Raw genomic sequence first — 144,179 nt, forward strand, 5'->3', positions numbered from 1 at the left:
CTTGAGTATTTCCATTTTCCACTCCACTGCATTTTAGAGAGGAATATTGTATTTATTCCACTACATTTATCTGAAGTTACCGGTTACTTTTAAAATTAAGATTTGACATTAAAAGAACATGTGATAAGTTTACAAATAAAGCATATTAAAAATCAAAACAGTGCTTCCCAGCCTATTTGACCTGTGATGTTATTATTGGGGCTCCTTGCAATGATTCCGATGTCTTTGTGTTATGAACAGTTCCACCAAAGACAATTTCCCCTCTAAACTTCTCACATGGTTTAATAGCAATAACAGCTCAAATGATCTAATACTTCACACAGACAACCCCTCAGGTTGATCTTGTGACCCTTTGAAGCACAGCTGACTGTATATAAAAGAGTTAAAATTAGCTCCCCTTCGACCAGCTACAACAGTAAAATCCTGCTGTTGTAGCTATATTCCCATAATGTTATAATAATATATACATCAGTCACATGGGACATTTTATCTTACAACCAGTACTTTTACAAACATCGCCCATCATATGTGTTTTTCTTTAATAAATCTTTAAAACACATCTGTTGATGGTGTGGTCGTTGCTACTGAATTAGATGTTCAAAGAGCTATTTTATGCATACTCAATACTAAATGGAATGTAGCCATAATTAAAGTCAATATGTCTGCTGTGAAAAGGTCTAAACCGGCACCCTGGAAACAAAGAAGCTAAATGGAATTTAGCCATAGCCAGTTATATTATTTACACCTGTGCTTTTTCATGTAGTGAAATGTCAAAAAATAAAAAAAGGGCCTCTTTGGCTGAGAAGTAGTCTTTGTAATGTAACATCTTACTTCAATTAATATCTGTTAAAAGGTTTAACACCAAAGAGCTACTGCTGATGAATATCAGAAGTGTGATGGTTGTGTTAGAGTTATGATGGATGTTGATTCAGTGTTCAACTGTATTTAAGTTGCAGGGCTCTTTATAAACAAGAGAAGTCTGAGAGACTGGGCTCCTGCACATCTCTGTACGTACAAACATATTTGTTCTGTCAAAACTGTGTACTGTACTATTTTTTCAGATGGGGTTGGGCATATTTATTGTTACGATCATCCCTAAGTAAAATACTGAATCAACATCTAACCGTCACATCCAGCCATGTCAGCCAAAACTTAATAGGGAACAGAAATAAAGAAGAATTAGGGACAAAGTGACTGTGAATAATATCCTGGTATCCTAAAATAGATCTTTGTTTGGAACTGACAGCACTACCTGGTTATGAATTATCTGTGAGGCATTGCTTTAGTTTAAAGTAATCCAATTTAAAATCTGTTGGGAAAACAAATAAAAGTGTATCTCATGAATCATAAATCACTAAAATAGCTGATGCAACGATTCTTCGTTCTTCACTCCTCTCAGAGAATTATTGTAAACTGCAATATTTGGGCACTAGGGAGAGCTAGTACACCACTGATGTCTCATAATACTGCTTTAGAACTATATATCTGTTTATAACTGAATAAGTGAGATCAGGGGGGAAAATACAAAAGAGGTAAAGGAAAGAAATAGTCATCAGTCTATTTCAAAATACATGGCTCTGTAAAGGGATTGGTATCGGTCAGTGAAGTGTCTATTCACATTTTCACCAGGTCACCATGTCTTTACTGGAGGTTGTGGATGGAAAGTTTGACGGAAACATTCAAATAAGAATCCAAACCTCATAAACCAAGGCACACTCAAATGATGTAGAAAGAGAATTTTGCATGGCAAACAAATAGGGAGGCTAAAGCCTTTCGGAAATGCACGAATCCAGCACGCAGGCAGTGATTACACAACGAACGCACTTAATAAATATATCACATCTGAGGTGCATGCTTGTTCCTAACAAGTTCATACAAGAACAACATTGACAACAATAACAATTAGGGATCGTTAAAACACGCAGTCCCACTCATTTCACATCATTTTATTTACAAGGTGTCATTCCTTTAATTGTGCAAGCTGGATTCACTCATCCAGAGGCAATGCTGTGAATACACATCCCTTCGCTGGAAATAGGGCGGAGAAATACTGTAGATGTCTTCTCAGAAACAGAGCAGGAAGCGTCTAAGGAACTGTATGACACCTGTACATTGTCAAACACACACCAGCTGATTATTTCTCTCCGACACACACACACACGCACGCACGCACACACACACACACGCACACACACACACACACACACACCACACACACACACAGTGCTATAGCTTGTTTGTTTTAATTTCTGCAATGCCAAAGGGAAGATATTTATTATCAGCTGTGGGAGGTGAACACTGTTGGCGTTCAGGGGAAGGTCGTACGTTTGTTTCCACGCAACAACCCGGTTCAGCAGGCCCACATCCAAACGGACCGTCATTTGTTACTCATTGAGGCGAGAGAAGACATCAATCATTGATGACAGTACGATATTCAGTTGAAGTAGTAGGATCATACCCAATTAGAATAGAAAAATCAGTTTTCATTTCGCATGGGTTACCCTTAATAATCATAATAATATATAATAATCTGACAAATTGCTGTATCTAATAGATTCACTTTGTAATTACTGCTGTAGAGCTTAAACAGTTTGTACAAACAGGATATTTGTTCACCGGCACAAACGTTGTCCCAAAGCAACCGCCAAGGCTACCAGAGCGGTATCCAAAAACCACGAGTCAATGATTTATTGAGTTGACTACAGCATGGATCTGACTTTATCATTGCACCAGCTCCACAACTCACAATGACATCACAGATCACAGTCTTGTTTGACTGGTTTTGGTTTCCGACATAATTTGGATTCTGTATATATATATACTAGATACTGTAGATACTGTAAATGTAATACCTTCCTTGTCTTCTTATGAACTGTACCTACTTCTGCTTAGGTTTTAACAACTCAAAATTGCTGCTTAAAATAGATAGACCTGGTCTTCCTGTGGCTGTCAATGCAGGTAGGTACTGGTGGGAAACACTGCGTCTGCGTCTTTCTGCACTTTTCATGCAAAAAAGAAAAATGCGACATAACTCTTTCTTTTTTAATGTTCTGAAACAGGTTTGCAGGCTTTACAGGAATTCACTTGCCTGAGGCAGTTTGTCCAAAAATTTACCAAACGTGACAAAGCGAAAGAATCCAACGGACTCGTCATTATAGTTGCACAACTTACTTTTCCATTTCGCAACAAAACCCAACCCAGCTTTTATAAACTCATATATGAGACTTTCTCTCTCCTTTGTCTACCAGCAGTTTGGGGATAGTACAGTTGCATCAATAACTTTCTCCTGCCTGCACTGCTCTCTGCCTCGAGCAATCACATCATCATTCATTCACTGCTCTCTCTCTCTCTCTCTCTCTCTCTCTCTCTCTCTCTCTCTCTCTCTCTCTCTCTCTCTCTGCATATGCCAGGTGAACCACATTAAGCCGTTTCTTTCCCCCATGTGACTGCGTGTTTTTGCCGATGTTGGTCGTTTTCTATCTCTGCCTAATTGCTGGCTCATGAGTGCAGACTCACAAGACAGGCATGACGGTAGCACACAAACACCAGACCCTCTGTCTTCCAAACATGATCCACATGACACATGGGCTCCATCCCTCCCCAGTAAACCAACCAGAAACTCGCCCTGAGGCCTGGTGCTCTGTTGCCCAACAGACCTAATCCCTGGGTTTACTGCCTGTCATCTCACTAAAAGTCACTCTTTTGTAGGGAACACAACTCATCTGGCCAACGAGGCTCACTGGTTGTGCACGTACACACCAACATATCCTTTGTAATCCCTCTCCATTCTTTCTTTTTATCTCTGCCTCCCACTATGGGTCTCCCGCTTTCATAAACACACACTGTACAGTGTAGACATGGATGACCACACAAACACCAGCATTTGTGTGCACCAACATTTGTCCTCCATTCTCTTACTCTCTCGTCCTCTCTCTCACCCACTCGAACGTCAGTCACACACAAGCAGTGATGAGAATATGTCTTTGTTCCTTGCTATTTTTATCAGGAGTTTGTTTGTAAATGACGGAAAAAAGAATGAAAGAACGGAGAAGTAGAGGACAGCAGATATACGGTATACAGTGTGTAGTCGGGTGATAATGGAAATAGCAAGCGAGGAAAGAAGAAGCTTCTCTCAGTCAGACTCAGATCTAACTGGACTGCACCTCGTTCTGTCACTCTCTTTAATCCGGTACCATTTGGTCGGCACATTCCTCCTTTGAAAGCTACTGTTAATGCTGTTCGCATAATTAAGCATTCATTCAGGTTTTGTTTTTCACAGCCCATGAAAACAGACTCTGCGAGAACGGTGTGCATACTGCATACATGTCTGCGCATGTGAGTGTATGGGCGTATCAGAAAGTGAAAAGAGAGATACAGAGAAAAAGGGTGAGAGAGAGAGTTAACTCTAAATGCTCATTCACATGTGAAGAAGTACCTGTTTGGCCCAACTCATTGTGCCTTGGTTGCCATGATCATAATTATGAAACTTGTAAAGAGGCCATGTAAGAGAAACGTATGTATGATTAGGCCATTTTCTGTACATAGTTATATAGTTTTGCATTTGTTTGGCTCACTTACTGCTGCTTTCTGGGGACAGAGGATTTGTATAAAAAACTACACCAAGTTTAATCCTACATCCTACATTTTTTCTATCACGGTAATTACAGCTTCCACTCTTTACCTCTCTGCTAAATGGACCAATCGAACTGTGGAAACCGGCTATTGTCTATGTGCCAATCTGTCCACAGCACACAATGGACAAGAGTAGGAAGATGAGAGAAGAGAAAACTCTGCTGAATTGTCTGATATTTTCTGTTACTCTACTCCACTCATCTCTCGGCCTCCATCCCATTCCATTCCATGTATCCCTCTTACCCTTATTGCTGATGTCACTCCACCTTGTTATTTCTGTCACGAACATCTCCTTTCCATGCCTTCCTTCCTGTTTTCCATCCTAGCCTGCGTGTTTGTGTAAAAGAGAGTCTCTGTGGAAATCAACGGACAAAAGAACAGCGGGATATCAGGCAAAACATGGCCAATAACGACAGCAATAATGGGCTGTGGCATAAATAAATAAATTGGAAAAGGACGGTGGGATGGATGGATGATGGAGTGAGAGAGGATTTAAGTTGAAGAGAATAAAGTAATAGCTTAGAGAAACGGAAGATAGAGGGTAGGAGGACATGCACTACAAATGGCTGTATTTTGCAATAAATACACTGTGTCTGTCTTTTCTCTAAAATCTCATTTGAAATTAGACAAATTGTCTCATGAATGTGATTTGAAGTGAGATCATTAATGAGATCCACCTCTTCCCAAGTTCCTAGACACTCGGGAGCCCACTCCCAAGGCTCTAGGACCTTCCGATCATCTAACCCCAACCCTAACCCTAACCCTTATCCTGTGCTCAGTCTGGTTGATGAGTGCTTTGTTTCTTTCTCCCCTTTCTACGTAATTCCACACACCTGCATGTAGTTAGCCCCCTCTCATTCACAAACACACGATACAAAACAAGAAGTAGGCACACACATGTGCATTAGAATATTATGAGAAAGCAGGCTTTATCGATTCCCATACAACTGTTTTCTCAAAACATCTCCCTACCATACTACCACGATCACAGTGGATTTTCGGACAATAAAGTCTTTCACAGCCCATTAAGCTTTCTACTGACAGAAGGCATTTGTGTGTGCATCAGGCATACTGTGTATTCATATACATTTAGGTGTTTGTATGTAAGGGAACATAATGACTCCAATTGCCACATAACAAGGAAGTGTCAGTCAGAAAATAGTTTCAGTAAGTCCCACTTCCCATGGCCTTGAGGAAGCTGACTCTTGGATGTTTATCTTACATAAGAGAATGGACTAAAATACTGCTGTATGTTTTAAAAGTACAGGCTTTTTACAGTTGAACAGACATGTAATAAACAAGCCGCAGCATGATACATCTGCTCAGTCAACTGAACCAAGGGTTTCTATTACTTGTAGAAAGTCATTAATTCACTCAATGTTATCAAAAATGATTTGAATCTTTACTTTACTTGTGTTGAGCAAGGTCAAGAAGTGTTCCATAATGTGTGCTATCTTTCTCTAGGTAGCATGTGAGTCCCTTCACATATTTTCCTACAGCCTTTCCACAGAATTGTTGCTATTTGCAAATAAAATTAATATGTTCTCCAAAAAAGAAAGACCACTATGCACAGTACAGTGCAGTTATCGTCACAGCCAGGGTCAAACTTACCCCGAGCAGCATGACGGATAGGCCTGCAAGTTAAAATGGATAATGTTACATGCAACATAGTTTCTTCATATGATTCAAAAAGGGAGTTAAGTATGTATCCCTGTCTGTCAATACAATAAATATTCACAAAAGCAAATTAATGGACAGCAAGGTGAGCTAGCTCATGGTCATAATAACATAATTTCCCACATGTCCCCATCTCCCATATAGCTGAACTTTACATGTAACGTTAGCATTAAAATATATGACAAATTATTTAAAATCTAGTATTACTGATAAATAAGAAAAGTTGGTCACCACATAATCCACATGGGTCAAAATCACTGTAGATTGCAGACTCTTATCGCCAATCATGTTATCTTTCTGCATGCTAGCCTATGCTAGGTAGCTAACGTTAGCTAACTTTAGCTAGTGTTAGCTACTTTTTGTCAGTTACAATAAGGACACTGATGCCACTGGCTTGGACATAAGTAAAATATGACAAACAATTGTGTTAAAGGTAAAACTTGACATGTATTTTAAGATGAGCTGACCTGCTTGTAACGTTCCTTGAGATAACCATTAACTTGTGTTGTAGTTAAAGACTGTTGCTCTGGTCTGTTTTGGCAACTGTGTCAAGAGAAAATCCATAAAGTTAATAGAAAACTGGTATTGGGCCTTAATAGGTCTAGCTGAGAAAAAAACTCATTCACAGTTTAATATTGTTTCTATCACCTTGGTAAGCCTACAGGGAAGTCTAAACGCACCGGATTCTGAAAAGATATCTTTTATATATGTTTTCTAGCTTAAATTCCCTGTAAGGGAGGTAGAAAGTTTAATTCATATAATCTAAATTAATGATATATTTTATACAATGGCCTAGTCTATGATTAGTATTTCCTTCATGTCTGGTATCTGGTAAGAAATAGGCATATTTAGTCAGTTTCTAGGGGTACATGCACCACAAACATTGTCCAAAGTTTTTTATTAGTAGTTGCTGTGCTGTAGTACCTTTCTTTTTTTAAAGGTATTCACCTGTCTCCAACATATATTGGAAGTGTGTTTAGCTCACATCATAGCTGTGTATACCTGCAAAGTGCAGAATATAACCTAAATGTTCAGTGATTGAAGAAATTGACAGCAGAGGTTTCTCAAACTAAATTCCCCTTTGGTGAGTTTTGGATCAAATCCAACCAGAACTGTGTCTATTCCATACAATTTCCATGATTCCATCCTTTGTGTATAATCAATGTTGACTTGACTGGCACTAATGCACATTAGTCTTGACAGGGCCATTTACTCTGTAGCCTGCAGTCATCAATGCTACATTTGTTGTGCATGTCAGAGGCTAAAAAGTTCCATTTTAGCTCAACCAATGCAAAAAGTGTCTGTCTTGAATTTTCTCGAAGCACAGTGTGATGGCTGAGTGTTATGGAAAAACAAACTATTAATCCTCTGCATTAACAAGGAAATGATGGCAACTCTGACAAAACATGATAGTTCCAGCTGACCTCAACTCAAAAACTGCAACCTGACTGTTTGTGTGTCCCGATTCCAACATGAAAACAGCTTGGTGAGACCTTTAAGAAGGCCAAAGAAAGTATTGTGAAAATGTGAGCTGTTGTTTTCGACCAAAACACAAGATCCAGGCCAAAATATCAACACTGTCCCTCACTGCTGGAATGTGACATTGAGAAAAATCGAGATACACGTGGAAGCAAGCCACAATATGTGACTATTTTTAAAGAAGCCTCTCCATCTGAGGCGGTTGCATTATTAATGCATCTACAAAAATATGTTTAAGAAGCACCTCACGTTGCTGTCTGGCTGCTGCAATTTATCTGCTGTTCTTCCTCTGATTGCTTTGTAAAAACAAAAACTTTACTCTGCTCTCTTCAGCTCTTATTATAGATATCTTATCTAGTTTAGACTCTACATGTAACTAATGTGTACTTTAAGTAGTTTAAAAAGGTACAACCTTGAACCATAAAGCCAACGAGAACATGTATCAGGGAAGAAAGAAGAGCATTTCTTTAAAGCAACAAAGCATAAAATAAGTGATACCTGATAAAACATTTTTATTGATCAAGCTTCTGCATTACTGCCCTCTAACTTTCCCACAAGCCACATTTTTTGCAACAATTACAGCCCCAAATGCTAATTAAAGTAATGTATTATATAATGTCTGTAAGATCTATTGTATAATATTTGTGCAAATTGTTATGTCATTATTCATGATTATGTAATTTTCCGAAATGCAATGTTATGGTGCATTGTTGTGCCTTGTTCAATTATGTTCATTCATAAGGCTGTATAGAGCGATTTCTATTTCTAAAGTAAATATTATGGTCTGCCACGGCCGAATATGCCCGCTGACATTTACAGTTGCTGCCATAACAAAACGCATCAAAGACAGCAATGATGAAACAGAAGCTGCTGGAATAACAGCACGAAGGATGATCTGCAAATTTTCCACAAGATAAGCACATGTTCCCGTCATTATATACTTGAATGAGCAGAGAGGGCTGCCATATGATCAAGGCTACTGGCTTTGTGTCTGTTTCGGCTGCTGAATTTAAACAGGAAACATTTAATGCCCGTTTTGACCTCAGGTCATAAACAGAATGCTACCTCTGTTTACTCGCACTATACTGTAGCTGGAAATAGCTGTGAAAGCATACTGTGGATGTATTTTTCTGGAGTGCATACAGTATACAAAAGGTAGACAGGGGACTACCACATATTTATCAACATGCTTTAGCACTTCAGTCTCTCCACGACTCCACAATTGTTTCACTCTCTCCAGCCCGGACTGTAAATGTCATGGCCTCTCCTGTTACAGCGCTGCTCCATTGGGGACTTTAGCGTCATCGGCTTTAGTTAATTCTCAATTTTAACAAACACAAAAGACTGAAGTTGAGAAAGAAGTAGGTTAGAAGCGCTGACTAAATTTCGAAGAGGCAAACTGTCAAGAAGCGGTGAATATGATCAGGCATTCTATCTGTGAAGCATTGAAGCAAGAGTAGGCATGAAGCATGTTCAAATATTATTACAGGTATACATTTTTGTTTTAAACGTGTCTCCAAAATTCACAGCCACAATAAAATTTGCAACCCAAATGAACTTTGAAGAAACTAAATCAACTGCTCAATAAATAACATGGATGCAAATGTCCAGATCTACATCTTCTGCCATTCAATTCTGAAGCTCTAACATGTGACTCTGTGTCTATTTCTCTTGTTAATCAGTAGAGGATCTAAAAATGTATTCTGAGTTAAGCTCCTCGACCCAGACAGCTGAGCTGTGGGTGAATCTCAGGTAAAACTTATACTAATGTTCCGCTAAAACAGTTTGATACAACTCTTGCCAGTGTGACGAGATGGTAAAATGTACTTTGTATTTTCTGCAATCATTCTGTGTAAACAACAAGATTGTTGCTGGTGATGGTTTCTGTAGAAAGTAGCCTTCCTGGGATTAAATGTACTACTGCTACTGTAACGCTGGTGGTGTGAGTTGCCAATCACTCCGGCTAAAACTGGATAAATGTGACCGGGGTTAAAGTGAGCGAAGGTTTCCTCGCTGGAGGCACACTGGTTAAAAGTTAAACCGCTTCAACAGAATATCACTGATAGCCAACAGCCACCGTGTGTGTGCAGATGTGTCCCTTTTTCCACGTATTGAAGTTTGACCTATGATGTTATCCAGGTCACATTTCATGTCCACCAGTTTCAGAGTTAACCCCTCTCAGCAAGACAAACAGAAAAATCCCATTGCAACATCAGCAGTACTGCTTGAGGCCCCAGTTGTTGACACTCGAGTCAAATGACTCAATTGGACAGGGTAAAATTCCCTTTGAACAATACTGATTGTGAACAGAATAATGATTAACTGTGTATGCTGTTACAATCCAAATTATCTGACTGCATGTTTAATGTATCATATTAGTTATATTAGTTATTAGTTGGCCATATATGTGTCTTAGTTTATAGGTAGTTGACATTTAAAAGTTTTTTAAGGAAATTGAAAATAAGAGTGGAGACTGACTGGTGTTCATAAAGCTGTCTATTCACCATGGCCTCCAAAACAGGTTTCTGATGATCACAACACTAATGTATATCGTTGTACTATTCTTCAAAGGGGATATTCTGCTAACTAGCTCATTATGGAAAGCCCAGTGTGTGTGATGAGCTGGCCATTGGTACATGACTAATTAAGTATTGCTGGCAGCTTTTCCCAGCCCCCCCCCCCCCCCCCCCCCCCCCACACTCCAGGGAAGAGTGGAGTGCATGGAGTTCAGTTCCACCTATCAGAGTGAGGTTCACTGAGTTTAACATAAATAAAAAAGCAGCAAATACAGTGCTAAACCCTGATTATTTACAGCAATGCTATATTCTTTTTATCGAGGATGTTAGAGAATCAGAATAAATGGGTATATCTTTACTAAAGCGATGAGTTTCCATTCACACAACAGACTTTGTCTTTAAAAAACAGTGTAAACAAAGAGGGGAAACATGAGATGAAGAGAGCTTCGGGGTTGAGACGGGAACTGTCGAGCCTCTTTTTTTTTCTTTTTAATGTCCTCTCTCCATCCAGCTACTTGTCCTGGAGGAAACACGAAGCCCTAAAGGAATCTGCTGTACAAGTGGGAATACAAACATTGTAGTCCCGTGATGTCGATTTTATTATGAATAATTTACATCCACAGATTCATTTCTGGATGTCTACATGTGCTTGTTTGATGATGCTTTGCGTTTGTTCCTGACTTGAGGCTTCCATGTGATGTGTTGAGCTTTCTTCGATTTAATGTTATTTCTTGTGAAACTCCCTGGATCACAGAAACACTTGCTCCTGGCGCTGTGTCATATGTATGAGGTTTTAGTATGAGGAGTTCAGTTGAGATAATCCTACCTTAACATCTGCGAGGAAAAGAAAAGACAGCTCAGTGAGAGACAGCATCTGATTTAAAAAAACGCAGAGTTATATAAAGAGTAAAAAGGATGACTGATGTTATTTTTGTGTTTCAAAAGATTGAGCCTTTCACAAATCATCAACACAAAAAGAGGGAAAGGAAGAATCATAGGCTAAAACAGAAGGATGAAAAGAGATGAGACAGACAGACGGAGAAGAGCGGAGGAGCAGATATAGGAGCAGCCAGTGATTAGAATTATCAGAGACCAAACACACTGTCACATGCAAGTCTACAGATTTGCATGTTTTTAAACTGGTACCATCCAAGGTCGCCAGCATGAGCAGTACGAGAGATCATGTGTTGTCTTCATCATTTACGCAACGACAATCATTTGCACACACGCTCACATCACATTTCTACCACAACAATAACATCAATCCATCAATAAATGTGGATATTCTTTAAAGACATTGATCATTTTAAAGGGGAATCAGATATGCGTGTCAGATTTGCCTGCACGTTTCACATGTCTTGTCGTGGACACCCTTATGCCTTCAATGCATTGTGCATTATTGACATTGTCCTAACTTGTGAGAATTGCTAGAGATAAACGTGTCCCTTTAACACTGTGCAAGCTATTGTTTTATGGGGACATTTTTAGTTATTCTAATTGGTTTTAGATGAATTAAGGTAAATCAAACAGGCTGCACAGGCTGGTGCTGTTACATCGCTGTTTAAATGCAGAGATCAGAGGGCCAGACATGATGCACGAGGTGTTCAAGGATCATGAACTCTGGACATTTCTGCACAACACAAGACCAACATACCACAGTATCATCTGAGTGTCTTAAAGCGTGTTAGTATGTTGTCCCTGGGCTTGAAATTCAGTGCAAATTTGATACATGCATGACTTCCTTATGTTTTCAATGCAGATGCGTTTTGTGTATTGGTTAGGAGTGGAAGTAGTTTCATGTTAGCAAAGATAATTAGAAACTGAATCTGACAGTATAGGTTCTACCCGACCAGAGAAAGAAAAAGAGAGTGAGGCTAATTCAGTATTTTACTGTAATCAAAACACATGGATTGTTGTTTCTGAGTTAATTAGAGCCCCTAGTACATTTACATGTGTGTCCTCCAGGGAGATCAATGCAACATTAAGTCAAAATAGCAGCTCAGTGTGCCTTTTATTCCCACAAAATCTAGTTTTGTGTGTACGTGTGAGCACACACACATGTGTGCATTGATTGCGCAATGAACTGACCTACTTCCTGCAGAGCAGGACAGACCACAGGAGGGTGGAGGGTTTGAAAAAAGAGAGTCTGGGACACAAAGCCAGACTCTTGTGACACTCTTGTGACACTCTTGTGACTTTCCCTCCTGTGGGGACGAGAGGAGAGCCTGTCACAGTTCTGTGGGAAACACTAGAGAGGGTGTTTGACTACAGTGAGCCTTTGTGGGTCTGCACGGTCACACTTATCAGATACAGTAGACGGTGTTAGCGATAACTTATATTATAACAGCTCACGGTGTCACCTGTTTATGCAGATGCAGTTTGGTGCCGGTTCAAATTAACAGCTCTATTTTGCCCCATTTAGCTCAAAGCACCTCTGAAAGAGCAGTCTGAGAAATTGCTGTTTGTGCATGCACCACGTCACACCACACTATCAGTCTTATTTACATGCTCACATGGCCATCCAATTAAAAGTTATGGTTAATCACATACACACACTGTAACTCAAAGAGTGTTCGGACTTTATGTTGACTTTATTGGGGATAAAATGAATTTGAAAAAGAGTTATAAGTATTGACTGAACTTTCATGAGGCACACAACTAACATGTTTGACATCTTCATTGGGTGCCATTCTCCTTTCAGAGACAGGACAAAACAGAGGCGCATATATGATATGGAGGAGACCATATCTGTGTTAACAGAACATTACAGACTGAATTATCTGAGGTCGCATTAGTAGTGTCTTGTATCAGACCTCACAGACAATAAAGCAGTCCACTAAAGACATGACATTGCCTTCACCTTTGAGCTGGCCCCACTGAAAAACAACTGCCTCTGTTTAGTCAATGTCATTGGTCTGTCATGACAAGGTTAACTTAATGAGTTTCCCAGTTTATCAGTACCTTATCAGAGGACTATGTAACTCCACACTCACGTGGTGCTGTTCTATTTTTCAGAGCCCCAGGGTGAGAGGGGTCGGCAGGTGGAGATATCAACAAAACGACAGCTACAGGCTGCTGATACGACACCCGACGCTATCGTGTCCATCACTACACAGGATAAAATATGATAATGCGTTAATGCAAAACCAACCTATACACAATATGATAATAATGATAACAATATGAGAATAATACTAGTGTAAAAATAAGCCACACTGATGAGAATAAAGTGTATGATATCAGTAAATTACTTACATATACTGCTAAATGAAATCCTTGACACAATGCATTTAATTAATTTAGAATAAAAAAAGAGAAGCTTTACAGTGTTACATTTTACTGAATAAAAATCAGTAAATAGCTGTTAATGCCATCACTGCAATTGCTAAGAAACAAAAGCTTCTACTTGTGGTACCATTTTTTAAACCACTAACTCATGTAGCCTATCTATTGACTAAGTATGCTGAACCATAAGCATGTGTTGAAGTTTACTCCAAATGTTTAATTCTAGGCACGCTTATCTAAGACACTCATCTTTCAAAACTAAAACCCTGTGTGTGCTGTTTACTTAACACAGCCATTGAAATACCTACACTCATTTATCGATCACCTGCATCCAGAATGCACATGTGAAAACACCTGTAATCAATTAGATCACTTAGAGATCCGAGATATGATGCAAGCTGACAATGGAAGCCAATTTTGGAGAGACTTAGAAGACTTTCATTTTGACAGATACTGTTATGAGTATTGAGAATAAACACATTTGTTTCCCCATTACTTTTATGTTCATACATATTTACTGCATGCTACAAATGAAAATGCCAAAGACTCTAGCAGTTTTTTATACTTACATTAGTGTGCAGTTGACATGTGGAAAGAGCTATTTGTTTCATATTTGTGTGTACAATTGCGATGCAAAAAAGTTTTAATGATGCTGAAAGAGATGTGAGATTTTTGGTATTTTGTGCATGTTTTTGTTTTTTGTGTAAGTACGTTTTTTAACACTGCAGTGTCACTCTAAATTCTTCACAAGACTTAAACCTCCTGCTTACATCAACACCGTCCACACGGCAGTGCAGTCACGTGTTACTGCCGGGCACAGCTACCTAAAATATTCATAGTGTCCTTGTCAGAACACATTTGTGCAGCCTCAATGAACAAATCTCTGTAGAATGAAAGAACGAGAGGGGCGCCAGAGTTTACAAGACGACTCAACAAAATGAAGGCTTTATCCTTTGTGTTGGAATCAGACGAAGTCAACACACACATGCATAGTTTTTGTTGTTGTTCCAATACTTGATAATCATTTAGAGATAAAACCCATCAGCAAAGCTAAAGTGTTTCATAAACATGATCACCTTCCATATGATATCTCTTGATTTTACTGTCGCATATGTCTGATAAAACAGAGCCATATGACTATTGGGGAGTAGACATGTTAACCATGAGGCATTAAATTGTTCAACAGCCGTGCTACAACTAATACATATTTATAGTGAAACACATTGTTGGCAGGGACAGGCAGAGGAGGAAGATACAACTTAAAACCTGGTGGCTAGATTTACAGGATGATATCTCAGAATGGAAAGGTAAGCTTTCTTTCCCACTTTTTGGTCACAATCCAATTCCTAAAAAACACCCACTTAAAAAACCTAAGTCAGGCTGCTGTCGGTTGGCTGCACTCCATCAGCTGTAATCACCACTTCCCTGTCTGAGACTTCAGACGCTGTGCTGAGGATATGGACTGACTGCTCCCAGATGTCTTCATTCACCTTTACAGACAGACAAAGGAGCGTTTGCACAGACAATTCTTAAAATGATTAGTGAATGAAAGACACCTTGAGATGAAGGAAACTGTTCTGATTTGAAAGTTTGCACTGTGTAATTAATTTGAAGCCATGAATATAATTCCAGTTTCAGTTTTTTTATTTTTACATTTTCATGTTTGGCAATCACGTGGGACGTTGCATAGTGATGGCATGCACTGTATCACCCTTCAATTTGTTTTGTTGAAAACATCCCTGGTGATATGACCTTAAAGCCGGTTGGTTTCCTGGCCCGTCTGCATGCTGGCTCTCCCTCTGCAATCCAGGCACACATACTGTAGGCACGGCTTCAAAAAAAGAAATAGGGGCGAAATATGATGCAGGTGTCCATCCTTGGAAACCAGCCATTCATTTTCTTGCCCATGAGCAAGCAATAACTTCTTTCACCTTGTCAGGAATGTCACCCCCACATGGATGGAAGCACAGCGTGTCGTGGTAATAATACCAGCACAAGAGCTGTTACGAGGAGATTACGTTGTGTTGATGAAGCTAATCTGCGTTGACTGGACCCCTGGCTTTGGTTGTTAACACTGTGGTTTTCAACACAATGGTCAGCGTGCTTTTAAGGCTACGGTCAAATGCTCTGGTGATTCTGTCCCCTAGTTACATTTGGTGCCAGGCTTTCACCAACAACTTCACATGCAGACAATTCGAGACACACACATTCCCCACGCGGCTAGAAAAGCTGGCTGACACATTGGTATTGAAGCGATTCTTATCCTCTAATCTAATTACTGATGTACTGAGGTAGTAAGCTTCATTCAGTCAAGGCAGATGAATTGGTCCTTCCTCCTCCAGGTGACGTACATGTGCAGTAGTGGAGAGGGTTGAGCCCGGATGTCACTTCTTAATGGACATCAAATGACTAATGTCGCTGTGCTGTCATGACCCACATGCAGAGGAGAATATGACATATGGGAAATAAATGTGGAAAGGGGGGCAGGGTAAATTGAATGACTCATGTATTCCAAAGACAGGAGACAACAAATATAAAAGAGAGGCCTCCATACAGACACGCCAAGCAAAAGGCAAAGGAGCGATGCTTGGCACGAGTTAGCCCAAGGACCATGGGCTTAACTCAGCAAGCATTCTCTTTGCTGAAGTGTGCTTAAGCATAAGCTGCTGAATCTCACCACAGCGGTGCTGGTTTCTAGCTCATCGCTCTCTGACCTCACTCTTGAGATCAAAGTTGGATATTCATTACTGAACATTCATTATTAAATATCCAACTAGTCAAGAAATCTACTGTACTCAAAGACAAGTTTGAGGCACATGTCATAAAATATTGCTGATATTATCCATGGTCATTTCTTTCTTCCTTCCATAATTTTCTAATTTATTTCATTGAAATCTTCTTTTAAATTTCCTTCCTATCCTTCAACTTTTACATACTTTCACTGCCTTCTTGTTTGAATGCAGCACTTTTCTGCTACTGGTTGAACGAAAAGGCCGCATTGGTGATCACCATGAGGTAAATATATATACATAAAAAATAATTAGGCTTACATTTTCACTAAAGCTTTGTTTTATTTATAAAATATCTGGATTATCAAAAACCAAATGGTTTGTAATATCAGATTATACAGTACCATGATGGAATGTAACAAAGTACAGTTAAGTACAGTTCTTGAGTACAATTTTGAGGAACTTAACTAAATTACATCCATTTGTTTTTTATACATCTTCTTAAATGTTTAATTATCTGACAGCCATGGTTACAAATTATTGCTATACATTTTTACAAACACAATACACATAATAAATGATGATGCATTGTTGTGGTTTAAATTACCTAACAGTGTATAAACAACGTTAAATCTGAACAATAAAATGATGATAACACGTACTATGCATCAGTAAAAATAATAAACTGTAGGGGACATACTTTAACTAAATTAGTGGTATTATTTGTACAACGTTGCATTCATAGACATACTTGTATGTAATGGAATAAATATCTTAATGTTAATATGAACCATAAATTGGCACAATAGATATACATACACGGCACCCTGGATTGCATCACTTCCATAGTACGCGTGGGCGTTGTAGGACCGCCCACCGTCGTTTACGTCGTAGGTGACGAGGCGGTCGCACATTTTTGTCGGGAACGCGCTTTCCCGTCAGCAACCGGCCATTCTGTCAGAGCGAGTCCAGACTAGCCTGAGAGTGGACGTGCTTCTCCTACAGAGAGGGATCAGACATCTACCGCTACAGCCCGACGAGCCGTGCCTGGAGTCGCCCTGCGTCTTTGCTTTAACCCGAAACCAACCAACTCTGAATTCGCATTAAATATGTCTAATATCGTTTGCTGTCAAACGCCTCAGGTAAGATGTTTTCTCTTTTTTAGAAAAAAAAATCAAAGAGGAAATGCTTCCGTTTGACGCCTTTGTCAAGTAACGTTTCTTTTAAAACGCGGAGAACCCATTACATCTGTCACTGGTTACAGCTCATGTGCATTGTATTTAAAAAAAAATTACGCTATTGGGAGATATTTAATTTGCGCCGTCTATTCTCAGACTGGGTGGAAACTGCTGGAAATGCCTATTGTAACGTTACTGGCGCGGACAATATCGCAGCCTGTCGTCGAGCACGTACTCGAGGAAACGGCCGAATAAATTCGCCACGGACCAATTTAATAAATGCAAAACCGGCACGGCTGTCTCATGGCTTCTCATCCTAGCAGCAGGTTGTCTCTAGCTAACGTGGAAGGCTAACACGCGCTAGCTTCCGAAGCGTGCCAGAGCTCTCCATCTCTCGTCAGGTTGCGCGCAGCTATTGGCTCCAAACTGGGGGGACTAATGTTAGCGTTTCCTCGCTTGAAAGCGTAAAGCACATCTGCATTGATAATCCGTGTAAAAGTCGAGTTAATCAGATTGTTTTGGAGGGGGTGAGAGAGGTGTCTCGTTCCTGACCCAGTTTTTTGGTGGCGGGATGTATGTACAGACTAGCTGTTGGATTTCTGGCACGTCGTCAGACATGGCCGTGGTACGTTACTCTACCAGAGGAGGAGACGGGCCTGTGAATGTCATTGCTTTGCAGCGAATAGATGCACACGAGACACTGAGCTAAGACTTGCCCATTTGGGGGGGGAGGTGGCACGGTGGGTAACGCAGCATGGATACATCCTGTCCTTTACGCGCCCATTTAGTGCCGTATTGTGACAGATGTTATGAGCCGTGACCAGTCTTGACATAATATTGATGCGCCACTGTTTCTGTCGACGTTCAGCAGGATTGGCTGTACTGTATCGATTGTCTAGTAAAAGGAAATTGTCTTTTAACGTTTCAGATTTCCTAAAGCGCTTTGGCGTTAAGCGTCTCCCGGTAGCAGCACGCCATTATGTCATGGTGGTGTTTGACCCACTGTGCTTTTTATTAATCTGGTTCTGAAGCGGGCAACCACGTGGGTGATTTACAAATGGCATACTGTAGAGTAGTGACTTCGTGAAAAGGGTGGACAAAAACGTTTAGCATGCTCTTTAAGACTCGTTAATACAACATTCTGTCTGAGTGGTCACGCGCTGATATTCTCCTTCTTACTTCCTTTAGTGGTATCGAAATAAGTATTTGAATGTGGGTGTTTTCTGGTTTAAAAAAAAATATATTAAAAATACACTTCCTCATTTTCACTGTCAATGTTGTTGCATTTAAGTTATCATCGTTTCTCAGCTCTGCTGGTGCTTCATCAATGTTTTCATTTTACAGACACAGCCTTGGTGTTTTATTGTCATACCCTTCATAGATTCCCCTTTTTCAAGATGTGTTCAATTCAAGCCTGTAAATTTCCACACAGTCACACTGGGTGAAGGATCCAGCGATGCGTCTCTTCACCACTGGAGGGGTGTCTAACAAGCATTGATTGTTCGGTGTTGGGCCCTGCACTTATGTGACTAATCAGATGGTAAAATGGGAAGAGAAAATACACCCTCTGTGACAGAGTCGTGAACAAACTCACTTGTTCTCTTTGGTGCTATTGTTCTCTCCTGTTGTTGCCTGGTGTATGCTCAAATATCCATGTTTACAGCCTGGCTTTTCTTTGTCTATATACACATTCCCATATGCGTGTGTGGTGACTGACCTGATCTCGTCACTGCTATTTCCCCATTCTAACTCTAGTTTTAGGACGTTAATCTTGTGTCCACATAAGTGACCAAAAGATATATAGACGGCGTGTAAATGCCTAACGTAGCAGTTCCTGAATTGCCATTTGCCGTGGCATAAGATTGTTTTTTTTTTATCAGTCGACAGAAGATTTTTATTCAATCACAGCTGTGATTAAGGCGGCAACTCTGCGTTAAATAATTATCCAGAGACCCGAGGGCGCGGCAGAGTGTTGGGTTAAGAAGTGGAGAAATGCGAGGGGCAACAGGCGAGCGTGGTGGACCCAAACATTTGGAGGAGTTGAGCTTTTGAGCCTTCACAAGAAGCCTTCTGCCAGATATTGCATAACTACTCATAACTGGGTCAGCGTTTCCTCCGTACACACACACACACACACACACACAGGGTGAACTATAGCTTTCCATGCTGTTCAGTGCAACACAAAAGACTATATTCTAGCGTTTGCCATCGTGATTGAGCAGTTAGCCATACAAATATCTGGCACATCCAGCAGTCTGAGCTTTGCTAGTTTAACACATCCGCCTTTCACACAGTAGTGCAGCACAGGGTGTACTTGTATTCAAATGTGTGTATAACATTCACACTGCTTATGATCAGCATCCTTCTCGATGGATTACTCTCAAATACAACTCCTCTGACAGTGACTGTTAAATAGTGCGAGGTATTCCATCAGAGCAAAGCAATTAATTACCAGCCGTGACGACGTGTGGCTGGTGCTGTTTTCACCGTTCTGCATAGATTTTAGAAGTAGCTGACAAAACAATTTGACAGTAGCAGTTGATTTAAAAAAAGAAAAGAAAAATTATAAAAATCCTCATTTCAGACCCTGACTTTGCATACTTTGCCAGATGCAGTCGCACAACTTTGTGTAGTTGAGATTAAAATGAAGGCTGATTTTGAAGTGTGGGGAAGGGGTCGCTGACCATCCCACGTTACGCCCCCGGCCCGATTTAGTGTTGCGGCTGGTGTGATCCCATCACAAGATGGTGTCTAGTTTCACAGTTCCTTCCTTTTTTAATTCTTCCGCTCTTTGTACATTTTGTCCTTATTGTCCCCTTGACTCTTTGTCTTGTGCTGTGTCAGGGTTGTCAAAGGGATAATGAAAGAAAACAGAGTTAAATGCGGTCTGAGGCGAAGTAATCTCATCTGAATAGAATTCCTCCTCATTTCTTTGTGATACTTGATTTATGACTTTCAAATGAACACTGTGTGGTCTTGAGATAAGTAGGTCAATGGATTTCAGTATTTTAATGTTTAGTCGATCAGCCACAGTGCTTTGTGGGTGATTTTAATAAAGGATTGATGTAGGCATGGTGGTAGTTTCACATTATTGGCGTACAAATCATCGTCTTGCATAATGTTGTTTCATCTGGAAAGTATGATATGTACGATTAGCATTTTGCACCTAACTGGTATTGTGATTTACTTGTTCGACCAGTTGCTCTGCACCTTTTACACACACATCTAGTGAAAAATCTTGCACAATGATTCACACGGGGCTGCTGAATGTGTTCGCTGACGGCGAGCTTGAGTCACACGTACATTATATGTGCAGCAGTTGAGTAAATCGCAGCTCTTTTAAAATGAGTTTGAATGGCATGCGAGTTGGAAATGCAACACTCGCAAAGCTGGGCTACGCAGGAAAGCCTTGTCACATGGAGTCTGGATACAATTTCAGACTATGGGCAGCTGCTGTGGTCCGTCTAGACCGCTCTCCCCATTTGGTGTAGTGGTACAACTCTTGGGACTGCAGCGCAATTTAGGTATTCAGCTTCGGAGAGCGGTGAGGTGGTTCAGCCTTGAATTAGGTCAGTTGTGTTGAATTTTTACGGTGAACCTCTGATTGGTACAAGGTGGAGAGAGATATATGGGATGAATGGTCCCTATTGGATGTGACATGCGGGTGGGTGGGGCCTGTGGGCCAGTGTTGTGTGGTATAAGGAGAGCTATGGTGGCCAACCACAGTTCAAAGCAACGGATCACTGTGTCTCACCAATCGATTGACTGCAGGGACTTCTTCATAGGCCACTGCTTGAATGAAAGGGTTCCTATAGGGAGGAGCCAGTCACATAAGATAGAGTTCAGAAAGAGTGAAGACGGAGCTCAAGGCACGAGACGGATTAAACGGTCTTTTCTCGGCCTGGTGGGACGCATCAGCAGGTGTGGAGATTTAAAGCGTTAAAGGGAGAGTGATGTAAGAGGGGAGGCGATGATGAGGATAGCGGGATCAGATTAAATTGCCAACGTATCCTGAGTCGGATCATTTTATTCTTGAATTTTGTATGCATGCGGGGGAAATGTAAACTTGTGTCCCCTTTTTCCTTGTCTCCTTTTCTTCTAGGTTATAATGTATGACCAACACAGAATAAGGACAACTCTATAGCCAACGGGATCCCAAGGACTTGATTACAGTCGCTTCAAGCCTGATAGTTTGTCCGTGCGGCTGCTCCCCCTCTCCCTTCTGCTCACGCCCGTCTAGTCCACTGGCATTTCTTCTAACGACGTCCCGTCCTTCTCCTCGGGTGAAGAAGTCTCGAGTTCCACTGTGATCTCAGTCTGCTTTGCCTGTCGCCGACCTTCAGCTCTACTTTCAGCAGTGGTGCTTCCCCGGATTTGCATTATTCTGTATTAGGTAAGGCCGTGACTAATGCATAAAACACATTATAATACACAATGCACATTACAGGCACCTAATCCTAATCCCCTCTCTGGCCATCAATTAATAACGCCAGCTATTACGATGTTGGACAGAGTGCAGAAGACGAGCATGCAGGGTGTTACTGCTTTACTTGACAAACGTTCTTTTCTCTGCAGGCATACCATCAAAATTCACCAAGATGATTCCGATTCCAAACGGTTATTTGATCTTTGAGGATGAGAGTTTCCTGGATTCCACTGTGGCCAAAATGAACGCTCTGAGAAAGAGTGGTCAGTTCTGCGATGTTAGACTGCAGGTATGGTTAATAAAAACACACACACACACACACACACACACACACACACACACACACACACACACACACACACACACACACACACACACACACACACCCTGTGAAACACACATAAGAGGCTGTGATGCACTGTGACAAACATGTTGGAAAACAGTTTGAGATGTGCAAGATGTTAATACTGCCATTGGGTCTATGTGAATGTGTGAGTACACAGTATAGTTCACTGGGTCTGAGTGATGAATGTCTTTTCTCTCCATTCACTTATAAAACATGATCGATAACCTTGTTCTGTGTATTTAATGATTAATGTACACTGAATTTGACAAGTGTTTTGGATTAGAATTACAAACTCTGCCTTTAAATACACCTTTAGTTTGTGTCTTTATATAATTTCAAAATAAAAATGGTAATAGTGGATTATGACGGAATTTAACAACCCTGTTCATCATTTTGACGGACAACGAGAGAGTGCAACGCAACCACTGTTCATGCCACACTTTGAAACAAGGAAAAGAGTCCGTATTTACTTTGTTTGCCGTTATGTTTCCGTTGCTCTCGTATCTCAAGTGGGAGAACCTGTTCCCACCATTTGTATAATACAGACCTCTGAGAAAAGCAGCCGATCAGGAATCAACATTTGGATATCGCCATTGAGGCACGGGGGAATCAAATTGCTTTGATTTGTAGCCATTGATCATCGTCGCTTTTTATTACCTTCTCTCAATCAATATTGGGTTTATTTCTCGAGTTTCCTTTCACGCTTAAAGTCTGAATAACGTGTTTGGAAGCAGGTTTGACAAACTCCTAGACATAACAGTTTGTCTTCTTCTTCCTCTTCATGTTTCCAGGTGTGTGGTCATGAGCTGATGGCTCACCGTGCTGTGCTGGCTTGCTGCAGTCCCTACCTGTTTGAGATCTTCAACAGTGACATCGAGCCCCACGGAGTCTCACATGTCACCTTTGAGGACTTGGACCCGGAGGCTGTGGAGGTCTTGCTCAATTACGCCTACACTGCCCAGTTAGTAGCATTTTGGCTTTTGTCCTTTTGCCTCTTTTCATATCACAGCAAAAAACAACAACATTTAAATCATGAACAACCTCCTATTGTCTTTGTCTTGTGTGTGTAACAGGCTAAAGGCAGACAAGGAGCTGGTTAAGGAAGTTTACTCTGCAGCCAAAAGGTTCAAGATGGAGCGAGTCAAACAGGTTTGTTTTCACTCGTCCAATGCTACAATTTTTGGTTACACATTATTATAATGACAGGTTAAGAAGAACTTCATTTTGTATTATTACACTCCTCAGATTTGTGGCGACTACCTGCTGTCTAAAATGGATTCCCAGAGCGCCATCTCTTTTCGTAACTTTGCCAGCTCTATGGGAGATGCCCGAGTTTTGGCCAAGGTGGACGCCTTCATCCAGGACCATCTACTGGAAGTGTCTGAACAGGAGGACTTCCTCAAACTTCCCCGTCTCAAGGTACTTACATTTGCACTTACTGTATATCGCAATGTTTTAAAAGTACTGAACTACTTAAAGAAAAACTAGTACTAGAAGTAGTTTCTTTAAGTATTTTATAGTCGGTTTAAGTGGTCCTAGTAAGTTGGTAAGGCCGTTCTCTGACCATGAAGCTACACTGGTTGTCTGTAGTAGTCCCCCTCGGCTCCAGGTCTGGAGTTGAATAACACACACACTGGATTAAGCTTTGTACTTTTACCTTTCTGAGTTTGACAAGAGATTACCAATACTTATTTTATGAAGGTGTGCCTCTTATAGATGTACCTTCTGCTAAAGCCAGCTGACAATGTATTTAGGGCAGGGGGTTTAAAACGTAAGCAATGGTGAGGCCACGCGTAGGTTTGTGTTCGACATGAGGACGGCACTAGGTTGTTCAAGTCGGATGAATCGAATGAAGTTGTTGGTTTTGGAATACGGACTACAAATACGCTGGGAGTATTGCTGAAATGATTAGTTAATCGATTGTTCAGGGGAGTAGATTTCATCCAGTGATTAATCCAAATATGTTTTTTAAATATTTTGTACCGGAGCTTACCGGTTGAATTATTATTGTGGGTGGTTCCCAAGAAACGTATACTTAAACTTATATTGAAGATACTAAGGTGAATCCCAACATGAAGGGTTTATACAGGAAACGAATCACATGTACCTAAATCTAAAGTAAAGCTTTTCACGGTACTCATTTCTTCAGTTCACTTTATTCCTACGGTGTGTACGTCTAACTCCCGTTTCGCCCCCTGTGTGTGTTTACAGTTAGAAGTAATGCTAGAAGACAACCTCAGCCTGCCCAGCAATGGCAAGCTCTACTCGAAGGTGCTCAACTGGGTGCAGCGCAGCCTTTGGGAGAACGGAGACCAACTGGAACGCCTGATGGAGGAGGTCAGTACCAGGGCGTGCAGTCTAAACGGACTCTTCTTCTCTCCTACCCTGCCCCTTCCCCTCCCTCTGACTCCTGTTTTTGACGTTAAGAAGTCATTAAAGCGGGCTGTAGTAGAGATGGCATGCCATTGTCATGCTGCTATGTCAGGATTGTTCTTTTTTTCCTCTGGTTTGTTGAGGTTTTTGCAGTAAGAATCTCTGTACCCCTGAACCATACTACAAGTTAGAGGTGAGCCGAAAAAAAGAGCCGCTGTCTGCTCTTGTTTTTTTTGTTTCCACTGTTCTCTTTTGGGTCTGTGGTTGGTTTACATGCAACCCCATTTGAGTATTACAGTGCTCTTCTCCTCTGAAACACAAAAAACACCACAGGTTCTCAAAGGTGTGACCCTTGATTCTGCTGTCTCACTGCCACTTTACTATCTGAACAGGTTGGTGTTTGTTGCTCCAGCACTAACAGACACTCCTCCCCGTTGATTTATCTCTCCTGTAGGTTTATTAGCAGCAGCAGGAGACCAGACTGAAGAACCAGGACTGAGGCACCAGGGTAATGAGTCAGAGAAACAGAGAGGGAGGAGAGGAGCACTACTCTCTCTTTGCAGCCAAGCAACACTGTGCTCCCATCTGTCCATGCCACATATCTACAGACGCATCCCATTTCTGCATTCACCAGAATACATTGCTCACAGACCTGAATCATTATAAACCTCTAATTGAAGGCCCCTTTACTGCACATAACCATATATTCTCATACAGGCCTACTTACCCACCGACATATTCAAGAACCACTCGAATTGGGCATTGGACAGAAAACGGCGTTGCACATAAGCATAGCGATATGCTCAGCACAAATGTTGTGTTTCAACTTCGATTATTGGGGCCTTTTTCTTTTCTTTTTTCCTCTATTTCTCTAATGTGCCCTTCGGATGGGCAACTGAGTGACTTCAACGCTCATTATATCATTTTGTCCGGCGTCAACGGAACACATGTGGTTTGCTCTTATTCCTTGCATTTAACCGATCGATGGGTAATGTTTAAGATGAGCTTGAATGTCAATAGTCGTCTGGGTTTTGACTGCCCGTTGTGGCCGCCCTCTCAATGACCCAAGTTGTTCAGCTAGAGGACCGGTTTTCCAAGCGGCAGAGGTGGAAAGACTCCTCCTCTTCTTCATTCTTCACTGAGGATCTTTCCAGATGCAGCCTTTCATTCTTCACCAGCTCCCTCTTTTTTTTTTTAGATGCAAATTAAGGAAAGCCTGTCGGACACCTTCTTGAGCTCACACACACACTTTAACCCACTCTATGCGGTGGCAGCAGCGTGTGTCTTTTTAAAGGAAGCTTTCCATGCAAGCGACTGAAGATCCAGACCTTCGTCCCTTCCCCCCCCTCTTCCTCTTCACAGCACTGCCCCCCCCCCCCCCTCTTCCTCCTCCTCCTCCTCCTCCCCTCCCTCCCTCCTCTCCCCCTTTTTTGCTGGGGTTCTCAGTGTGTTGCCATGGAGACAGCCACATGGGTGTGTTGTTGCTGTTTGTCTTTCAGGTGCAAACGCTGTACTACTCACCTGACCATAAGCTGGTGGATGGAGGGCTGGTGATTGATGGGCACAGTGAGGTGTTTGGTGGCGAGGAGGACCACCTTCAGTTTGTGCAGGTACTCAACAGCTTGTGCCTGGCTTCACTGTAACGAAGTCTCTACTGTGTAGCTCTTATTGTACAGCTTGTGCCCGGCCATGCATACAAATGCTACACAGCCTGTGCCTGGCGAGAAGTAGATACGGCTCATTTGATACCACAGTTTAGCAACAGTGTAAAGACTAATGTCAGTAGATGAGCAAGAAATGAGCCATGCCGTCTGCCTGGCTTTGCTGTTGAGCATATATTAAAACCACACTTTTATTTTTAAGCTACTCTCAACCAGTTGTGGGTGGGCAATAATGGCTGTCTCGGCTTTTTGCCCTGTATTTAGATGTGTGCCTGAACTGTGTGCCCTTAGCTCCGATTGTAGCGTGGTCTGAGACTGTTGTTTGCAGTGTGGAGTTGTTGGCTTCAGATGGCGTCTCAGTGCAAACGTCCACATTAGAACGGCTGGATCAAAGCGTAGTTCGGGGTATGATTACCTGGTTGTTGTGGCCACTGGTGGGCCTGTGGTGCAAGCTTGGCTTCTGTAGCTGCACTGTGCTCTTGCAGAAGAAACCCGTACGGGAGAGCACCCAGAGACAGATGAGCTGCAGCTCCTCAGGAAGCCTGTCGCCCTCCAACCCAGCAGCAAATGCCCCAAAACCGCCCGGCAGGAGAGAGTGGAAGTACATCGCCTCTGAGAAGACCACAAGTAAGTGTGTGTGCATGAACTACAAGAGATTTGTCACAGTATACAGTAACCCCCCCCCCCAGTGGCTCAAACAATCTCCAATCTTACTTCTAGACAACACCTACCTGTGTCTGGCTGTGCTGGACGGTGTGTTGTGTGTGATCTTCTTGCACGGTCGCAGCAGCCCCCAGACCTCCCCCTCCGCCACCCCCTGCCTGATGAAGAGCCTCAGCTTCGAGGCCCAGCCCGAGGAGCTGGAGGAGCAGCCGCTCTCCCCCATGCATTACGCTCGCTCTGGCCTGGGCACCGCCGCCCTGAACGGAAGAGTCATCGCAGCAGGTTAGCACTCAACATGGTCGGACGGTTGGAGTAGAGCAATATAGGGATTATGCATATAAAACTAGTGTCAGACCACCGAGCTCAACTGTAACCTTGATGCATCCTGGTGTCCCCGCAGGAGGCTACAACAGAGAGGAGTGTCTGAGGACTGTGGAGTGCTACGACCCCAAAGAGGACCGCTGGACCTTTATCGCTCCCATGCGGACTCCAAGGGCTCGATTTCAGATGGCTGTGCTCATGGTACAGTTTACTATTCGTCACAATCTCAGATTTATTGACTCAACGGTGAAGTGACATTTTGAACGTTATCGAATGTTTAAACAAGTTTCGATTGCCTTGTGCAAATACTTGAATGCTTCCCTACAACCCTGTCCAAATAGCTGGCTTTCTAAATTCTGTTAACTTTATATCCTTGTACTTCCAAGTATATAAGGCAGACAAAATGTACACGTCAGTGTTCTTAGTGCCATGTGTATATACCGTCATGTAATGACTAGTTCCTTTGCACCTCGCAGGGTCAGCTGTACGTGATCGGAGGGTCAAACGGACATTCTGATGAGCTGAGCTGCGGGGAGACGTACGATCCACACGCTGATGAATGGGCTCAAGTGCCAGAGCTGAGGACAAACCGCTGCAATGCAGGTGAGTCTCTCCTGCAAGGATTTACAAAGGGATTAGTGAATGAGATGGATGTTTTCCAGGAAAACGCTTAAATAATAAGTAGTAAAAAAAGTAGTCTCCGTTATTAACTTCAGGCTTCATTCCTGTCCTCTCTGTCTAAAGGCGTCTGCTCATTGAACAACAAACTCTACGTTGTGGGCGGGTCGGACCCCTGCGGGCAGAAGGGCTTGAAGAACTGTGATGCTTTTGACCCTGTGATCAAAACCTGGTCCAACTGCGCCTCCCTCAACATCAGTACGTGTCCACACACTCAAAACCTTCCGTTTGATGCGTATAACGCGGTCTAACCTCAACCATAAAGCTAATGGAATCTTTTTTCAGCATGCTCACAAATGTCTGTCTTTCAGATCAAGTTTTAATTATTCCCTCTGCAAAATCTGCAGCCGAGGGAATGTTATGTTTTGTTAATGAGACCAAAAGTAGGATTTTAATCCATCAGAGAACAGCTCGTGCTCTTGTTATAGTTGCAGCCTGAGGGGACATTTGAAAGTTGCATTCATCAAGTACATTTGTTTCCAGGGAGGCACCAGGCAGCGGTGTGTGAATTGGATGGCTTCATGTACGTGATTGGAGGGGCGGAGTCGTGGAACTGCCTGAACACCGTGGAACGCTACAACCCCGAGAACAACACCTGGACCCTGATAGCCCCCATGAACGTGGCTCGCAGGGGGGCCGCCGTCGCTGTCCACGCAGGTAAGCTCACGACCGCAAATCAGCCGGCAGCTTCTTTAGCGTGACATCGTACGAGTGTCGGGCATTTTAAACTTGGGTGATTCAGTTGTTGACTAATATCTGTCACTCTTGTCAAGGCAAACTGTTTGTTGTCGGCGGCTTCGATGGCGCCCACGCGCTCCGCTGTGTGGAGGTGTACGACCCCGCCCGCAACGAGTGGAGGATGCTGGGTAGCATGACATCTTGCCGCAGCAACGCGGGTGTGGCCATGCTGGGAGAAAGCATCTACGCCGTGGGCGGCTTCGATGGAAACGAGTTCCTCAACACGATGGAGGTGTACAGCGCCGAGACGGACGAGTGGAACGACTGCACCAAGGCCCTGTCTCCACTCTCCGACTGAGGAGGGGGGAGACGGGAGAGAGGGAGGGAGGGAGGGGGGTGGGGGAGTTTCACAGTGCTACACCTTTTTCCAAACTAACAGGCTTAGTGACGTAATCGTGTTTCGTGATGTTCTGTGTGTGCGTGTGAGTATGAGTGGATGTGTGTGTGTGTGTGTGTGTGTGTGGGGGGAGGAGGGGGGGGGGGGGTGGAGGGGGGGTTGGGATGAGGGGTCTTCAGTGAAGACTGGCTTATATTTGGGGGGGGGGGGGGGGTTATTGCCCAAAGCAACATGACGCCTTTGCATACAATGTTTTTCGTGCTGTATATATTTTGTTTCTTCCTCATTTTTGTCATATGCCAACATTTAAATACACATTTAGTGCTTTTCTTTTCTCTCAGAGTTTAACTGTTTTCAGATGAGCTAGCAGTTATTGGTCACTTGGAATGTGGCAGTATGGAGTGGTGACGATTAACTTTTGAAAGTTAAAAAGTTTTATTTAAGAATATTTCTGTTCTCTCTCTCACACATTTACAGGTCAGTGGTTTGAAGCCTTACTCAGAGTACGAGTTGATAAAACACCTCATGGCTTCTTGTGTCGTTTTAAACAAGCTGGATTGCTTTTTGAATCTTAAATGATGGCCTTTTTTATATTTTTTTATACACGGCTGATTTACCGATAAAATAAAAGTAGTAGCAGACAGCTTAAAGTCAATGAATCTAACCAGTGCCAGTAGTTTTTGTGCACACACCACACGCACAACCATGCTTCTGCTAACCACACTTTTGTTATTGTGATTTAACTACTTGATGTATGTAGAGATGTAGTTTACTGAAGATCCTTTTTTTTTTTTTCTCTATTTTGTGTTTAAAGTGTCAGGCATTGGCAGATTCATCTGGAAGGAATGTTAGAACAAGAAATTATCACATTTGTAACATTTCTTAATGAATAAATCATTTAAATCAAATCTTTGTCTCCAGCCTACTTTCTAAATGTCATTAAGTGATGGTGGGACTTGATTGTTTTGGAGGGAACTACAAGTTAACATTGAAGATGTGTCTGGTTGTGATTGTATTATAGGCTTCAGCATTTTTGAAGTCGTCGATCAGCAGCTGGTGCTTCAAGCCTTGACTAAGTTTCCAACAGCTGATTCGCCGTCGCTAAATTTAGCTTTTACTGCCTCGCCCCCCCCGTGTTCTGTCATGTAATTTCCGTCTCGTGGTCACTGCTGTCTAAGCTTTCAGTGCCACCATTTTCCTCAGGGACTACCACACTAAACCACGTTCTGCTCCTCTTAAGTGTCTTTTAGCAGAGATTATACTAAACCGGCTAACGGGAGCTCAGCAGGAAGGCACGCCGACGCTCTCTCTGGGCTGTAGTAGTGCTGAGAGGGGACCGGCTGCACGTCAGACGCTTTATGAAATCCCTAAACCCTGCACTCATTCACACGGCTGCCTCTGATGACCTGCTGATACACCGGACAGTCGCAGCAGATGGGGCCACGTGCTACAGGAAGCGGGGACTAAATACTTGGACTCTGATGAGTCGGTACTCTTAGATGTGGCGAGGCCAACGAACTATGTAGGCAAATGTCCAGCCCCCCCTTCTCCCTTTCACAGTTAATTGGGAACAAGTTTTGCTGACTTCCTCTTGGCTTTGGATTCATACAACCCTTGAATGGAACAGACTGGAACAAGTGCTTGGTTGAGAAAAAAGGGCAAAATCTATTGTAGAAATGTGGAGGCAACCAAGCATGCAACTAGATTAGAAACAATGTTCAGTGATTTTGGGATCTTTCTGTTTACACCAGCACTGGAAACCAAATTTAGGCAAAACTAAAAATTGAAGAGGAAATAAAGCTGGTGGTTGTTCCTCTGGAAATGAATGTAAAAATACCATCACATGAACAATCCTAAATAAAAGCCAGGCTCTTGATAGTACAGTATCTAATGAGAGACATGGTCCCTTTTGACTCAAAGTGAGATTTAAAATTCAAAGCACACAACTAAAACCAAAACGTTCAATTTCAGCTGCGTTTGCGTAGCGTCCCATTCTGCAATGATTTAATGAGACAGGAAGTTCACTGACTTCAGATCATCCTTGACCCTCGTTTCGTTTCCTGTCCTCTCCCCTGTACTCCCTTCACCTGTGTGACGTCTGAGCTTTATCCTCTGTGTGTGTGTGTAATCTCAGTCCGTTTGCTGGCATCACCTGCGATATAATCCCCTTAATCTTCACGCGCGCTCGCGCACACGCACACAGCACACATCCTATAATACTAATAACATTAATAATAATGGTGAGCCTCCCCTACAAACTGCAGGAAAAATCATTTCTACTCGAAGATCAACAGAAGCAAACGATGCATATAAGAAAAAGAAATCGATAAGACAAAACTTCAAAACATTTAATTTGTTGTTGAAAACGTTTGACTCCTTCACATAAAATATATTTTGTGTTCTCCAAGTATTTACATTTCTATTTCAAAATCAAACAAAACTAGCAAAAGATGAAAACTCACTGCTTTTCAATCTAGTCTATTAAAGCCGTGTTCCTCATCATCTGTGATCATGTGTAACAACCTCACCTGCAGCCCATTCGGTGTCAGCTTCTCACTGGGACTGTTGGGCAATATTTTGGCTTTCAAAAATGATGATTTCAAAAAGAAGAAGCTCAAAGGATAGTCTTGCTTACTCTCCAACAGGATCTATTGATTTGTTTTATAATTGTGAAACATTTGCAGTTAGTTCTGTTAAGTCTAAAGTATTGTTTGTGACTGTTTGGTTAAACAGGAAGTACACAGAGAACTTCCAATGTTTGGATAATGTCAAAACAAATAAGTGGAGTTACCTAAATGTGGTATTCTTCCTTTAAGCACAGTGAACAGAAGCTCAGGCTGAAGTTGAACAATCACAAATAACGGGAACAGTGGGCCGAGGGGTCAACCTAGAACTTTAGACATTGTTGCATCATCACACATTCACATGGTCCAAAAATATCAAAATACAAATATATATCTCAAATTCTATTGTTGCACACCATTAAACAATGTTTCAAAAGCAAATATTGTTTAAATAATAATAAAAGCCAGCACTATTTAACTAATAACTTTTAACATTATAAAACAATGTTTAAAGACGGACATGAGAAATCCCTGCTCAGCTGTGGTTTGGCAGGATATGTTGTGTGACATTGAAAGCAATACTTGATGCAGTGGAAAACAAATGTATTGCCTCTTACAATGATGGAGAACATCCAAAGACATCCATTCATCAGGCAAGCAGAACAATGTGGTTTTTTTTTATACAATCATTTAATAAAAGGTAAATAGCTCCAGTCACCAGAGACACAGTCCCTTCAAAATAACAGTCTTTAATTCAAGTAAAGGATTTGAGTTTGGCTGCAGACTCCCAGATTGTGATCCAATCAGAGCGCTGACGTGGTGAAGGCGACGTGTTGACCCGTGCTCCCAATACAACAGTCCAGGGCCTCTTTCAGCCCCATTAACTGGTTCCCTCCCACTCTCAGCTTCTCCCTGGGAACACAAGCAAAGAGATGAATTACACACAGAGACAGGACAGTGTGGTGTGTGTGTGTGTGTGCTTGGCAAATGGTGAGCCTTCCTGTTTCTAAAAGCCACCACGTCCTACATGAACACAAACATCTCCGCCAGAGTTGGACCTCTGTGTTTGTCTTTTGCTGGGTGGAAAAAGTGTGCCACCTTCTTTTATGCACCAATATAATCTAGATCTGGTGACACACAATCATGATAAAGCATCAAACTCTTAATAAACAATAACTAAGCACCTTTGTTGCTCATTTAATCGTGAATATTTAAAACAATCCTCCAGTGTTGTCCTGAAAGAAGTGTTTGTTACTGCTGAATCCTGACTCGATGCATTTGCTCTTCTACAGTATGTCGTCATGCATCTGTTTGTTTTCACCAGTGTACAGATGTGAACATGTCTCGCTGCATCTCTATTTGGGGTTTTTAGTAAAAGCCAAAGCCTGTTGGTTGAGTTAATATGTATTGTTTTTTTGTCCAGTGAATAATTATGCACCGTCCCTTCGTACTCTCTGGATGAACCTGGATAACTCCACACTGATCGTGTTCAGCACAGAATGTCCACAGCAGACAAAAGAGCTTCTGTGTCGGCTGCAGCTTCCAGAAGCTCCGGGTCTCCATGACGGCTATTTGGGAGCACTTTTCTCCCGCTGAAGTAGATTTATTCCCGGTTACAACGCCTCATACGTCCAAGCAGTTACAAACGCACAGACAAAAACACATGAATGGTCGTCCCCGTGAGCACGAACGCGTATACGAATTGTTCTGCTAGAGTCTTGGCAACAGCTGCCTAGCAGCGGAGCCACTGAAGGAGCTTGTTGCTTGTTTGTTTCCTCCTCGGCTTTGTTTCCATTGGAACGTTATGTAACTTCAGGGCGGAGAGACGGACCAAAGAAAGAGCAGCATTTGACGGCTGTTTTCACCCGACATCCATCGATCCACCTCCCTTTCTTCATCCCGTAGTGCAGCTGTGTGTTTTCACAAGCTGTGGAAATCACAGACTTTTGCTGGATCTAGACCCACGAATGTGTCCGCCCGTCACAAATGATCTGTTTTTTACGTACCAGCGTGCTCCGTGTGAAAGGCTTCCTGTCAATGGGTTTACTTTGTTAGAACGAACCAATGAAGAGCATCAAGCTCCACCAGGAAGGATCTCTGAACTCAAGAGTCAGTGAGCCAGAGCGACGACGTATACACAAAGAGGCAGCGCAGTGCTGCTACTGTGCGTTACATAACGGCCTGTATGTGTGTTGGACAGGTAATTAATGGACATCCCCAGGAGACAATAACGATTTGCACTGAAATATTATAGAACCACATGATACATCGAGATGAGCAAATAGGTTTCGTTTTGTTCAATTCACACCCGCTCTCCTACAAAAGCAGTGAAATGGACGTGGCCTTCAGAAAAAGAGCTTCTGTGACACATGTTCATGCATGTCTTTCTCTACTGTACTGCAAATCATTTAAGAGTGGACCATAACACACACAATAAGCTTCTCCTGCACGTCGCTAGTTGCACATAAATGACAAAAGACTCCGATAAACGATCTGAGATTTTTTAAGTGTACTTGTTCTTTACCGATTGTTGAATAACTGGTGTTTCTATGCCTGTGGTTTTATAAATAAATATGTGCAGTTGTTACTTTTTGATTTGTGTGTTATTTTGAAAGCCAACAGGCGTTTGTTATCGAGAATAATAAGCAACACAGAACAGCTTTTTCTAAAATCTTATCTGCTGTTGAGGCCCACTCTTACTGAAAGCTGTCCCCCCCCCCCCCCAGGCTTTATATAACCGATGACATCATACCGCCGCACGGAGCACCGAAATCAAATATTTAACACTACGGATAATGCGCTCACTAAGTAAAGGCCCACATCACTTCACAGTGAATGTACCAAATCAAATATTTACAATCAGCGCACATTCAGCTTAACTGTATCCGTCAGCGGCGCCCTACCGCAACCACAGCTGCACTGACGGGACCGCTGAGTGACACAGCAGATCTTTAATACTGATGTCACTATTCCAAGCAAGAACAACCACAACCACAGTACTCATTTTTATATTATATACAGTGTTACATCCCGGTATGTGTGATCTGTCTTATCAAACGATCAACTGATTGTCAAACTTGCTGGTGATTAATTTTCATTCCAGAACTGCAAAAGTTTAACAGCGTTTAGTAGCATTTAAATCATATCACCTCTAACATTTAAAGACATGTCGTAGCTTAGCACACAGCATCAGTCGGTATCGGGGACAAAGCTTTTAACAAATCCAGAAAACAAAAGTAGCGTGCACTTTATGTTCAACCGTGTCACATTACGAGTTACAAGCAGCAAAATAGAAAAGTAAAAGTAGGATAACCGTGTACTTGTATGTGTTAATATTTAAGTCCTGCAGGATAATCTTACAGAAGGTGTAAAAGTTAAGCCTGTGTCACATGAGGGAGTCCTTCAGGCAGCGTTACTCTTTTCTCAAGCTGCATACAAATACCTCTAAAAGATACTTTTAATTTACTTCTTAAACACAACGATAAGTAAGCCACAGGTTAACATCAGGTGTTAAATAATAACATTGACAACAGCCTAGTGAAGTCCTGTTTAATCTCCATGTTTCAAATAAAGTCAACCGAGTCAATCTCTAGTTCACACTGCCGCTTGATAAGTCAATCTTGGGATTCATTCTTGTCCATGCAACAGATACATCCTGACTGATTAATGTGGGTTTATCAGATTACAAAAGTACATAGATCTATTCATCAGTCCTTCGATAAAATATGTTAATAACGAGTGACCTGCCCACCATTGTTATCAGAGCTCTGCTGGGGATGTCTTTGAGGAGGACTATTGTGAAACATGAATGTCTGTGTGACGCTGGGTAAACGACACAGACCTGCCCGGGCATGCTTCAACACAGAGCACAAGAGTTCGGGTCAGAAGAATGTTATTGCTAACGGGATAAATCACACTGTGTGGGCGGTGCTGGATCTATTCACTAGTTTAGAAATGCTTATCCTCCTAAGAAAATGGACAAAAACATATGTTAGGCTTGTCCTGTATGTTAAAACGTATGGAAGGGAGTAGATCAACTTTAAGCAAGTAAAGAAGTTTATATTTGTGAAAGATTTGAATGATCTGCCGCATTTGTCAGTAAATAGAATCACAGACAATCAAATCTGTCAAAATGTCCTCGAAGGCCGGAGTCAAAGAGAACAAAGAACACTCATGAAAAGTTAAGCGATATTCAGCTAAACGTAGAAACAATGAGATCTGTTGAAAATAATCTGTTGAAACTTAAGTTGAATCACTGCCCTGGAATCTCTCGTTTCCGACATGCAAAACTAATGTGTCCACATCGATTCACTCAAAAAGATAATGAATTCTCTGGAAGAACAACTTCAATAAGTGGAGGGTGAGTTGGATTCCAAAGAAAGCAGAATGAGCAGTAGCAGGTCGGGAAGGGAGGAGGGTGAGAGTTAGAAGTATGTGTGTGTGTGTGTGTGTGTGTGTGTGTGTGTGTGTGTGTGTGTGTGTGTGTGTGTGTGTGTGTGTGTGTGTGTGTGTGCATGTGCGTGTGCGTGCCCTACCTGTAGTCTTGTTGTGAGAAACAGTCAAGAAGGTCTTTGGTTGTCAATCTGGAATCCCTGTCAACAATCTGAAACACAATGCATATGAGCTGAGCTAACAATGAACAGGCCGAGGTGAGCTAAACGGGACAAAGACCACTGCGGCGGAAAAAAGGTCAAATTACTTTACATGTAACTTTATACCAATAACATGTGAAATGGCACCCACCTCATTAGAGTGGATGATGCCGAGCAGTGCCTGAACTTCCTCTAAACCGGGGGCTGAAGACAAGACCCTGAGATGGACAAAAACACACATCACATATCATAGGGATCATCGTTTCTTCCAGCTGAAGCTTGAAGACAAAATGAACACACAGCACTTGTTTTCTCTCCCTATATCCATCCATCACCATGCACCCAACCCAAATGCACAAACACAGGAAAAACTACAACAAAGTAACGGACAAAAAGAGAGGAAGTAGGGAAAGCAAAGGATGAGGGAGTCACAGAGAGAGATATCCTGTATGGAGTGAGTCACAGCTCTGCTCAAACATCAAAACATGAGTGTGGCTTTTGAATGAGGATGCTTTGTTGTGGCAGAACTTGTCATGGGCTTTTACTGTGCAGAGTGAACACAAGCACCATCATCTAGTTTGCACACTTAAAGCGCCACATGAAAATGATAAAAAAATGAAGTATTATCGATATTACGGAGTGGTGTTTTGGGGACACTTCTCCTCTTCAGACCGATTAACGTCACACAAAGATCTACTGAAGCAGCTACAGGTGACATCGTTAACAGGAAATGATGGATAAACATAGCCTTACACCCGAACACACACACACGGTAAGAACATGCTGTGAAATCAAAACATACACCTCAAAACAAATAGAACAATCTGGTAATGAAGTACCACTTTACCGGCATATATTGGCAAACACACTGAACAGGGGAGCTATCGAGGGCCGAGAGGCTTGAAGTGGTAATAAAGTGCACTTGGGACACATACTTAGGAGTGCAGCGGGTTATGATCTGAGAGGGCTGTTTTGTCTCTTTTATAGCCACTGAGTGGAGAAAACACAGCATCATTTTTCCTTTATTGCTCCCATCATGACTATCTGTGTTTAGATGAATATCTAAACACCGCGTGTAGTTAAAAACTTTGTTTTCTTCTTTCTTATCACCACTTTGAATGCGTTCTGTACGAGTTCTGTACTGTAAGATGTTTCCAGTTTGAAGCGACATGAAACTGTTTCAGAGAGGAGCACATAGGGTTGAGAGATAACTAAACAAATCCCTAAACAAAGAGTGCTGACACAGCACAATGAATGATAGCGAGCCTGGAAACATCATGAGTTTCATGGTCAACATGAACAAACTGGGATGGCAGAAGTAAGAAGCACAGACATTTAAACTGCAACGTCTGGCAGGTAAGAACTGCAGTGATGTGATGATCAGTCTTGGCTGATGTACAGTTTTAACCACAAAAGTCAAACTTCATTCAATGTGTCAATTTGATTTTTTAACTTCATGTTTACACAACTTCTTTTAAAAGGTTATTTTCGGAGTCTTCTACGCTAGTACCGGATACCTAAAGTGTACAGAGTAGGAGTTCAGAGTAACATCTGGATGAAACGTCACAGGGCAATTAATAATGTACTGACTCCTAACTGGACCTTGAATTTGTGTGATGTTGGGTTGTTTTATGTGCGTCGTGTGTGTGTATAAGAGACTGTAAAAATAATAAATAGGAGAGGTATATTGTTCAGACTTGACTTACTAAATTATTAAAGTCCAGCCATCGTTATATTGTATTAATGGAGCCGAAAGAGTTGTGAACTGTGGGATGTCTTCTTGCAGCCACCATGACAGCAATGCAAATCATCACCGACTTAATGGGAAACAAGTTGACGGATGTGACTGCAAGAAACATGGTGATTTTATCAAAGAAGACAGAACAAGAGCACAAAACCCATTAAAGCCCCCAATTGATACGTCATGTTGCAATGGCATCAATTCTTTACGGTGGACATTTCTCATTGCACTCAACCAAAGACTCTTGTGATTACCATTCTGACAGCTGGAGGATGTGTGCAAATCTGTGTGAAATGTAAGCCAGCGCAGATATTTTCAGATGCCACTGCAGGCCCCAGGTAAACACGAGGAAAGCCTACTGGAAGTGAAGAAATCTCAGGGATAACTGTTCACATTATTCCGTTGTTGCTGAAGGCACTGTGAGTAACTAAACTGTGCGACAGTGTAGCGCTGTGTGTTGCGTCACGGTAAAAGGTGATAAGGCAAAGCTACAAGGTCAAGCAGATTAACATTACGTGGCAAACAGGAGCTGAGAGCTGAGAGCTGAGAGCTGAGAGCATACAACCAGGACACAGGAAGGGGCAGGCTGGTGAAGGACAGTTTAAAGGGGCTTTTAGAGGGACTGGCTGTTGAGACAAAGGTGAGAGACACCTGTGAAGGCATGAGGAGGGTTCAGGGTTTAAAGCACATGAACAAACAAATTCAACACAAATTCCTGCTCAGAAACGTCTTTCTAGACTTCAATGTATTCTCGTGCTTTAGAGCGCAGGCTCTTTAAACCCACCGAGGATGTTGCGTAATGGATACAGCTATGGCAAGCAAGTTAATAAACTTTTGTATACCTGTACAGAAGGTTATAATCACCTTTAAAGTTATAATAAAAAACTTCATATTTACACATCCAGCAACACTATCTTTCATTTGGAATCATGTTTCTGGTCACCGAGCAAATCTAACTTAAATATTCACTATCTTTTTAGCTGTTTTTGGACTCCAACATCTCCTAAGTGATCTATGTGGTTGTTTGGCTGCTAAGTTCACCAGCTAGTTGCTACATTTGCAGTCGGTTTTTAGAGCTTTTTTTTTTGCTGAAAATAGCACCATGAGAGCGGTGAGAGTGAAACAAAACAGCAGAAAGTGCAGGCTGTAAAACTAAAGCGATGAGCTAAAAGGAGCTGCAAAGCTCTGTAGAGCTGATGTAGAACTGCAGAGTACAAAGTTGTGATGTGAATCATTGTTAATATAGAAACACAGTATAGCCTCTTTTAACACGAAAATACAAAAGTGAGACTGAACATATAAATTGACATAGATGGCACGTGGCCAACAGGTAGAGAAGCAGAACGTCTGACAGCCGTGATGTGAGTGGGCTAACATACCTGCTGAAGGCCTGGAGCAGCTGTGAGACCATGGAGGACAGTTTGTGCAAACAGACCAAGGCGTCCTGTGGTGGTGGAGGGCCTCCCACCGGCTGAGGTCTCTGCATGGTGTGAGGGTCAAAGCCCAGAGCTTTGAACACTTCCAAGCTGAAACATGACAGGAAACAAATGACCTCAGGGGCCCACGGAATGGAATACAAAACTAAATAAACAACCTCTGAAGAGTTGTTTTTGCTCTTGGAAATGTTCTCCTTGTTTTCCTTCACAAATCAAGGCTTTCTTTTTGTGAGAATCTGTAAAAAGAAACACACACACACACATCATCCTGAAATGTTCTCTACAGTATAATCCTCCCTGCACTGCATCAGTCAAATCCCGGTGACACCCACCTTGTTTGAAACACATGAGACCAGATGTTCTCAAACAGGGCCCACACTTCCTGGTGAGAGACCTGAGCAGACGAGGGTTGTTTCTCTTCATCGTTATCGTTCATGACAACATCACAGGCAGGAGGTTCCCACTACACACACACACACACACACACACAAACACACACACACAAACACACATGCACCTTTAAAATCCAACAGTGTCAAATAAAAACCTGCGTATAATATGAACCTGCATCCTGCGGTCTGAGTCATTATGGTTTTGGGAATCATTATCAACTTTTTCAAATCTGATTTCCCCCAAGAGCTATCTCGATATAAACACAATACACGGCAGAAACAGGGTAGAAAAAATATCGTTGTGTATTTCTGTGCTTGCAAACAATGTAAAAGACAATTCAGAGGGTGTAGTACTACAGTAGAACCGGAGTTAACTTCTTGAACAGATCAGAAGTGGAATTTGTGATTGCATGCAACTTCAAATTTGCTCCTAGCTGACCTGCGGCTGTAGCTTGTTGTAAATGTTGTCCAGTATGGAGATGGCACTGGGAACAAGTCTGGAACTTTTCCCAAACACTTTCACCAGCTCCTTAGCTTCTTGGAGGGCTGCTGACGTAGCGCTACAGTTTGCTGCTTCACCTGAGTAGACACATGATAGATAGATATGAGCCTTCAGACGTGTGCCAGTAGATGCATATGAAGGTATACATACACTCAGCTGCCAACTGTTTTGGTACACCTCTGCAAAACAGATGAGGACGGTTTTGTGTCTGTAACCTTTTGAGAAGAACTGTTGTGAATATAGAGATGTAAAGAAAACCAGCCAGAGGGTGAGAGACACAGTCAGCTCAGACTGAACTTGTGCGGATGTTTCGTATGTCCAACTCTGACTCTCGAGATACTGAATACTTGAAAGGACATTGTATGGCCTTACATTCATTCCCTTGGGACATACTGTGACTTTAAACATACCTATCCATGATCCTAACCCACTAGAAGTGTGTGGCAGCGTCTGTGTCTGCAGAGCCTGTGTCTGCAGAGCCCTATGCCTGTACTTTCTCTTTTCCTTTCATTTTGCGGTGTTCGGGACGTTTCTGGGTGTGTAGCCCCCACGCATTTGCAAGCACGCATCCGTGAGGAAGCTACGAAAATGGAGGATACAGCATAAAAAGAAATGGAGGTATAGGGAGGCGAGTGACAGTGAATCGGTGTGCGATGCTGCAGGTGGTACACTGGGCTGTTCTCTGTTAACTGTGGTCAGGGGGATGTGCACTTCTGGTGTTGTTGAGATGGGGAGAGGAGGGCCGAACTTTGAATGTTGTGTTTACAAATAGTATGCGACAATTCCTGCACAGTATGTCTTTAAAACTCAGCCTTTGTCACTTTTCAGGAGGCTGTAATAGGTCTGTCCTCACAAGTGTAGCTACAACTGACCACATGCACACTCACAGCCTGCTTGAGGGAGACCACAAAAATCGCATGCAGTACTTTTCCACTCCAAGATTTGTTCTTCGCCTCACATTCAGTTTATCCCTCCTTCCCTTCCTCCTCCTCCTCCTCCTCCTCCTCCTCCTCCTCCTCCTCCTCCTCCTCCTCCTCCTCCTCCTCCTCCTCACCCTACTCTCACAGTCCTGGCACACAGCCAGGCTGTGTGGTACCAAGAGATCCAGCATCATGTCAGTGTATAAAGACAGGGAAAGGGTAAACCTCCATTGTCTTATCTATTAACAATCTTGGAGTGGATCAAAATCATTGTGCCACTGTTGTAGCAGTGGACAGAGAGACTGAATGAGAGGCTGAGACCAGCACGCACGCACACGCACGCGCACACGCACACGCGCACACAGAGAACTGTAAGCGTAATGTAATTAGATTGAGTCATGAGATCCAGGGCAAGAAGTGCTGCAGTGGACAACTCAGCATCTTTCTGACACACTTTTGAGTGTCCTGCTTGAGCAGACGACCTGATTGTGTATGTAGGTCTGTAGGGTTCTAGCGCAGTGCAGGGAACACCACGTCATACCCCAGCGGACTAAGATGACTCAGTATCTTAACGCCGCTGTCCGGAGAAACATAAAAGGAAACAAATGCAGCATTAAAACTATTGCAGTGGCACAAAGAATACCTTTTCATTTAGATACCTCTGGGAGCTTCCACAGATGTGAAATGTTGTCTTGTATCTCATGTAGTAGCTCAAGTTTATTCTGTTTTCTTTCTAAATCTATTGTTCACATTCAAAGGACGATTAAAATCTGCTCCGAGAAAACTGGTATCAAATGTTTACATCTACAGTTTGCACATTGAGTGCTGGTTGTTTTTCATATCAGCATTCCTCCCTCACTCCCTCCCTCCCTCCCTCCCTCCCTCCCTCCCTCCCTCCCTCCCTCCCTCCCTCCCTCCCTCCCTCACTCACTCACTCACTCACTCACTCACTCACTCACTCACTCACTCACTCACTCACTCACTCACTCACTCACTCACTCACTCACTCACTCACTCACTCACTCACTCACTCACTCACTCACTCACTCACTCACTCACTCACTCACTCACTCACTCACTCACTCACTCACTCACTCACTCACTCACTCACTCACTCACTCACTCACTCACTCACTCACACACACACAGTATATATTTGATTCCACCAGTGATCCGGCTTCGACGGATGTTTGCGCTCAAAGCAAAATACAAGAAGAAGAAGAGCAGTGTAGAAGAAGAGCAGTGTAGAAGAAGAGCGTAAACCCGACCCGTGGGCTCTCACGCCCCCTTCATTGAGGCAGATGTCTGCCTCCCCTCGGTGCTTTTTCACTGCAGTTTTATGTCAGATCAGCAAGACTAAATAGGTTCTACACATACGTGGAATACATGACCTATGCTATGGAAAGAAAGGACGTATAATAAAAGTGTCTACAAATATCACAGTGGTGACAAACAATGAGAAAGCAGAAGGCATGCGCTCAACCCAGTTTGTGAGGGATTGCACAATCTGAGGCGAGGCACAGCTCGTCACTGCCTCACCTCGCGTGTCTCCTCTCTGTTTGAACAGGATATGAGCAGATTCAGCGATTTTGTTTATAAAAATGATTGGAATCATACAGGAATTACATTTATAGCACAGATCAGTCGATAAATATTCATATTTTATTTGTTTTTTTTATTTTTCATGATGACAGGTGAGGCTCTGCTACCACTATTATCTGTTTCGTGTATCATCTATTTGTTTTATCATGTCTTTACTAGCTTTTATTGAACATGAGATGTGTTTCATTATATATAGTGAATTGTTTAGTTAACCATGAAGATGGTGCCAGCTGCAACAAGATTCAAGATTCAAGACTATACTGGAAATCTTTACCTGGGCTAAAATAAACATGAAAAAAATGTAGGCTCACTAGAAGACTGCACCCAGAGACATAAAAGCCCCTCCCCCTCTTCCACCCACATACCTGAGTTGAAGAATTCGATGAGGTTTAAAACAGTTTGCAGCTTTCTCCGTGGGACAACGTGCCCAAAGACAGCAATCCAGTGCTTTTTCAAACACTGCAGGACATCTTGAAGAGTCCAGGGTGGTTTTCGGTAAACTATCTGTTAACAGAAGAAACAACACAATAAAAATAAGCCGAAATGAAAAATATTGCTATGTTCAAAATGACGATCAATCTGGCCTATCTATACTCTCTGATAGCCCACAAGAGGGGATTTGATCCATAATTTTACACCCAAAAATAGAAATCTGATCTAAAATGACCGACCAGATGCCTTGAAATAATGCAAAGATAAGTACCAGATATCAGTTCTCGATGTTTTAAATGCATTTAGAAACAGTAATTAAAATATAGTCTAAAAGATAATGTGAAATTCCAATTCACAATTTTACCTCCAGCCAGAGGTCTTCGTAGGCGGCCTTCATCTCCACCTCTAACGCATCGGACAGCACCTCTCGCAGGCAGTCCTCGAGTTCACAAACACTGCTGGGGTTCCATCGGGTCTTCTCTTCATCCTCTCGTGTGCTCAGTCGCTTGTTATCTGTGTTACATACATACATACATACGGTATATGAGCAGTTCTTTTTTTTACATAAGATTATATGCACATATTTGCAGCAGGAGCATATGGCAGCACAACATACACACTCAGTGATATAGCAGATAAAATATACCCTCCAGTCTGTGTATGCTTTGTTTGTTAAAACTGCTAAAATGTCACCTGAATTAAACACCTGATACAGATGGACTTGAGACAAATAAAACATGGAAACTAGAAGGGCTGTGAAGAAATGGCGAGGGCATGGATGGTATGTGCTGTTAACTGTTACACCATGGTGGAAAATGGAAAGTCATTTCCTGTTTTTCCAAAAAAAACATGAATCGTTGGCTCACCTCTCTCTTCTACAGAAAGGCCTGTCGTCTCCTGACTGTGTGTACAGCTCCCGCTCTGCATTGGTGACGGGAGGTGAGGGCTGACGTGGGGCAGCATGGGAGTCTTAATGTTTTGCAGAGGATGAAAGCCATGTCTGTGCTTTCTAATCTCTGCCTCCAAATCATTCTTACTCAGGGCCTCCACTCCACTCAGGAGGGCCTTACTGCATAAGTTTTTATCATTACTAGAGAGGAAAGAGAGAATAGCATGTTTTAGCATCAAATTCAGAGTTATCTGACCTGCAGCTGTGCAACATTAATCGAATGTCTGCCCACTAATTCTACTTTAATTTAGCAAAATGATCAGTAACAGCATTTGGAAATAGTGGCAGTCAGAGAAATAGGTCAAAAGGAAAAAGAAGGTGAAACAATACAATGGCCGCCCCACTATGCAAGCCAAAAAAGAAAAAAAATCCCTGAACTGAACTCTCCATGCTCAGCACATCTATTCTTGCCCAATTATTCTGTCTGGCCCTCTCTCTCGTAAACTGGAACTATCTGGCTGAGCCTACTAACAGTCACATGCATGTGCATTATTTGCAGAGGACACAAGACTCTGCAGCAGCAGCAATATATGCCACAGGGGGGGAGGAGGGGGAACTCACGTGCATAGAATGAGAGCACACTCTGGGTACAGACTGAGGTATTGCAGGCAGCACTGCAGCACCCGGTCATCATTATTCTCAGCGTTTAGGCCATCTGGGGACGAGGAGGTACAAAGAGAGAGGAAGATAGAGACAAGAGTGACAGAGAAAAACACGACAGTCTGTTAAAGAGAGATCGCTCATGGTTAGCGTGTTAGCACACTGTACAACACGGTGTCTTTTTGAGATGGAGATTTCAAGTCTATTTCAAGAGATGCACTAATTCTCCTAAATAGTAAACAATACCTCTGTAAAAACAACAGTCTGATAAATATTATATACAGCTAAGAAGTGAACCCTGCCCATGAGATTGACAATATGTACACATTGATGATGAATTCTGGAGGACTGGCTTAGTGGTAGTCTTGGGCATGGATGCACGGCAGCTCTGTAGCTGTGTGTGATAATTCTAATACCTTACTGTAAAGGTCGAACAGCTTTATATAAGTGCATAATGCAATAGTGTCAATGGTCAAGTCACGGACGCTGTAATACACACCTCAAACACTGTACTATGCTCAATAACATACTTCCAAAATACTGAAAAAATAAAATCATGTAAACTCACAATCATTTAGAAGTCAATGACCAACAACCCCCACGGACTGGATTGTTGATTTGAAGAATAGATTATTCTTTTGTGTTTTTATCCATAAAAAGTGCTGATTTCTTTGCCTGCTATTTCTGTTATGTTTATCTCTGCTCTTTTGTAACAAAGGGTGACATTTATATTGGCCTGGGACAATAATAACTTGTAGGTTCCATACTTGGTTGTAGTTAATTAATGCTACTTTCAATGCACATAAAATTCCCTTATTTTCCTTAAATAAACACTCACTGCTGCCCTCAGCGGCCTGCTGCATAGACTGCCCCCACAGGTGGTGTCCTCGGTTCTTCAGGACGTTGTATATGTACGAGATGGCAGGAGTTGCCAGGTGCGCCACAGAACCCGACATGCCTCTCCCCCTTTTTAGGGAATCCAGCTCCTGAAGCACCACCCAGGGGATCAGGACTGTAGGGACGCCCAGCGCTAAGAGAACATGAAGTGGGGAGGAAACAAGTATTGATGATTCCATATTTCATAACATTAGTGCATCTATTATTATAAATCCCCCCAAAATTGGAAATCATATTTTCGTGGAGTATGTTTTTTATGATAATTCCTCAAAAATGATGTCCTTTTCAACATTGATTGTGTGATGAAATGATTTCTTTGTGAGCAGATGGACAGTTAAACGTTTATTTCTATTTTAAACTGGAGATGTGTTTAGAAGGGTGGGAAGATCTCTTGATGATGTATAATAATATCTAAGCCACTGCGGCAGAAGAACTTCTAGCATTTGGCTCACAACTGGACAAACTTGGGAGTGAAAACTAACTGGATACTTTCTATAATGTCATTATATAACATATGAAATAACCATAAATCATTCTACAAGAAAAAAATCAAGTATTAAAATGATCGTAAACACCTCCAAGGCCGTGAGACCTGATGGTTTTCACATAATCCAGGTGACTGAGGAGAATGTTGGTGTCCAAAACAAGGATTAGGTCTTGCTGAGGCGGTTTACCTGTAAAAAAGCAGGTTCATATAGTTAAATAGTTTGTTGTTAATTGTCAAAAGTTAACAACAAAATCAAATCAAATCAAACATAACAATTTCAGTCAAAGTGTAGTGTCTGTAGGTTACAGATCAGAATTTGAATCTTCTTTTGGTATAATATCATTTCACGTGTCATTCTGAGGCAAAAGCAAATCAAATGTATGCATCATATTTCATGTTAATCACACTAAGTGAGGCCACTACAAGGCTTACACTTTTGAACTCAACTTATAGTGCCTCCATGTGGCCATTTGAGACTAGATTCCACACAGAGTTTATATTTACACTTATGATGAGCGCACACAATTTCAAGCATCTCAATTAAACAATACAACGTACAGTGTGTGTCTGCCGCTCCCTCTTCCGGAGGGTCTATCTCCATACAGGTGAGCTCCCCATAGCTTTGCATCACGTTCACCTCCAGCCGCTTCTCAGACCGGGCGAGATGAAGCTCTTCAACCACTTGCATCTAAAGAAAAACACATTTTAGAAAACAAATAAAGTATAAAACACCCCCTTTCCATTTTTGAACTATTTTAACAACATAATGCAGATGTAATTTCAATATCCTAGCTGACAAAATGCTTTCATTAGAACCGCTTCTGTGTGAAAAAGAAATAAAGCAAACATTGGATTGTTCAGATGCAATGAATAATGCTTTTCATTACCTGGTCATACCACGGCTCAGCGACCGCATGAGCTGGGAGTTGGCTTGACGGAAACGTATTATCTTTCCCTTCAGATGAACTAGGTGTAACGTCCACACAACGGTGAGCTTGTTGGACAGTCTCCCGCATGGCTTTGCTTCTTGAGGCCCCCGAGTCTGGAGGTTCAGTCCCATGCTTGAGATTGCCGTTTGAAGAACTAGCGCCGGTATTGTTACCGGTGCTATCTGCCGGTCTTGGTTGAACCTTTTTGGATATCTTAAACTGAAGAGGCAGAGCCGACACAGGAGAGCATATTTGTTTCTGAACAGATGAGGACTTGACTGTTTTAAATGACATCGATGTGAAACTCCCTGGGACTGTTCTGACATTCTTCACCACATTTGAGCTACCAACTGAGGTGGTCTGCTCGGATGAAGTGGAGGAATGCTTTGCAGTAGAGACAGAGGGAGTTTTTGCCTCTGTACACGAGCTCCTTTTGGCCTTATTTTCTTGATGCCGTTGGCACATCTTCTTGAACAGTTCTGTTCTCTTCTCCCATGAAGTATCCGTAGAGACAGAGGCCTTGCTTGGTTCTCTGGTCTCGACAGTGTTGCTTTTATTTCCAGTCCTTAGTGGTTCCTCGGTTCTGCACTTCTTCTTCTGTTCTTTCTCATCGGCAGAAACTAAAATGGGACTCCTTTGCTGCTTTTTCAATTTGGATGTGCTGCTATGGGAAGATTTTTGATCTGTGCTCCCTTTAGACGACTTCTCTGTCCTCTGAGGAACTGTACCTGCATTGTTCGATGGTTTTGAGGGTCCGCTTTCCGCAGTCTTACACCTACTGACAGTGTTATCTTTACCTGAAATCTCACGTTTTGGTTTTGTACATTCGTCTCTCTTATGAACAGGTTTCTGGTCTGTTGCTTGTGTTTTTGACTGTCTGTAGACAGGCCTTTTGATGAGGCGGGTGCTTTGGGAGACATCTTTAACGGAAGGCAAAGCACACTTTTCTTGTTTTGCTGCACAGCTACGTGTAGAAGAACAGAAGAAAATATCACATTCAGAGATAATAAACAAACATTTTAATTAAGTGAATGATATTCAGCTACATATTATCAACAAGTAAACAGTATCTAACCTCTCCTGACTGTTTACGTCTTGCTTCGTCTTTCCACTTTTGTAATTCTTAGTAGCATCTTGTTCCTTGGACGACTGAAAACATGGAAAAAAACATTACATTTCTTTCGCTCACCAGATAATTATCTGAAACAACTTTGAAAAATGATTAATTAGTTTTATTCAAAAATTCTAAATATTTGCTGGTTCCAGGTTTATAAATATCTCTTTGGGGTTTGGATTATTTGGTCGGAAAAAAGAATCAATATATTTATATTTCTTCTTTGGGAAATAGTGAAGGCTATATCGTTATTTTTGGACGTTTTATAGACAGAATGATTAATTGCGAACATAATTTATAGATTAATTGATAATGAAACTTGTTTTTTACTTTCAGACCTACTGCCTAGAGTTTTTGCCATACCGTCTATATTGTAGTAGCTATCCATGTAATATGTCTGTTTGTCGTCTATTTGTATGCCTTTTTGTTTTTGCATAAATTTGACGAAGCACTTTGATTTGTCCGGTATCAGCTAGACGAGCCAAAAACAAACATTCCTGATTGGTTACTTTATCCATGAACAATTGTTTGAGCGGTTTCCCACAAATGTATGTGGATATTATATCACAATATGTATTGATATCATGACTTAAAGTAACATGCATTGAAAAAGAGGAATGTATCCATATAGACAGCCCCTAGCACCAAAACACTGTAGAATACCTTCTTATGTCCTTCACTTGAGGACCACGACTTCTTGCACGACGACTTCTCCCACTTTTCTTGTTTTGCTGCACAGCTACATGTAGAAGAACAGAAGAAAATATCACATTCAGAGATAATAAACAAACATTAATTAAGTGAATGATATTCAACTACATAATATCAACATTGATTTGTTGTTAAAAGTCAAGTAAACTGTATCTAACCTCTCCTGACTGTTTACATCTTGCTTCGTCTTTCCACTTTTGTAATCCTTAGTAACATCTTGTTCCTTGGATGACTGAAAACATGGAAAAAAACATTACATTTACGATCAATATATTTCTATTTCTTCTTTGGGAAACTGTGATGGCTATTTTTCTAGTAGTATCTTCGGACGTTTTATAGACAAAATGATTAATTGTGATCATCATTTTTTAAGATGAATTGATAATGAAACTTGTTTTTTACTTTCAGTTAGACATTTTGCCATATTGTAGTAGCTATCCATGTAATATCTCTGTTTGTCGTCTTTTACTCTGCCTTATTTCTTTGCATGAATTTGACGAAGAACTTTGATTTGTCCGGTATCAGCTAGACGAGCCAAAAACAAACATTCCTGATTGGTGTGATGGAAGATTTCTACGTTAATCGGGAGAAGAGAGTGTCGTTCACAAATCAATAAAGTCATCAAAAGATTCAAAGTTGTCTTTGTCTGTTTATTCGCTTGCAAGGGAAGAGTGCACAACAGACACGCATTTAGTAGTCTATGGTATAAACTTCGACGGAGTTCAACATTCAACATCATTTATACAATAGAAGTTTACGCCCCAACAGTTTTTCACACAAGCTGTCTGATCTGGATTTATCTGGTTCATGCAGGTGCCCGTTCAACAGAGAGTCAGTAACATTTTCAAGGTTCTTCTTAGACTGTCATATCGAGTCTGGGAACAATGTGTTTCTGTTTCTCCCTCTTGCGTGGGTGCATGTGATCAACCTTGAAGACAGGACACTAGTTTCTTGAACTAATTAAATACTTCTGCAGGACTGCTGTGTTCTTTTTTGTTTTTTGTTTCTGTGTCTCTGTACTTTTCCCATCAGTTGTACAACATCTTTCAAAACTTTCCATGATACTAAAATATATTTTACCATTACATTGGTTACTTTTTCCATGAACAATTGTTTGAGTGGTTTTAAACAAACCATGTGGACTTAAAATAACATTGCTAGACAGCCTACAGCAACAGAACACTCCTGAATACCTTCTTACCTTCTCATCTTCTTCACTTGAGGATGGCGACTTCTTGCGCTTTCTCTTTTTTGATTTTTTAGGCATTTTCCTATAAATGTAATTTTGAAAAAGCAGGTCTTCAGTGACTATGCATCATCCTTACACAACACACAACAATCCATGTTGATCTTCTAAGCACCTTCTTTGGCTCTCGACACAAATACAACTAGACATACTGAATTATCGTTAAACTTCTCTTAATGAGGGACTACGAATACAACATGGAAATATACCTTAATAACATGATTAGATGCTCCGTCCACAAATACATGTCATAACGTGTCTTACAAACTGGTTAGACCCGTTGCTTGTGTCGCTGTAGCGTTAACTGGTAACGTTAGCTACCATTACGTCAACTGGTTTGTATTGATTTCATTGATGTAGCATTAGCTAGCTTACGTTAACAGCTAATACACAAGAGACTAACTGGGGCTAACACTTTGTAGTGACACAAACATAACTAGCTTACATCTTAAGTTTGGGTACAATTTATATGAAACTCATATCTAATGTAAAACTATAGAATAGTTATTAGTATAGAAGTTTTGAGCTGACTGTTAGATTCACAACACACAACCAAAAGCTAAAGTCAACGTCTAATGTACCCGCTTACTTAACTAACGCTAGTTAGTTTAACTTGACGCTAACTGGTGAAAAATAAATACAAACCCACAAGCAAAGTGTCTTCTTTGGAGTCTGAAACGTTGTGGTACACGAATTTAGTGGCATAAAGCCCGTCTATTTGGAATAAATGTGTCATATACAGCCAAATACGTCAAATGTGCATACTTAACGTTACTCTAATCTCACAGATTCCATGAAAACACTGTAGCGCTTCCGCATCTTTCTTCTTCTACGACTATTTCTTCTTCTGGTTGCTACATTACCGCCACAGACTGGACTGGAGTGGAAATCTGCGCGCCTGGACGTTGATCTGGTGATAAATACAGAATCGTTAGTGTAGGGGTTATCTTGACCTCTTTACACAAACATTATTTTCATCAAGGTTACACAACATTTGAACTAAGTCTGTACAGCAGTTAAGCGAATATTTTTCCACTCACCTTTTAAAGCATTACAACCAGACAAATGTACAGCAATTCAGCAGAAGGGCAACTTGTATGAGGGAGAGTTTAGAGTTTACATTGCGTCTTTTAAATTCATTATTAAAAACAAGAAACATACGAGTAATGTGCTTCAGGGGTTTTGTAGTACTGTATTGTTGAACTGTGTTCTTGCACAAAGTCACAATAAAAATGTTTACATCTTCAGTTGATCTGTTGTGCACTGATTGAAAGATTGGCTAGAGGTTACACAAATAATGATCTGGAGAGCAGAGAGAGGAGAAACTGTCTATCCGTCAGTAAGAAACACTTTTTACATCATTTATCGCAGTTTCCATTGAATCATTTTCCCTAATATTAATTTAGATAATCCCCTGTGTTTAACAGGTGCCTGTGTGCTGTGTGATAACAATATTGCAAACGATCACCATCATTCCTCTAATACTTATTATAGAGTTTTCAAAAAGCTAACCCTCAAAGTATTGTCAATCATGCAATGCCAAGTTTAAGTAAACTCTCTGAAACCTCAGATGTCTACAGTATGGTCCTTTATGAAACCACTACTGAAACAACAATTGCTGTAATATGCCACATAGTGACACTGTAGCTCCATTCAGAAAGCCTGCCTTACTATGCTCTTGATATGCTCACTCACTGTACGCATTCACATTGAGACACCTTTGGGTCCCTGGACCATGGCTTGAGAAACAGTTCTGTTGAAGACAGAGATCAGACGACTAACAGATGAACAGTGAGTATTACCAGCTGCAGGGAATAATATCTGACCACTTCAATAATCTTGGACAGGAATTATGACAACACGTACGAATTGTGACAGAAACAGTTAAATGCATTGGGATTCAGTAGATGACACAGTTTGGATTAGATCAGTGACATGTTAAACACATAACGATTATATTAGAAAATTGGAAACAGCTTGTCTGTTTCACAGTTCATAGAGTCGGTTAATTCTGCTGGGTTTAGTTGTGATAAGATGTGTTCATGTGGTGCGTTGTGATGAAGGTCCAGAAGTCTGTTGTCAAACAGACCGGTTCATAAGATGTCATCATCACAGGGTTACATATAGCCTCCCTTATTAACACCAATCATGAAAATCAAGCTTCTCTGTTAACACGAAAAGCCATTTCACAAATGGAAATCTGTCCTTATGTTATTCGTAGTGAATAAGAACAGACAGTACAACCCTATCACTCCCCACACAAAACCTTGACAAAACCAGCTGGCTGCAGAGCTGAAACCAGGATTTCAGAAATAGGACTAGAGTCCAAAGTCACCCGGTGCAGCAACCCCAATAAATTTGACTCGCCACTCTAAAAAAGGAAAATGTTCTCCTTTCTCTATATTCCTTTATTAATTTAACTGTTTAAATGTATGTTTTGCTTATTTGATTCCACAATGCCAGAAATAATTTTCTTGTGGAGAAATACAAAATGCCTTCTCTTTAATTTATGCTGTTGATCTAAACAGTCACATTAGATCATTTTAGATCAACACAAGAATCAGCCTTTAAGAATCCGCCATCTGAAGTCCAGGTACATTTTGTTAAATCTTTTGCAGACGTTCATTCATTAATTTTTGCTCTTCGTTTGCACCTTTTAAACTGTCCTCAACCAAATGCATGGTATTCTTTTTTCAAGTCTTTTCAAGTCTTGAGTTCCTGAGTCCTCATTGAGCGACCCAAAACAGAGGAAAAATAATACGGGCGCCTTTATAGATTTACCAATCTGTAGTGAAAATCACTCAACATATTATTATAGAAAAGTTCAAGTTTATAAAACATTATTTCACTGTTTATACACACAAATAGGCTACAGCAGTAAAACATATATAAAATAACACATCACAGTTTGTTTACATGTAAAGGGATTTTTATTCCAAATCCTTTTTTAAAGTCTGTACGCCATTGACTATCACTTAAAATATGAATAATTAAAAGTTTAAAAATGTTCTTATCACTACAGTTGTTTTTGTAGTCAATGGCAGGAGTAAGCACAACTGTCAACTGGTTTTCTCAGTTTGTATATCTATAAACATTTGTGTCCCTCTGTCTGTTTGTCCCTCTTTCTTTCTGTTTTTCTGTCTCCATCACTCTGTTTCTCTGTTTATTTGTCTCTCTCACATTTGGCTTTAATCAATGAACAGATTTGGACAGATGGTGAATGCTTCTGTTGTGTGCACGTGTGTGTGTGCGTGTGAGTGTGTATCTGTGTGAAACGGTGTGATGTTTGAGTATGTGTTGGGGTGTTGGGGAGGGTATTTGCTCTGCTGTTGGTTTATTCAGAAACCTGAGCATATTATTTTGGTCATTTAAATAATGGGCAACTACTGTGTGTGGATGTGTGTGTGTGTGTGTGTGTGTGTGTGTGTGTGTGTGTGTGAGAGTGGGAGGAAAGAGAGAGAGAAAGAGTAGGTGTGTGTGCAAGAACGGATGTCTTGCTTTCTGATTTAAGGACTCCATAATTCCTCTGAGGTCAGGTGCGCGCACACACACACACACACACACATTTTGAACACAGTGACTTGTATCACAGCACATCACCTATTCACATAATTGTTTCTCTTGTCGTAGCGATGCAGTTTAGATCAGGTCATGGTGTAGTAGTGCTTCTCAATCTGGGGGTTGGGACCCCCCTAATGACCTCAAGATAAATCACAAGATGTCACAGGATGATTATGGGAATAAGGAACAATACAAAAAAATACATCTGTTTTACAAAACTGTGTGCATTTTATTTTCTGATTTCAAAAACTTGTATCTGTTTAGACCTGTAAAAATTGTTGAAATTAAAGAATCTGAGAGGATATATCATTATTTGGTTGAACATAAGGTGCACACACACACACACACACTTTAGGCCAGATTTTGCTGGTGTGCTGGTGTGATCTTGTTGCAAGTTGGTTCTAACGGACAGATCTGGCTATTTATTGACACTCAACAACTTTTGATAAAAAAATTTAAATTATGAGTAGTTGTAGCCCTACCAATATCTGAATTGTGAGGGTTAACAAGCCAGAATGATTGTAAATCACTTTGTCTTGAATATTATACTAACCTACAGTACGCAGTACTCTCTATATGGGACAAAATCAAGTCTGGTTTGAACCGCAGGGTCAAGAACAGTCCTGCCAGTATACGTACTAAATATTTATACATTTCCATTTCCCCTAAAGGTGATTCTTTCTACATCTCATGGCCAACAAAGATGACTCCGCTGCTGGGTTACAAAATTATGTAAACAAATAGGGCTTTCAACCATGTGTCCTAAACATCTTGACTGGGCCCTGGATCTAATAAACCCCACTTGGCTCTGCAGTTGCTGTTGAAAAGTGGTGACTAACACACTGACTGGCTCTGTGACAGACACCTACCTCAACACATGCTTCAGGTCTCTCTGCCATAAATAATCGCTCTGTAATGAGTCTGTTCTAATAATTACCAGAGAGAATTCCCAGACTATAAAGGGGAGTTTGTTGTTCACAATAGTAATCGTAGAAGCCCAGAACAATAGCCTGCCATGCAAACCGTTAGGCCTTAAATGCCTTCTCCTGCTTCACTGCAGTGCATCGCCTCATGTTGAATCTAACAATAGCAGCTTTTTAAATTTTCAACAAAGTGTTCCTTATATTTCACTGATAGTTGATATATGTGAATCTGTTTATTTGTGATGGTGATGATGTTGATGGCGGAAATAAAGATGCAACTGATCATTGTGTGGATGATGTTGAATGAGAGGAAGTTTAAGATAATAAAGTGACGCAAGAGAAAATATACATGATGATGTAATGACGATTACCTTGATAATGATGATAATGAAGATATTAAGATCAACTTTATGTTGGAGGTGAGAATGATAATGAAAAAGAGGAGGATAAAGATAATGAACATGGTGATGACGATGCATAATTGCATGGGCATCAGTGAAACAAGAGAAAATATGATTATGTGTTGATTTAAATTAGCTGCAGGGTTATCATGGTTATCATGGTTGATGATGATAATGATGGGATGGGGATAATTAATAATTATGAAGAAGGGAAGATAAGAATAAAAGGTGATAGGTCAAGTAATGGGCGTGTGACAGTGAGCCTGCACGAACAATACCAAGATTGAAACTGAAGCAGCTAAATGGAACTCGGCCATCATTAATTTAATTATTTACACCTGCACTATTTCTACATAACAAAACAAGGTCTGTATCTCCTAGCACCATGGTGCTGATCAGCTGACCAACAAGAGCCTGTTCCATATGCACCTGTGAGGATGATGATGAGGATGAAGGTGACAGTGATGCTTGATGACCATGAGCATATTGTTGGCATGCAGGGTAATGATAATGTGCACAGAGTGAGTGAGTGAGTGAGTGAGTGAGGGAGTGAGTACGAGTGTGAGGCAATGGTGAAGGTTAATGTTGACTTGATGATGGTCGATTGCATATGCACCAATAATGCATTAGAAAATAAACATGAGAATGATGATGACGGTGAGGGAGGTAAAAGTGAATCTGATGATGATGATGATCATGCTAGCTGCATTTATGGGAGTGATAGTTTGAGGGATGATGATGATAATTGATAGACTAATTGGAGGAAGTAAATACAATCGAAGAGGCTGTGAGGATGAGGATAAGGATATACTGAAGTTAAAAAAGCCCCCATTATAACTCCGCGTGGTGGGAGTGTCCGCGAGGAGGGGAAAGCCGCTCCGCTAAATGCTCGCGCGCGCAGACAGGAGCAGCGCTCAGATGTTTTCATTCTGAACGTAAAGGGTCGCGAGAGCAGGACATTGACGAGTCGGGGACACGAGGAAGAAAAGTCTGCCGTGTAAACTTGTGCGTGCCTTTCATTCGTATCTCTTTCGGTGTCATGTCAGTTTGTCGGGACGCTTTTGTGCTCCTGTGCGCGGTGCTGGCGGTGACTCGTGCCCGCAGGAGTTCACCGGAGCAGGAGGACGTTCAGGAGAAAATCGGCAGCGCAAGATGCACGTCCAGGTGCCTCACTCTGCACATGACTCAGCTAACGACTGCCTTCAGACACCTCCAGGTACCTACGACCACGTTGTCCCTCATTTAGGAGTGTTAACCGAGCCTCAGGTCAGATACGACCTGCAGTTAGCGGTCGACAGGAGCACCTGTGTATCTACAAATAATACGAGAAGTCCTAACATATAAGACAGAGAGCCGCGACTGAGGATTTTAATGCTATTTACCACTAAAGACAACACTCTCATCACGTTAGTTTGAAAGTTTCTCTCTAAAGTGAGTAAAATGTATTAGGCTGCATTTGTTTTATTTGTTTCTTCAGGTGCATTACTGATATCTTTACCACTTTATCCATCACTGCATGTGTTGTTGACAACACACTATTTGCTGCATCTCTCTCGGTATTATTCCATATAGTTCAGTGGGGTCAGTGTAAATATTGTTTGTTTCATCTTGCGTAATGCTATTTTATTATATCAACTAAGTCTGCTTTAATATTCAGGCTGTCCCTAAAATATCACACAGCGGGATATTGAAGGGTGAAATGAACAGAAATGGGGGCAGGCATGAGCCTCCTGAATCAATCGGGTGCAGTAAAGTGTCAAATGAATAAGCCAAACATAGGATTATAAATACTTTCTCATAATCCACTGACATGATGACCTCAGTGACGCAGAAGTTACAGTGCACACACATGGCTGTTCCCAGTGATGCATATAGCCACAGACATGGGAATTAACTATCAAAACATTGAAACACACATCACATGAATAATCATATTTCTTTGGTCTGATTGGTGTAAAGGCCACACTGATATTGCTCCACCTCTGACCCATTATGTAGTCAATACAATTGTGTGGCTGTCGTCGAAATCTTAAAAAATATTCTATCCAGAGTGAATGGCCACTCAATGCCATAGTGTGCAGATACAGAAAGAGCACAGTGGAGCACCAGAACAAACGGCGGGATCTCACCTAAAACAATGTTTCCAACATGGTTTTCATCAGGAACGTTTGAACAAATGTTTTGATGTTGCTCAGATTGAAGTTGCCCTGTGTTAGTACTCAGAAGGGCCAAAGGTACACTGAAAAAAAATGTAGCTTACTGGTTTATAGTAGTTGACAAAATTGCTCATCCCAGTGAAATCGCTGGCCCGTGTTCTGTGGCCTTTGTAGTGAGGAATGTGATTAACGGGGACATTAGGACGTTACCAAGTTCGAAAAGCCACTTATCGTTAACGGCTTCAGCATGTGCATGCTGTGTAGTGTGTGGGGAAGTCACTAACCACAGAGTTCAGCCCCAGTGGCTTTGAGGTGTGTAGAAGAAATGTGTGTATTTGTGTATGTGCATGTTCATGTATAAAACAAAAGTTTGGTCTGGTCCGCGTCCATCCAGAATAGACTCCCGGCACCTGTGCATTGGGTAATGAGGGTGGCCCCTGGATGACTCTCTAGCAGTGAGATGTGTGTGCGTGTGTGTGTGTGTGTGTGTGTGTGTGTGGTGGGGTTTCTGGAACGGAGGTGTGACAAAGGGAACATTTGGTTTAAACTTTATGATGTGCAATGAAGTAGTCAGATGTTGAGCATCAAAACGGCAGCGATGGAAGTGAAACCAACTGACTGGGAGGTAGCAAACAGGCCAGATAGTCGCTTTCTCCCTGGGTTTCATATGCAATGAAGTTGTTGAATATTGCAATAACGATATTACTTACTCAATTCTTGCATCCACTGTCACACTCACAGCTGCGGACACCACGGACATGTAGTATTTATTTTTATGCTACTGTCTGGAGTCTGCTTGGAGAATGTGTTCAAACTCCATGGCAATTTCCCTGCACGAGATGTTGCTCATTTGATCGTCTTAATATTGCTTTATTGATGAATTCTAAACGTGGGTAGCCGGTATGAACCTCTTCAAACAGCCTCTCTTCAAACTCCGCATCCATTTAGATTTTCCAGTGCATGCGCAGTTAGTGTAGCTTGTAGTATATTGGCCTCGCAGTCACTATGAATTGGAGGCATGCAGATGAAGCATGCCTATGCCTCTGATGACAAAACGTGCATCCCGTGGACCCTCGCTTACTCGCAGATGCGGAGAATAATTTCAGCTTCTGTCTCTCACTCAACTCCACACTCGCTACGCACATAACATCAGTCGTCATTCTCAACCCAGTAGTTTGTTTTTTGCTCCAAGACTATGAATGTTTTTTTGCATTGCAACTTGTGTGTTGTTTTAGGATTCACCCCAATTTAATCTATGAAGTAAACAAGCCTGCCTGTGTCTGTCATGGCGCATATCAGACAAAACCATTAATTTAATACAATGATACTATATTAAAAGTAAAAAAATGCAGTCTTTCGCAGCCTGTTTATCGCTCAAGTCGACATCGCAATGATGATAGAAAACAATATATTGTGGAACTCTTTGATTTGTTGTGAGTTTATTTTCTGTCACACTCTTGGCATTAGTTGACTTCCATGGAGTGTTTAGATTTTCTGACTTTCTGTATGCTGATATCTGTGAACGAATTATCAACTTACACGTGAACATGAAAATATACAAGAGTCCAGATAGGACAGAAACACTTCGTCATCCCACTTTGTTTGGTGTCAGTTTGAATCACTTTAGGAGGAAAAATGGGTTGTAAAGACTCAATGCTGCATGGAATGATTTCTTCAAATTACTAATAATAATTATTTGAGTAAGCAAAAATGACATTAGCTTTTTCAGCTTCTCCAATTTGAGGATTTCATCCTTTAATCTGTTTTTATATCATTGCAAAACCAATATCTTTGGATTTTTGATTATTAGTTGGACAAAACAAGACATTTGAAGTCATCTCATTGGAATTAAATTGAATTGAGACATTTAAAGTCAGATTAATCAATAAGGAAACTAAACATTAGTTGCAGCCCTAATTGAAATATGTACAAGAAAAAGAACTTGGCGTCCTTAATGATTAGCGGGACAGTGACAGTACGATGCTGTCCTGCGACTCATTCTAGGATATAAAGGGGCACTGAGACCTTTGTGTGTTTTAGCAAATTAAAAAGAGCCTCTAAACTTTGAGCAAACAAGGAAACAAGTTTCCTCTGAGCCACATCCTGGGGAGCAGCATCACTCCCTGAACCTATTATAGGACAGTGTAGCAGAACACAGAGTGGTTAATGTGTTGGACTGTTCATTCATTTAAAGTACGTAACATTTAAAAGCAACAGCTCCAGTAACTATAACATCAGTGACGGCAAATAGAGCTTTACTCATCCTACTCTGTCACCACACTCGGACACAAACACACACACATTGCTTCCTCTGGCTTCATGTGGCTGAACCCTGTGTTTTTGGCTCTTTCTCTCTCAGTGTGTGTGTGTGTGTGTGTGTGTGTGTGTGTGGCTATTGTGTAGCCACAAGAATGTGAGTCACCACTTTTCTATTTACACCTCTCTTTCTGCTTCTTCTCTGGGTTTTCCACTACTTTCCCTTGTATGGTGTAATAGTGTAATTATAGCTCTTTGTGTGTGTGTGTGTGTGTGTGTGTGTGTGTGTGCACATGAGTATATATTTGCTGGTATGTTGTCATATTCACAAATTCCTCCTTGATGTAAACTCCTAAAAATAAGGAAAAACAATGCAGCCTCGCCTGCGGAGCTGGATCTTTTTTGCACATACGTAGTAGATCAGATTAGTTCGCGTGTCTTAAACACTCACAGGTCTGTGGTGCTGATGTGCTGGTTAGCGGTTCGAGCCAGGGGCTGAGGGCCAGTGCGAGGCTGAATGAACTGCCTGTGCATTTATGCTTATGTCTGTGTGTGTGTGTGTGTGTGTGTGTGTCCCAGCTGCTCTGCGGTAGGTAACTCTAATCTGCCCAGAGGTCGGTCAGCCAACCAGTCACGCTCTGAAAAAGACCAGAGACAACGGTCAGGTCAGGTTGCACAGAGACAGACGGGGAGATAAAGTCAGGTAGACAGACGCGGTCAAGCACAAAGACAGACGGGGGGGGGGGGGGGAGAAGACAGACAGACAGGTGTAACAAACACACACGTAGACGGACAACCTGGCAAACTAATACGCCGGCTTGAAAAGTGGACTCACATGCAGGCAGACAGGTAAGCAGAGAGACAGGCAGAGGGGTGGGTGACGGCAGGAGACAAAAGGCTTGTTTGATTCACCTCAGAGATAAAGCATCTGCCTCTTTCTGCGGCTTTGGGACTGCCCTGTCATTTGATCAGCAGAAGCAAGGGTTAGATGGTGATAAAATTGTGGCATTGTAGGAGTGACTCCCACCTGAAACCAGGACATTCCAAGTCAGTAAATTACAGCTGGAATGGCATTGCATTGAGCGGCATGGCTTTGTTCTTTCAGCTCCAGATAAAAAGAGACAGACGAGACGACTGTTTTACCACATAAAAACCTTGACGGCATATTATATCTGATACTTGAGCAATTACATACATAGTTCATCACACTCATATCTGCAGCCAGAATATGAAGCTCACATGTGGACGCTGGGTCATGGTTTGGGTTAAAATAAGTATGTTTGTTGCGTAACTTCAGTTATGTAGCCCCCGCTAGGCTTCTGGCGATAGCGTCATAATTAGCATAAAGATATGTGAGTGGGAGAAATCTTCTCATCTAACTCGCGGCAAGAAAGCAAACAAGCTTATTTCCAAAAATGTTGAACTTTTTCTTCTAACTTCTTGATCATTTCGAGTATTTTGTATTTCACCTTCGCTGCCGTTGGAAGTGAACCGAAACAGAAAGACGGATGCCGGAATTGTCGGATGAGGCAAAGTTCAGGACCGTGTAACAACCACTTTGTTGTGACTCTTGTTGTTTACAGGATGTGGGGCACCACAAACACTAACGTTGACACACTTGCACAGAAACACACACACACACACACACACGGGCGTGTGCACGCACATAAGCTAATTAGGGGCTTCTGTCGGGAATGCTAAGACCTCAAAATGGGCTTTTTTGGAAGAACTTCATATTCTGTTTTGTGGAAGTTAGTCATGATACATTCACCGCTCGCACTCGCACAAACAACGCGCACGCACACACACAACACACACGGCACACACAACGTAGCTGTGACTGCTTCTGGGTCATCTGGGTATGATTAGCAGAGTTAATGCCTCGTGTTAAATAGACTTTCTACTGCGCCTTACCGCAAACACTGACCACAACACACACACACATAATATGTACACACACTCTGCCTTTGTTTCTCTCACACGCACACACACACACACAAACACACACACACACACACACACACACACACACACACACACACTTTTTATCGCTGCATCTGGTCGAAAGTGTGATTTATATCTCGCTCTCTTTCAAACACTGAAGGGTGTGTGCAGCTGTGCGCGTGCATGTTGACCGTGCACATGTTTCCGTGCATGTGTGTTTGTGTCCAGTAATATCAGGTCATTCTTCAGCAATGATCACCGTGGAGGCAGCAGTCATCAGAGCCATGTGGGAGTCCTTTGGTGCAAGTGTTTCTTCCTCCGCAGATCGGTTCTGGTTCCGACGTGTCTCTTGTGTCTCAGACTCGGACACATTTCTCAGGATGGAGAAGAAGTTTTAAGACCATGAGTTTTTAGTGTTTTAGTGTGGAAATCAATCATAAAAATGAAATAAGGATTTTTGCACGTTTTTGTTCTAAGTCATATCATAGATCATAAACTGTGTTGGAGTGAAATTCTCTTGATATTCTTCATGCAAGGCTTCGTGTGAGCATCAGTGCTGTTTTGGTGCGTGCACCATAAACTACACAAACGCTTTTGGATCAAAACGTTTTGTTGGTTTTTATATACATTTTGATATTTTTAAATAAAGAAATATACTTTTTTTGTAATTAAATACCTCACATACAACTTCATCCATAACCAGAAGTATAGTGCCACATAAATGCATATGTCAATTTTAAAATGTTCTTCCACTATGGATGAAAATACAATTTCTTTTTTTTTTTAAGTTGGCTGCCTAATAATACAATAACTCCAGCCAGATGAAGAGAGTTCAGCGAAATTTATTGCGTCCTGTTTCACAACTAGTATCCGCCGCTCCTAGCCAGTCTCCTTTCTGCTCCTATTAACGAATATTTATTTCCATCTTTTGTTCGTCTCCCTCTGCTTTCCTCCCTCTCTCCCATTTCCTCTCAGTCTCCCACATCCAACTTCTCTTCTCTTCTCCCAGTCACCTTCATCTGATCCTCCCTTTTCCCCCCAACTTTGTCTCAACTTTTCCTCAACATGTGCAGCTGTTTTGCCGCAGACACACACACACACACACACTGAGACCCCACAAAACTCCACTCTGACCACCGTTTAATAGCCATACGGCGCACAGGCCCATCAAAACGGCCTTGATTGGCTCTGACAGCAAATATGTCCCATGAAATTGACTTGGGATCAGTGTGCGTATGTGTACGTGCACTGATGTGTGTGTTGCAGAGGGTTCTGAAGCGGAGTGACAGAAACAGGGGGATGTTATGGCGGGGAAGACAGAAAAAGAAAGAGAGCGTGAAAAAGATTAAGATAGCGGATGAAGATGTGAGGCCAGCAGTGGGGAAAGCAGCGTTCTATCTCCAAAGTGAAAATCTGGAGATGTTTAACTGTCCTCAGTTCTTTGAGTGGAGCATCTACATTATGTCATCGCCATCATTTTCAAGTCCTCTCCTGTCATTTATTTTTAGAGAAGTTGGCAGCAATGTGGAGATGATGAGGTGGGTAAAAAAATAAAGACACACAGAATGACAGAGTGCTCTTCTGTGTCTGATTTTTCTCCACTAACAATGGTTAAATTTACCATCCTTATGCTGGAAGACTAAATCAAGCCACCTTGATTGAGCATATAGGAGCAGGAGAGAGCAGAGCAATACTGCAATTTATATCACAATATTTGTGGCTAGTTTATTTATTCCACAGCAGTGTATGATGTTTTTTATATATATAGAGAGACAAACAGGTTTGAAAAGAGTTAACATTTGTGTTTTTGAATGTCTTCAAAAGTTTGTCTTTGGATCAACTACCAGTGGATTCAGGAAAGAGAGGAAAGGTGGGCAGAGGAGGAAGGTGTTTCTCTGTAGCGATACCATGACAGCCGTTCCTGTGTTTCTCCTCTATTCCTCTTTCCATCCTTCCCTCCCCACAGACGTGTTCCTAATATATTCATCAGAGATTTAAACATTACTTTCATGCTCTTCTGCCTTCTCCCTCCTCCTTAGTCCCAGCATTATCCCTTTTAACAGATTATGGTTAAGCCAAGGGTTTTAAAGGCATACTAGCATGGGCAGGAAATACAATTGTATTTATTCAAAGATTATGACCAATAACAATTTCACAGACAGAATTCAAGTTCAAGCGTTTTTAAACTCTTTAAAACTATATTTGATCCTGGTTATGGTTGCACTCCTGATGTCTCGTCTCTGAAAATGAACCACCTCGTCACTGCTGCCAACAGCTGGACAACCGAGGCAATAGTAAGCAGCTGTAGCAGTGGACGAGGGGGAGAGTATGAGAGGAATGAGGCAAACAGAATTTGTAGAGAACTTGGAGCTCTGACCACTTTCACACATATTCTCAATGGCAGCCTTCCCTGTCTTACAGTCAGAAAGAAGCTTGTAACTGTACCATCCGACCGGCACTTATTTAACTGTATGTGATGTGGGAAACTTCACTCGATGAGTCTCGGTTGTCCTTACTAATAATTTATAGGTTATTACAACACAAATCTGAGTCATACCAAAAACTTAAAGTGACATTACATTTGTTTTATATAGTAAATCCCACATAATACAGAATCATTTAAAAATCACAACAGAGGCAAAACAATGTATAACCCTTGGTCCAGACTGTTTACCATGTGACTCAGGAACATCACCAAGGTCCTCATCTTATCTTAACCTCGAGACACTCGGAGCCTCCTCGCATAAGGCATGCCAAGTGGGATGGACTCTGAAGCCTCTCAAAATACCAAACCATGACAATGAACCAATGATACATTTCATCAATTACATTTATTTTTAAGTGAGACTTCAGTAAAAATCCTCGGCTGTTCTAGTGGCGGTGAATTCTTTAAGCTGCTACATGCAGCATCTTCACAGGGCTTATGAGGGGAATACGTCCTCAGCTTCATACATCAAAGTCCAATTCAGCTCCTTCAGCTGTTATTTCACCAAAATAGTCAGTATGCATCTGTTTTGAATGGTACGAGTGAATGAATCAAATCAGCTAAAGCCCTTAACCCCTAATCTCTAACCCTTAACCTCTGCACTGTTGCCACAACTCTAACCCCTTAACCCGCATCATACCAGAAGCACAAAGGCTACTTTAAAAAGAGGAGAAGCCCTGAGAGGTGTGTGTGTGTGTGTGTGTGTGTGTGGAAAGAGATGAGCTTCGTTCAGGCTAAATACAGCCCACTCAGGAGAGGCTTTAGGAGTCGTTAAGAGGGCTTATCCCACACACACACACACACACACTGGAGACTCATATACTCCCTGGAGGCACACACACACGACAACAGACAGATACACAACTGCACACACACCAGTAATAGTTGTTTTGATGTTGGATGATGGCATCATGATTGTGCTGAGGATGACAAAGCAAAGAGCAGCCCTTCTGCCACACTGACTGACTTTCTTAAAAACAGCTGACAAGGTTTTCAGTTTGCCTTCAGTAAAAAGTGTTGAAAGAGTCAAATAAAAGTGAATAAGTTAAAGATACTGTAGCATCCAAACTGTGAAACCAACAGGGTTTATGGGAAACATTTTGATAATTGGTTGTTTAAGTCATTTATAAAGTCAAAACACTAAACATAATTTAGTTAAAGTATTGTCGTGCTTTACTGTGTTTTATGTCATCGTGAATTGAATATGTTTCATTTCTATACTTTTATTTCAACAAAAACAAGCAAATTGAAGATGTCTCTGTGACGCATAATTGTCGGATATCGGATAAACTGTTTTTGTATTAATCAAATATAATCAATGGATTAATTGATAATGAAAACAATCACAAGTTAGCATAACTTACAACAGAAGCTAGGAGTTATCTTGACCGTGGTATTATTTGTTTATGGTAATTGTAACAAGAGAATCATAATTTTACAATGATGTCATTTTGCGAAGAAAATACTTCGCACATGCTTCTTTGTGCAACACCTTGCAGGTCTGTGTGGTCTTGTGCATTCGATACAAGTATGGATACGTGTCTTTTAAGGTGTTTGATGTGGATTGAAGACACATTTGTTTGAAAAGTGGAAGGGACTTGAAGACGAGGGATTGTATTTCTGTCCCTGTGGTCATGAGATGACGTCTCCCTCTGTCACGGTGGTTATAGCAGCCATGTTTACTGGTGGTCTTGACTCACTTAGCAGTAACTGTACACACACACACACACACACACACACACAAACATACATCTCACCAATTGACGTGGCCTCTGTCTGGTTCAGCGACCAACAAAGCCAGTGTTTTAAGCCATTTTGCACCCCAAGGATAATTATGTAAATAAGAGAAAGGTTGAGTGTGTGTCTGTCAGGTTTGCTCCGGTTATGCTCACCCTTTTATTAACAATATTTAGCTTTCTGTCTCCTTGTATGTCTGACAGAGGGCTCACACAGATGGGTCAAATGTGGGCAGAATGTGACAAACACAGGATTTGTCTGTGAAAGGTTCATTTCACTCTCTGTGTTTGTGTTAATCCTCATCCTCTCCGTGTCTTTACAGAGTGACCAAGTTCTGGTTTGGTGTGAAAACCACAGACGCTGTGCGCAGGTAAATACTCACACACACACACAAACTTGTACGGCTTTACTTCTAAAGATATTTTACTGACTTGCATTCAATTCCCTGAAGGCTTACTAAAAAAAATGAGTCACTCTGTGCCAAACCCCAACCATAACCCTGTTCTTAAACCAGTCATGACCCTAAAACCCAGTCTTCTTCGATGTCGGAGGAAAGACCAGAGGGTGAAAAACTTGGACCCTTCATGTTACATTTTCCCAGTGAAGCTCATTGCTTGAAGAGACGAAGAAAGATCGTGACATCATATTATATATATATATATATATATATATATATATATAAGCATCATGTCTCAACTGTATAAGGGCCATGGAAACTATATGACTGGCTGGCACCTAACTCAAACTAATATCTGTTTTACTGTTTAAATCAACATGCAAGCTACATTCAAATGCAAATAATCATGGCAACAGCTGTATGCTTGCTTTGTGCCACATTACCATCCAACTGTCATCGGTGTAACGGTCCGAATCACGGGAAACGGTGTAGCGCTGCCCTCGACTAAAGACATTCATAGTCAACTAATCGATTAGTTGACTGAATCGAATGATCTGTAAAACTGAGTTTCTCCACAAAGAATCATGCAAAAACACCACTTGCAAATCTTGTGTTTTTGACCAAACGTGACAAGTTCGTCACAGCCCTAAAAAGACTTTGTCTTTTTGGCTGTAGTAAGTGGCCATAATGCAAACACACAACGAGATAATCCTAAGAAACCTGACACAACAACAGGACAAGCAGAGGCAGAGTGTCAGTCTTCAACTTTGCCTGGAGAGGTGAAGAGACGGAGAGAGAGTCTTTCTTCTGCTTCCCGTGTGTGTGGAATCTTAACTCCCCACGGCACGTCTCCTGTAATAGCAAAGGTTGTGTTTTTAGTTAAAATAACGTCCTCTTCCATATCGCCATTATCCATCCACCCTGGAGCAAAAATGATCCCCTGTTTATGCACTTAACACTGCCTGCCAGGAGGCTTCACTGTGTGTGTGTGTGTGTTAATTCATTGTTTGATTCAAGAGGAGTTTCCATGCTGTGTATATTTAGCTGCCAGTCTCTGCTGCAGGTCCAGCGTGTTCCAGCTTCCTGGACATTACTGTTGCTGTTTTAGAGCGCTATCCACAGTTTTTGGATAAGACAGAAACGGAGTCTCCATATTAATTCAGACAGGCTACAAGACCAAAACAGAAAAATTGCTTCAGTATTGTAAAAAAAAAAAGGTTTTACACTAGAGAGGATGAGAAAATTGCAGTTACGAAACAAATAAGGTAAGTTCAGAAACTCTTTTATGGACTTAATAATGATGCTGTGTAATCAGCAGCCCAAAAAATCTCTGTCCACTGTGACCTTTTACTTACTGACCTGAGCTTACTCAATATTAATGAGTTGTTGAAAGATTCTGTTTGGTTTCTTATTGATGTGTTTTCTGAACTCTGCATTCAGGTTCAGACCTAAAAGCTTCATCCCAGCTGAAAAGCACACCTGAGTCATATTTTACTTCTTGTAACACTTCCAAGCTTTTCTACAAATGCTCAGTTGGACAGAAAAAAAAAAGCTAGAAACATACGTGAGAGCGAGCTTTTCTTTTCTTTCTTTCTGTACAGCGTGCACATCAGTTGTGTGTGTAGGTTGAGGTTAGTCAGGGTTAATATCAACAACAGTCCAGAGCTTGCCCCCCATCCAGAACTCTCACCAACAGACCGTTTCAGTGGAGACCGCACTGAGCAAACTCACTGAGCAGACTTCAGCGATACCTAACCCCCTCGCTACCTCAAACACAAACACACACAGCTCCTTTGACCTTACCCGAACGTATCTATATCCGTTCCTTCCTTCTCTCCCGTCCTTTGTTTCTGTTCCTGATATTTAGAGTTCAACAACAACACCGAGAGAATGAGAAAATATTTTCAGCGTCCACATTTTATTACCGTGTCTTGCTGTTGTGCATGTGTGAATACCAGTGTGGCACTGTGCGGTAACCAACGTCCAACAACAGTCTCTGAAACCGGCCAGTGGGGGCTGCCGCTGTGTTGACCACAATTTTCCTCCCAGACAGGCTGATACTGCACAGACATGCACAGTGTCTCCCCTTGCTTGTTTGAATTGCGGAGTTATTAATTCTTACCGTTTTTTTACAGTCTGTTGAAAGTGGACACAGCCCAATTTGTAATAGTCTCCAGAGCAGGCCAACAAAAATAAATTAGAACAGAAAAGCAAGTATCCCCGTCCTCAGCCATGATTTTTTAAGATGTATCAAAGTAATGAATTATAAAGTGGAGAAAGTCCAACACTGTTTAATGCTCCCAAGGTGTGTATATTTGTTAACAGGGAGATATTTAAGGCTTGCTATTTTATTTAAAATCATTATGCACTTTGGGGGCATTATACAATGAGCACAGTCCACCGTAGGCTAACTAATATTCCTAGGTTTCAATTATATTCTTTGTTCTGCATTTGTTCTAGTAACAGTTTTGTTATAAGAAGGTAAACTACAGATCCCAACAACAGCTTCTAATGAACTATAGAGAGAGACTATATTGTTTTATGTATTTCCGTCACACTATTGGCTGCAGGGAATGCAATTCGGTTGGTCCACCATCTTTGTTCTGGCCTGAAGCAGCTATTACAGATGTTCATGTTCTCCTCGGGATGGATTGTCATAACTTTGGCGATCTCCTGACTGTTTATCATCATCCATCGTCAAGTCAAAATATATATTTGTTTCAATTCTTGGACAAAATCCATGCATTAATAATGACCTTCACAACAAGGCTGCCAACAAATATTCAACATTTCAATATATTTTTGAATTGTAAAAAAACAAATTTGTATATGAAATACTTTTTAAAATAAAAAAAGTAGCACTACTACAGCTGTCTGCTTAGCGCACGCAGAATACACTGAATGATGGGTGAGTAGTACTTGCTATCTTTGAAGGTTTTTAAACAATTTAAACAGAAAACACATGTTTCATATTGTGATATTTACTGGAAATGACAGAATATAGTCAACAACAAGTAGGAAACGTTCAGCTCCCTGGTGATCTACCTCCGGCCATGGCTGCCACCTTATTTAGGTTTTTGCAGTGAAATGAGGAGGCATCATATAGATAAGTATAGAGTCTCGGTAAACAATGCAGTACTTTTTTTTAATACCTACATTTTAGAAATATAAACAGAAGCCAACATTATCGAATGTAAAATGTTGTCCAACTGCAAGCAGCCAGAAAAGAGTTTTACCTGTATTAAACACCGTCTAAGACTGGACAAATTTCATTTTAAATTCAATAATTATCTGATTATAAGATAAACAAATCTGACCAGACATCTGGTTTCAGTCCTTGACAATTTCGGGTCCTACGGGCACCATTAGTTGGGACTAACACACTGTTAAGGTGCAATACTCGGCCCTTGGCTGGACCATGCTCTCTGCAGAGAGAAAGAGAGAAAGAGAGTCAGAGGGGAGGAAGTAGTGACTCCGCTGGTCCTTAGCTGTTAATGTGTTGGAGGAAAAACACTCCTGAATAGTTTAATTTTCAGACCTTTTCTCTGGGGGAGCTACATTTTTCTTATGTTTATAAACCCAGTTTAAGGGTTTTTAGTAAGGCAAATCTCACGAAATGTGACTTGGTCTCAACATGCATTCCATTGCAGGATCCCATAAAGCCTCTTGGCAGTGTGACATACTCAATAACTTTTGACAGAGATTTATAGAATAATTTAGGGACTGGTATCACTTTTCCTCAACTGTATTTTGGGTCCTTACCCGGACTTGGAGCAGTACTGAAAGAGGTTGTTCTCACTGAGTATTTAGTTAATAGTCAGTCAATCCGCTCACTGCCACACACCCACACACACAAAATGGTGCGCTGCAAAACTAATGATGAATTTTCTCTCAAGGAAATTACACAAGGTTTATTTTAATATATTATTATTTTTGGAAATGTCATGGCCTTTTCTTGAAGCCACTTTGATCTCAGAATGTATAGGGGAGAGTTAAGTAGATCTGCAGGACATGTAGGACATTCTCCGTTATACATGAAGAATGTTAAAGGATAAAAGAATGGATAGAACTTCTCTAAAGTTACTCTTCTAGTGAGTGGGATGCCTCTCAGGCTACAGTACAAATCGGATGGGATAGGAAAAGGAGACGAAGGTAAGCGTGCTTTCATTGACTGTGGTTATCTGTTCCTTTGTTACATAAGGGTCCGGAGTCTCTCGATTGAAGACGCACAAACACACACACCAGGCAGATGTTGCCCCAACACATATGGTTTGTGTCACATCATGAGTGGAAGCACACATGGGAGTTCACTAAAACTGAACTACAGCCCTCACTCAATTCCTCAATCTGTCCATCTCCTCCTTCTTTTATCTCTCTCTCTCTCTCTCTCTCTCTCTCTCTCTCTCTCTCTCTCTCTCTCTCTCTCTCTCTCTCTGTCTCTGTCTCTCTCTTACACACATGCAAAGTAGACGGACTAATGTGTACCAGGTGTGTGAGGCAGCGGGACGTCCACTAACAAACAGGTCTGATGCAGAACAAAGAACGGAGCTATCAAGTCACTGTTACTTTCCCTCTTATCATCTCTTCATTGTTCATTCCTCATTCCTTGCTCTTAAGAGGATCACATTACTTGGAATACCAGTTGGAATAGTTCTGTATGCTTAGATGTCCCATCATACTGTGAGTTATTACTCTGGTTGTACTATTGTCTTATACATACAACTTATTAGAGGCTGTTTGGTTCCTTCATAAAGAGCACAGAAATATGTTGTGTTCTACCCCACTGCCCCATAAAACGGATGGATTACTGAACGGGCCTACCGTGCACAGGGGCCCAAACTGTCAGTGTCAGAGACAAATACCGACCAGGAAGAGACTCAAAATGACCACAAAGAGACACAAAACTACTACAAAGAGATGCAAAACGGCTACAAAGAAACACAGAACAACCACAAAGATACACAGAACAACCACAAAGATACACAAAATGACCACAGTGAGACACAAAACAACTGCACATTTGTAGGTTGTGATTTTTGGCCGTACCAATTAATTGAAATAAATTGAACTACAAACTGAAACCACAAACAACAAGAGGTAGATGCATAATGAACACACAGAGACACAACACAAGAACAAAAAGAGGCTATAAAGTCTGTGTGAGGCCAAGAAAAGCTGTGAAGAAAACCTTCAGCTGTAAAGCTTTGTCTTTGGGGCTCGGTTCCACCTTCACCGCAACAGTCACCTACACTTCTGCAGTCAGTGTGCACCAGTCAACCACATGCTCCATCATACCCTCACTTATGAACAAGATGTTTGAACTGTGGGGGCTGTTCTTTGTTTACCGGCACACCTGAAGGGGCTGACTCTCACCTCAATTGTGTCTCACTCAGCTGCAAATCAAGTGTTGGCTTAAAATGAAATCGATCGCAACGTTCTAATCGAAAGACAGGAGGAAATTATAGAAAAAAATGTTGGAAAAGCAGTCATCCCTGTGTGCCAGGCCAAAGCACTCTCCTCCACAGATTTTAAAGTACAACTCAACCCAGTTGCAAACAACAGCTTGCTAGCCTGTTTAAGCTTGCGAATGCCTTTCTTTCTTCTCCTTTTCCCACAATCATTTCCATTCCCACTGCTGTTCAGACTTGTCCAGTAGTTTAATAAGATGTCTGGTTGAGATATGTTACATTTACTTGGACATAAGTCATATGTCAAAATATTGTTAGAAATACCAGCTCATGCTCGCAGGGCATTAAGGGAATATATCAGGGTTTCAAATCTGCCCCTGATTGATTCTGTGTTTGGATTTTCGCCTTTTAGAAAGTTAACCAACCAGCTGATCTTCCAGTTTAAAACCGCTGTGCGTTCTTAACAATGAACCTTATGTAGGTGAAGTGTTTTGACCAACACATCCATTTCTTTATTGTCCATACTTCCTTCCTCTCTCCGTACGAAATAGAGTAGTCAGTCTAGCATCCTTAAGAGAAAGCACAGAAATACAATGATTTGGAGTAACACACAGAGAGAGAAAGCTCTGTCAGGATTTTGTCTGAGGTTATTGTGGGCTCATGTGGTTTGAGAGGTGAGGAAGTTAACCACCAAACTATCTGTCTTTTTGACTGTCCTCCTTCCTCTGTTTTCTTTCCTCTCCTCCCGCAAGCTGCCGACTTAAGTTAGCTCCGGTTGTTGTACATGTTTTTCTGAAGGTCTGGCAAAAGTTGAACAAGCTTTTTAGAGGGATTTGTGGAATTTGTTCCGCTACTTTTCGCTTACGTTCCACACAGCCTGACGTGTGTGAGTGAGTGTGTATGCATCTCCGTGTGTGTGTGTGTGTGTGTGTGTGTGTGTGCATATACAAAATATAAAACAAGCATGCTCGTGCTTGTTTATCATATAAGTGCAGTTTATAAAAATGTACTTAGTGGGAATAGAATATATTGTAATTTTAATATTGTGGGAGAAAAACTATTATAATGTAGATTCTTTCATTAGGTTCGGACAGAGTAAGACACTTTACAATTATTTAGAAACACGTAGTTTATGTCAACTTTTCTCAAAATCACTTTTGACATTCTATACTATACAAAAAATTGCAATTATGTATTCTAATAGAATTAGTCACAGACTATTAGCATTGCTACAATTATTGTTTCCATACAGTTACACTCCTGTCGGTTTGTTGTTTGGGGTGATCCTCTACTTCTCTCACTACACCTTTAACTGCAAATCGATGTGACATCAGTGAGTCTGCATCAACCACTAAACTGCATGTTTGCCACCAGGTCAGATTTTGCAGGAAATCTGCTGAATTGCTTTGCAGGAGAGAATGAGGATGCTATTCTTCACTTCAAACAGAGCGGCCACGTTCTCAAAACAGCTGCTGGGAGAAGATGAGAAAAGCTGATGGAAAATCACTTTCAAGTTATGTGTTTAAGATGGCGAATAAAAGAATAGTTTATAGAGGAAGAAACATCAAACAACAAGCTTGAAATTTACCTGAGGGCATGGCTACCTGGTGATTGACAGGTCGCTACCACAACGTTGTCCGGTCTTAGAGTTGTTTTTCGTCTTTGAACTTAAACCCTTCCACAGGGTGTATTCAATTCATGAAAAAATGTTGGTCCCCCAAAAATAATGTCTTATTCAGTGTTCGGTTATACTTAGCTCCACCCTCTCGTGTCACTTCTGGTATAAAAAAAAAAGAAGAAGAAAAAGATGTCGGCCAAAAACCAAGATAGCCAAAATGCAGAACTCGAGGCTTCAAAACCGTAGTTTACAAACCAATGTGACATCGCGATGACTACATCGATTTCGTATATACAGTCTATGGTAATCCAGGTACCCTGAGATTGAGCACGAAGTCATAACTACAATTTAAAAAAAACTCTAATTTTAACGACATGATAAAAAAACAGCTTGTGTATAGCCAACAGTTAACTTTTGAGAAGTGTGACTTCTTTTGTTAAAAAGGTGTAACGGGTTAATGTTTGTCAAGTTAAGGTATTGATATTGATAACAATATTGCTAAATGTTTTGATATTAGCACTGGTGTTTTGCACCAAAACTAATACGATAAAAACGATACCCAATACTAAGTGCTACACACATGTACCGTATGTTAGAGAATATAAAATAGACATTTATGAACACATAAAGGAACATAAATAGTTTTTCACATTGCACCCACTGAACAAACCGGTGACTATATGCAGAGCGAGCACATCTGGTGTGTGGCTGTCTTTCTTTGTCTCTCTCTCTCTTTCTCGCTCCCTTTTCTCTGGACCTGTTTCACTGTTTGTCTTTCATCTCTTCTCTCCTTTTCAACTGACACTCACTTCTCTCCCCCCTCTATCCACTCTGAAACCACATCTCTCCTCCCCTCCCTCGCACATTTCCTCTCCTCCCTCTCGCTGAGTGTGGCTGTCATCCCTCTATCGTGGCAGGTGAGGCCATAAAACAGCAGGGGAGGCCAGAGGACAGGCGAGAGACGAGGTGTCTGTGTGTGTGTGTGTGTGTGTGTGTGATTGATTAATTATTATACAGATATCTGAGGAGCTCCAATGCAAACTTTGCACACAAACAGACGCGTATTGCGGCCATTAATCTAGGCTCTGTTGCTACAGTGTGTTGGTGTGTTAAGCAGTAACATCTCTGACCTCTGACCTCTGCTGTGTCTACCGCTCTCTCTCTCTCTCTCACACACACATAACTCATCATGTCGCCTTTAAGGCCAAAAGTCTCTCAGCTCCTCTTACATAAATATAGTGCATGTATTTTTCAGGGATTTACAACATCCAAGTGATATTTGAGAGAGTAAGGTGTCCACCACTAACATACCACGAGTGTTTTCAGCTTCAATCCATTTGCTTTGACTCCCCCTTTCCCTCCTCTCTCGCTTTTCTCTCCCTATTGAATGTATATACTAGATATAGATATATAAAAATTATAAATACTTACATTTATTACTTTAAAAAACCACTATGTTACATGTAAATGGTTTGCATTGAATAGGCCATATTAGCATTAGTAAAAGAAGGGATTATTAGTATTACTAGCAAAATATACGTTAAATATCAAACACTACATAAATTCATGATGCAGAATAACTTAATATATTATTGGATTGTCATTGTTCTTGCATTAATATGTGAGCAGTTATTAAATGTTGGAGGTAGGTTCAATGTAGAGCTAATGACAAATACTACTACGTACATATGGAGTAAAAAGTACAGCATTTCTATTTGAATTATGGCGAGGAAAAATAATAAAGTAGCATTAAATGGAATTTACTTCAGAACAGTACTTGAGTAGTACTTATTTACTTTCAACCACTGTACAATACAAAACATCTTTATTCTAAACTTTGGTGGAAATTTGTCTTAACTTCAACCACAATTAGTTTCTAAAAGTAAACGTAAAAATGTAAAAACAGAGAGCCATTTAAGACATGTAAAATATTAAACATTCACTTCATCAAGACAGATAACATGCAGAGCAGAAGAAGGACGGGAGGAGAGGTGTTGAGGTGAGGCAAGGAAGGAGGTAGAGAAAGACAGCACGGAGATGAGGTCAAGGAGAAGAAGAGGAGTGATAATGTGAAGACAGGAGACAAAAAGAACAGAGGGTTACGGAAAGGGATGGGACGGGAAGAGAGGAACGGGACGGTATGAAAAATGAAACATGTCTGTAACTGATCAAAGTAGCAGCAAAGGAGGAAAAGGGGGGAGTACAGTGTGGGCTGGGTTTGGATGCAAGATAGAGTGGTGTTGGTTGTGCTGTGTGTGTGTGTGTGTGTGTGTGAGAGGTGTTTTTAAGTAGATTTTGACAACCTGAGCAGCACGTGGTCGAGTGAAGAGACCCATGAGAGCTCCTTGAAGAAACACATCACACTACAGGATCTGGTTACAATACTGTCTGTGTGTGTGTGTGTGTGTGTGTGTGTGTGTGTCTTGTATTATCTCTCTGTCTCATATGAATGCATGGTTCAATTACAGTGGAGGAAAAAGAAAAGAAAACTTAAAGTTGCAATGTGTGGCCAGAATTTTTGTTTAAAACATTTAAAAAACTCTTTGTATTGTGTTGCAGAGGTATCTACTAAAATGAGCATGCTAACCAGTTAGCTCCGGTCCGTCCTGTCTTGTAATACCACTTGTACCTCGAGCTACGATAGCAAGTCAAAGCGTCCAGGCTGCCCTCAGTCCAACATGAGAGAAGGAAGAAGTAGAGCTGCCCCGAGGGCTTGTCAATCACGAGGGCTTTTCTCCTTTCTGCCACTTTGGATTTAAATTCAATAAACCAACAATCAAAACATACACTGACTGTACAGACTCCAGTAAGTGGCACAGTAAACACAAGCACTAACTTATTACATCAACATTTTACAGAATACAAATGTACACTTTTGCAGTCAGCAGATTAATGCACATGTGCGTACACACAAACTCTTATTTATTTAAGCTGTGTATTAGCCAGCAAACCAGCTATATTCATACATTATTGTTTACTTATGTATCAGACAATATACATAAGAAGGTGAGATAATGGGAACCACAAAGTTTCAGTTATACAGTCATGGAACATAGTGTACATAGATATGGACAGCGGAGGTGTTTCAGTCATTGCTCTCCATATTTAGATTTCTATATTGTCATTTTTGGAATCCATTGTTGCCTTCGTAATTCTAAGCTGACCACAGCCCTGTGGAGAATCAATCTACACACTTTTGACTACCACACTTCAAGCCTACAGTGTTTATTGCTCAGTAGGGAGACTTTGGGCGTGGAGTATCACTTCACGCTAACCCAAACTTTTTCTTCCATGACTTGAATGAAATGAGCCGACTATACAACATTAAACAGCTATCATGCTTCATGCTGAGACTGCATTTTATGTCCTACAAGTTAAGAAACCAGCACTGGCTTCACTGTCTTTGGTTTGTCGATGCTAAATGAATCCCAGCAACAAGTTACTATAGTGTCTGTCCCTTATTTCACACATAAAACGAGATATTACGTGGTTATATTGCAGTGCTCAAGTGGGATGATTACCCCAACAGTATCCAAAGCCACCATTCTACAAATGGGCCCATTTGCAGAACATGTTTTCATCCAACAGTAGCTATATTTGTGCCGTTTTTATGGCTTTTTGTTGATTCCGTTTGTTCCCCTGGAATCAGTGAGATGGAATAAATTGTAGAAATGATTGAAGCCAGGCACACTGGGGAGCTGGGGGAGACAGACAGAGGGGGTGAGAGAGGACGGGGGAGGAGGTTTGGGGTGAAACCGCAGTTTTTATATGTTGTCTGGATTTAATTTGGTAAGAGCCATCATTCACCAGTTCACTGAGGTGGCAAACCAGATGAGTGTGTGCATGTGTGCTTTAGGAGTGTGTGTTTCCTCTGTTTTCCCTACCTGCTTAAACACTCGAGAGCTCTGCAAATGCTAAAACCCTCTGACATTTTGTAATGTATTGTTGTTTTAATGCTTTTCTTTGTTGTATTTCTTCAAACCTCAGCTACTTAAAGAAATAGACAGTTTTGGAAATATGCTTATTTTCATTTTGTAGCGTATAGTTGGATCAATACCGCTCTCATAAGTGCCCTTTAGATATAAGGCTGTAGTTAGTAGCTTGTTAGCTTAGCAAATAGGCTGGAAACAAGGGGACAGAGCTAACCTAGCCTAATGACAAAATCTGTCTTTAACTGCACCTCTATATGGGTCTGCGTGTGTAACATTAGTGAGCTTCAGAGGTGCTAGTAGGTGGATTCGGTTTCCTTTGGACGGCGTCAGGCTAGCTGTTTCCAGTCTTTGTGCTAAGCTAACTGGCTGCAAGCTGTAACTATATATTGAACGGACAGACATGAGATCCTCTCAACTAGTTCACTCTTCATCAAGAAAGCAAATAAGTATCTTTTCCAAAAATGTTGAATTAATGCTTTAAGATGCTGTTGATTTTCTCAATTTATCATGTGTGATGAAACAAGTGTGGTTTGTGAAACCTTTACTTTATTGTGCCTGAAGCCTCATATTTTGTTTATTTCTATTTGTCTGTTTATGTGTAGTGCCTTCAGCCATGCAAAGAACTGTGGGACACAAGGAAGGTGCTTTCTCCAAAGTCCTGTGAGGTAAGACAGAAAGAGAGCGCATAGTGTTTAACTCTGTGTGTGTGTGTGTGTGTGTGTGTGTGTGTGTGTGTGTGTGTGTGTGTGTGTGTGTGTGTGTGTGTGTGTGTGTGTGTGTGTGTGTGTGTGTGTGTGTGTGTGTGTGTGTGTGTGTGTGTGTGAGACAAAACCCTTGGTGGCTGTGTCACTCCTGCACCAGAAACTTGCTTTTGTTGGCACCATGAAGCTGTTTTCTGACTGTGAATTCAATGAATGAGCATTCCTGTGTGTGTTTATGCAAGCTTTCGTGTGTTATGAATAACATGTTTGTGAGCTTTTGAATGTATATGCGTGAGTGTATAATATGTGTGTGTGTGTGTGTGTGCGTGGGGCCCTAAATTATTATTTGTAAAGCCAGCCGCTGTGGTCTTCAGATTAGTTTTTCATCACAATAGCTGAAGCATGTTACTGGCTGGATGGCTGACTGGTTGGGAACACAGGGTAATTCAGAGCTATTAGCTAAAGCTTGTGTTTACATTTTGATGATCTGCAGCCATGTGCACAAAGACACACACACACACACACACACACACACACACACACACACACACACACACACACACACACACACACACACACACAAACCCCCATTCAGACCAGGCTGCCTTGAAAGAGTCAGTAGGAGTTTACCAAAGGAAACACTTTCACCTCTGCTGTGTGTTTTTCTGCCTTCCTGCGTGTGTTTATACATTACGTATTATTTCCGTTGTGTGTCAACTGTAATAATAACAATTCCCCCCCCCCCCCCGTACTTTCTCTCAGAAGCAGACGGAGTGTGTAACGAGCAGGGAGTTTCTGACCTCTCTGAGGTCGTCTCGTCAGGGGGACTGCCCTCCGCCTCAGCGAGCCACCGGATTCGCTGCAGCCTGCGTGGAGAGCTGCTCGTTAGACCAGCATTGTCCTTCCCCCAGGAAATGCTGCTCTAATGAATGTGGACACACTTGCCAAGCCCCATCCAATCTATATAAAGGTAAAGAAGGCAGGGTGGGACTTGTTTGTAACATTGTGTGGGCTTTATTATAAGAGGTTGCTGCACTGATGGATAGAGCTTGTTTAAAGACGTTGTTTTTGATTGTCTCAATTAGCATGACACTGTGATGATTAAAAGTGTCATTGCTGGTGTTAAGAAGGATCTCTGTTAGCTGAGTACTGTCATTGGCCCCCTGTGCTTGTTACTCATAGCACTGAACATGCTTTGTTGTTTCTTTGGGAAGGATGCCCTTCCAATATTTAATGACATCTAGCTCTTGTTCCTATGGTGTTTAAATGTACTTATTGTGAGTTGCTTTGGTTAAAAGTGTCGGCTAAATGAAAGGAATGCAATTTAATGTAATAAAGATCCTTAAATATTGCCTGCTTGACTGCATCTGAAGTCCCAGACGGCCCCGCCGTGGTTAAAAGCTCCAGCTCAAGTCTGCATGGAGCTAGTCAGGAGTACAAACTGCCTCAGACGCCTATGCGACGAAGATTGGGCTGCCATAATGTTCAAACAGAAAGAAAATATTGTGATGACATATTTTGCTTTACCAATATGTCATATTTTTGTGTATTTTTGTGTTTGAGACATCCAGTGAAACTTGTCCATGTATGTATCCCTAGTGTCACTATGTTGATAGTCAAGTAATTTTATTTACCGCCAATCACAAAATCTGTAAAAGAATGTCAACATACGGTACACTTTTATCCATCAATCTCACAATCAGTTTGGGTTATTTGATGTTATGTACATTTCTTTCCAGTTTTGCCCTTTTAAATAACAATCCCATGATTTCCTCCAGGTGTTCCTCTGAAGCCTCGCAGAGAGATGAGCTTCGTGGAGGATTCAGAGGGACGCGTGAAGATAGTGTGGGTGTCAAAGTTCAATGTCAGCGTGGAGCCGATCGTTTACATGCTCCAGTCCCGCTGGAACGTCGGGATTCATCCCAGTGAAGACCATGCCTCTCCATGGACTACTGTTGCAACGGTAACTACTGGACAGTAGCCAGCACCCTATCACCTTTCAACCCGGGTCGTTATATTGAAGATTAGAATGTTTACGATATTGCGATCATAAAGAAATTCGTATTTTGAGTCGTCTTTCATGATTTAAAGAGACAATTGTGTTGATATCAGCATCTCGACGTTATTGGGGGAATAATAGTTGATGCAGGAAAGCTACGTCATGTACATTGATGTAACAACATGGCACTTAACTGATTCTGTCTAAGAGTCATTGAAGCTATACAAATTGTTCCCTGTGCCTTTAACGGTGGAACAGCGCCACAAAGTTTGTAACATATCTTTAACTCATAACTCTCAATTTGCCTCGAATGATGAAACTTCTCAACTATGGAGATGGATGTTAGACTCTGTTTCCACCTCATCAGTCTGCTGCCTTGCTGTCTAAACCTCTCCAACCCAGCCAGTCTCCTATTCTGCCAGGGTAAACCGTACGTCTGTGTGTGCGTATGAGTGAGTGTGTGTGTGTGCACCGTACGTCCGCGCGCGTGTGTGTGCCTGTGTGAGGTTAGGTAAATAAGCAGAGCTTAAAAAGGAACCACAGGCAGCCACACTCATTCCACCGGCTGACTCTGAATGACTGAACGCTCATTATAGACTTAAATAGATGGCAGCTCGTGTCTGTCTGTGTGTGTGTGTGTGTGTGTGTGTCTGTGTGTGTGTGTGTGTCTGTGTGTGTGTGTGTGTGTGTGTGTGTGTGTGTGTGTGTGGATCAGTAGATCTTAAGCAGTTGATTACATTTGCACTGTCACGGAGACAAAACATGTGAATCTTTAGCAATTTTAACCATAATTCTGGCAAATCATTTAATTTCACCATTATGAGATGGAATTCCAATCTGACTTTCCACCTCATTAACTTGTAAAACGTATGTCTTAAAGTACACAGAGCTCTGTCATGTTTCTGAAAGGAGATATAGTGTGGATTTGTGAGAGATGGCGAAACATACGTGCCCAAAGTGGGCTTGGATTGAAGCAAACTGTTTTGTTATACTTATTATTTAGAAAATATAGTGATTTCCATAAAGAACAGCGTTGTAAAAAATAAAGTAGTTTGACATTTTGGGAAATAAATGTAAATTTGCTTTCTTGCCGAGAGTTAGATGGTTAGATTTATACCTCTCTCATGTCTGTACGCTAAATGTAAAGCTAACACCAGCAGCGGGTTAGCTTAGCATAGCACAAAGACTGGAAACAAATGAAAACAGCTAGCATGGTTCCGTCCAAAGATGAGAAAACCTGCCTACCAGCACCTCTAAAGCTCTAATTAACGCGCTACATCTCATCTGTGTAATATCTGCACTATTTCTTAGCTGGATGCAGTCACTTCCAAGAAATAGTCCAGTCGACTTCTGTTTGTACAGCTTAAACAAATGAGAGAGAACTTGTTAGTTGGTGAGCTTTAGAGGTGCTAGTAGGCAGATTTTGTTACTGCTGGACAGAGCCAGTTAACTGTTTCCCCCTGTTTCCAGTCTTTATGCTAAGCTAAGCAAATCAGCAGCTGGCTGTTGCCTGGACAGATGAGCACAGACATGAGAGTAGTACCAATCTTCTCAAACTCTCAGCAAGAAAAACTATTTGTGTATTTCCCAAAATATAAAACTATTCCTTTAAATGCTTGAAGTTCATATGCTCTGTTTATCAAGATTTAAAGTTTAAGGCCTGTACACACCGGGGGCTCGACAAATAACCGTCACAAAAATCTGAAATACTATATTACGCATTAAAACTATTCATACCAGCAGCCATGCAAATATGCAACACTTTTTCAATACAATATTTAAATAGAGTCGCACATATTCACAAGTATTCATGACTTGGTGTGTAAAGGCCTTGAGGCTGTGCAAGTTTTTGTCCCCTAAGGATCGATATTTTCTGTATCTTACCCTCAAAGATGTGTTTTGCTGCCCTTGCTGGTTGAACATGTGAAGCCTGTTTCACCTGTGACCACACCCAGCATCACTGATGGTTGTAATGTCACAGTGTCATGGAGTACACCTGTACATCACTGTAATAAAGTAAGAGGTTAAACCACCGGAGGTCAGCAAAATGAACATATTTAAGGGATGTTAAGTTACTCTTATATTTCTAAATCTGTCATGAATCATGTATAATTTTATCTGTTAGATGAAGAAAGGTAATGAAAATGTGTTTGAACTAAAGTCTTTCTCTGACATGCACGTTGTCATTGTTATATGTGATGTGTTTGTATTTATAGACGCTTTCTGAAGATGTGGTTCTGTCAGATTTGAGACCTCAGCGCTGGTACCAGTTCAGAGTAGCAGCCATCAACAGCCACGGCAGCAGAGGCTTCACCACACCCAGCAAACACTACATCTCCAGTAAAGGTAGTACAAACACTGTCTTAACACATGCTCTCATTGTCTTTACGAGAGTCCCACAGAGAGTGATGATTCCCCAACTGTTGAATTTTGATATTCTGTCACGAGACACTGAGCAAAACACAGACTCTTGCGTTCCATTTGTGTCATTTTACGAGTGATATTACACTTCTCTGAAGAAAAGTCAGAACCTCAGGGACATTTCCTGTCTTCTCCTTTCTCTCTCTTTGACTCAGAGTTGATGGCTAAAGTACACCCAGCAGAAATGACAGGAAACAAAAAATTTCAAATGCACGTATTCACACACATATATATATATATATACAGTAGGGTAACGCATACTCATTCAGTTGGTTTAGTGCCAAATCCCTGTTGCAGGTCTGTGAGACAAGACACACACACACACACACTGTAGGAGGTCTTAGCTCTAATGCTTAGCAGGCTTAGGTCATATTGGTGTTGTGCCAGGATTGGCTAGGGATATAAATCCCCTGCCATGATTGGCTAAAGCTTGTCTGTATTTGAATAATGACTTCAGGTTGGACTGAGCTTTGGAAAAAGGTTCTTTATCAGTTGAGCGCTTATGGGAGATTATGAAGAGGTGTCTGAGATAGCATTTTCCACTGCCTTCAACAAAACACCAAATAGTAGAATTCCTCATGTAATAAAGTTAAGAGAATATACAAGCTGTCCACGTTGTACTGAAACTTGGCCATCAACATATTAAAGCAATAATGAATGGGACATGTGGGAAATACTCTTATTCTCATGTCTGTCTATTATATATGATTACACTTCTTTGCCTGCATATAAGCCAGAGTGTACTTTTACGAATGGAGGATTAAGGGTATAACGTATGTGTCTATCTGGAAGCAGTGTCATATTAAGCAAACCACAATGTAAAGAAAACAGAGAAGAAGTCAGGAAACAAATCTATTTCAACCCAGTGACGGTGCATACAAACCACTACATCCCTGAAAAAAACGGGAAAGAATTGGATTTATCAACACAAATTACAAACAATATTTAGTGTCTTGAGAGAGGAATTTATTTTCTTGTGCTCTACTAGAAGATCACAAATGGCAGTAACGTTACCATGCTGACATGTACACCCAAACTCAAAACAGCCGACTGGGTGCTCTCTTATGAGTGGATTGAGCTTTAGAGGTGGTGGTTGGTGGATTTTGACAGGGCCAGGCTATCTGTTTCCTCCTGTTTCCAGTCTTTATGCTAAGCTAAGCTAACTGGCTGTTGGCTATAGCGTCACATACAATAGACAGAAATTAGCATTGTATCAATCTGCTTATCTAATTCTGAAGAAAGCAAGTAAGCTTATAACCCAAAATATTGAATTAATCCTCTGAGACACAGTGTGTGTGTGTGTGTGTGTGTGTGTTTTGGCGGGTTCCCTTGTATGTGTGTGTATTATGAGGGCCAGGGTTAAAGGTTAAAGACACACACTTCAACATTCGAAAGAGTCAGAGTCTTGTGTTTCCAGGCCATTGGTCTGATTAGTCAGGGGCTGGAGGTCAGGGGTCACAAATCAGGAAGTTTGCAGATACCAGAATGGTTGGAGTTCCTCCACTGTGACCTGATGCTAACCAGAGAGAGAATCAGAATTTTCAAATCCCCTTTCCTATTTGTTCAGATATTAGGGCTGCACAGTACCTGCCAGCAGTAATTACGAGGGAATGTCTGGTTCAGAAAACTCATCTTGATGTCTTCATCTTATGAAACAATTGACTGAAATCCACTGATTGAAAAAGAAACACACAGTGAAAAAGGCCTTGTGTGTTTTGGTTCTGATCTACTTCTGGCATTGAGATACATCCTGCTTATTCCAAAGAGAAACCACACACACACACACAAACACACACACCTACACACACACACACACACACACACACACACACACACACACACACACACACACACACACACACAGGCCAGCTCTTGCAGACCTACTATGCTGCCTTAACTTTGATCTCTGCATCTGGGTCAGCCGAGCACAGCCCGAAGCCTGTGGGAGGCCTGCCACGGGGATGTAGTTCTAATCAGATACATTTTGTTGTTTTGATCAAATACAGGATTGGGGTTTGAGTTTCTAATGAGATACAGAACCAGTGTTGAAAGAGCAGCAACCTCAGGATTTAATCTTGGAGGCAAACAGTGACTAGTGGAGGTTGTTTTTAGTTTGTGTTAGCTACTGAAAAGGGCAGCTTCAGGCTTCTCCAGTATCGCTCACCTTTGATGCTGTAAATCTAATTGGCTTTGCAGACTTGAAATGAGACTAAGAGGAAGAGGAAATTCCCTCCCCCCCCCCCCCAGAATGGCTTCTCTACGTTTCTGCGCTGCAACAAATTAAGCATCGAGTTATTAAGACAATTCAGTCAAGCTGGTGAGCGGCATCTGCTTTGTAGGAATCATGATGTTAACCCCAATTAGTCTTCACTAAATCTCCATATATGCTTCCTCGCCATAGGGGCTGTAGATGTCCTGGTATTGGATGTTAGAAACAGTTGGGACAAACAGGTTCAGGGTGTAATTTTCACAGGGAATGTCTTCTCCTCTTTTACAGTTTAATTGTGATTTATTTACTGTCGTCTCTCTAAACAATGCCCTCCGACTGTCTACCTCCCAAATCCCCACGAAAGGAGCTCCAACATGCAGGCACTACCCAGGGCTGAGAAAAGTGCCAACAACTATTATTATTTTGATGATAATTTCTGCCGTTTCTCTCTTGACAGCATTTCTCTCTCTCACTGCAGACCCGTCACCTCCAGAACTTCCAATAAACGTCAGAGTGAGCAACCAAACTCTAGACTGGACGGCTTCTCAGCCAGGCACCCAGCTCACGGAAAGGTATCTCATCTCAATAGGTGAAATATGATTAGATAGATTAATGCTATCTTCCCTGCTGGATTAGTAGCTGTGCATCCTTTCAGGGCTGCAGGCTACCGTTGTGGGCAGTCAGTCATAAAATGTGGTCAAGTAGATGTCTGATGGCGTAGCTTCATGCAAATTACAGTTCAACCCTGACCTTCTTCAAATCATATATTTTGTCTTCTATTTGTGTGCTGTAATTCTAAACAAGGTCAGATGAAGTTCAGACCATGTCTTAGATAAACAGGAATATTCCAATAAAACATTTAATAACAGAGGTGAAGACTTAAATTGTAGCTTCTGTTTGACATGATGATAAATTGTGTGCGCATACATAAAACGATAGAAAGATAGGAAACCCGACATTAAGTTGTTGCAATCAATGTAACTTATGAGGAAACATTTACTTATAAACTTTACTCTGTCTACTTTATTACCACAAATGTGTTTACATCCATGTTGTGGTGGTGTTTGATGACTTGTTGCTGTCTCTCCTCAGGTCGGGGGGAAGTGGGGTCACAGTGGCGGTGTTTTTAAGTTGGGAGCCCCCCAGAGAGGCAGACCTGCCTGTCCACAACTACAGAATCACCTGGATGTCTCGACAAGCACACACCGCGCACAAACACACACACACGCTGCATACACACACGCACACAGTGCACAAGAATGTGCTCACACGACCTACACACTCACGCACACCAGAACAGGGTAAAAAGGAAAGCAACAGCAGAGTGACTCAAGGGGTAAGAAAACATTTGTATAAATGTAATCACACTAACTGAGATTATATAAGTGATTTAAGTATGTTTTCTATTTATTTTATCCCAATTTCTTTATATTCTCCTTTCTGTGCAATCTATTCCCATCAGATACACACATGTACGACCACATTGATTATATTATATACATAATATCCCATAAATGTTATGTGCTACTTCTTTGCACATTGTCAAAGTGCTTACACACATATTTCTACTTCTATACTTCTAGGGACCAACAAACCTGCTTACCCAGCCTATGAAATAAAGTTTAACCTTGAAGAAACAGTTCAGCATTCCAGGAAATATGCATATTCACTTTCTTGCCAAGTGTTAGATGAGAAGATTAATACCAATTCTCATGTCTGTATGATAAATATGAAGCCACAGCCAGGAGACTGTTAGCTTATCTTAAAGATTGGAAGCAGGTGGAAACTTGCTTGGCCACGTCAAAAGGTAAGAAAATCTGCCTCGCAGCACCTCTAAAGCTCACTATTCAACAAGTTATGTCTCATTTGTAGATCTGTCCAAAAACAAAAGTGTAAAAATGCCACGTTGTGGTTTCATAGAGGGTTATGTGCTGGACTATTTCTTGGCCAGGACCATTGACTTTGTGTTGTCTCCACTGGTCTTCTGGCAACCTCGCGGTGCAAATAAGACTGCAGGCCAAGAAAAGAGCTCTTCTCAGTTAATTCTTGGCAAGAAAGCGAATAAGCGAATAATATTAAGCAACATATCAAACTATTTCTTTCACCCTAAAACCACGTTTTAACCCTAAAACAGCCCTTTGAAGTGACAAACAGTCTCCACTCTCCACATACATTAAAAGCACACGCACACACACACCGCATGCACAAGATCTATATAGCTGCACCTGAGAGATTTTACAAGGTCTGTAAACCCATGCACCAAACACACACACACACACACACATTCCTTGTTTTCTCCTGGTTCTGATTTTACAGGTCTCTGCAGTGCTCAAACAGAACAGGCTCTGTAAACAGCTACTGTATGCCAGTGGTGGTGCAAACTGGAATAACTGATTTCATATAACAGTAGCAACTTGTATGTTGTGTACGTTTGAGGTTCAGCATCACACAATTAGATAGGAAAACAACACACACCATAGGAACGGATTACCTCAAATAAAAAAATGTCCCGCTGAACCACCTGTAGCCAGTAAAAAAGCCCACAAATGAGAATTAGGTGGAGGTGCTCAGACGTCTCAATTAAGCATTTTGATTCATATAATAAGCAAAAATTAGGTGCATATTGTTTTGCATTCTTGAAACTTGAAACTTGCATCCCATCAAAGTTGATTTGACTATTTAATGATAATTCAAGTTTTTAGATGCGTTATGTTTTTTTTAATGTTTTTATTATTTATTATTTTACATTTAGATCTAGTTTTGACATATTCACCCTGAAATTTACAACAATTTGTGCAAATGTTCCTTGTGGATCTGAAAATGCAATATTGTCTTCAGACAGCCATTATCTTTATGGGTCATAACTTTGTTAAAGTACTATGACAACATGTAGGTAGGGGTTCACAGCGTTGAAATAACATAATAACTTAGACATGTAGAGTGACTGACATTTCCTGCATTTGGATAACATGTTTAACTCAAGTCAAAGCATCTGGGAATGTACTGACAACATGCTAGTCATTACAGCACAGGGGCCTTAGTGAGTGAGGGTTCAGTTATCATAGAAGTAAAGCATGAGATCAGCATGTGTATGTGATAACACCCATTAGATAAAGATACTGAACCAAAGAGTAACTTCTTAAGAAATACAATCGGTTTCTTGCTGTATTTTTGAAATTATATGTAATGCTTTTATAACAGTCAAGAGGGTGGATTTTACTATCATGATTATAGGTGTGATGGTGATGTAATATGTTCACAATGCAACCAAGTCTAGTCAGCAACGCCAAAGTACCCATAATCACAGTAAACAGCACCGATATTACAGCTTTGACGCAACAGTTAAGATTTTTTTCCTTAAATTAGTGTACTCTTTGCACAGGATCCATCAGCTTTAGACCCTCTTAACTGTTCAACTCCAATATGAGTATTCACTTCAAGAGTAGAGACAAAATAATCAAAAACATAAACATCAAAGTTTGGAGGTTTGAATGCAAGCACGCTCACATGGACCTAGCTATCCTAAGTAGTGATGGCGATCCCAGACTGAGCCTGGTGGAGCCATTTATCTCGAGTCTGTTCTGCTTGGCTGGGGCGCCTGGAATTTAAATGAGGCCCCCCCCTTACTAGTGTGTCCTACTTGCAGCTGCATCTAGACACACACACATGGACAGCAGCATCACAACAGGTAGGTAGGGACCAGAATAACATTTCTGTGTGAATTAGTTTTCATATCACAGAAAGACTTAATGTTGTATTCCTCTCCATAAGCACATGATGATACTTTACCTAGATGTGTATAAAACATACATCCTGTCAGTCAGGAATAAATGCAGGACTGGAGGGATTTAGCATTAAACTTGAAGTAAAAGGGGAAATTGGTAGTATTCAAACAGAAAAACCTCTGCTGAATCAGTGCTTTTAAATATACATCAGCCTCTTATATAATGTTCACTGACATTATGCACCAAAATAGAAATCCAGGCTTCTCTCACTCTCTCTGTTTCACACACACGCGCACACACACACACACACACACACACACACACACACACACACACACACACACACACACACACACACACACACACACACACACACAAGCAGCTGTACAAGCCATATGTTTTGTCTATCTTAAGCGTAATGGAAATACTTCAACCCATTTTGTCTGCAGGTCACCAAGAAACTGCTTTTAACTTGCTTTTGTCTCATTCTGTCATTCTGTAAGTGTGCGCGCACACACACACACACACACACACACACACTTGTTATCATCCAAGCATCTCTTTGTTGTGACTAGCTGAAATCCACGCTGACAGACAGACCTGATTGACTAAAAGCCTGTTAATGAGCTGTCAGTCAAACAGTAGGGTAATGCAGAACAGGTCTGGACTGACACACAACACTCAGGATGATGGTGATGAGGATTGTGATGACAGTAAGGATGATGAAGATGGTGGCAGTAACTGTGCTGGCTAAAATGGTGGTCCTGAGTTTGTGTTTTGAATCAAGGACACAGGTTCATCAGAACTATTTGTGTTTCATTTGACACCGTCTCTAAAAGACAGACTGAGATGTAGCCAAGAACCACCGTTCCCAAAGACTAAGAAAACTTCTCTGTCCATGTTCCCATTCTTAACTGTGTTATAGGCACAGTGTGAGGTGTGGCTGCAAGGTTTGCTGCCTGCTACTTCCTACTTCCTGTCTGTCCAGACGGTGGCCTACTGGGGTCAGAAGAGGTTGAAAAGTCCAAGAGCCCAAATTGTCTTCTCCACCATAACTCATACAGGTAAACAAATAAACCACTTTCCTCATTATGGTATACGTTGTATATTTGTCACTAACACGGTCTATATTCAATTTTCTCTTCATAATTTCAGTAGAATGTGATTTATTGATTATTTTTCTGTCTAACTATTCAAACTCTTTACAGTGGTTGTAAAGAGTTTTATAAACAGTTTTATGAACAATGGAATATATGTAGCTTGATTTTACATCCCATGAATACAGTGTTTTCACCATTGCCTCTCTCAGCAGTTTGGATGAACATCTTATCTTTAGATAGATGAACACATACAGCCATGTGTAAAATCACTAGAAATGTGTAACTTTTAGAAAGGCACCAAATCTCTAGTAGGTTTTTTTTTTTTTACAGATTTGTTTTGTTGGAATAAACAGTAAGGAACTGCACGGCTCAGATTTGCTCAATAGACTGAGGTTTATTGCCCAAGTAGTGTAAACTGGAGCTGTACTGTTTCACTGTGATTCAACAATACAGTTACTTAAGGACTCTCCTAGCAACCATACCCCAAATAGAGACTCATTCAAGTACACGTTTCTGAACATTTCATGAACTTGTCATGACATTAGCAAATACTGCATGCAGAGTCCACAGCACACATTTGTTAACAGAGCCGTGCATTATTGAGTAAATTATTTTAGTAAGTAGTTTGTTCAGAGCCCCTGAATTTACTGGTTGTCAGCATATTTGGTCTCCATACAGCTGCACTGTTTAAACTGTTTAAAGAGGTATTTATTGGTGACCTGTCGGTCAGCCCAGCAGAGGATTATAGCCGTCTGCAGCTCAATTATCAAACCACATACTAACAATTTAATATGGAACATATTGCCATTCATAATTTCGCCGCATTAATATTTGACACCGTCCACGTATTTGCGATGTTTTCCTCATGCGGGTCAGTTAGTGTTTCTGAGTGAGTGAATTACAGGAAAGCTAGCTACCAGCTGCACTCTCGTCGCCGGTTTATGATATTCCTGGCACAATATAATACATTTATAAATTCCATGTGTTATATAACAGGTTTCATACATCCAGTCATTCATATATTTTGTTTCTTTCAATGTAGTTCTAAGTATTCAGAACAGCTACTCAATAAATAATACTTACTTTAGAGTGGTTAGGAAACCCAGCCTGCATTCAAAGTTTTACGTTTCTGAACACGTAAAAGGTTTATTGTGAAAATGTGCAAGAAATATATCAGATATTTATGAGCTTGATGTTCAAAATATTTTTCAGCCATAGTTTGAATTTGTAACATTATTTTCTCTCCTCTCCACCAAAGGTGAAGACTTCTCCAACGAGCTCCCGTCTTCCTCATCTTCATCATCTCTTCCCTCCTCTCCCTCCCTCTCATCCTCCTCCCCTTCTTCCTCTGACCTCCCCATCTCCTCCTCTCTGCCTCACCCTGTCACCCCTGGCAATCTGCGCCTGGAGGTCGCTGCCCCTCATTATCATGCCGACCAGCTGCAGGTCAAGGTGTTCTGGAAGTGGCCTCACCAAGGTGAGTTGAAAACACAGTAGAAGACAAAAGAAGGATGCAGAACAAATTAATTGCATTTTTAGTTAAATAGCCTGGCTCTCACTGATCAGCTACTACTATTACACTCAAATAACCCTCAAATAATAAAAATGAATCCACACCATTCAGCCGATCCGAATCTGTGATTTTGATGCAGATATTGCAAAAATATTCACCTTTAGAGAGAGAAAAAGATTGTTAATCATCAATCAAGAATAAAGACGAGATTTTTTACCAGAAAATGGTAAAAGGAGTAAATGTAAAAGAGAACTGTAGAGAATTGTTGGACATGTATTAGATTCATCTTGTTGTATTTGTCTTAGTTTTCAAATCCATGATAATAAACACATCTGATAAACACTGTCTGTCCGTCTTTCTTTTGCTTCACAGGCAGGCAGAGACATCCTGGGCCATACATTTTGCGGTGGCGTCCACATACTTGCAGTACTAATGTTACAAGCACAGAGAGAACAACAACTGTGCAGGTATAACTACCCTGGCTGAGTTTTATGCGTCTCTGTGTTCGTGAAATTGTGTACAGGTGTCTTGTTTCTTTGTGAGCATTGTTGTTGTGTCTTTTTGTGTATACGTGTGTATCAGAGATCAGATTTCATCCCCATAACTCCGATCAGTCTGGAATGCTCTGATCCTCCGTCTGTGTGTAACTTTGTCTCTGCCTAACATCACTTTTACCATAACTCTGTCAAAACCCTGGCTGAATTGTCTTATATTTAAATGTAAAAGAATGAAATATAGGGAGGGGTTTGAATGAGAATGCTCTATGGAAATGTAATTTGCAGAATTATAATAAATGTGTCACCAAAATTAAAAAAGGCAAAACAAAATCTACTTTAATTCCAAATTTAATCACCAACTTCTTAAAAATGCAGCTATTTTAAACCCAAATCCCGAAGTGAAGCTGCAATAAAGGGGCATTTTAAAATAAAACCTTTATTGAATGTATACAGTGCACTTGATATCTGCCCATAGCCCATTTATCAGGAGAAAACTGGCCTCACCCACATTAGATCTTGACCCACTGTTGTCCTGGTGTCAACCTCTCATCTTAAATGATCACAGACGCAGTGGCTTGATAAATATCAGAGTGCTGTGTGCAATTTGCTGAGGTCACAGAGCTTGATTTCTGTTCACTGAAGTACAGCTTTTTTCAAACCGTGAGGCCATTCCTCACCATTTGAAGCTGCCAAGCTGCAAAGTGCCACTTCAAACTGTAGTGTTTATTTTACCATGGAGCTAACAAGCAGCTTATGTAAGACAGGTTTAGAAATAAAAAGTAGAGGTAATGTGTATATTTTACGGAACCTTGTAATATGTCAGTTTTAGAAACCAGCTGTGTGCCGTTTAAACACTCTTTTTCTTTTGATGTTCTCTCTCCAGGGCACCCATCACACCATCACAGGCTTGCTGTTTGCCTGTAAGTACCGGGTCGCCGTGGTGATGAAGGCTGACCAAGGGTCAGAGGCTGTTGCCTGGGTTACGACCCCGAGTTGCTCCTCCATCAGGGTCAGAGGAGGCAAAGCTTTGACCTGCAACACTGAGGGTAAGACTAGATATTACACTGAATAACCTTCTTTTACATACACACAATACGCTTGTTAAATGCACTTCGAATAACCATCACAATGTTCAAACTGTAGTCGTATTTAATCTACGGAAACAAAATGTAAAAGAGTGTTCTGTCACAGATGAACGACGTGTGTTGTGTCTTTCGGTTGTGTCAGAGCGCCTCCTGGCCAGCAGAAAGGTGGTACTGCGTCCAGAACGACTGACGGCTGACTTTCAACAAGTCAATGGCACCCTGGTCATGAAGCTCCGCTGGAGGATATCCCATCATGCACTGGACCCGGCAGCTGTGGAGGGGTTCCAATTCACTTGGACACTGCAATCAGGGGTTACCGCGGCAGTGGAAGGACACGAAGACACACTTATCTCCCAGACACAGACAATCGCACCGGTGAGACACAAAGAGAGGTGTACAGTGACAGCTTTAGGTTTTGCCAGCAGCAGAACGAAAATGCCTTAGAAATATGAGAGGTGTGTGTGTGTGTGTGGGGGGGGGGGGCCTTTTTAGTAGGGATGATGATTCAATAAGTATTTTTATATCAAGTGACTTTTTCTTTCTGTTTAGTTAAGTGTAGTTAGGATAAGTCTGGTGATACTTTTGTTTGTGGTACTCTGAACTTACTCTGCTTCATCCTCCTCAGTCTCAGCGGTTGGTGACAGTTCATGGTCTTCAGGCTGACAGTGTTTACCAGCTGCAGCTCCAGGTGCTAACAGCAGAGGCCAGCAACGGCGCCTCAGTCTCCAAGACCATACATACTCCAGCTATCAATGCCTCACTTTGATAGGTAATGGTGATTTCATGTATGTAGGTGTGTTAACAACTAATAGTCACTCTTTTTTTTCCCTCTACATGAAACAATATGTTTATATTGTAGTGTTTTGAGAACATGTTTCTATGGAAGGATACTACCCTTCATTTTTTGTCCACTTAAACTTACCAATCATCTCTTCCAGGCCCAAACCCCACAGCTGTCACCGTCTGCTGCACCAAGCTCATCTTCACAAACATCAACTTCTCCAACAAAATGTTGTACAAATTGTAAAAATTAACTTTACCCGTGCATGATGCCAGTTTAATAAAGCACTAAGTACTTACAGTTAGTCTAAAACGTGTATCTTTAAACCATATTTTTTCTATTTTTTTATTAAAGCTGCAGCATTATTAAAATGATTCGGATTGACATTATTGCCACAGCAATGCAGGACATGTATGTGCAAAGAAAGACCCCTTGTATGACTGCATCTGTATGTTTGGTGATTAAATGGGACCAATCAGGTTTCTAATCATCTGACATCACTGGAGCCAAATGACACTTGTGAAGAAACTTATAATGCCTTTTGTTTTTGATCATGCAAGTAGAGAAGGATATAGCACTGACCATATGTACAAATAGAAATGTATAGCAACAGACTGACTGTGTTCATTTTAATGCAAAATCTGCTGCATTATTTTTTGAAGCCAGTGGGCTGAGTTGGTGAAGCCTTGAAGTAAGCTCAAATATATTTTAATATTTTGTTCACATGTTTCAAAAAGCAAATGTTTCACTTACATCTCTTTGAATTTGCTTGTTTGATACATTTTGGGCCTTTTGCAACATTACTTTGCATCACGGAATACCCATTTCACTACAATATGACATTTTTACATAGTCAATATAGATATTCCTGTGGTAGATATTTCTTTGTTTTGCTAAAGTCAGGGCATTACTTTGAAATGGTTGGAAAATACTGGTGTCAAGCAACCAGTAATTATCATGTTAATATTATCTCTATGTAACCATTTTTGGACATTTAACTGTTGATAATTTTGTACTTAATTCCTTTACTTTTTGACCATTAGTTTTATTTATTGTTTTCCTGTCTTAGTTTTTTGTAATTAAATATTACCAAGATACATTGTGTGTTGTCATTGATCTGTGGGTTAGAAATTACCAGGGATTATACCACAATAATACCAGTTTGTATTATATTTAGCATTGTATATAATTCTACAGTATTACAAATTTGAATTACAATCATCCTTCTACTAACAGCTACTTTGCTGTATTTGATATGTCAACACAGATTAATTTACATGAAATGCCTAAAAAAGCTAATTGAAATAGAACAATGTCAACAGGAGTTTACTGCTGTAGATCCTCTTTTTGTCTCTTATGAGGTTAAAATTCAAGAAACGTTGGTGTAATATGTTATGGGTAGGAAGATAAGAAGAGGAATTTGAAGGTTACATGAGGAGAGCATCCGGACGCAGCCGACGCTCGCGGAGACCGACGCCGTGACGCAATCAACGAGCGACGACAGCTTGAATTGTTGTTTCTTCAAATCGTGGTCAGATGAAACTCAGTTTGTTATTTCATAGACAAGGTAGTGTATGATTACGTTTGTTTCCACTTTACCTCATGCTTTTTTGCTTATACTCCACATTACCTCAAAAACGGATTCGCAGCACCGCTTTTGTCTTTAGACGCCTCCAACTTCCTCCTGAAAATGGAGGAAATGTGTAGTCGATGCTTTGTGTTTACGCCTGTGTTTTGGCTGCAGTTAGCTGACGTAGCTAGCTTCAAAGGGAATTACTAACTGATTTAAAACTGTGTACAATTCTGCGATTCTAAATCAAATTATGGGATTGTACGTTATATTCTTAAATATATGTCGGCATGATCTAGCAGCTGCGGTGGCCAATGTCGCACTACATGAGGTAACGTTAGTATTTATTAAACTTCTTAACTTAAATGATTGAGGGAATTTAAACATACGTTGGCAAAGATGCTAATGATTAGCAAAGATGCTAATAGCTCATTTATCTGCGTGCGCTGGATATTTGCAGCTCAAGAATACTCGCTGCAATGTTGCTAACGTCAGCTAACTACGACTGTTGCTTCTAAACTAAATGACTGCTCTGTGAAACAGTGATGCTGTGGCACAACAGTCAGTTAAGTAACTTGTTGTCTAACGTTAGACATTATATTGTGAAAAAAGGGGAGTTAGTTGCAAGCTAAAACCAATTAGCAGTGATCCACCTGTTAATTGAAGATGATATCACTGTTGTTACTTTGCAATTGGCTCATGCATTAAATAATATCTCCCACAAATATTTAATTATACAGCTAAATGAGATGTGCTTGCTAACATTTCTTTCATCGGCTCTCATTCTCTCTCCCTGTGCTGTAATTAGGGGACCATGGTGGAGTTACTGTTGCATTCAGAGTCTACCCATCACCGAGGAACACCGTATATCTGACATGTTCTAGTCTGTCCGGTCAAGTCAGTGACCTCTGTGGTGGGAAAGGCTTTTCGACACAGCAAAAGTACTTTGCAGAAGAATTCCTGGAGGGAAGCGTCAGGATAAAAAAACAAGGAAGGAAGAAAACGCAACACGTAATATCCAGAGGATCAAAAGGAAGGAGAAGTAAAGTGTGTGGAGAGGGGGTGGTGTTGGGGATGGGGTTGAAGAGCCAAAGGAGGACGTCATGGTTCACAGCGGCTCTGCATCCCCAGTGAAAACGACACTATCAGCATCACCTCATTTAACTGTTCCTGCTCTAGCAGCTCCTCCTCTTGTGCCTCCCCACGGGAATACAACAGATCAGGACCTGAACCCTGCCAAACTCCTCGCTGCAGACCTTACCGCCAACTCGGTCTTGACCCAGCCCTCTGCTCTAACTCCTGTCGAAGCTGAGCCCCCCACCTCAGCAAAAGCACTTGCTACTAACTCAAGCCGAGCGTCAGCCTGGTCCTCCACAGAGACACCTACCACTACTCGGGGCCAAGTCAATGGCCGTACGTCGGGCAGGAAGAGGACTCCTAAAGCCTGTGACTGCTGTGGCCCCAACAGTACAGGACACAATGTCAGAACCTTGGGCAGAGGGAGGGGGAGAGGGAGGGGGGCCGGAAGGGACCTCAGAGACACCCCAAAAAGGAAAGTGGAGGGCCAGGTGACACGTATCAAGTGTTTCGATTTGACCACGGAGAATGTGGAGGAGGCCGAGGATGAAGAAGACGGCTATGAGAAGGCGCAGAATACTCTAGTTGTGGCTGATACACCGTCACAAACGGACGTTGCTCAGCCTGTCGCAGTCTCCCTGCAGGATGAACCAATAAGGGACTATGTCGCTCCAGAGAAAAGGGATGCGCAGAAAATGGAGGACATGTTGACAGAAGGGCCGGGGGGTAAAGGAGGCGAGGAGATGATATTGTCGGGAATAGCAGGCAGGGGAGCACCAGTATTTAGAGGGAGGGGAGGGAGGGGAATGGTGGGAGCTATGCCAGCATCGCACATGGATGTAGAAGGTGGAATAAAGAGGGGAGGTTTAGGTGGAGTTGTCATCAGTTCTAAAATGGTTGCGCTGGCTCCGTTAGTGTTCGTGCAGGGGCAAAACAAAGATGCAGATATGGACCATGGAGGGCAGACTGACCCCAGCTCAGTTAAATCTTCATGCGGAAATGGAGACACGGTAAACCTGAGTGACACTGAACCTGAAGAGGATATGAAGGACGGTAACGTGAGGGAAATGGCCAATGGGCTACTTTCTATCTCCCAGGACCTGGACTCTGATATGCAGGTAGACAAGACCCCCGACAGAACAGACTCGATGTCTGTACCAGTAACTCTGTCCAACGGAAATGTCCCCACACCAGCAAACACTGACCACTGCTCCACTCTCATGGAGGTGGAAACTTGTCATCCCGCTGTGGTTGCTCCTCCATTCCAGGGCCCGATTACAGTGCTCAGCATGCAGTACAGCTGGCCACTAAGAGACCACAGGCTGTACTGTCAGCCTGGAACCTGGGTGGGGATGGAAGAGGTGTCGGAAAAAACAAACGGAAGTGAGCTGGATGTAGAGAAGCAGAACAAGGAGAGGCTGGAGCAGCTTACCGATATGATCCACGGTGAGAGATGTGTTCTCAGTTCTGTTGAGATGACGCACGGTAAATCATTGAGCTTTTTACACAGAAACTAATGGAAGTGCTGAGGACGGCGCCTTTTAAAACAGACACTCGTAAAACACGTGGCCTCGTCTGTGAAATGTTTAACCTTTATGGGATTTTTTCTTATTTGAATTATATGGGTAAGACCTACATGTATGTGTAGTCAAGGCAATTTCTACGCCCATTTCTTGACACGTTTTGTTCGTCATCAAGTACATTACAAAAAAACAGTCCGGAAAGCCGAGAGATATTTTAGTTTTAATACCAACCCTGATTTAAGATCAACTGGATGGGTGAACAACATTAGACATCTGCACATAAGAAATAGGGATTTCATTTTTGTCTTTTACAATTTTAAGAGACAACTCGCATAGTTCCGTCCTCTTAGAATAAGGTTTGATGTTTTTCTTCTGAGAAAGCATGTTGTTGGCATCACTCATATTTGTAAGTGAATAAAGCAGGACTGCAGCTTTGACACAAACAAGCCAAAACTGTTTCAGTGACGAGTGTTTATGGATTTGCAAATATCAGCAGTGTGTATATTACTCAAGTTAATTAAAGTGTAACACCTGCTCGAACCTATTAACGCACAAGCCTGAACAGACAATTCCATTATGGTAAGCAATGGATTCTGAATTCATTTTGTGGAGTTGGGACGTTAACATCGGTGAAAAGGAAACAATAACAATAACATGTTTATGTTATTAAGCTGATCGATCACAGGATTCAGTAATAGTGATTTCCTCTCTTTCAGATTTTCTGGAGAGCTTCTACATGAAGTACGGCAGTTTCATTCCTCTCACTGAGAGCGATGTCCTGGAACACCTGAAGGAGAAAGGCAACTCTGACCTCAGCAGCAAGTAAGTCTGCACACACACACACACACACACCCTGCCTGAATGCTTGAGGGTTTATCAGATGTTTCAGCACTAAGCCTGAATCACACAGTTATCCAATGATACAGATGAAAGACTTTATGCAAGCAGCAGTTGACATATAACATTAATAAGAAAATTCATCATTTACTGTGTGCTGGGACTTTTTGATGTTATGATCAACATGAGGTGTTATTTACAGTGAGTATGAGCCTTCATGATCCTGGCATGTCGTCATGTTATTTTACATTGAAACAGTCCAGTCGTCAGATTATTCTAATGTTAAAACGGCATTCAGAAGACTCTGTTTAGAAGCCGTTTCATAACCGTTGAAAACTTGTAACCTTCCTTTTTTTTTTGGAATATTTTGAATCTCTGACCTTGTGGCGTCTCTTTCCTTATCTGAACCATATTCTGTTAAAAGTATGATGAATACTTCAGAGGATTGCATAAGAACTCCTTGTTTTTGTTTTAGGGGGCTGGACATTAAAAGGGAGATGGCTCGGTACAGGGCGGGGCTGGCCTCTGCTCCTATCGCGGGCTTCATGGTGTCGTATAACAAACACACCCTGGGCCTGGAGGACCTCGGCACGCTGGAGGAACAGAACTGGCTTAATGACCAGGTGAAGACGGATGAAGTCTCGTACAGATGTTTTTTTTTTTTTGCCATCATCACTCTTCTTCATGCGCTGTGCGGCCCTCTAAACACAAAAGTCACTTTATAAGTCGAATTCAGCAACAATGAAAAGAAAGATCACATTTGTTGTGCCGGTGATGTCGGACGGTCTTACATTGAATCTTTTTCTGTTCTTCTGTCTGCTCAGATTATCAACATGTATGGAGAACTCATCATGGAGGCGACTCAACACAAGGTAAGTAAGCGTGTGTTTGTATGCTGAAAATGAAAAATATAGCTAAGGATATATAACTATTTTTTTAAGGAAAATAGTCAGATTTTTAGACATGATTTTATTAAATAGATAAAATGAAGTGTTGACTGTGTAATGTGTTAATGCATTTTATTATTTCTCTCTCAGGTTCATTTTTTCAACAGCTTCTTCCACAAGCAGCTGGTTGCCAAGGGTTATGACGGTGTGAAGAGATGGACTAAGAAAGTGAGGAGGAAGCAGACATTTTTCACTTGTTTTGACAGTATAGTATCAGTTAAACTTTAATGTCACTATCTTATTTCCAGTTTTTTTACTTTGCCTTTCTGAGTCTTGTCACCCATTTTTTTTGTGGAGTCATTGCCACTGTTGGCAACCACAGTCTAAATTAAATTAGCTAACGACACAAAGTATGTGAAGTATGTTCAGTAATTCATGAAATCACCACCAATCACCTCCCTGTTAGCCGTGCAAGTAAAGAAGAAAAACCTGTTGGTCCTGTAGTTTGACTCTTGGAAGTATTGCCCGATCATCTGACAGTAGACACGTGCAACATGTTGTTTCTTGGATATCTAATGTGTGTGTGTGTGTGGGGGGGGGATGATTTCAGGTCGACCTGTTCTCCAAGTGGCTGCTGCTGTTTCCCATCCATCTAGAAATCCACTGGTCTCTCATCACGGTCACCATGGCAACCAAAACCATCAGTTACTACGACAGCCAAGGCATCGTCTTCAGACACACCACGGATGTGAGGCCCCTCTGTGCGCGTCGATGTCTCTGTAGTTCTTTTTTGGTTTGATTTTGAATCTCCGCGGAACAAAACGAGATCATCAGTTAATCCGGCTTCTGTGCTCTGATACATCGTTGGCCCATAAATACCCGGCGAGAGACTCGATGAGATGAAGAGTTGTTTCCTCGGTTTGTTGGCGGTAACGTCAGATAGTCCAGGGTTTTTTCCTCATAAGGCTGTAAAGAAGCAGATCGTACTTCGACAGTGAATTAGTAGATTGACTCATTACTGATACCAAAGCAGACATTTTGCTTAGTCTTCCTTACCTTCTACTTTCTTGTTGAGGTCGTAGTTTGTTGGAAGTATTGTACATTCATCAAATCTAATAAATACTCTCACAGTGGCCAACGGACATGTTTGCTATTGCTCAGTCCTCTCTGTGTGTGTGTTTCTCTGTCAGAACATCATGAAGTATCTTCAGTCTGAAGCCAGAGAGAAGCAGCAGGCAGCTTTCCAGAAAGGCTGGAAGATTACCATCATCAAGGTAACTCTAAACCCTGACTGTAATCCTCATGCTGTGTTGTTCACCCTCTGTACTGAAGACATTCATGTCAAATGACAACAACGGCAAGATAATTCTAACGCATCTGCAGGACACTGAAAATGTTGTTTGTTCATGCGAGTGAGTGAACAATGTCTTTGTTCTCTTTAATGTTGTTGCTGGAGTCGGGAGTTCCATTTGATTAGCAAATGAGCCCTGAACAATACGTCTAAGTTTCTGTTGCATTATTCAGCTTTTCCCCTAGTTGCTGTTTCTTAATCACTGTCTCGTACATATCGAGACGTCAACTACTCAGCCCAGTAACTGCGAGTGTGACATCTTTTGCCGTCTTCATGACTGTGACTTGTTGCCCCCTCAGGGTATTCCTCAGCAGAAAAACGACAGCGACTGTGGAGTTTTTGTCCTTGAGGTGAGACATTTTTCTTTCACACCTTTCCCACTGTCCTCCCGTCCTTTGTTCATACATGTCTTTTCTCTTCTCCTGTCTGCCCCCCCCCCCCCCCTTTTATTTGCTTTATCCATCTATATATCCCATTTTTCCTGGGAGAAAAATAAAATAAGCATCGCTGTGTCTCCAGCGTGTCTTTCCTGCCCCAGTTTTCTGCACACATTCGATCGTTGCTCAGTCTCGAAAGACCCCGGAGATAAGCTTCTGTCTTTGTCCACGTTTTAATATGGCAACCTAACTGTGGTTATGGATCATTTTCCCTCACTGTGTGTTTTCTTTCTGTCTTGGTCTGTCAGTACTGCCGCTGTCTCTCTGTGAAGCAGCCTCTTCTGTTCAGTCAGGAGGACATGCCGCGTATCCGCAAGAGAATCCACAAGGAGCTGTGTGACTGTCACCTCAGCGATTTGAAGGACTGAATAATGGCCGCGTTCACTCACTGCAGCTCGCCTCGTAACATGAGACAGTCTGTCCAAGTCTGTCAGATGGCCTGTGTTACTTGACAGTCCGTTACATAAGCTAACACAACGCGACCCTTTGTTCTCCAGGGAGCTGTTAACTGCCACTCTGCCTGTTTGACAGCAGAGCAGATGCTCTTTTAGACTTTTGGTGACTTTTGGAGTTCAAAAACAGTCTGTGGCTAAGCAGATTTTTACTTGCAAGGAACTACTGACGTGGCCCCCTACTGACCCACAGAAATGCTGGACCTGTACCCATCGGGTTGTTTTTGCATTCTACATTTACCTTTCCCAGTGGATTTCAACCAAAATGGACACAAGGGAGCTCTGACTTGGACCAGCCTCGCCCAATGAGACGGACCTCTCATCGCAGATGGAGTGGCCTCACATCCCAGCTGGCCATTTTATCCGGAACAACATTTTTAACTGTTTATTTTATGCTGGACTCTACAGCAGCATCACACCTACATTTTAAATGCGTGTTTTCTAACATGTTTAATAAAGTTTGGATGTTTTGATTCAGTGGACCAACTGTTCACTTAAAACTTGAAGGTTTGGCTCTGGACTTGGATGTTTGCACGGTTAGAGGTTTAGAGTTTAGAATATCAACTGAATGTACTGATCGCATATTCTTCATGACTGCCTCGCAGGGTGCAGACTCAGCACCGTACTGCCTAATGGCACATTTTGGCTGTGGCTTGAAACCATAATCCAAATAATTTTTTATTAAAATTCCAGTTTTTCCACCACGTTATTTTCTGCCTTTTTTTTCTTTTTTTTTGTGATCGATTGTGATAGATTTTGCACAAGCATTTTCCTTCCTTTTTCAGCTGAATGCCATTGTATGACCATGAACCCATCAATTTCAGTTGAAAACTCAATGCTGGTTTGTAAAATTTCAGCCAGCTGCTGAAATGAACACCACCGTTTCATTTCATATTATCGAGGCCTCCTCCTGCACATGGACGCATCAACACAGGTGCAGACGGTCGTAGTTCCAGTCAGAGAAACAAGTGGACCTCAGCTATTCTGATTAAATCTTTTGTCCAACCTAGATTTTGTTGTTATATTCAGTTATATGTATTTACAGATTGTATTGTACTTTTACTGGCCTACTACTGTACATGCTTGCTTTGGCTAAAAGCCATAGTTGTTTCTTGACTGTTATTGTTATTAAAAAGGCCAATGCTGCTGGAAATGAGCTTTTGTCTTAAGTGGTTTTGAATGACTAGTGCAATGGTGTGAAGAACAAAATCACAAACATGCTGAAACATAAAGGCAACCATATATAGTTTCGGGATGGATGGCGTCTGTACTTGGATTGATAATTAGGGCCCGAGCATCGGACCTATTGTTGTTCTAATGTTACTGTATTCGGAGCTACACTCAAAACATTCGAGGCTTAAGATCTGGCAAAATGACCCGGCTACGCTGCTGGTCCACTTAGGAAATACCAAATAACTCGTGCACGTAGTGTCTGATGGACACAGAAATGCACGGCCGTGTCAACCAGAGTCCTGCTGCCAGTACCATCGACGTGCGCGAAGGTGCGAGGGCCCCGATCAATGCTGCTTGCAGCTTTTATTGAGGTTCATTTCCCCCCAAAATATCCCCTTCTAACCAATTTCTCTCTGCAGAGATAGCTACATTTATCCAGCAGGGACTGTTTCAATCGTTTCTCCTTTATCAGATGTTGTTGCAATCCAGTACCAATAGAAAATAAATGGAATTGACTCAATTCTGTTCAGACTATTATTCTGAGTTCAATATGATTATGAGGAATGTAAAGTAAATTATTGCTTTGTAGCTCTGTTTTCAGTAAGTTTATGACAGGAGGGACCTTCAAGTTAAATATGTCCCTCCACCATTGATAGTATGCGAGTGACTTCAAAGATAATGTTATTTACTTATTAACCTTATCTCCATGCGATAAAAGGAATTTGTGAATTATGTTCTGAAGCTAGGGCCTAATGAACTACTGCATTTCTACATAATTCCCAGAAGAGGGGGCTCTTTATCTGCAATTATCTTTCTGTACTTATCCTCTTTTACTTTGGCACCCATCCAAAGCACAAGGTCAGAAACAGTGGCCCTGGAGCTGGATTGAGGTTAAGTGTGTTGCTCAAGAGCTCTTCAGTGAGAAACACCTACTGCGGCGCTTGACCTGCCAACTCGGCGAGGGATGGTCTTCTAATCATTATGCACGTCTGATTATCTTGGTGCTACATACTTTAATGTCATTATTAGCATTACACAGGCCTGAAAATGAGTTGGCCTTTAAGGAACCGCTTTATACTAATTATGTGCATTACATAAAGGCAAGTGCAGCTTTAGATTACTGCTCGGGCTTCATCATCTCAGCCTGTGGGGAGTGTTTTCTTCAGATATGCACAACTAATGAAGGCTGTGCTGCCTGCACTTGATTCTTTGATTGTGTTGAGCACTTTGAGAGCATTGTGCCGTTGTTAAGGGAGTCAAAGTCAATCATTTCCATCATAAGTACGTAGAGTGCTGCTGGGATGATGTATTTTTGTAGGCCATTGAAATTTGGATTATTGTAGTAAATTAACTCTGTAGCAAACAAGGGTTTATGATGCTTACACCTAGCGTCAACAAGATAGTCTTCACAATTGAACACCACAATTTTTGAAGCACAAATGCAATCACTATAAGTAGGCTAACGTCAGGCTATAAAGCCTACAAACAGAATGCTTTGCAATGGACTGACTCACTACATGCAGTTAAAAGTCTGAAAACAAATGTTGCAACTTGTATGGAATAATGGCAATGTTGGCAAATGAGTGTTGCTGTGGGCAGAGGCTTAACCCGAAACTCAACACGCCACGTAACACTGCAAAACAGTTCAGGGGAAAATGACATTGTCATGTGTGCACAGGCATTTTGGTAGGAACTACACCACGGTCACATGACCGGTTTTGTGGTCTCATTTAGCCACTTGTTGACAACCGCCTGTTAAGATACACAAATGCTTTAAAATTCACAAATGGGGTATTTATTGACATATTTTGTGCCGTAGAACAAAACATAAAAAATCTGCTAAGCGTCCTTATTTCAGGCATCTAACCAAAAACCCATTCAGAAACCCCATCGCCTCCGAGGAGAGTGCACCAGAAGTGCTAACTCATTTCTGATTTTAGGAATCATTCCTGCAGCACTCTATTAGCTGCCAGAATGGTGGATGTCTCTTGTCTCTAGCCGTTACCGTCTATATTTTTTGCAAAATAAGGTACGATAGTTTTAAGGCTAATACAATTCATCCCGAGGGGGACATAAATATCTGTACCAAATTCCATGGCATTGTATCCAACATTGAGACATTTCACTGGAAACCACTAAACTCTACACAGGCAGGTTAAGTGCTGCAAAGTGCTGCTTTATCCCTCTAATGTGGGTAAACTATGCTAGGATGAGCTGATAAGAGGCAGGAGAGACGTGTGTCTCCCTGTAGGTGAGAGTTGGGTAAAAAGAGTCTGATATTATCCGTCAGTTGGACTTGTCCTTGTCTTTACTTTCACTCCATTTTCCTCTGTTGGTCTTTCTAAAAAATATCCTCTTGTCTCCCTGATGCCTATGTGTCTGGAGCCCCCAACTTCAACTTCAGTTTTATTGTCCCGAGGGAAATTTGGTTTGCAGCCAGTGCTAAAAATACTCAAAACAGCACATTAAACAAAATATTCTCCCACAAACAGGACAATGAAACCAAAGTATAAATCAAATAAATAACAGAGATCAAGGCCAAAATATAGTCACCACTGCTGATAAATAAAAACGCCAAAAGACACCGACAGATAACTCAGAGTTGCTCTTGTCACATTGACGTTTTTAAAGCATAACAGTAAGAACCGGTCCAAGTTAAGTCATTATAAAGAGCCAACTGCTTGGAGCCGGCTCTTATTAAAACATTTAGTCCATTGGAAGAGTCACTGATATGCCTTGCATTTGTTTTGGGCACCATAAATCTTTAAACAGTAAGTAGTTTGAACAAGTTTAAAGTCCAAATGTTGACCCTATATGCTAAAGGCATTTCAAAAAAATGTAATGAAGAGTTCAGACAGGTAGAGACGCTTCAGCCCATGGCCTTCACCAGTGTACCGAAGGGGAAACCATTTACTATGATTTATGTTGGTGCACAGAGAATCTTGAGTGCAGCGAACTGAAGTCTTAAAAATGCAATCTACAATTAAAGCATAACTTTGCACACTAAAATTGTTCCAAAACGAAAAGTCAAATGAGGTTTTGTCGTCATCGATGTAGAAAACACCGGAAACCTATGAATTAAATTATTGTGCTATGGCACTATCAACTTCAACGAAACATAACCCAGATAAAAACCAACCCTTTGATGTTTTTCTCACGTCATTACTAGGCTATACAGCCTATCAAGCTGTAAACAAGCATTGGTGTGATCCATGTGTTATTAAATTGTTCAGTTGTAAAGGGACTGAAGCTGGATGGTGACCAGTAAAATCACCGTTCATGTCTTTGGTTCTGGAGACATTTATTGTGATTAAAGCCACTATGGTAAAAAAAAAAATTGTCTGACATAGGTGTCCCTTCAGTCATCGCATCAAAGAAGACACTAGCAGACAGCAATGACATACTGTTATACATTTAAGGTCTGAATGATATCTGCAAAATCTAATTACTGCTAAATGCAGTGACTTGAGTCCAATTCACAATTCTGTTCTGCTCCAGAGGAGGAAAATGTACTGTGGACATGTCAAGTCCTGCAGGGCTGCATTGACTGTTCAGACTGCTTTGCTTTTGCATGGAGACTGTTAATGAAAAGAAGTTTGAAAGGAGGTTCACTGTTGAATCATGTTTTCTAAGAGATCCACAATATTTCAGGCTGGAAATCTAGTTATGCAGGTGATTGAAGGGGGCTCTGAATATTGAAATAAAAAGGTAAATGATCTTCAGTGACCGTCTCAGTTTCATCACCAGGGAAGTGAGAGCACCTGTTCTGAAGTGATTTAGAGCTATGGGGCTCTTGAGCACTTTCCATTTAAATCAATTGTAGGAGCAGACCTGGAAAGATCACACAAATTATAATCTCAGAGGTGAAAAAAAAAATATGATAAAAGTATTAACTATCGGATAAAAATGATTCAGGTCATCTGGCAGCTGAAGTAAAAACCATCCAGTGAGATTATTGTATTACCTCTATCACTAGTGCCTGTCATGCATTTCATTCTATTTGAAATTATTATGGCTGAATTTAAGAGATATTCTCCTCACCATGTCTTCTCTGTGACTGCAGATTCATTCTTTGTACAAAAAAAATCTTTTCATTTGTTTGGAAACCCATCTTTTTTGAAGTAGACATACAACACATCTGTCTGTTCCTTGAATGAGTCGTCCAAGACGGAGCAGTCAGTCGAAGCAGCCGTACAGGGCAACTTGACATGATGTCTCTACAGTCCGAAAAAAAAAAAAGCAGACCAGACTTGTCTTGGGAGCTGCAAGAACCAAATACAGAGAGTAACTGTGAATAGCCCCGCTAGCCTCAGTAGTGTTCATTTATTACTTGGACTGATGAGCGATTGCTTAATTGCATTGTTTGAGTAAAACTTTTCTATGGAAAAGGAATGAGAAAGGGAGGGGGAGGCTAGGCAGAAGTGGGATGGAGTGAAGAGTGTATGAAAAGAGGGATTTATTTTAGAGGGATTGAGAGGAAGGTCAGAAAGGGAGGATAAAGCTCAGAAAAGGGGAGAGATCTTAAAAAATACATTGAAATGGATATGGTGAGCACTGCAGGAGCCAGATTAAGCGAGGGAGATGGACGGTTTGTTGAGGTCGGCGCTGCTGTAGGGATCACAGATATTAGTCAGAAAGCTAAATGTGGATAAGAGACTTCGCAAGTAGTTATGTAAAACATGGATGAGACTTTGAGAAATAGAAAATCCGATAGAGGTAGGTGAAAAGATTAAAATATATAATTTTTATGGAAAGACTGGATTTTCAAACTGAAAAAGACGGAGGTATCCACTTGATTAGACAGACTGCTGAAGTCTCATATTAGCTTCAGATAAACGTAGGAATGTATATTTTCACAGATGCTGTGGATTTTATCCCCCATCTCTTACACTGAGAGCTCATTAGAAAGGGATCTCCTTACTCCCGGTATTAAACAGGAAGAATGGTTACGGACAGAAAAATCTGTACACCTGACTTTTGTTTTGTCTTATTGTTTTAAAACAGACTTAAAAAAAATGTGAACATATTCTTTCATATATGCCAGGACGTCCTAATAACAAGATAAATAAAAACATGAAAGGTGCTATATTCGAAATTCAGAGCATTAATATAACAGCAAACAACTATTTGCAATGTAAACATACAGTGATGTAATGTAATCCTGAGCAGAGAATGAAGTCACCCGCCCTCTGTGTGTGTGTGTGTGTGTGTGTGTGTGTGTGTGTGTGTGTGTGTGTGTGTGTGTGTGTTGTAAAACGAGCTTCTCTGTGCTTTGTGAGTCTCTCTGTTGTGTCCCACCGGCCACAGTGGCTGCCTTGCTGCATTACGCTCATAGGGCGGTTACTGCTGATAGCGCTGGCCCGACTCTCGGTGTTGTCACAGAAGCATAGTGCCCTCCTTCAGGTTCCCCCTCAGGTAAACACTGTTGGTTCCAACAGCCCTGTTGCCGTTATTTGCACTGTTCCTGCCGTTGGGACATTTAGCCACGAGCTCATCCGTCTCCATGTCCATACAATCAATCAGTGGGTCATGAAAAGACACTAGAAACAACATTCAATTCATTTATAGGTTAATGCAGGAATCGTCAGTCACTGTTTGTAAACACAACATTCAGAGTTGGCCCCTCCTCTCCCCGGCTCATTCCAAGAGGAAGCTTTTCGTAGCTTCCTCTTGGATGGGTGCTTGAAAATGCGTGGGGCTACACCCAGTGTCCAAATGCAGACGCCCAGAAACGACCCGCACACAGCAAAATATGGGGAAAATAAGAAATGACATGCAGAGGGCAGGGTCACTACAGATACTGACACCGCCACACACTTCTAGTGGGTCATAAGGTTGAGTGAAATTACTTTTGTACGAGTCTATCCATAGTTTTTTAGGAAAATCCTGCATTGCATACTGTTAATAAACTAGTGCCTGTTCAAAACATGCCTGTTCGGAACAGGATGCTTGGCCTCCGGTGTTGCTGTTCATCCAATCAACTTCACAATGGACACTATCCTTGGGTCCTGAGCAAAACATCCGTCAAAACATGCGTTGATTGGACGCACTCCTTCTATTTTAGCCAGATTAGTTAGATAAGGAACTAGTGCTATAGATTAACTAGACACAATGGAGCAACATGAGCTACTGGAAATATACACAAAGTGTTCAAAATACTTTCTTTTCCTAAATACTAAATCACACCCAAAATTAAAATCTCGTCTTTTTTAGATTCAATACAGCTCATGGGTCCAAAGGTGAACTCACTCATTCATTGATTCATTCTGTCAGTTACTTCTGCTATTCAGTTATTCATTCAGTCATTCAGGGTTCGACAGTCTAAACACCACACAGACCCAGTAGTATTTACTCGCCATCTCCTTGCTGAATACTGCGGTTGACTGATTCCCATCTTACACACTAAGTGTTGGTTTTAAACAACGTTTGAATTTGCTAATCAATTATCCTTTTGTCCCATTTAAGAGACGTGCGTCTCCCATTTCCAATCATTTCAGTTTAGGCTTCATACCAAATCCGCACGCTGATCCGAGCTGACTGCTCTGCAACAGATGGACATCTTAATCTCCCTCATCGTCCCCTCCTCCAACAACACTTCTATCATAGTAGCATTGTGCCTGCGCTGTTTACCAGAGTCAGCTGATTGATGCAGACATGCATAAACACTGAAATTAGCTCATTTTGAAGCATTGATTAAACAGCTTCAAAATGCACTTCATATTCACAGCTGTTTGGTACAATGTCCTTGTCAGGTCTCACTTAATTAAAGATTTTTGCAGATTTGATATTGCACATACATATCTATATGCCACCCTCCTACATGTAGACTGATCCTAACAGTTAACCTACTTTTATTCTATGTTCCATACTGTTTTGGCATTGTATATAATATACAAATACATACAAAGATTATTATAGAATTTTATATTTACACTCCTCCCACTTGGTATTGTAACTGTTGCACAGCATTTCCCCTTAGAATAAAAAAAGTTATATCAGCATTGAATCCGTATAACACTATGGATTTGATCAAATTTGGAATTTGAGTGCTAGTTTTTTGGTTTTCCAGATGTTATTTAGGATGTTGATGCTGTTTATGCTTTTCCTATTCTGGCTTTGACATCTTCCTCCGTTTCTCTGTCCACAATAATTATTCTTCCCAAGGTATGTGAAGCTGTCCGCCTCCTACCTCCTCTACTGTACATCATACATGAGTTCATATACAGCCTGTGGGTTTAAACACAGTATAGATACACACATACAGTACGTTTGTTCTGTACTTGTAGGAACCTCATTGACATAATGCATTTTCTAACTTTGGACACTAAAGGAATAGTTCAAAATTGTAGGAACTATGCTTATTTACTTTCTTGCTGAAAGTTAGGTGAGATGTTCAATATGCATGTAGCTAGAGCTAGCATCTGGTTAGCACAGCTTTGCATTAAGACTGAAAACTGGCGGAAACAGCTAGCTTGGTTCTTGCCAGAGGTTAGTTAGTGATTTTACAGGAGGGTTGATGCCTAACTATTAGGCTAGGAGCAGTGACTTCTAAAAATGCTGAATTTTTAAACAAACGTATATATGTTTGCTACATTTCCCCGTTTCCACTAAAAAATCTAAGATCTAAGAAAGCTGTCTCCTGGCTGTACTTTCAAATTTAAGGAACAAGACACGACATGAGAGTCGTGATGATTTTGTAATCTAACTCTCGGCAAGCAAGCAAACAAGCTTTTTTCCAAAAATGTCAAACTATTCTTTGAAACTAAGCCCTCACGCCGCCCTTTGAAGTCCTGAAGACAGGCCAAATGTGTCCTCACTTTCCAAAAATGTCCTCACCTTCAGTTGTTTTCTTCACGTCATTTTTCTCTTTCCATTATCCCTGCGCTAACGATGCTGCTGTTAACCGCCCTGTCACCAACTGCAGAGTGTTTGGGTTTGCAGTGATTGCTCTCCGAACACTCATACAAAGAATATTCAACACAGCGTTTTCACTCCATCAAGGGGACTTTTAGAAACAGATTTTTTTGGGACACACAAACACCTGACTGATTTGCAATGAGAGACGGAATCTTTTAACTCCCAAAATGTATTTGCATTGCAAAATGTTTTATTACAATGTGAAACTCAGTGCTCTTTCTCCGCCTGAGAAAAGTGTCTTTGTGTCTCTTCAGAGTAACACGCACTCCATGAACAACAATTATAGATGTCAGATAGATTCATTCATTGTGGGATTTGGGCACAGCTATTTATAAAAAGAAAATTAACACTAACCTTATCTTTTAACCATCAGCAGAAAAACACATGTGACACTTTTTAAAATCAGTCAAATCCATTGCATGAACTCAAACAGCACAATCCTTGTCCCTCGAACAAGCTTTATGTCTTCGTAAAGCTTTTGCGGGAAGATAAAAACAAAGACAGCAGTGAACTTCATCAATGTTTCAGCACACATAAGGTTTCCCAGTGGTGTCTGCCATTAAAGAAATACCCCAAATAGGATACTCTGTGGGACAGAGACATTCATGGAGATAAACATATATGGACATGAATACAGAGACTCTCTGCTGTAAATATTTCAGCATTTATTTCCCCTGGCTGGTGCCCTAATGGATCTATAGTGTGTGTGTGTAGGGGGGGAATTAATGATTTCAGTAAAAGCATGTTGGTGTGAGAACATAGTATAGGCTAATGCATGTTTCTATGGAAGTACTGTATGTCTGTAAGTGTGTATTATTGGTTGAATGAAGAACAGAAGCTGTTTGAAGTCGGGGAAATATATTCTTTAAGGTTGTTTGCCCGTTCCACTGAACCGCTTGTGTGTCACTGTGTGCACCTGAACCTGTCCACACATTGTCCACTGATTGGAATAATAACCCAGTCCTCCTCCAGGATGTGCTCTCTGTCTCTCTCTCTCTCTCTCTCTCTCTCTCTGACTGCATATTTGTGGAACCAGCATGGTTTAAAAAATGCTGCAGGTCAACTCTTGATTGTATATCTGGTTGTACATGCATTTATATGAATGCACATGTTTGTTTGTGCTTCTAACTTAGTCCCTCTGACTGCATGCAGTCCTAAGGAACTAGCATATATACAAAGATTGCATTAGAGTGAGCACCAAGAGAAAGAGAGATGTGGAGGAAAAACACTTCAAGCAAAGACTGACCCTGAAACAGAATGCACATATGATCTGTAAATTAAATCATGCTCTTTCAACCCTTTTATCTGAAAATAAGACTGTACAAACGCTGAATGCATGCTTCATGTTATGAATATCAATTGTCGTCATGTTCTAGTGTTGTTATCTACCATCTTTTGCGGTGAGAAACTACACCTACTGTATACAGTAGTTTCAGAAGCTAGTCCTTGCATGTTTGCCTGCCTGCAAAAAGAATATCTATATTTGTGCTTTTGTTCTTGCACAGATAATTAATATTTGGACAATATGCAGATCTCCCTACTTGTCGCAGTTATTCCCAACCAGGGGTACTTGTAGAACACAGGTTATTTCTGTAGTTGACAAAATTGCAGCAGTTTTTAATCAAAAATATACATCTAAATATTTAGTCAGTTGTAACACCTGAACTACTGAGATTGAGAGTGCGTGAAGTAGTTAATAAGCAGGGATGTCTAAACAGAAGAGCCATGGATAAATGGTCAAAGTAGATGAATACACACTTGAAATTGCTAAAAGTAACGGATAAATTGAAACATCCAGCTTCTGCCACATAGTAGTACAAACTTGACCAAATAAAGCTAAACATTGACAGTTCAATTTAATGTAATCAATAGCATTAAACAACATCCAGTTTGTTATCAATTCAACTGAACGCATTTGTAACATGACGGGTGGTGGCGATGAAGTTGAACTTGAGCTCTTGCAGGGTGCCACTGGGCTACAATATGTGGGTGGAAGATGTAAGTGTAAATGAAGATGAATGAACTGTGCCTCCACATGTTCTTGCATAACATGTATGCTCATGTGTCTATCTGTGTGTTTGTGTGTCCAGAGTACAGTGTTATGCTGGTGAGTCATGTCTGAAGATCATGCTGTGACGACTGACGGGTTAAACTCGCAAAGAGGAGAGTGAGATACCACAGTGTGTAGGCAAAACCTCTCAGCACGCCTCGCTCACTGCACACAGGATGAAAGTGGGTAGAAGCTCTCCAAACTAGTGATCTGCATGTGTGTGTGTGTGTGTGTGTGTGTGTGTGCCCATTCCAAATTAACGGACCTCATAACGCAGACTAAGAAAAACAATAACCTGACGTCTGAACACACTGAACAGAGAACACAGAATGAAAGCAAAAAAAAGAGTATACCTGTGTGGCCACACAATTAAAACAAAGGTGGAGCGGGACGTACAATAACATTAGTATATAGAGAAAGATTTGCTCTTTACTACTTTGCTCAGTGAGATTGAATAACTGTAATTAGTTATGTATAAAGTTGAGCTCCTCTATTGTGAAGGATCTAAAATGCCTAAATAAAAAACAATTGCATAAAACACAATACATATTGTGATGTGTTTCCTTTCCATGTACACATCCAGCCTCCTATTATTCTCATGAATCCTGCTACCCTGCCCTTGTAATCAGATATAACCTAGAAGAGGAAGAAGAAGAAGAAGAAGAAGAAGAGGAAGAAGAAGAAGAAGAAGAAGAGGAAGAAGAAAAGAACAAGAAGAAGAAGATGAAGAGGAAGAAGAAAAAGAAGAGGAAGAAGAAGAAGGAGAAAAAGAAGGTGGGCACTGACACAGATACTCGTACAACATGAAAATGAAGAGTTAGAAATCACTCAAGTTATCTAAACAATATATGAAACAATATGTGAAATTGTTTGATTGTCAGGAATGTTGACATTGCCTAAAGATAAATTTGGGTAAAATGGAATTATTCAATTAGCAATTTGAAAAAGTGTCATGTGACAAGCTCTTTACTGCAAAGAAACATCTCATTTTATACATAATTTAACATTGTTTCCAGCACTACCTGACTTTTAAAGGCATCAAGGTGATGTGCTCCTTCTGGTGCTAAAAGGTTCAGTAAAGGTCAGCTGAAAGCCAAAACCCCATTCTTACAATAGACTTGTTTGTTGTGTTATTTGTTTGAAAGAAGAAATACTGTATAAGAAAAGATAAATGCAAAGACATTTGCCGGAGAAGGTCATGATTGTTACCTCTGCTTACTGCCTATACCAACAAACCATTTGTTGAAATTCTTGACCTTTATCTTGATCAAAATGTGGCCCATTTTTACACCCCGCAGAGGGAATTATGGTCATAATGCTGGACAACCACAACAAGTGTGCTGTGATGCATCAACCTGGCTCAGTGGCTTTCAAGGTCAAGCTAATCTTAACTGCTGTGCACATAAACAATGGGAGGAAGTTGTTTGTGTGTGTGTGTGTGTGTGTGTGTGTGTGTGTGTGTGTGTGTGTGTGTGTGTGTGTGTGTGTGTGTGTGTATGTGAGGCAACAGTGACAAAACGGAAGATGTTTGCCTTTATGTCTGAGTTGTGAAAATACTTATTCAACACACAAAGAGGTTAACACATTGCCTAGAAACATTCAACTCTTCCTTACAGATGTGATGTTTTACATTTCCACTAGAGAGAAAATGAAAGCAGCCTCTTTAGGAAGTGAGAGGAACTTTGAAAATCTGCAGCGTCTTGTAAGAACAAGTGAGAGAGTATAGAAACACCATCATAGTTATGAGATGGTGGTAGTGTTATTTACGCATGTGCCTGATTGCCTGATACGGATGGGGAGAAAGCGAAGGACATTGCTGCCTTTTTTCTCTGTGTATTTAAATTATTTATTACATGCTGATATGTTTGTGTGTGCACACGCTCATGTGCACATGTCTCAGCACCCCTCTCAAAGTACCAGATGGCAATGTTTTCTAATCACAGTTGTGTCACTTCAGTATTAGATCCTCCTGTCGAAAACAAAAACAGCACACATACACTGATACACGCACAGTCGGCCGTCTTCCAGTTTGTATGCATATATATACAGTAGACGCACCTTGTTGATGTACTACCCTCACTGTAACATGCACACAAGTCATACGCATCATTAATTAAACACAAAACAAACAGACCTCTTGGGATTTGTGGGGTCGAGTGGGAATTGAGAAAGAAGCGGAGAGTCTCTGCATCCAATTAGAAATATACAAAATGCACCGTGTCATAGCTTAAACAAATGCAATTGCTCACCCACAGTGGCGTTATCTCTCATCAATACGGAGGAGACCAATTCTCATCTGCCTTGGTGCCCAGTGACAGCATTCCAGACAGTAAGGAGAAGAATTATGTCTGTAAAATGCGATCAGTGGAAGCATGTTAAAAAAAATTGGTTGTATCATAGTAGTGGTAGTATTTTAATCTCTGGAGCAAAGTCCACACAGCCTCGAGGTCTGCTTTGCATAATGTGATCTAGAGATATTTTAGTTTAATGTGAGTCTATGCATTGAAGTGATTTGAATTTCCCTTTCTTCCGTCTTTGGTTGCAAATAAAATGCAGCTCAGCTTTGGGAATGTGAATTGAACTAAATAGATTCATTTCATCTCAATCTGTTGTCACATACTTGTGATGTTTACATCCCAGCAGATAAATGTTTATCTCCTGAAAACATATCTATTCATCCTATGACTGTATTCAAAGCAGTATCACAGATGACTGTCTCACAGTGGAGGTGGTGCTGCATATATCATCAGCGTGAGTGTGTGTATGTGTTTGTGTGTGTGTTTGTGTGTGTGCGTGCTGTGGGTTTACAATCCATCCCTCCACAAAGCAAAGGGTAATCACATGTTCAGCCTCAGATAACGGGGCCTCTCCCTGCTCCTCTCTTCTATGACCATGAACTTTATGGGACAGACTCAGACCGCCTATACAATGTCCGTAAAGCCTGAGCCAGCAGCAAGCAAGCGGTTTGAATAGCTTTGTGTGTGCAGCTGTGTGTGTAGACGCAGAAAAGGATTGTGTGTATATATGTGTTGTCTTTTCTCACAAGAGTGACCAGAGGATCAGATAAGAAAGAAGACGGATTGTAACTCCTCGGGGTCTCTGCGCACTAGAAAAAGAGACAAACACACCTCAGGCTTATTGGCTTCAAGTAGATATTTCACTTTGGTACAAATGGACTCTGTATTATTGTTGTGTATGCTGCTGTCAGTACCGCAGCTGTCAGTTTACTCTCATTTAAAATAAAACGTTTTTGTGAATGTGGAAAAGGAAGTGTTTTATTTTCAAAGGAATAGTTTGACATTTTTGGGGTATCTTCGCTTTCTTGCAGAGGGTTAGATGACAACATTGTCTTCTCATCTAACTCTTGGCAAGGGATGAAGGGGATTTCCCAAAATGAGTATTCCTTTCGTCAAGATATTTGTTCTGAATGTCCAATATTGAAAAATGAAAGATGGCAGCCTGATACGATTTAGTTTCACTTCACTATTCATCCTGACAAAGTCGTAAAGGTAGCTGTTATCTGTCTGGATTGGATCATTATTTTGTCCAACCCAAATTTCAGTCGCCATGGAAGCCGCACGAGCCCAGGGTTGTTAGGAGCTGCTATCTTAATGTTTTTCATATCAATAGAAAGAGTTGTTCCTCATCGAAATCAACTTTTAATAAAACCGTAGGCCTACAGCTGTATCACTCTCATCACGCTTAGCGCCATTTTTAATGCAATTTCTCTGTCGCAATTCTTTAGATGACCTCTTTAGATGACCTCCCCATTCCCAATCCCGTCTGCAAGTCTCTTATTGGCTCGGTTGGTTTTCCCAGCAGAGAACACGTTTGTCAATGAGCACAACACAAGATCGATTGAAAGTGAAAGATCGTTTGTTACTGATAGCAGATCCCAAAAGATGCTGAGCAAGTAGACTAGACTGACACTGCCCATGGGGGATTTTCTGACATTGTTCTAGTGGGACTGAATTAAATGATTTCCCCAGAGGCCTCGTTCAGACTAATGTGGTGGAGGTGGTAGCTATGTGTGTCTCCCTTTAGATATTACTGCTGACTGATCAGACCTCGGCTTGGTGAATGATAAATTGAAGATGTGATGGCTGATTTCCTCTACCTTCAAATCACAATATATTTATACGACCTGGAAAGAAGCAGCTGCAGTAATGATAGGCAACAGAGCACCAGATGCACTGCTATACACAGTGTGTACAACAGTATTTGGCGGCACAATAGAAGGATTTGAAAATATGCCTCTCCTCCTGACTCATTTCTCACAATCTGAAGCCTTAAATACTGTATTTACATAACTCGGCCTCAATGCTAAGAGCTCTCACGTCTGTGATCCTCCTCTGTAACATAAAAACAGACTTGATACTTGAAACAACAGGTCGAAAGGATCAACGATCCATTGCTTTCAAATCCTCATTTCAACAGAAACCTGCTATTGCGGTCGCTTGAGCAGATTAGAAATGCTTTGTGGTGGCAGGGAGACAAGAGATTTACAAAAAAAAGGAAAAATTCAATTCTTTGTGTGAGGGAGGAAAAAGGAGCGCCATGATGAACTAATGTATCAGTAAAAATGTCGTTACACAGTTAGTTATAGCCTGGTTTGATGTTTTCATGTCTATTTTAGAAAGGCTTTCTGTGGCTGAAATCTGTTCGTTCTGGTGGATTCAAATGGCTCACAACTCCTGTGCTGGGGTTAAAATAGAAATTAATTTCATGACTAAAGGTCTTTTGTCAGAAATAGGATTCAAGAATAATTGAGACTGTCCTCCCAGGAGAAATGACAGCTTTATTACCTTCAACTTGTTTGTTCGGTGCAATGGAGGAAGAGCCACAATCCACAAAATATTGTACTAATTGACTGGTGATTAACTGTTTGTATGCTCTTTCCCACCGACAGTCAATGTTGTTTTATTTGAACCATGGCCTTTACGATGTGGTTATTATTGTAACGATGACGATGAAGGCCCCCTTACCTGATCTTTCTCTAACACTACCAAGACTCTATTGTGCCTGAACTTAAATTAACCAAACCTTCGATCTGAAGGTGTCGTCCTTGAGGCCTTGGACAAACGTGAGTTTCTTTTGTGTGGTTTGAGCATCAAAGATGAGTAACAAACATGCATGTTTTGATCCCATTAAAATTATTTTGGTTACATTTTTATCCAACTGTATAACTGTGTGCACAGAAACTGTTCCCCACAGCCTCCAGTGGACTATATCAGACAAATGTCACAATGTATTTGACAGTGAAAAATCATCTTTTTTTAAGCCATAGAAATCAGTGCAGAGCAGCAGCGTCTCAACAGGGCTTAGTGAACAAGGACAGACTGGAGACTGGACCATTATAGTGGAGTAATAACATACAACGTGACCTGGTGACACAGTGACAGACACACAGATTTATTATAGAGAACTTCCAGAACGTGAGAACGGGCATTGACAAAGCATAATATATGAACTCACAAGAGAGTAATACTTCCTTTTTTTTCCACATTATTTGTCCTCTTGTGGACTAGAATAGCACAATCTTAAAGCACAGATGATTTACTGCAACATGGAAATCTCTTCAGAAGTCATCTGTCGTTGTAAAAGGAGACAGATATAAAATGTAGGTTATGGGAATTCACTGAGCTCTCGTTTCTGAACAGCTCTTGTGATTTTAATCATACTGTGAAACAACGTTATCTTCACATTATGTGCTCACAATCATCACACAAGCTCCAGATCACCCTCGTACAGGGCAAAGGCCCTATATACTAACGCAACACTGAATGATTCTCTCAGGACAAAGAGTGATCTCTGAGAAGATGGCTGTTATTTGGGCTAATGTATGTTCATACAATATTTAATCAAATGCACAAAGAGAGGCCACATTCCAATGGCTTTATGCTTCAATAAATCTTTCAATTTCTTCTCTTTGTCTGCAGTAGAGCGAGGTGGACATGTTAAGCCCTGCTGAGCAGCCAGAGTGACTCCAAGTAGAAACAGTTGATCCATCTGAAGTGTTAACTGCACCGAAGAGTAAATTGGGTTTTGTTAACACACTGAGAGGTAACTTATCTGAAAGGTAAGGCAATGCAAGAAACAAATGCACACATTTCAGTGTAATTTTATATTCTAAAACTTAGGCCACCAAAGTAAAAAAAACATCCTACACATCATGCCTTTAAAGGTGCACTATGTAAGAAAGTGTAACATTGACAAAATGAACATTACCAACTGAATGTGAAGAACAGTTTTTACTTCATGCCAAATAAGTCTATGTATTGTGTTGCAGAGATAGCTACTAAGCATGCTAACCAGCTAGCCCCAGAGCATCCTGTCTTGTCATACCACTTGTACCTCGACAGGCGATATTGAGTCGCTGTAGTGTTCAGTCTGCCCTCCGTCCAACATGAGAGGACGAAAAAGTAGAGCTGCCAGGGGATTTGCCAATCACGTTGGAGGTACAGTGTCGGTGTGCGTTTGATGGTTTATTTATTGGATTAAACCTAAAGAGGCAGAAACAAGAAAATGGTGCATATTTTCATCTTGTCTTCCCTGCTACCTGGGGACTCCAGAATATGGACCTTCAGTTATTTATTTATACAATCATATTTTACTATTAACATATTAGACAATATTAAAATACCATGTATAAATGTAATATATTAAAGCAAAGGCCCTATTTTCTACCACATTGACTGAATGTGTGAACAAAAAAAATCAAACTACGGCAACGCAGTATTTATTAATTTATTAAGCTAAAGATTTAAAAAGCTAAACATTATTGAGTTTACAGATGTATAAATGTTAATATTTATTTAATATTTATGTCTATAGTTATGCAATCATATTTCATTATTAAACAAAATCAGGCAACCTAAGGTGAAAATCCCTTGTTTACTGTCCATTCCAGACCATCTTTACTAATAATTATAAAGATGTAAAACAATAACATGAGATGCTTCTTCATGATCTCGTTGCTGTTCATTCTGTAGTTGAGTGCTCGCTGGTCCCACATCAGACTGAGAAGCTCTGGTCGTCTCTCGCGCTTTCTTTCTGCCTCTCAATTGGTCCACACTGCTGGGAGGGAGGGAGGGAGGGCTGTTGGAGGGGATCGCCGAGTTTCAGATGTATTTGATACGCGAAAGCCTTCAACCCTCTACTCACAAGCAGCTCTGTGCTGGAAGGGAGCTTGTGAGTGATGAAACGGAAAACAACTGGGACGAACAAGATTCGGTTTAATTAACGAGCCAGTTTTGTTTCCATTTACTTTTAATCGCGGAAAAAGTGGACAAGCCATAAACCTCAGATCATGTGCGCACCAGAACCCGACCGAGGAGTGTGGATCACCCTGCTCGTTGGGGGCAGCTGTACAGTAAACATACTCCTACAGAGGATGGCGAAAATTCACGCGCATACGGAATAAAAGATCTTCCCTTTATTTGGACAGCTGCGGTTTTCCGTCAGAAAACAACGCGCAAAAGGCGTCGGGATTCCCTTTGTCCCCACGTGTGTGGATGAGCTGTGGAGAAGGTAATCAAGAAGCTTTTCCTTTCAGGTTGTCGAATTTAGATTTTTATTTTATTTGTGAGACGAGCTTGCGTTTTGATGCTGAAGAAAGGGGCTGGGTGAAAATGGGATTTTTGGAGATAAGATTTCGGTTGGCTTTGTTTGGCTCCTGTCACCGTTAAGTTCACCCTAGCCCCCCACCCCCCCTTTCTTTTATTTATATTGGCAGACTGTATCCTGTCAAAGGAGTGAACACTTGAACCCTACAAATTAGAGTATTCCTCTCACATCCATGCAAGGGGATATAATGCATGCCTTTAACTAACTCTCACATATCCACACTAATGTATCTACAAATACTTGGCAGGTTGTAGGCTGTAACATGTCACCTTTCATTTTTTATTGCATATTGGTACAGAATATCATTATTTGCTGGGCTCTAAGTTTTGTCTGCCCATCAGCACAAGTGCCATCTATAATATTAAACATGCTGGGGTCACTTTTCCATCAGCAGTATTGAACAGTATATAAATGTCATCCACAGCTGCCTCAATACCGTGCAGGAAAGTGCTCATTAGTCCCGTGAGGAGACACACTGGCTATGTGGACGCTGCCTGTATAGTCAAACAGTGTTGACTTGACCGCTTTCAACAAGTGAATTATGTTATTATTATCCGAAAGAGGTGCATCTGTCAGAACCATATTTCCCCACATGTAGAGCTGTCAAAACGTCTGCCTGTCACTGAGCTCGGCAACTTGATTTCCAGTTTTGCAGACAACAGCAGCTTCCCTGTTTTTGCCATTTTTGGTCCTGACTGACCGTTTGACAGACTTCGTGGACAGATTGGTCTTGGCCTGTCTGACTCCTATTATCACATAATTACCATTTATTTTTTCAATCTGCAAACAAGAGCGTGTTTATGTATTCAGATCCTGAACTGAAATGCAGATTTAATTTCAGGGGAATTGCTCACAGGTCGAAAAGCCAGTGTGAGGACTCCCAGTGGTGACTGATTCAAACCAGCCGGGTATCCTGCCTTGTGAAGGAAACTGTGAACAAACACACAAATCAATCTGCTAACAGGCCGGCTGGCTGACATTTGATTTTTTCTCCTGCAGCTCTCTATGTTTCTGTAATTTCTGCCTCTTTCTCAACTCACCCCTTTTCTTACTCATATACCTCTGATTGTACCTCACCGATGCCCTGGCACTCTCTCCCCGCTTCCCCGCTTGCCTTCGACTCCTCTACCTTTTAAATCCTCCAGCTCTTCTCACATGCATCCCACATCTTCAGTCTTTAACTCTTTCTTCGTCTCACTGGAACAATTACATACGAGACTGACTGTCAAGATGGACTTGTGCTATTTACAATTACTTGATTGGTGTCATTATGGGGCTGAGATTGGTTACACTGACCCACTTTGAGATTATAATTGAGTGCTGTGTGATGTGGGCACTTTGATTGCATAAACAAAGAGTGTGTGGTGTTCATGTGGGATATGCACGGACATTAAACCTTTTGGATATTCATTACAGTAATCGTACATTCAGTAATTTAGAGCTCAGCATGCGTGCCAACCAATGAGCCGGCTTAGAATCGTGTACTGTACATTCACACAGTAAGTGGGCACACTGTATGATTAAAACACATCATTGCTATTCTGCAGGAATATCAGGAAAACCTGCTGGTGCCTCCTTTCTTCATGTTTTATTCATTTATTGATTATTTTAAAGAGAGTGCACCCATCCACTCACCTTTTTGTAGTTTTTATTGTGCCGATGACACACAGCAGAAATAGCTTTAGCAGGCTTTAACCCGGAGTCAGTGAGTGAGTGCACACGTACAATAACGGTTTGTTTACCTCTGGGCACTACAGTCTAGGTCCTTCTTGAACTAGCTGACCTATTACTGTCATGAATCATGTTTTATGAACCCTAAAAGCAGTTAGTTAACCTGACAAAGTCAGACTTCACCTTCTGAGCTCCCTTTTTGTTAAGATATTTAAGTGTGAGAACCGCTTTAACTGGACTGATCCATGTTAGAACGATTGTTGAGTTCTTATGTCTCAACGGATCTTAAAACTCCCAAACCTGGTGAACCGTGATTTCAACTCATGTAGGTGTTGCTTTTGCAATGACATGGCCTAGTTCTCTTTTTATTATTATTTGAGGGGCTTTTCAAGCTATCATTAGAGAGCTGACGGTTGAGAGATGACAGGAAATAAGGGGAGAGAGAGATGAGGAATGATTTGCAGCAAAGGTCCAGGCTGGAAGAGAACTGGGGACGTTGGGGTTCACGGTCGACGTCTGAATCAATAAGATAGCAGGAAGCGCCGCTAGGCTTATCTATAGCCCACAATGTCTTCATCAATAGAACTCAGTGGTTAGAAATGTGATTCATCTGAACACCTGCTTTATTTTTCAAGGTTTAAAAATCTTAAGCAAACACCATTGATGTCTCATTGAAAGGTTAGGAAGGGTTTCTGGTGATGCGAGGAGGCAAAAGGAGAAGACTCATTCATCGCACATCCTACTCAAAAAAGATTTACAGTATCTGCTGCCTGTCAGACTACAGTGACCTTGTGGGCTGCCATTGCAAAGTTAATTAGAGGTGCAAGAATTTCACAGTTGCATTTTTACACCTTAAAAGGTGTATATTTATGCTTTTGGCCATAGACAAGTTCTGCCTTTCAACTGTCCACTGCCCAGGAGGCGTCCACCACCGATCCTTTAATACATGTGATATTCTTCTCTGCACTTATTAAACACCATGTTCCACATCACAGTTTTTCTTACTCTGCAGTCCCTGCCTGTCTCTCAGCCAATAATCCTGTCATTTTAATTGCAATATGGATTATTTCAACATGCATCTCAATGGCAGGGCTCAATTCAGATGTATGCAGGTATAATAAAAGGTCAGGTCATTTTCCTTGGCCTGGAGTTGGTTAAATACACTTGGCAGCTCCCCCAGACAGAAGATGCATCTGTTAAATATCCCTAAATTAAAGAGCGGTTTAAAAAATCTATTGAAAACAGGCAAACGTGGGGCTTGCCAACAACCAGTTACCTTTGTTTTTGAGAGTTTTCAGGGTGGGCATAAGAGACTTTTTTACGTGTACACGATTCTGCGATGGCTTGTGTTTTGTGTGTAACCATATGCCTGCTGCAGTGTTTTTTCTTGAAGGTGTAGTGGCAAAGATTCATACATTAGGCCCCAAGAGAGACCGTTTCCTCTTGTGTTCCGCATGATGTTAATATCACCTGCATACATTGTGGCTATTGTGTGAGCAGTAGATACATGGCGAATGGCCTTGAGGTTTTGTTGATTAGAATCAGTGGTAGTTAAACCTTTCCTCTCTTCCAAGTTTACATGTTTTACTAAGCTAAATATGTCACGGGAGTTCAGGATCAGGACCCAATAGCAACCACAGGACACAGAATCCGGTACAAAACAGACTCTATTTCGACCGGACAGATGACAGGAATAGCTGTGTGGTACCCGTGGTCCGACACAGGATGGCAGGCTGGATCGACGGTGTGATTCCCATGGATCCACACCGGAAGGCAGACACACTAGCAGGCACTATAACCCGTAGCAGAGAGGACAGAGATCAGAACAGGAATCTTTAAATGGGAAACTTACAGACTGAGGTAACAGAATACCGAGGCAGAAGACGTACGGCCTGACAGGTCTGCAGGACCAGGGTTGATATACTGCCAAGATGTGATTACTGGAACCCAGGTCTGGTGTGTCAGCTGCAGGAGGTGATCAGCTGGATTGTCTGCAGCTGTGCCCCAATCAAGGGTGTGGCCATGGGGGGTGTCTGAAGGCAGACAGAGGAAAACACAATCACATGGCACACAATAACAAACAGGGCAATGACAGAACACATGAGGAGAGGAGATCGGGGGTCAGACAGCGAGCCTGACAAAATATTGCCAGCTCAATTTGTGTAAACTGAAGTCAATAAAAAACAGGAAAGCTAAAAGCAAAGTAACGAGATACAATTTGTCTAATAGTAAAATTGTTAGAGCTTGTCATAAATGCAAGGAATCTAAATAATAAGGAAATAGATAAAATCAATAAAATAATGAGAAATGATATGCCTTATATATTTATGTGTTGTTTTTTATAGTAGTTAATAGCTGTTCTGTTCAAATACTGTGAATATCATGTGATTGAGGCAGATCCACTTTCCCACTTTGACTTAAGAAGATGTCACCCTTAGTGTTTTCCGTCATTCCACATATCAAATTGTAGTTTAACAACAGACCGTTCCCCCTCTTCTTGTAGCAGGCATTTATAAATCTCCAGATCCATCCAGCCATCATTGTATCATCTTCACTGGGCCTTTTTAAGTGGGCATCCACTTTTCGGGTCGATAGAGGCAAGGCAGGATAATGCCCACAGCTCTATATGCCAAATGGAATTGATATATAATGGTGGATACGCAGGTGGAGCAGAGACAGCTGTTTCAGCCCATGCATTAGTGTGGGAAAATAGTTACTAAGAGACTAAGAGGTTGTCAGCCAACTATAATTACAACAGTGACAGTCAGAGCACATTTCATGATAATTGGGTTTTTGTTGTAAGTATGGAGTGGAAAGAAGTATTCACATTTTCATTGAACTGTCAATGCCACATCTGCACACTTTTATTCTCCCTTTTGTGCATAATACTACCTGGGCAGATAGTATTTTCATAATCCATTCGAAGCAAAACTCGCAGTGCACCTGTGATCTGAGACGTCTTTCGTCACGTGCAACCTGAAGGTTACAGAGTCTACTGAGCTGAGATAAAAAATAGTTCTAAGTTCATTCTTACCCTTATTTACATTTGTTGAGAAAAAACAATTTCACCTCAAGGTCCACGTGGTCGTCATAGAGTTTTCGATGAATGCCGTACGTCAGCAGATGAAGATTACCCAGTATATGTTTCATGCACACTGTGGCTCCCTGAGGCTATCTCTGGGAGGTTTTGTAAAATGTGTCATAGTTTGACACATTTAAAAGTCTGCGTAGATGGCTTCTTTGTTATACTATCTAAACGCTGCCTTTTGTTTTTTCAGTATCCATCGAATTCGCTATTTTCTTTTATCTTTTTTTCGTCTCACTTTCTCCATCAGTCACGCTGCTCTCCTCTGTTTCTCTCCTCGACTCGACGGTCAGGCGTCCTATGAGTATCACAAACCAACATGAATCATTTTGGTTATTAATTTAATGTGGATTGAAGTGAATAAACAAAGGGATGCCCTCTCCCTCCTCTCACTCACTGAAAGAGTGTTACCCTCACAAAGCTTGAGCTGACAGAGATGAAGGGATAAGCTGGATAATTGAGAGTAATTAACATGCAGAGCAGTCAGCTTCATGTCTTCATGTTCAAGAGAAGCGGGAGCTAAAACTGATTATTGAGTTGTAGAATTGGGTTCGCTTTTCTGTTAGACAGAAACAAAGGCAGAATAAATGCAATCTAAGGGGCTAGAGGGGCTTCATACTATATTTTGTTCTGTCTTGCTACATTTTGCCCCTTTTTTTTGTTCAAATTTTACTGTTTTTTTTGTATTGGCAGGAAAATTTATAATTTATAGGGTTTTTACTTCTCGTATGTTGGCTTAAAAAACTTCTAGCTGAAGAGTCCATTTGCAAAACCAGAAAAAATACATTCTTCTTATAATAAAAAAATTATATCTGTTTTATCAAATGAGCACTTTATTTGTAGTTGCACAAATGTATGCTTCCATGTATAAGTGCTGATTCCACTGTGATTATCCACCCGATGGCTATATTTTCCACCACATCTCACAGCACATATTTGTACCTGCCACACTCGGGTTTAATTAAGAACAAGTCTACAGTCATGCTAGCAGCATAGGCGCCGCTTTATGTTATTGCCCGTGGTTGCTCAAATTACGTGAATGGTAGCTTAATTATTAATGTAATACAACACTGTCTGTTACAGATTACAACAGGCTACACCGGTGTTTCCCACAACATTTTAATTCGAGGGCAATTCATAGTTAAAATGTTCACCAATAGACAGTAATGCTATGAATAAATGGATGCTTTTTTTTAAAAGATGTTTTATTTATATTTGTATTTATTCATTTTTATTTGATCGGCTTTCCCAGTGGGTGCACAACCGTGGGATTACGAATGTTAATTAATGGCGATTCATGCAATAGTTTTAAAAATACAGCCGACACACTGACAAACCTTGTTATTTAGAGCCACACCGCATAGCTAAAGCAATGGCTTCATTCCATTCAGGTGTGCTTCTGCCAACGCCGGTGTTGTATGTGCTGGCTCTCTGTCTTGGTTCGCTACCACACCTTAATCGAATTAATGATTGATGTTATAAATTACACAGCACATTTCCCCGCTGTGAAAAGTCAAAGTGTCGAGAAAGTCCTCAGTTCATCAAGGCAGGAAGAATCTGTTTGACCTGGGAGCCAATCGATAATTTCTTCTTGCTAGATGTAATACCTTGGTAATCAATACTCTGGTGAATTGCAGCAGATATTTACAGTCTCCAAGTCAACAGTTTTTAACCCTTCCAGACTGACACAGTGATGTGGGAGAAACTGGTGTTTTGCTTGTTGTTATCTGAACATGTTGAAGGCCGACCTGACCCTGCTCGCCTTTGGTGCAGAACTTGCAGCCTTTTTATCACTGAAAGCTACTTTTCAGCAATGTATCCTGTCTGTATATTTGCTCTGTTGTAATTCTGTGGGTGAGCAGTGATGTGTCTGGAATTACAGCTGTAGACGAGGGGATTAACCCATGACAGCCGTTTGGTTATGAGTGGGTCAAACACGGGCTGATCCCGTGGACATAATCCTATGTCAAACAGATTGTGTAAAAATGGTATACTTAAATGATGCAGTGCAAGTTCACACATTATGCTTTGCTGTATCAACAGTATTATTATACCGTCATATTTTGTTTTTAATCTTTGAGTGTCTGTTACATAATTTCAATCAAGCAATCAAACTACTTTCAGACCTTTTATTCATATTGCAGTTCAAGATATTCTAGTAACACAAAGATGAATAAATAAATTAAGATGAAATACAAGCAGTTGTTTGGACCCCTGGGAAGTGAGATACAAAAACACACCTGCAATTACCAAATAACAAATATAGTATTTGCCGCCAAAGAGAAGCAAACAGAGATCTTTGAGATTGTAATTTAATGCCCAGTATGATCTTGATGTGGTTAACTACTGCACTTTAATAATTAGAGACACAGAGATAAAGTCAAGCATTTATGTACCTTCTCCCAACAAACACACAGTCCTGTCTGCTTATATATTTATGTTTGTAAGAATATTTTCCCTTTCTCTCTCCCTCCGCCTACATTTTTCCTCTTGTTTTTTAAAAACAATGAACACAGTTGGTACAAAGTCCCTACTCAGTATTGATGCTCTCTATGCTCAACAGGAGTGCAGTCCTCACTCTGATTGCACCCGTTCATTAGAAGGACTTGAGGGAGTTAAGAAATGAGGAATGTTTTTTTTTGTTTAAAAAAATGTCACACCAAGAACTCAAGCAGGGGTTGCTGGGTTTGTGTGTATGAAATGACAACATTTACGTCAGGGTGTGAACATGGAGACGAGAGCGAAACAGAGAAAAAGAGCCGTTTGCTCATTAGGGAACTCCCTGAGTACTGATTTTCCGTCAGAGATCACACTGATGAGCTCTGTGAGAGGAAAGTGAAATCTCCAGACAGAATGGACCTTTTCTGCCAGCGGATAAATTATAAATTGGGAAGATGTTCTACAGCTGGTTCAGGACCTAGAATTTGCATGAGGGGAGTTTAGAAATGGATCTTAAAAAAAAGTGATTTCAGGTCAACTGTTATGTTGCTGGAGCACTTTTTTTATGCTGAAATTGACTATTTTCTCAAGGTTAGGAATTTGATACATTGGCTGAGTAACCCTGGGTTTGGGAAAAAAAACAAGGTGAAAAACCACAGCTGAAAAAAACCCCACGTTCAAGCTATGAATCTATTTCCACTGCTCTTACTCGTGCTTTGTGATTTTTCTCCTCTTCACTTTTCTCATGTGGGAGGCTTTCAGAGACTGTAGGCTGCAGAATCATGTTATAATATAGTTTCACATACAGTATATCCCTCTTCAGTGTGTCACGAAACTTTGCTAGAGAAAAAAAAAAGAAGTAATATCTTTGTCTTCTTAGCTGGGCAGAATTTGGCCTATTTAATACTCTCCTTTGTTCTAGCACAGCTTGTGATGTTGTGTTTATAGCCAAAGGGAATGACGTTTGCTCAACAAGATGCAAATGGTGCTGTATTTATTGCGGCCATCTGAAATGAAAACATTGAATATTCCTGATAGATGACATTATAATATGAACGTTGTATTTGTACTGACTTGGTCAATGTTGCAATGGAGGATACAATGATAACTGGATTTAGTATTTATGGGTAATTGAGAGTCTCCAGTGCGTCTGAGCTGCATGTCTGTGCCCTGTAGAACACATACAGTAGTTTTCTGGTTTAAAGCCCCTATCAACAGGACAACATTACTTGTCAGTGCCTTCTAAAACCATCATCCCATGGTTGAGGTTGGATTAGGTTTAGGCACTAAAAGACCAACCAAATGTTGGTTGCTGCAGTACTTACCACAGCAGATAAACACAGCTAAACGGCGCCACATTAGCTACAAAGCTAATGTTGCACATACTAGATTGCTACATGTCTTCATAACAAACTGGGCGGCTACGTCTGAATGCTGATATTTCAATGTGAATGTCATTTTTGTCTGGTCTTGATATGAGACCAATTTGTTATCATGCAGTTCTGGAAATTCAGAAACGCAAGTAATTCATTTTCATGATGTCGTCAACATCAAGTGGTTGTGCTCACAAAGATCACTCAAGCTTGTTGCCATACAATAACGCCACCAGACTTTCTCCTCTGCTTCCGTCATAATTACTGTGGCCACTAGAGGGCTTTGTGACTTGTAGGTAAACAAATACGGTTTTGGGGCACTTGCTTAATTAAACGATTCTGTCTGTCGTATAATGAGTGGAATTGAGCTTTGGTGATGGTGGAATGTCCCTTCTTAGAATGACTCCAGAGTAAACATCATATAGTAGCAGATGTGACACTATTATCTTGTCCCCAGGGGACAAAATCAAAAATGACACTTTTTTAACTCACTAATTCAAATTTATAGCTAAGCCAAGATCGGCCTTACAACTGAAACAAATTAAAGTTACCTTGATAGCATGTTTTAGAGTTTCCAATTTTAGATTGTATCTGTGGTGGGGAAAACTAGCCTGAGGCCGCTAGTATGAGGGCGGTATTTACAGCTGTAATTACTCGGTGGTAACCTAAATGTCCTGTCAGAGACAACATGTTGTACTATTGTAGTAGGTGTGAGGTTCTAATGAGCATGTGGATAAAGAATTTTCTAAAGTTAGAGAAAAACCTAGTAAAAATCCGTTAATGATCTTTCTATTTTTGCTCCTGTCTCTGCACATCAATGAAGAAGAGTCATGTTACAAATCTTTTGCTCAAGTTGAAGCATTGTTAACTTGAAAGGATGCTTCTGCATCTCACTTTGCATCACCTAAGATGATTATTGTCTCTATCTGTATGAATTAAAGGAGCAGTTCTTTTAAAATGTGTACAGCCCTTTAAGGCTCCCTTCAGACAGCTCCACCCTTAACCTCTGGTGGACCAAAGGGCTCCCATGAACGTGTTAGCAGTGCCTGGATTTACTGTTCAGACAATGAATCACGAAGAAAATACAAAACGATACAAAAAGATTTGAAAAAGAAAATATTATAATTTGTTACCTCCACCACAGGAAAGAAAGAAATACTCGTATTTATGTGTATTATGTAACTACAGGAAGTGAATTTTAACACAGGGTTTACCAAACCAAGATGGTATCCCTAATGGAAGCTATTTGAAGCACCGTTGCCTGGACATCTGAGTGCTTTAAACTGGATTAGTGCAGAGGTACTGCTAGTGGATAAAGACCATTTTTTGAAAAATAATTTGTTGAAAGGGTTTTTCTTTCATTTATGGAGGAAGGAATATAAGATTGCTTTTCTGCATTCAGTACAGTGTCATTATCAAGTCTGTTCCCCCACATTCAATTATTTTGTGCTATTGTGAGACAGCAATTTTATACAGTTTTACTGCTTTTTGCTTTATACCAAATAGTGTTATGTTTATCTCTCTGGTACGGAGTATATTGAAGATAGAATTGAATATAGTATGACAATAGCATAATGTACTCTGAATAAATCAGTAGTTCTTCCAGCCAGTAAACCTTATGTAAAAGAAGAACTGAAAGACGGGATGAAATACTGCCAAGCTGCTCCAGTTTGAGACTGAGAGCAGTATGCTTCTGCTGTCAGTAAGTTAAATAACACTGACTGTTTCATGAGGCTTCATAACTATGGTAACTGATAAAGATAGATTATTATTCATACAATCAATTTACCAATACTCTATAGACATGTATGCAGGGTTTTTGATGTAAAGAGGAGGGCATTCTGGCTCTGCTGAAACTGAGCCCAAAATATCAGGAATATGAAAACTGAATTATTTAACAAGAGGGTGAAATAACACATTCCGTTAATAACAGGTCCGTTACACATTGAGAATAATAATTCTTCCAGCAAGTATTTAATTCATGACAGGTTGTTCACTGATGTGTAGTGACTGGCTCATGAACTTTGCCATACCCTCTCCCTCTTGTCTCTGTTAGTGGATTTCGAAAAAATACAATGTCCTCAATGTAATCTTAACATTGTTCAGGATTTTTGAAGTCTGAGCTTGCATGTCAAAGGGGAGTTTGCACTGCTGCTGAATTTTTCCACAGGATTTGTAAGGATTCAGTATCTGTGGAGGATTAAATTGTATGCTAAGGTTGTTCTAAGTATTAATTTATACAAGACCCAAAACCTCACAATACTCACAGTTCTTAGAATTTTGTTAAGCTTCGTTGTTTTGGAATAACGTTATCGGTGTGTGTGCACTCTGCCTCTGTTGCTGTCTCCCTTTCACTCTCAGACAGACACAGTCATGCACCCACACACATAAAGACGTATGATGATGAAAAACACGATGAGGTAAAAATGTCAAGATGTGGAGCAGTGTGGATATTTTGTGATGTTATTATGAATCACGCTGCAGTCGTAGCATGCTTTATTATATAGAGAAGGAATTACAAAGAATAACATACAAATAGACATTATTGGATTTGTCCAATAATGTACACATTTTATTATTAATATTATTATTATTGTTTTTTGTTGCATGCCTTTCGTCTACTAGCATGATGCTAGAGCATGACAGATTATAGTGAATCACTGAATGAATGCAGACTGAGAGGTAGACAGCCAGCTGCTTAGATTCTGCTTCTCCTCCTCCAACAGGAGTCCCACTGCGCCAGTCAGTCAACAGGACAGTCAGGTGTGGAGCTTGTTATCTCCACTCTATTTGGCTGATACAGCCGAGACACCTCCCAATGACGTTACATGTGAACCCGAGTGTGCATGTGTATGAGAGGTAAGAGATCAGATGTGACAGAACATCATGTCACATTTTGCCGTGACACCAGCCTGAAAGTGTCTCCCATGTTTGACATTTGAAATGAAATACCTGTGAACTGCAGTCTGGGGAATTGGCTGGGTTTCTTAGGTATTTCTGTGTGATCCATTGACTGCCTAATGGCTTGGAGAGGAAATGTTTGCCTTATAGTTAAGCACCACTTAGGGAGACTCGCTAGTTTGGACAGTAAGATACTGCACTTTGTACCTCCAATATTAGGTATGCCTGCCAGGAAACGGGGAATTATGTGAAGCTGGGTCAAGAGGCTCCTTCACTTCTAGAATTATACATGAAACAAAAAACACAGCAGGGGACAGTTTTGTGGTTCAGAATCTTCAGTGACTTCTAGTTAGTTTTGACAAAGCAGTACCATATTACTGTGATTAGAATGTAATCGTGCAAAACATTTTACACACGTTACACAACACTTGCAGCAAGCCAATCTACATTTTTTACTTTGCTATTACAATCCCATTATCACAGAGTTTTCTTTCAAATTCTTTAATGTGTGGGTTTGTCACCAAGCAAAAATACTTCCAACAGCTCTGATCAGAATGGTGTTTATGATGTTTGTGATGTCGTGCTTAATGTTATCACCTCTCTGCCACTTTCTCCGTTTGACTGCAAGTGAAAGGCGAGGCCATGTTCTCATTTAAGGAAAGCAGATGACACTTTAACTCTGACGCTTTAGAGATAATCTTTGTATTATCATGCAGAGAGCACGCATGGGTTAGTTTGATTGCTTGAAGGCGTTGATGTTTGTGTCTTCTGTCTTCACACCTGTCTTCCCTAATGTTCTCAATTAGGCAGAAGTAACGCTAATTAGATTACCCCATAACGCACACACACACACACACACGCCACGCTCCTCCTTAGCACTGTGCGTCATCCACTGAGTTACAGCTCTAATCTGTGTCTATAAACTGCTGTCTACATCTGTGCTGCCGAGCACAATTTTCAGATGTGCTGCGAAACACAAATGTCCTCCGTACCCACTAATTATCTGCTAATGGTGATAACTGGAACAGATCGTCCTCCCCACGCAGAAACCTTGCTGCTGATTATTGCCTCTATGAAATTTATATTCAAGGCATTTTTTCTTGCGGAATTACCTAATTTACGTCATTCAACTTAATGAGCTCAACAATTGTCAACCAACATATTATAAAATGTCTTTCACCGGAAATTCTCTTAACTGAACATGATGGGGAGAAACAACCATCTTTTGCATTTGCACCAATTAAATCTGGTGTGCTTACTTTTTAATGGAAAGTTTAGGATGTATGCATCACGTCTAATGACAAGTGAGGGAACATATACTGTATAATAATACCAACAAATGAATTTGCATCTAATTACACAATCTTTCCTTCCTAAAAAGTGATTGTTTTCGAGAAATACTGCTACCAGAGTATGTAGGCTCAAAAAAAGGGAAGTTAGAAAATCCACATTGCAGCGCAATTAAACTTCCTTCAAGACCATTGAGATTTGAACTATGATCATTCGTCAGCAGCTTTGCTAACTATAAAATGGATGTGCACATGCCTTTGAGCTATCCTAGAAATCACTAGCGGACAGTCCATGTTACCTGTCGTCTTTGCTGTAAAGGTTAGACAAATGACACTGTGAAAGGACATTTTAATAGAAATTCATTATCAGTTGAAGGTGCTGACTTGAGCTCTTGTAGCAGTCCGGACACATTCATGTCCATGCTTTGAAGAGGAATCCTGCATGTTCATTCACAGCGTTTGCACTTCTTTTACTGCATTTAGGTGGCGTCATGGGAGTGTTTTTATGTAATGGTGGTGCCAAGGTTGTCTTATCTTTTCCAGCTAAAAGATGCCCATCTGCTTCAAGGGTATAAACTGTCCTCTACCACTTGATTTAAATTAAAGACTCCACAAATTTGAAACACAGAAAGAAATAATTTACTTCCTGGCAATATGATAAAAAAGGTCTCAGACAGAGAGACAGGTTATAAACTAAGAGGACATTTTAATTGTATTCGTACCACCATGACGAGCAAGTATATATTTGTGAGGTGAATTTATGTAAAGGCTTAGATTCAGAAATTATTAAGCAAAGAACAATATAAATCAGTTTAAGAAAATGTATAAAGTTAGCTATAGGGATGGGGAAAATATGACACTGAAACCAGAAGCTTGTTAGCTTAGTTTAGCACACAATGTGATTTAACAAAGAAGATATATGATGTATTTCCCAAATTTGTTGAACTATTCTACTAAACAGAAAGACCTTATCGAGTCTCCCTCGATCTTCCTCTGCTTCCTAATTTCGCACCTCATTCTCAATAAATAAATCCTTCTTACTTTATCCTCCAGCTTTTTGTCTTTATTTCATGACATCATCTTTGCCCTGCTTGTGTGTAGCTCTCTTTACCATTCTCTATTCTCCATCTCCATCTTCATATCGTCTTCTGAACCCCTCCTCCTCTAATTTTGCCTGATCTTCCCTGAAACAGTCTCTTTCATCTTTTACTGTCAGTCCCTCCCTCTGTCTTACTTTTTTTCTGCTGCTGATGCTAATCTCCCCCTCTCTTTTATATGTTGAAGAAAAAAAAAATACCTTCACGGGTCACAAGAGAACATATGAGTTTTAACGACTGCCTGAATTGGCTCATTAGAGAAAGAGGCTCAATGACTTTTGAGTCACTCTTGTCTTCTGCTTTTGAATGATGAGCTGAACCAGTAAGGCTGCTTCAGGTTTCATTGTGTTATTGAGAGGAATAATTCCAAAAATTACAATTTGTTGAGGCAAGAGAGAAAACTAATAAGGATTAGCAAAATGGAAAGATTATTTGAAGACGTCAGATGAGCAGCTGAGGGACTCGTGATGGGTGTTAATCAGTCGTGTAGTTCATGTGTGATGTGTGTTCATTTTGGTTTGTGTTCATTTGTCTGTTAAGATCCACCCGATTGCTCTACATTCAGTACACATACACATAAACATACTCATGATAATAAACAATATGTGCTTGGATTAAATGCTTATTGATCATTATGTTCACGATGTGGTTTTTATATTCCAGTTGCGTTTTATAAAATGATATTCTTACAGCGGCTCAAAAGCAGAGGCTGTTTTCTCTAATTTGGCTCTATTAGCAACACGATCAGATAAATGTCAGGACTGTTGTTTGTGATTAAAGTATTCATAACCTGTGACCCAGTTCAGACAGACAACCCGAGTTAACATTCACACATGACATACTCTCTTATTCTTTAAGTTGTCATCCTCTGCCGGCGGTTTCCTCAGCGCTGCCTAAGCTGCTGGTGCTACACCTGCAGGGAGGAATCATTTCTATCGACTTTACTTTTGTAGGAACCACAGTGATGTCAAGTGATTTTTTTTTTTAAAGTCTGCAAAAAGTTACGATAAATTGTTGACCTATACTTGTCAGCGCAAAATGTATAAAATGTAGTTTGCAGTAGACTTTCAATGCACATGTTTCCATATTTGGTAGCCTCATATACTTGATATCATTATTTGTATCAGGGCTGCAAATAATATTTGTTTACATTATCAGTTCATCTAGCAATTCTTTTTTTTGATTTATGTTTGGTCCATAACGTCAGAGATTAACAACACAATGCCCATCACAACTTTCCACAGACCAAAGTGATGTCTTTAAATGTCCCAAAATGTCTATTTTCTGACATTTTATAGACAAAACAGTTAATCAATTAATTGGTCTGCATATTAATCGATAGTGGAAAAAATAGTTACAGCCCTACATTTATTGAATTTGCAGTATAAATATTCAGCTGCCAGACATCAGCTTCCGAGCGGCAGAGAAGGGTCTGTCTACGGTGGGCTGGTCGCCGCCAGAGCCCCCTGGAGTCTGAGCTGAAGGAGCTTCTGGTGAACCTGCATGATTTCATATGATTTCGTGCAGAATATGACCCGGTGGCAACGATGACAAGTACTAAGAATAACTACATAGAAATAGACAATCTTCTCCCTGCTGGCCTCGTTTACTGATGGTCATATAGAGGCATCAGTATTCATTTCCTCACAGCAGCTTTTAGGTACAAACATGTTGTATCCCCATGTCTAGCAATGAAACTGTGGCATTTGGAAAAACTCAACAGCAACAATTTTTCAGAAACAATGTTTCAACTCAAGATAATCCACCAACCTCAACGTCAACCGTCTCGTAGCAACTTGTTCTAAAAAAACAACATATTTGTCTATTTGTGTTTCCAGGTGTTCATGTGAAGCCGTGGTTTGACAGCGAGGGAGATACTCGAGGAAAGATGAGGAAGAGCAGGAGTGTTCTCACAGTGTCTCTCAACAATGTAAGTCACCATGCCACTAATATATCTCACCACTTACATAATAGGCTGTATATGCCAGAGTAAATTAAACACATTTTGATGATAGGTATCATCGCTGGAGGAGGGTTTGAGTGTACTGTGCTTAAGAATATTGACCTTGTTGTAAAGTAAGAACCCTCATTAGTGTTCAGGGTTGAAATCTAACACAAATGCATTCCTTGTTCCTAATCCAACACAAAATGTTTTTTATATCAGCAATAGAGACTGAAAAAGAGGCATCCACACGGAGTAGCAGGCATACATCTCTGACTGAGAGGGACAGAGACAGATTTATTTTTGTAACAGTGTGGATCATGAACAATTAGGATGTAGTGTTTTCTGCCGGCAAAAGCACAAAACTTTATATAGTTTGTAGTGTTAGCTGTGACTGTGTGTCAGGACAGAGCAAAATGCAGAGATGAGACGTTCTCCACATCCACAGAGAATACAAGATGGTATACTTTCTTTGCAATGCTCTCAATCTTTCCTTTCTTTGTTAGTCACTTTGTGTTTTGAAAGCTCTTTTCTCTGCTTCGTCTGGCTCTCTCCTCCTCCATCACATCTCTTGCTCAAGGTTTCTCCTTTGTTAGGGCCCGTTTTCTCCCCGTTCCATTTTCCTCTGTCTCTCATCTCAATGTGACTCACAGGTCTTATACGTGTGGTGTGCTGTTTCAACTCCACCAGCTACTGTTGTTTGCACATGTTGTGATAGTCTTTTGCACCTCAGCACAACACATCCTGCATCTACGTCTTAGTTGTGTCTACTACTGATCCTTGCCACCAACTTAAATGTTTGCATGTGGAGAGCTAACCTTTTATCGACATATTATATTCATGTGTCAATGTTGTTTTTTAGTGAAAACCTAATGCCTTTTTTCACCACAACAATGTTCGTACTGAACATATGAAAAGAATCTGCCTTTTTCATTACTTGTCCACCCAGCACAGTCTCACATACTCCTGTGGGAACAGTGGCCTCGTTTTAGGCCTATTTATCTTTTGTTTGAAAAAACCCTGCTAATGTGCTTCGGACTGATGACTGCAGGTGAGCTCGCAAATCTCTTTTTTTTATCTGGAGCATTCACTACAGACACTTCACTACAGGACTTCTTCATAAAAGTCCAACACTCTTAGACCTACCAAAGGACTTGGTGAATGGAGAGCTTGTATTCATGGTTGAATCCTGATTCGATGTATTAGATAACACTAAGACTCAAGGCTTCGGTAAAAAAGTTGAGTGCTTTTAACGGCCATCAACCTCCTTGAATTGCACAACATTACCAGCACACTCTGCACACACCACACTTGCTTTTGCAAATAAATCAATTGCATTCACTTGTAGGAGAAAGGGTTGAGAAAGCTCATGTGTATCATACTGTATGGACAGAAACATAGAGGTGCACTTAACAGTTGCTGTGGATGATTCGTACCGTTGCTCAAACAGTCCTGAAGGTGTGGGTGTGCATCAATCAGTCTCTCTTTCTCTCTCCATGTAAGCTTGAACATTGTGTGCTTTTTTCTTTGTTTGAGTACGTTCTTTCTCTCACTTGATTACCCGTGTTTCCACAGCATGTCTTCTTAACCTTCTCCGTATTCTCTTGACCCTCTAACCTTGACGTATGCCTCTTGTCTTGAATATGTGTTGTTGTTGAGCTTTCAGCAAAAACACATTCAGTAGAGTGACTCATTTGTGTGTTTTTCAACCTCTGGATCAGAAACAAAAATCTTAAAGGCAGGCTGATCCAAGAGCAGCTCCCAGACCTTTACGGTGCAGTGATCGCAGTGGACTTCCACACACATCACATCAACACATCTTGCCTCAGGTTTGGGTGTCTGACGTGCCGACCTGAGCCGGCCGACCCCATCGCTGTAGTTGTCAGCAGCAGTCTGTGGGAGGGAGATTATATGAGTATGAGACGCTGTGTGTGTGTGTGTGTGTGTAGAGATCTTGATAATGATAATAATAATGATGGTAATGATGGTAATGGTAATAGTTGTTTTATCAAATGGAGGAGGAATGTGAGAACAAAAAACAAATGAATCAGCTGAGTATCTGCTCTCTGCTTTGACAAGGACAAATGCAGATTTTGAAGCTTAAAAGTATTTTAGTGCAGGAGTGGTGGGCGGTGTTACCGTTCAGACGGTTCAGTAAGTTTATCATGGCACACCTGGTATTGGGTTTCTCTGGTCACAGCAGGGGAGGCCTTTCACAACAAGCATTTGCACTGGAATCTGGGCAGGCTATTGTGTACTTGACTTGTACAGGATTTTTTACAGGCTCCAGACTGTACATGTACTTTTCCTGCGGAGAGGGGTAAGAGAAAAGGGGAATGCTACTTCAGAGACCGGTTGGATGTTAAAAAACAGATACTGAAGTTAGTGAACAGATGCATGTAGAGGCTTTTCAACAGGGCATTTAATGGTACAGAGCGACACTGAAGCATGTGTATATCTGCTTCAGATTAAGACTAGTTTGTGTCTTTAAAGTACATAGAACTAGGTTTTCCATATAAACTCAGAGGAATAGTTCAGAACTTTGGACAATATATCTTTGTTTAGCTTTGCTTCTCATAAAGATTGAAAGCGAGGGGAAAATGGCTCGCCTGGCTCTGTCCAAAGTTAAAATATAAAGCCAACGAACACCTCTGTAGCTGTCTAATTAACATGTATCTTATTTGTTTTACATGTACACAAACAACAAATGGTGTAAATGGCTGTAACACTTTCTTGGTAAATAGTTGGTCAACAACTTGTTGTCACAGTGAGCAGATGTTCCAGGCAGATGAGTAAACAGTTTTTAATAAAGCACATAACTTTTTGGTTTGGTTTAGCTGGTAATGCTCAGCAGGGATTAGATTTGAGTGGTGCAGATGTGTCAGTGTGTGTGTGTGTGTGTGTGTTAATGATTTAGCCCATCATTACGCATCATTACGCTAACGTTTAGTGGGTTAGGCTGTTTGTGAACGTTGAGGGTGTACATGTTCAAGTGATTATAATTCAGTATCCCAAGGATTGGATCTATATAGATTCATATGATTATGGTGTGTGTGTGAGTGTGTGTGTGTGTGTGTGTGTGTGTGTGTGTGGGTGTGTGTGTGTGTGTGTGTCTGTGAGTCTGTGTGTCTGTCTGTCTGTCTGTTGTGGGACTGAGGTGTCCTGAGGGGCGCACAGATTCAATAGTGTCCTTGCGTTCCACAGACCTAATGACCTCATTCCCATGCAGACCACAGCTAACAATCTCTTTGTGTGTGTGTGTGTGTGTGTGTGTGTGTGTGTGTGTGTGTGTGTGTGTGTGTGTGTGTGTGTGCGTGCCACAACTGGTATGTGACTCTGCATTTCAATGAAAGTGTGTTTCTATGCTCATCTCCATAGGCGCATACAGAATTACAGGTGATTTTAGTATGCAGCCAACCTTTCACTCATTCAATTGAAATCTATTTCCGAAGGTTTGAAGGGAAGTGTGTTTGTGCACACCTTACTCTCATCAAGTCCTGTAAGATATCCGAGGTTATAGCTTTAATTTAACTGTTAAACCTCACTGTCTCCTCCAGCTCATATCAGTAATTCAGTTAATATTTTTACTATGGAATTCAAAGGGTTTTGCTCAACCAGAATGTGTGCAGGTCCTTAAATATAATATGTTATCTTAAGTAATATATTATAAAATGACATGATAAATGAATTAACTGTCATAATAGATCATATTTTGAATGACACAGTTTTGAAACACAGTTGGTGTGGTCGGTGTGTTATTTTCACCATTATCTAGTCATTAATTTAGCAAATATGCAAATAACAGACTCCTATAGCTATTAGTACAAATATGAAATTATAAAACTATTTGCAGTTTACAGTATTTAATGGTAAGTGCTGTGGTAGATGTTGTTTTTGTCAGTTAACCAACTAAACACTTTTACATTTACCCAACTGTGATTGTGCAAATTACGATTGATGTGTGTCAGAATCAAATGAGGGCGTAGTCTGATGTACTTATACCTTCTTTTAACCTTCCCTACCTTCCAAGTTTTTTCCTTTACCCAAATAAATACATATGTCTTTCCAACCTTACAGCAATAACTCAACATATTTGGAAATATGCTTAGAGAGAGTTACAGTACTTTGGAGTGAGCCAGGCCAGCTGTTTCCCTCTGCTGCTAGTGTCTATGCTGAGCTAAACTGTGTGAGATCTGATAACGTAACTCCCAGAAAGAAAGCAAATAATCGTATTTCGAATCATGCTTGTCGTGATACTGTAACGGTTTTGGATATGGGTCATTTTGAATAGGCATTAACAAATCACATAGCTTCTTGTGTTTGGAGAACTTGTGATTATCAATTGTCTCCTCGTGTTCTTTCATATGTATTTCTTTGCTCCCCTCTGACTCGTAATCTCTCTTGCTGCCTCTCCCTGTCAGTTTATCTCACTTCTTTTAGCTTCCATCCCTCCTCTGTCATTCTACAGCTCTCTCTCTCTCTCTCCCTCTCTGGCAGTTGAGCTTGTATTTACAGGGAGCGCGGGTCAAACTGAACAGCTGTTCATTCTTCAATTAGAGAGCTTGGAAGCTGAAGGTTAAATTTTAGCCAGCGAAAGCCACAGTTAAATACTTATTTTGTGCCCTTCTTCCAATCCTCTCGGCTCTGCCCTGTTCTCTTTCACTCTTCTTTCTCTTTATTGACATCTATCTAACCTCCCTCCGCTGTCTCTGCGTCGGTCTGAACAAACACTGTGATCTTCTGACGCCCTCTCTCTATCTCACTCTTGTGTCTGCTCAGACGGGAGGAGTGATGCTGGTTGCCACAGCAACTATAACTCTTTTCTGGTGCACCGTGGGATTACACAAACTGTGACCTCTTGCACTTTGCCTGTCAGTCTATTGGCCAGCATTGTTTTGAGTTCACTCCTTGTCATTCTCTGAATATCCTCCTGTTATGTAGTCGGTGTGCTGCTTTAGGTTCCCTTCACTTATTTGATTTCCTACCCACAGTTTATGTTATTTTTGAGACGCCATAACTCAAACGTTTGCTAACCATGGTTGTGAAAATGAGAGGGACCATTCTGAAGTTAGAAAGCATCTCCTGAAATCTATTTTTTTTCCTGAGGCTGAGAATAAAGTGAATTTAGTACTTTTAAAAATCCTGTTCGATCTTTAGTAAATAGTCAATAGACTTGCATTTGTATAGCACCTTTCTAGACCACTCTAAGCGCTTTACATCATTCACCCATTCACACCCATTCATACACCGATGGCATAACCTTCGGAGGCAATTTGGGAAACTTCGACATGGACTAGAGAAGGAAGACGACCAGCTACACATCCCAGCGACAGCTGCCGTCCCGCCTCTCTCATAATTTACTGTGTCAAAATGTTTTTTAATGGACTTTAGGGCTGCAACTAATGATGACTTGCATTATCTATTATTCATAGATCAATTTTCTCCATTAATGTATTGATCTTTTGTCTGCTAAAATGTCAGAAAATTGTGAAACGTGGTCAGAAAAAGTTGAAATATTGAAATCGCTTGTTTTGATGAGATGTTTAATTCACAGAAGAAGACAAAGAAAGAAAACAAAAGAAGCAAATATTCATATTCAAGAAGATGTAACCAGTATTTAAAAAAAATTATTATATTTGCTCAGAAAATGACTTAATGTTTATTGACTTTTCAATTAATGAACTGATTGTTTGCCACTAAAATCCAACTATACATATCAACTGGTGTAGAGCTCAATATAATAGATTAGAATAGAGATTATTAATCTATAAAATGCAAGATGTTTTTTAGAGTTAACTTGATGTCAACAACACATGGACGCATTGATGTAGTAAATAAGGTAAAATGATTCTTTGGAGAGGGAAAGGGGAATGAATCTTGGAAACATGAACAGACTAACAGCATGGATTCAGTCTGGATCTCAATCTGCTTCTCATGCTTTGTTACATCTCCAGTAAACTGTCCATGCATACGTACTAGATAAATGAAGCTTGAAATGGCTTTGGAAATAGCCTTCAGCGAATTACATTGAACATGTTCTTGAGCTCAGTCCTCCGACAAGCAAAATTGACCACACATCACATGTTACTATATAAAGAGGGAAAGTAGAGGCAATTCATTTTATTACTTGTCTGAGACACGGGGATCGGGCTATTTCACAGCGATAAAGCAAAGATGATAAAAGAAAGAAAGAAGAGATAATAATTCACCAAACTGTTTTATTAATATCCTGTTCTTTTGTCAAACTCAGGGCAATATTTCATCACTTTCAGCAGCCTGTAAATCAAGTTTATTTGTCTTGCGATGAATGTTTATTCAACGGCGACAACCCTATCTCTGTTCTAGAATGGAACGTTTTATATTATTCTTAAAATATTTGTTCTTTTAAATCTGTTAATTAATTTAAATAACTTTGACACAGTTGAAGCCATCAACAATAACTCTATCACACAAAGGAACGACACTGAGAGCACATATATCAACCATCGTATTTGTTTTATTTATGTGTTCTAACAACCCTTAAGATGCAAGCCATGCATATATTTGCACTCATGCTAATATATGTCTGTGTGCTGCTACTGTGCATACACATGTGAGTGTTTCTATTCATGTGTGTGTGTATAAAATGCACAGTATGTACTATGAATGGTAGGTTTGCATGTGCACACTGCTAGAAGCTATGCTCAGCTGCAGATGAATATGTCTTATTTCACACTGTACTAATCAGTCTCTTTCAGTTACTCTCCCTGTGCTCCCCTCTCTCCCTCTTTCTCCCACTCTCACTCGTCTTCCTTTCACTCTCTTCTCTCCAGCTACCCCTCTCCACTTTCTCTCTGCTTTACTCCCCCTTCACTGCAAGTCCTCCCTCTCATGCCCTGCCCCAGCTGTTCGAACCTTTCTTGCTGTTATCCTCTCACATATTCACTGGTCTGTCAGACCTTTTCCCCTCCCGTTCCTAACCAACAGCCCCCTCCATCTTTCCTCTCCCACTCTCCATACCTCCCCCTCTATAACAGATGGGAAGCAGGTGTTGTTTTCTTATCTCATCTCCTCATTTCCTCCCTGTTGTTTTGTTGCCTTCGTGTCAAAATGGCGAGAGAGCAGCAGGATTTGTGTGTTGGTGGGGGCGGGTGAGAAATGGGAAGGGTGCCAGTCAAGACTGCCCTGAGATGCATTATGCTCACAGAGAAAAATCACAAAAATAGTACAAATAGTAAAGAAAGCAACTCTTTGAAGACTGGATGGTTTAATAGCTCAGAGGGAGTGAGAAATATATTATTAAGTTTCTCCAAACTAAATACTTAACTTTTAATAATCCCAAATTACTCGCAAACGTATTTACATTTTTGTTCTAAAGAGGTTTTTGAAAAAGTCTCCTTCCTGCCAAAACTACCAAATATAGTTTAATAGAAAGTACATTTTATTGTATGGCATAATGTGGTTATTGGGTGTCAATGCTATAAACATTCAAATGAATGGACAGAATGTTCAGAGTGGAAATATTACCACTTTTCATACATTAACTCTTTCACATCTAGAAACTCCAATCAAACTTTAAAATGTGTCTCGTCTTGCACACATTCTGGATATTATTCAGCTTTGAAATCCCATTAAAACTTTTAAAAACAACTTTTGTTGAAACGTAAAAATGACGATGATGATTTTGCCATTACTTAAAAAGTATCTTAAACTTGCTCCCATTCTTACAATGTGCACTCTTCAAACATATTTGTAGCTTTAACATGGAGGAACATTTGTGCTCTCAGAGGTTCACTTTTGGCACAATGAGTCTGAAAGCAGTGGTTACTTGTGTGATCACCATGGCGACCTTTGATTGCAGCTAACACAGCTGATTGAGATGAGCAAATTTGTGTAATTTGGCACAAACATACAGGCCAATTTTCACACTTTTCCAAGCATCAAGTGCTCTCTACTTATTCATACAGCTGGAAACTCTGTTCAGACCTTGCAATTTTCCTCATATTTCATCAAAACCTGTATAATTGGCAACATTAAAATTGATCCTTGGGTATGGATGTATGAAAAAGTACAAATTGTGTCTGTACTAACTGATAGATATTACAAGTGAGTTCAGACAGAGGTCTTGTTTTTAAACTATTTGGAAAATTCATACTGGGTGATGGTTAGAAAGCCGTCTTCATGTCAAAAGGAAACCAGTACTGTTTTTCTGAGACGCAACACAAGCCCTCGTCTCCTGTTTTTGCCTTGGTATTAATCCAACCTGCTCATTCCTGCTTTGTTTTTTTTCTTTCATAGACAAAGGTGACCTAAACCTGTTCTGTTTGTTTTTCTGCTGAGGATAGTCATTAATCACATGAAAGCAAAAGGTTGCTGAAAGTCGCTGTTTGAACAAATGACCAAAGCTCTTCTGGCAAGGAAAGTCTCTAAGCGCTGTGACAGTTGTGTGTCGTGAAATGTAGTGTTGACAAGGCTGTAAATGTACATTATTGTCTCTATTA

The 144,179-nt window shown here is 40.9% G+C and overlaps 4 protein-coding genes across 7 annotated transcripts; 3 read left to right on the forward strand and 1 right to left on the reverse strand.

The window, feature by feature from the left end:
- Positions 1-17,286: 17,286 nt before the first annotated feature.
- ivns1abpa (influenza virus NS1A binding protein a) lies at positions 17,287-29,000 on the forward strand (the record flags this gene model as incomplete). 3 transcript variants are annotated; one of them, XM_079158294.1, is made up of 15 exons in its annotated part: positions 17,287-17,460; positions 21,599-21,889; positions 22,072-22,211; positions 23,060-23,229; positions 23,342-23,417; positions 23,514-23,687; positions 24,480-24,605; positions 26,141-26,251; positions 26,788-26,929; positions 27,023-27,247; positions 27,366-27,487; positions 27,763-27,889; positions 28,031-28,162; positions 28,448-28,621; positions 28,738-29,000. In XM_079158294.1, the coding sequence occupies exons 3-15, from the start codon at positions 22,095-22,097 to the stop codon at positions 28,998-29,000; spliced, it is 1,959 nt and encodes a 652-aa protein (XP_079014420.1). In that variant the 5' UTR covers positions 17,287-17,460; positions 21,599-21,889; positions 22,072-22,094. The 3 variants fall into 3 exon arrangements, with proteins under 3 accessions (XP_079014420.1, XP_079014422.1, XP_079014421.1); XM_079158296.1 differs by lacking the exon at positions 17,287-17,460 and adding an exon at positions 21,249-21,451; XM_079158295.1 differs by lacking the exon at positions 17,287-17,460 and adding an exon at positions 21,249-21,417.
- Positions 29,001-31,373: 2,373 nt separating this feature from the next.
- Positions 31,374-50,943, reverse strand: swt1 (SWT1 RNA endoribonuclease homolog). 2 transcript variants are annotated; one of them, XM_079158675.1, is made up of 19 exons: positions 50,803-50,943; positions 50,109-50,178; positions 49,066-49,139; positions 48,860-48,935; positions 48,158-48,231; positions 47,041-48,046; positions 46,712-46,841; positions 46,242-46,340; positions 45,608-45,799; positions 44,731-44,824; positions 44,087-44,310; positions 43,585-43,733; positions 43,154-43,292; positions 40,204-40,343; positions 39,705-39,835; positions 39,316-39,462; positions 36,347-36,413; positions 36,139-36,206; positions 31,374-32,515 (listed from the first exon to the last, which is right to left on the reverse strand). In XM_079158675.1, the coding sequence occupies exons 1-19, from the start codon at positions 50,856-50,858 to the stop codon at positions 32,407-32,409; spliced, it is 3,045 nt and encodes a 1,014-aa protein (XP_079014801.1). In that variant the 5' UTR covers positions 50,859-50,943; the 3' UTR covers positions 31,374-32,406. The 2 variants fall into 2 exon arrangements, with proteins under 2 accessions (XP_079014801.1, XP_079014802.1); XM_079158676.1 differs by lacking the exons at positions 31,374-32,515; positions 36,139-36,206; positions 36,347-36,413 and having other exon boundaries at positions 39,421-39,608.
- Positions 50,944-56,077: 5,134 nt separating this feature from the next.
- On the forward strand, positions 56,078-93,225 carry anos1b (anosmin 1b; the record flags this gene model as incomplete). The annotated part of the gene is made up of 15 exons (XM_079158257.1): positions 56,078-56,254; positions 65,939-65,986; positions 77,574-77,636; positions 78,435-78,642; positions 79,451-79,635; positions 81,888-82,017; positions 84,780-84,873; positions 85,394-85,637; positions 88,952-89,090; positions 90,385-90,603; positions 91,012-91,106; positions 92,020-92,182; positions 92,364-92,596; positions 92,847-92,990; positions 93,160-93,225. 14 exons carry the CDS (start codon positions 56,078-56,080, stop codon positions 92,985-92,987), a joined length of 2,139 nt encoding a protein of 712 aa, XP_079014383.1. The 3' UTR covers positions 92,988-92,990; positions 93,160-93,225.
- A 1,275-nt stretch (positions 93,226-94,500) lies between these two features.
- On the forward strand, positions 94,501-102,269 carry LOC306694877 (uncharacterized protein). Its single transcript, XM_079157921.1, has 10 exons — positions 94,501-94,569; positions 95,381-97,095; positions 97,889-97,994; positions 98,485-98,632; positions 98,834-98,881; positions 99,047-99,124; positions 99,507-99,644; positions 100,087-100,170; positions 100,547-100,597; positions 100,933-102,269. The coding sequence occupies exons 2-10, from the start codon at positions 95,676-95,678 to the stop codon at positions 101,050-101,052; spliced, it is 2,193 nt and encodes a 730-aa protein (XP_079014047.1). The 5' UTR covers positions 94,501-94,569; positions 95,381-95,675; the 3' UTR covers positions 101,053-102,269.
- The last annotated feature ends 41,910 nt before the right edge of the window (positions 102,270-144,179 follow it).

The sequence above is a fragment of the Pholis gunnellus genome (genome assembly GCF_910591455.1).
Source record: "Pholis gunnellus genome assembly, chromosome: 4".
Lineage (NCBI taxonomy): Eukaryota > Metazoa > Chordata > Actinopteri > Perciformes > Pholidae > Pholis > Pholis gunnellus.

Excerpts from the sequence above, each read along its gene's own strand:
- swt1 (XM_079158675.1), bottom strand. The coding sequence starts at position 50,858 with ATGCCACTAAATTCGTGTACCACAACGTTTCAGACTCCAAAGAAGACA. Across the intron at positions 46,842-47,040 it reads CTGAGCCGTGGTATGACCAG|ATGCAAGTGGTTGAAGAGCT; the intron begins GTAATGAAAAGC and ends GTTTTTCTTTAG. Across the intron at positions 46,341-46,711 it reads GGGAGCGGCAGACACACACT|GTAAACCGCCTCAGCAAGAC; the intron begins GTACGTTGTATT and ends GCTTTTTTACAG.
- LOC306694877 (XM_079157921.1), top strand. The coding sequence starts at position 95,676 with ATGGTTCACAGCGGCTCTGCATCCCCAGTGAAAACGACACTATCAGCA. Across the intron at positions 97,096-97,888 it reads GCTTACCGATATGATCCACG|ATTTTCTGGAGAGCTTCTAC; the intron begins GTGAGAGATGTG and ends CCTCTCTTTCAG. Across the intron at positions 97,995-98,484 it reads AACTCTGACCTCAGCAGCAA|GGGGCTGGACATTAAAAGGG; the intron begins GTAAGTCTGCAC and ends TTTTTGTTTTAG.